The sequence below is a fragment of the Scyliorhinus canicula genome, chromosome 2, assembly GCF_902713615.1.
Source record: "Scyliorhinus canicula chromosome 2, sScyCan1.1, whole genome shotgun sequence".
NCBI classification, from domain to species: Eukaryota; Metazoa; Chordata; class Chondrichthyes; order Carcharhiniformes; family Scyliorhinidae; genus Scyliorhinus; species Scyliorhinus canicula.
This window is the reverse complement of record NC_052147.1, coordinates 65,798,514-65,942,692: the sequence shown is the minus strand read 5'-3', so window position 1 is coordinate 65,942,692 and position 144,179 is coordinate 65,798,514.

Sequence of the window (144,179 nt, the reverse complement as noted above, 5' to 3'; positions counted from 1 at the left end):
AGTGCAGGCTGGGGCTTCTCAAGTGTTCCCTCAGGGGGACAGCCACTGCAGAGCTGTCTCAGGGAGCTGCTGACCCTTAAAAAATCAATAGCAATGGACAACAATGCAAAGAGTGCCCTGGCAGCACAATCGCATGCAAACCTTAGTCCCCAGATGCCTTTGTTAATTTTGCTTACAAAATAACCTGATAGTTCATCCCGTCCTGGATTCAGGTTAAAGTTAGAATGCAAAAGCCAGCAGGCCAATCGGCTTGCTCACCAACCATAAAAGCAGACAGACAATGTAAAATTCCATTTGATTTAATGGGCTTAATTGCCTGCTTGATTGTCGGCGTGAGCCCCCAGCTATCGCACAGTCCAGCAACTGAAATATTCCATGAAATATTCCGCGAATGTACAATGACATCGGAATGCACATTTTTTTACACAATTTAATCCACGAAAGGGCAGGATTCTCCCATTCGGCGGCAGAGTGTCCATGCCGCTGGGAGTACCGATTCGGGGCCAGTACGGCGCTGAAACGGTTCACGCTGCTCCAGCCTCCCATCCCAGCGTGAACTACACGCCGCGCCAACCCGCACATGCTCTCTGCGGAGAATGACGTGCCGGCGTCGGGGCTGGGAGAATCCCGCCCAGAGGGTCGGGTGTGCCCTCGTCCAAGTAATGATAATTTTTGGCCCCTGCAAATTTTAGAACAATTTGAGGAAGGTTCGTCTGGTGCATTTTGTTTATATACCAATCTCCACTGATGCAATACAAGATAGATTCTTGTCTATCATTCCTCACCCTCTCTGATCTTATCTGGCTATGGGAGGGAATAGAGAGAGACAAAGAGGGTACATACAGAGTTCTGAATGGATATCAAGGGAAGTGACCTTGGCCACCCATACACACGATCATGCAACTGGCTAGCAAGGCATGGATTGTGATCTTTAAAAGCAAATCATACTCTTGCTCAATCGTGAGCACCAGAATGAGACGGCTGAGTAATAACGTGCTGGATAAACTTCTAATGTGAACTAGTTCTGTTCAGCTGCCCTGTACTTTCCTGGAAAACTTCATTTTGAGTCTTAATTGTTTACATTTGGCAGATATTTGAGAAGTACATATTTGTAATTTTAGTCAATGCTATGCAAAATTATTTCTTAGCATTATTGCCTGACCTGGGAAATATTTTACAAACAGTGTGAAAGACTAATGGAAATATTGAATATACACATGCACATCCACTGTGCTTGAGTGGGAGCATATGAAGAATGAGAAAATATGCATGGAAAATGCTTTGTAGATATTGAGTTAGTATAGAGAACCAGATATTATTCATGAAATATTTCTATGGTCATCAGCATTGACGAAAGACTCATGTCAGAATTTTGAAGGCAGGTTCCCTTATGTCTTTCTGCTAAATGTAGAAGAATAGTCCTACATAGCAATTTAAAGAGCAACAAAAGAAGAAGGGTTTTTTCTCCATTCCAGAGTGCCAACACCAATGGAGGATCCGTGCTGTTTCCCGACAGGAAAATTGGCGCGAAACCTGCGCTGATTCCGCTACTGGTGAGGGGCTAGCACTCACGGAAAGTGTGGAAAATGGTTGGAGAAACACTGGGTCCATGCTGCACATGTGCAGGGCTGACAAGCTGCAGCCGCGCGTACGCTTACACCCATCACGCACGCACCGCTCGCTCCGCAAAAGATGGCGCCGGCTGTGTTAGATTGCGTACCCGCTCACCCCAATCCCACAACCCACCTCCTGGCCGCCCCTCACCACTTCCTCCAGGTTTGGCAGAAGCCCCCGAGCCAGCGACACGGTTGTCGACCAAGTGTGGCAGTGCTGGACACTGTCCACACATCCTCTCGCTCACCGCAACGGCCACGTGAGGCTGACGACCGCTGAGACCACACGTCACACGTGGCCTGCGCCATCGGAAACTCGGCCCATCGGATGCTGAGCAGCACCAGTGGGCCCGCTATTGACATCCCAACGGGGTTGCGGCTGCGCGTGGTGCGAGTATCAATGATGCCTGACGCCGATTTGGAGGAGGCGGAGCATCGCGTCCAGGCGTTAAACCAGCACCTGCCGCGATTTTAGTGTCGTGAGCTATTCTCCATCCAATCGCCGTTCCTGATTTCGGCATCGGGCAACAGAAAATCCCGCCTGAGAAGTTTCAGCTGTTCATGCCAGATCCCGGAATGTCACCTTGAACCCACATGCCGTTACCTCGCTGGTTCCCAGCACCTGACCTCCCAGCGTCATCCGCAAATCCCCCACCGGTAGGCTTCATCAGAACCCTCAATGCTTCCAGTCCCACCAAAGTCAATGGACTTTTCAACTGCTCGCCAGATGTTCCAGCCCCACCCTTGCCATGAAGGGGTCATTAAATTCTGCCCAAATTTTCATAATATCAGCAATGTATCTGAAGTAACTAAACACACCATTAATATTCAGTTTGTATTAATTTCAAGCAAAAGTCCCACAGGAGAAGTCATATCCATTATATCTTTCTCATAGCACTGAGCAGCATTGCTAGACTCTCATTTACTGGATTCTCACCTTCACAAAGCCCATCTCTGACACTTGCCTTCCTGGACTTCTCTGCCCCCATTTCTGGGGATCGACTCTCTACTAATACGCATTATAAGCCCACCGACTCGAGCAGCTACCTCAGCTACACCTCTTCAGACCCTACACTCTGTAAGGATTCCATTCCATCTCCATCGCAACATCCCACAACAGTGCCTCAGATACGTCTTCCTTTTTTCCCAAACAAGGATACACCCCCGCTGTGGTTGACAGGGTCCGCAACCTAGTCCGAACCCATTTCCCGCAGTTCTGCTCTGAACCCTTCCCCTCCCTGCCAGAACTGCAATAAGGGTTCCTCTTCCCCTTGATTTCCACCCCACCAGCCTCCACCTTCAAAGGATCATCCTCCGCCACTTCCGATATAATGCCACTTCCAAACACATCTTGCCCTCACCTCCCATCAACATTCCAAAGAGACCATTGCCTCCGAAACAAACTGATCCACTGCTGAACTGGCCCCTCCTCAACATTTCGACTTCTGACCCTGCAATCAGAGGAAGTGACAAGGTACCTCATGGTAGACTGGTACAAAAGGTGAAGTTACATGGGATCAGAGGAGAGCTGGCAAATTGGATACAGAACTGGCTTGGGCACAGAAGACAGAGGATAGTAGTCGAAGGGTGCTTCTCTGAATGGAATCAGTTCTGGGGCCTTTGTTGTTCATAGTGTATATAAATGATTTGGAAGAAAATGTAGCTGGCCTGATTAGTGAGTTAGCAGACGACACAAAAATTGGTGGAGTTGTGGATAGTGAAGAGGATTGTCAGAGAATACAGCAGGATATAAACTGTTTGGAATCTTGGGCGGAAGAATGGCAGATGATGTTTAATCCGGACAAGTGTGAGGTAATGCACTTTGGAAGATACAATGCATGTCAGAATTACACAATAAATGCGAGTACTGACAGGCAGAGAGATCTGGGCATGCATGTCCACCGATCACTAAAAGTGGCAACGCATGTGGATAAGGTGGTCAAGAAGACATACGGCATGCTGGTCTTCATCGGTCGGGGCATTGAATATAAAAATTGGCAAGTCGTACTGCAGCTGTCCAGGACCTTAGTTCGGCCTCATTTGGAATATTGTGTACAATTTTGGTTTCCACACTACCAGAAGGATGTGAATGCTTTGGAGAGAGTACAGAACTGGTTTACTAGGGTGTTGCCCATTATGGAGGACATTAGTTATGAGGAGAGGTTAGATAAACTCGGTCTGTTCTAACTGGAACGACGGAGGTTGAGAGGCGACCTGATAGAGGTCTGCAAGATTACGAGAGGCATGGACAGAGTGGATAGTCAGATGATCTTTCCTCGGGTAGGAGAATAAAGTACTAGGGGACATGGGTTTAAAATGTGTGGGGAAAAGTTAAGAACTGATGTGCAAGGAGTGGTAACCGTGCGGTCGGGAACTCGACACATCGGGTGTGGAGCATCGCTGGAGGGCCTGACGATAACGCGCCAACAGCATTGCAACGGCGAGCGGCGCGTGATGCAAAGACGCAATTTCAGAGGGGGCGGTGACTCAAAAGCTGATGTCAAACCGGTGCCGCCTCGATTGCGATATCGGCGCCGGGCAATGGAGAATTCATCCCTATGTTCTTCCACTGGAGGTGAATTGGAACTCCCAGTAGGAGCACAAATCAAGAAGCAATGCAGTATCCCTCACCATGCAATTCATGCAGGGCGAGTAATACGAGGAATACCCAAGGGAATCCTGCTATCGTGCTGCCATTCTGATCAGGCAAGCCGACAGCAAGGTCCGTGGCTGGCCACCCCCCCCCCCCCCCACCTCATTGCAAAGCAGACCCCAACTTCTCTAGCCCCAGATTTTCTGGGTCCCCCCTTCCCCCAAGTATGGGAGTGAACTGACCCGCGCACTCCCCAGAGATCCCCTAACTAAAGGGACACCCCCAAAGAAAAGAGACCCCTATTTGGAAGCGAGAGAGCAATCCAGACAGGGGCAGTGAAAAAAACTACTGTTGTAACACTCAGATGGGGATACACCTGCTGGCTCAGACAGAGGAAGCACCATGACTCCATTCCTGGAACGAGAAAACCAGTGACCTGTGTTTAAACCCCTCAGATCCTTTAGCTGCAAGCCATTCATTCATTTCTCTTCGTGGGCTGTGATTGACAGCTTCCACAAACACAGCTGTTAGCCTTGCTTCATTTTTCTCTCTTCATGGATGAGTAACTCTGAAATGCTGTTACCACAATGTTTACAACAATCAACCACTTCAAAGAGAGTTAAGCGCATTCCAATCACCCCCATTCATGCTCGAGTGATTTTGTGTCATCTGGCTCTGCCAGTTCTGGCGCCTTCCCGTTGTCTGCACCATGGTGTCAACGCTCTCGGCGGTGCTCCTCAGTGCTTGGGTCACCCTCTGCGATGTTCTAATGTCCAGTGGCATCTGGCACACGTCCCTCAGTGACTGGGATATGGTGTCGAGGCCCTCAGCCATGGTCGTTACAGACCGAGCCATGCCTTGGACACCACCATTCAAGACGCGGACCTTGTGCTCTAAGGTTTCCACTGCGGTCATCACGCTAGCAGTGTTGACGTCAGTGCCACGCATTATCATCATCATTTCCTGCACCCGTAGCCTTTGGGACTCCTCCAATTGGCCTTGCAGACCTCAAATATCGCTCACACCCCCTCTTGAATCTCATGACTCTGGCAACTGCATCAGCTCAGGAAGAACCTTATCCAGATGCTCGGCTGTGTCCTAGGATCCAGTAGACCACCGACTGTTGACTCCCTTCGATGTTTCTGCCTGCACCTGATGTGCATCAGCAACTGTGTGCTGCTCACCAGAAAGTGCCCCGAAACCTGTCTACTAATGTCGCCCACCAAGATGTGTGTCTCTGTGCAGACCCGGCCTGCCAAATAATACCCCCCTTTGACCAGGCTTGCCACCCCCCCCCCCCCGACCACCCCCCACCAGTGCCCCCAGCCCCCGTCAAATTCTGCCCTGCCCACGGAACGGCTCCCACTGGACTGTGGCGGCGATGGACTCAGTCCGCAGTCACCACGCCACTGTTCCCACTCCGCCATTGGCAAAATCGGAGAATCCTGCCCTCTATTCTCCACCCGGAGGTGAATCACAACCGATTAACGATCCACCTGCGAGCACAAACTGGCAAGTAATTCCGTATTCCTTGCCATGTAAATTTAAGCATGGCATGGAATATGAGGGATTCCTGAGGGAAGCCCGCTGTTGGGCCACAGCCACCACTGCCCCACACCATAAAGCAGCTCCGAATCCCCCCCCCCCCCGACCACACAGCACTCCCCCCTCCTGGATTACGTGGGTGCCCCCACCTTCCCCCAAGCACCTGACCCACCCCCCCAGGACCCCTATAATGGGGAGGCCCCCTACTGTGACCCCTGTAATAGGGAGGTTCCCCCACAGGGACCCATATATTAGGGAGACCCCCCCCCCACAGGGACCCCTGTAATTGGGGACCCACACCAGGGACCCCTGCTGTTGTGAAGACCCCCTCAGGGACACCTGAATTAGGGAGGCGCCCCCGGGGACCTTGTAATAAGTGGAGCCCCAGGAAATCCTGTAATAGGGAGACCCCCAGGGACTCCCTGCCTAAAGAGATCACCCCTCCCCCCCCCGGGACCCTCCCTGCACTCAAACAGGCCCCTCACAGAAAACAGACCCCTGTCTGGATGCTAGGGAACAGTCCAGATAGGGGATGTCAGAAGAATTATCGCTATCATGCTTACCTTGAAGGTCCATGTGTCCATTCCTCGATGGAGAACAGCTGTGGCCTGCGTCTGGTTCCCACAGATCCATTAGCTGCAAGCCATTCATAGCTTTCTTGTCGTGGTCTGTGATTGACAGTGTCGACAAACTATCTGCAGCTTTGATTCATTCATCTCCCTTTGTTCAAAGAACAAAGAACAAAGAAAAGTACAGCACAGGAACAGGCTCTTCGGCCCTCCAAGCCCGTGCTGACCATGCTGCCCGTCTAAACTAAAATCTTCTACACTTCCGGGGTCCGTATCCCTCTACTCCCATCCTGTTCATGTATTTGTCAAGATTCCCCTTAAATGTCACTATCGTCCCTGCTTCCAACACCTCGTCCGGCAGCGAGCTCCAGGCACCCACTACCCTCTGTGTAAACAACTTGCCTTGTACACCTCCTCTAAACGTTGCCCCTCGCACTTAAACCTATGCCCCTGAGTACCCTGTGAAAAAGTCTCTGACTATCTATTCTGTCTATGCCCCTCATACTTTTATAGACCTCAATCAGGTCGCCCCTAAGGCTCCTTTGTTCCAGTGAGAACAGACCAAGTTTATTCAACCTCTCCTCATAGCTAATGCCCTCCATACCAGGCAACATCCTGGTAAATCTCTTTTGCACCCTCTCTAAAGCCTCCACATCCTTCTGGTAGTGTGGCGACCAGAATTGAACACTATACTCCAAGTGTGGCCTAACTAAGGTTCTATACAGCTGCAACATGACTTGCCAATTTTTATACTCAATGCCCCGGCTAATGAAGGCAACATGCCGTATGCCTTCTTGACTACCTTCTCCACCTGTGTTTCCCTTTTCAGTGATCTGTGGATCTGTAGACCTAGATCTAGCAATACCATTTGAGGGTTCCACCAATCACTGTATATCCCCTACCTGTAATAGACCTTCCAAAATGCATTACCTCACATTTGGCTGGGTTAAACTTCACCTGCCATCTCTCCGCCCAAATCTCCAAACAAGCTAAATCCTGCTGTATCCTCTGATAGTGCTCATCGCTATCCGCAATTCCACCAACCTTTGTGTCGTCCGCAAACTTACTAATCAGATCAGTTATATTTTCCTCCAAATCATTTATGTACTACGAACAGGAAAGATCCCAGCACTGAACCCTGCGGATCATCACGAGTCACAGTCCTGCAATCAGAAAAGCACCCTTCCATTGCTACTCTCTGCCTTCTATGACCTAGCCAGTTCTGTATCCACCTTGCCAGCTCACCCCTGATCCCGTGTGACTTCAACTTTTGTACCAGTCTACCATGAGGGACCTTGTCAAAGGCCTTTCTGAAATCCATATACACAACATCCACTGCCTTCTCTGCATCAATCATGTTTGTGACCTCCTCGAAAAACTCTATCAGTTAGTGAGACACGACCTCCCCTTCACAAATCTGTACTGCCTCTCACTAATACGTCCACTTGCTTCCAAATGGAAGTAGATCCTGTCTCGAAGAATTCTCTCCAGTAATTTCCCTACCACTGACGTAAGGCTGACTGGCTTGTAGTTCCCTGGATTATCCTTGCTACCCTACCCTTCTTAAACAAAGGAACAACATTGGCTATTCTCCAGTCCTCCGGGACATCACCTGAAGACAGTGAGGATCCAAAGATTTCTGTCAAGGCCTCAGCAATTTCTTCTCTTGCTTCCTTCAGTATTCTGGGGTGGATCCCATCGGGCCCTGGGGACTTATCCAACTTAATATTTTTCAAGACGCCCAACACCTCGTCTTTTTGGATTTCAATGTGACCAAGGCTATCTCCACACCCTTCTCCAGACTTAACATCCACCAATTCCTTCTTTTTGGTGAATACTGATGCAAAGTATTCATTTAGTACCTCACCCATTTCCTCTGGCTCCACACATATATTCCCTCCCCTGTCCTTCAGTGGGCCAACCCTTTCCCTGGCTACCCTCTTGCTTTTTATGTACATGTAAAAAGCCTTGGGTTTTTCCTTAACCTTATTTGTCAATTACTTTTCATGACCCCTTTTCATCCTCCTGACTCCTTGTTTAGGTTCCTTCCTACTTTCCTTATATTCCACACAGGCGTCGTCTGTTCCCAGTCTTCTAGCCCTGACAAATGCCTCCTTTTTCATTTTGACAAGGCCTACAATATCTCTTGCTATCCAAGGTTCCTGAAATTTGCCATATTTATCCTTCTTCCTCACAGGAACATGCCGGTAACGAATTCCTTTCAACTGACATTTGAAAGCCTCCCACATCTCAGATGTTGATTTATCCTCGAACATACGCCCCCAATCTAGGTTCTTCAGTTCCGCCTAATATTGTTATAATTAGCCTTCCCCCAATTTAGTACATTCACCCAGTTCATCTGCCTTACCTGTTATACTTCTTGCAATAAAACATATGCACTTCAGGTCACCAGTCCCGCTGTTTTCAGCAACATCTCCCTGCCTGCTCTTCCTCAGAGCTGTAAGAACATAAGATCTCAGAGCAGGAGCAGGCCATCTGGCCTCTCGAGCCTGCTCCGCCATTCAATGAGATCATGGCTGATCTTTTGTGGACTCAGTTCAACTTTCCGGCCCGAACACCATAACCCTTAATCCCTTTATTCTTCAAAAAACTATCTATCTTTACCTTAAAAACATGTAATGAAGGAGCCTCAACTGCTTCACTGGGCAAGAAATTCCATAGATTCACAACCCTTTGGGTGAAGAAGTTCCTCCTAAACTCAGTCCTAAATCTACTTCCCCTTATTTTGAGGGTATGTCCCCCTAGTTCTGCTTTCACCTGCCAGTGGAAACAACCTGCCCGCATCTATCCGATCTATTCCCTTCATAATTTTAAATGTTTCTATAAGATCCCCCCTCATCCTTCTAAATTCCAACGAGTATAGTCCCAGTCTACTCAACCTCTCCTCATAATCCAACCCCTTCAGCTCTGGGATTAACCTAGTGAATCTCCTCTGCACACCCTCCAGTGCCAGTATGTCCATTCTCAAGTAAGGAGACCAAAACTGAACACAATACTCCAGGTGTGGCCTCACTAACACCATATACAATTGCAACATAACCTCCCTAGTCTTAAACTCCATCCCTCTAGCAATGAAGGACAAAATTCCATTTGCCTTCTTAATCACCTGTTGCACCTGTAAACCATCTTTCTGTGACACATGCACTAGCACACCCAGGTCTCTCTGCACAGCGGCATGCTTTAATATTTTATTGTTTAAATAATAATCCCGTTTGCTGTTATTCCTACCAAAATGGATAACCTCACATTTGTCAACATTGTATTCCATCTGCCAGACCCTAGCCCATTCACTTAACCTATCCAAATCCCTCTGCAGACTTCCAGTATCATCTGCACTTTTCACTCTACCACTCATCTTAGTGTCATCTGCAAACTTGGACACATTGCCCTTGGTCCCCAACTCCAAATCATCTATGTAAATTGTGAACAATTGTGGGCCCAACACGGATCCCTGAGGGACACCACTAGCTACTGATTGCCAACCAGAGAAACACCCATTAATCCCCACTCTTTGCTTTCTATTAATTAACCAATCCTCTATCCATGCTACTACTTTACCCTTAATGCCATGCATCTTTATCTTATGCAGCAACCTTTTGTGTGGCACCTTGTCAAAGGCTTTCTGGAAATCAAGATATACCACATCCATTGGCTCCCCGTTATCTACTGCACTGGTAATGTCCTCAAAAAATTCCACTAAATTAGTTAGGCACGACCTGCCCTTTATGAACCCATGCTGCGTCTGCCCAATGGGACAATTTCTATCCAGATGCCTCGCTATTTCTTCCTTGATGATAGATTCCAGCATCTTCCCTACTACCGAAGTTAAGCTCACTGGCCTATAATTTCCTGCTCTCTGCCTACCTCCTTTTTTAAACAGTGGTGTCACGTTTGCTAATTTCCAATCCACCGGGACCACCCCAGAGTCTAGTGAATTTTGGTAAATCATCATTAGTGCATCTGCAATTTCCCTAGCCATTTCTTTTAGCACTCTGGGATGCATTCCGTCAGGGCCAGGAGACTTGTCTATCTTTAGCCCCATTAGCTTGCCCATCACTACCTCCTTAGTGATAACAATCCTCTCAAGGTCCTCACCTGCCATAGCCTCATTTCTATCAGTCGCTGGCATTTTATTTGTGTCTTCCACTGTGAAGACCGACCCAAAAAACCTGTTCAGTTCCTCAGCCATTTCCTCATCTCCCATTATTAAAACTCCCTTCTCATCCTCTGAAGGACCAATATTTACCTTAGCCACTCTTTTTTGTTTTATATATTTGCAAAAACTTTTGCTGTCTGTTTTTATATTCTGAGCAAGTTTACTCTCATACTCTATCTTACTCTTCTTTATAGCTTTTTTAGCAGCTTTCTGTTGCCCCCTAAAGATTTCGCAATCCTCTAGTCTCCCACTAACCTTTGCCACTTTATATGCTTTTTCCTTCAATTTGATACTCTCCCTTATTTCCTTAGATATCCACGGTCGATTTTCCCTCTTCCTACCGTCCTTCCTTTTTGTTGGTATAAACCTTTGCTGAGCACTGTGAAAAATCGCTTGTAAGGTTCTCCACTGTTCCTCAACTGTTCCACCGTAAAGTCTTTGCTCCCAGTCTACCTTAGCTAGTTCTTCTCTCATCCCATTGTAATCTCCTTTGTTTAAACACAAAACACGAGTATTTGATTTTACTTTCTCACCCACCATCTGTATTTTAAATTCCACCATATTGTGATCGCACCTTCCGAGAGGATCCCTAACTATGAGATCATGAATCAATCCTGTCTCAATACACAGGACAAGATCTAGGACCGCTTGTTCCCTCGTAGGTTCCATTACATACTGTTCTAGGAAACTATCGCGGATACATTCTATAAACTCCTCCTCAAGGTTGCCTTGACCGACCTGGTTAAACCAATTGACATGTAAATTAAAATCCCCCATGATAACTGCTGTACCATTTCTACATGCATCAGTTATTCTTTGTTTATTGCCTGCCCCACCATAATATTACTATTTGGTGGCCGATAGACTACTCCTATCAGTGACTTTTTTGCCTTACTATTCCTGATTTCCACCCAAATGGATTCAACCTTATCCTCCATAGTACCGATGTCATCCCTTACTATTGCCCGGATGTCATCCTTAAATAACAGAGCAACACCACCTCCTTTACCATCCACTCTGTCCTTCCGAATAGTTTGATACCCTCGGATATTTAACTCCCAGTCGTGACCATCCTTTAACCATGTTTCAGTAATGGCCACTAAATCATAGTCATTCACGATGATTTGTGCCATCAACTCATTTACTTTATTCCGAATACTACGAGCATTCAGGTAAAGTACACTTATGTTGGTTTTTTTACCTCTGTTTTGAATCTTAACATCTCCAGTTTTTGTCCTTTTAGTATTACTGGGCCTATTCACTGAGCTCCCCTCAGTCACTGTACCTTGTACTGTCGCCCTTTTTGATTTTTGACTATATCTTCTCTGCCTTGCACTTTTCCCCTTACTTCCTTTTGCTTGTGTCCCTGTTTTACTACCTTCCAACTTCCTGCATCGGTTCCCATCCCCCTGCCACATTAGTTTAAACTCACCCAACAGCTCTAGCAAACACCCCCCCCAGGATCTCGGTTCCAGTCCTGCCCAGGTGCAGACCGTCCGGTTTGTACTGGTCTCACCTCCCCCAGAACCGGTCCCAATGCCCCAGGAATTTGAATCCCTCCCTCTTGCACCATCTCTTGAGCCACGCATTCATCCTATCTATCTTGCCATTCCTACTCTGACTAGCTCGTGGCACTGGTAGCAATCCTGAGATTACTACCTTTGAGGTCCTACTTTTTAGTTTATCTCCTAACTCCCTGAATTCCGCTTGTAGGACCTCATCCCATTTTTTACCTATATTGTTGGTGCCTATGTGCACCACGACAGCTGGCTGTTCACCCTCACCCCCCAGAATGTCCTGTAGCCGCTCCGAGACATCCTTGACCCTTGCACTAGGGAGGCAACATACCATCCTGGAGTCTCGATTGCGTCCACAGAACCGCCTGTCTATTCCCCTTACGATCGAGTCCCCTATCACTATAGCCCTGCCATTTTTCTTCCTGCCCTGCCGTGCAGCAGAGCCAGCCATGGTGCCATGAACCTTGCTGCTGCTGCCTTCCCCTGGTGAGCCATCTCCCTCAACAGTATCCAAAGCGGTATATCTGTTTTGCAGGGAGATGACCGCAGGGGACACCTGCACTGCCTTCCTACTCTTGCTCTGTCTTTTGGTCACCCATTTTCTATCTCCCTCAGTAAGCTTCACCTGTGGTGTGACCAACTCGCTAAACGTGCTATCCACGACCTCCTCAGCAAAGGTGCTCCAAAGTGAGTCCATCCGCTCCAGAGCCGTCAAGCGGTCTAACAGGAGCTGCAACTGAACACACTTCTTGCACGTGAAAGAGCCAGGGACAGTGGACGTGTCCCTGAGCTCCCACATCGCACACGAGGAGCATGACACGGGTCTGGGATCTCCTGCCATGTCTTAAACCTTAGGTAAGCTTAAACAACTATAATTTCAAAGTAAAAATAAATAAATTAGACAATGAAAAGAAAAAGAGAAACTACTTACCAGTCACTTACCAGGGTTAAAAAGCACCTCCGAAAAAGCACCTTCTCTCACTCTGCACCAAATTACCTCACTGCACCAAATTACCAAGGTCCAACTTTCCACTCTGGATTTGCCTCACTCCAGATGTGTCTCCTTGAAAAGCGCAAGCTTACTGAGTGCGCTCTCTGTCTGTCTTTTATGCAGACCTCAGCTAAATGATGACTCAAAAAATACCTAAACTTCAAAGAGAAGAATACAATGTGCCCCTAAACAGGCCTCAGGTAACTGACAGATAACTGCCTCTCAGCAATTAGGGTGGGGCCAGCTTCAACCAATCAGACACTAAGCTACACACTGCACTTTTAACTGAAAAACAGCAGAATTAGATTTTCCACTTACCTTTCCTGATTACCTCACTGCACCAAATTACCAAGATCCAACTTCCCACTCTGGATTTGCCTCACTCCAGATGTGTCACCTTGAAAAGCGCAAGCTTACTGAGTGCGCACTCTGTCTGTCTTTTATGCAGACCTCAGCTAACCGATGGCTCAAAAAATACCTAAACTTCAAAGAGAAGAAATGTGCCCCTAAACAGGCCTCAGGTGACTGACAGATAACTGCCTCTCAGCAATTAGGGTGGGGCCAGCTTCAACATATCAGACACTAAGCTACACACTGCACTTTTAACTGAAAAACAGCAGAATTAGATTTTCCACTTATCTTTCCTGATTACCTCACTGCACCAAATTACCAAGGTCCAACTTCCCACTCTGGATTTGCCTCACTCCGGATGTGTCTCCTTGAAAAGCGCAAGCTTTTTCACAGTTCTCCCTCAATTTTTTTCACCTTCTGCCCTATTGCTCCGGTAGTCCTATCCTTGTCCATCAGCACTTTAAAACGTACTGAATTGTGGCCGCTGGTCCTGTAATGCTCCCCTACTGAAACCTCTACCACCTGGTTGGCCTCATTCCCCAGTGCAGCCCCTTCCCTAGTTGGACTATCTACATATTGTTTTAAGAAGCCCTCCTGAATGATCTTTACAAACTCTTCCCCGTCGCAAGCCCCTAGCACTAAGTGAGTCCCAGTCAATATTGGGGACGTTAAAGTCTCCCATCACAAGAAGCCTGTTGCTTTTACTCCTTTCCAAAACCTGTCTACCTATCTGTTCCTCTATCTTCTGCTGGCTGTTGGGAGGCCTGTAGTAAACCCCCAACATTGTGACTGCACCTTTCTTATTCCTGATCTCTGCCCATATAGCCTCGCTGTCCTCTGAGGTGCCCTCCCGCAGTACAGCTGTGATATTCTGCCTAACCAGTAGCGCAACTCCTCCACCCCTTTTACATCCCCCTCTATCCTGCCTGAAACATCTAAATCCTGGAACGTTTAGATCCCAATCCTGTCCTTCCCTCAACCAAGTCTCTGTAATGGCAACAACATCATAGTTCCAAGTACTGATCCAAGCTCTACGTTAATCTGCCTGTTCCCACTGTTTTCAGCAACATATCCCTGTCGGCCCTTCCTCAGAGCTGTACTGGCCCTATTTCCTTGTTTTCCCTCAATTTTTTCACCTGCTGCCCTATTGCTCCAATACCCAACCCATTGCTCCAGTACCCAATCCCCTACCATACTAGTTTAAACACTCCCGTGCGACATGAGCAAACCTTGCGGCCAGGATATTTATGCCTCTCCAGTTTAGATGCAACCCGTGCTTCTTATACAGGTCACACCTGCCCCAGAAGAGCTCCCAGTGGTCCAAATAACTGAAACCCTTCCTCCTACACCAGCTGTTTAGCCACCAGTTTTCCTATCTTCCTATTTCTAGCCTCACTGGCACAAGCAGTAGACCCGAGATTACAACCCTTGAGGTCCTGTCTTTTAACTATCTGCCTAACTCCCTGAACTCCTGTCTCAGGACCTCATCCCCCTTCCTGCCTATGTCATTAGCACCAATATGTACCACAACCACTGCCTGTTTGCCCTCCCCCTTCAGGATGCCTGCTACCCGCTAGGAGACATCCAGGACCCTGGCACCAGGGAGGCAACATACCATCCTGGAGTCTCTTTCACGTCCACAGAAGCGCCTATCTGTGTCCCTGAATATAGAGTCCCCTATGACTATTGCTCTTCTGCACTTTCACCCTCCCTGCTGAACATCAGAGCCAACCTACTCTGGCTGCTATTCCCCTCAACAGTATCCAAAGCGGTATACCTGTTTGAGAGGGGGACAACCACAGAGGATTCCTGCACTGATGGCCTGCCCTTTCTGGTGGTCACCCATCTCTCTGCCTGCACCTTGGGTGTGACCACATCTATATAACTGCTATCTATGATGCTTCTCTGCCACCTGCATGCTCCTAAGTGCATCCAACTGCTGCTCCAACCAACCATGCGGTCTATGAGGAGCCTCAGTTGGGTGCACTTTCTGCAGATGAAGCCATCTGGGACGCCGGAAGCAGAATATCTATCACTTACCTGTTCCCAAGCTGCTCCCCGCCTCTCTTTCTCTCAGTCCCGCTTCCAAAAATGAAGGCCGCTGGAACCAGGAGGTAAGATTTTATGTCACCTATCTTCCCAGGGTGCTCCCTGGTTTTCTCCCTGCTTCCCGGAATGCACTCTGGATCTCTCCCTGCAGATTACCAGTTACAAAGCCAAACAAAGAAAACAGACCAAAAAGAGAAACAGCACCTCCTACCACTCCGTGCCGAATTACCACATTGCCCCAAATTACCAAGTTCCAATTTCCACTCTGGCTGTGTCTCACTCAGGATGTGTCTCCTTCATCTGCGCAGCTTACTGAGTGTGCGCTTGATGCCTGTCTCTTATATAGAACTCAGCAAACCAAGGTGACTCACACAACTTAAGCTTCAAACCGAAGAATACAATGTACACTCTTGTGCCACTAAGCAGGCTTCAGGTGACTGACAGATAACTGCCTCTAAGCAATAGGAGTGGCCTAAGTGATGAAACCCAATGTTTACAAACATTGACCACATCAAAGAGTGGTAAATGCATTTCAAGCACTAAGTGCATTCTCATCACTTGAGCGAGTACATTAAGATCCATTTGCATTCATTTACATCCCACCGGTGGCATACTGTCGTGGACCTCGTTCCCGCTGCCAGCGGGAAATTCGGAGCATCGCGATCTTTCAGTGCCCGGCATCGATCCTGATTATGTTCCGACACCCAATTCTCCGTCTCATTAAGGAATGCATTCCGGAACAGCGAATCCCACTCTGGCTAAAATGAGAAAAGTGCACTCCTATTATAAACCATTCTCTGAGAAGGGGGTGACAAGTAAAGGACTTTAAAAATGGCAACGGTGTTCATGAGGGTAAGTGTGGCTAAATTATAGGGGAGATCAAAGCCAAGAACCATAAATATAACATGATTACCAATCTATCTAACAGAGAATTCAGAAGAAACTTCTTTACTCAGAGAGTGGTTAGAATGCAGAGATTTAACCAGATTTAACTAGGTATAGGCACATTTAGTGGAAGACCAACAAACATGAGGGAAAAATAATGGCAGGTTATGCTAATGGAATGAGATGAAATAAAATAAGTGGAAAGTCATGAGAAGTATAAAAACACTGGCATGGACGAAATAGCCCGTTCCTTGTCCATGCAAATTTGTACCTTAAAATAATAGAAAATTAACAAATTAATAAAAGGTATGAGCGCTGGCAGCACAGAATGCTATATAAAAGGGAGAATATCTGATCCAAGTGTATTTGACTTGGTGCTGCCTGTGGTATGTAAATACGATATCTAAAAACTGGGGCACGAGCTAAAATTAGTGCTTAGACAAAGAGCAATGTAGAGGGGGACTGCACAATTCTTCTTACAGGTGATGCAGCTGGAATGAACCAAACAGTCCTATTTAATCATGACAAGATAGAGAGCCTGGGGCAATTGTAAACACGTTGCAAGAGAGGAGGTTAGGTATGAAAGTAGAAATAAAATAGGCAGAGTAGCTGATTGCAAAAATGGCCACTTGAATATCAATGCCATTTTATTCAGGCAAACGTACATCATTTTCAGTTCTGTAGGAGAGGATAGGTTCAGGACAGAGTGCTGAAAATATAATTCTCTCACAGGATAGGAGAGACAAGAGGGAAATCAGCATAAAAACAAAAGACAAGCTGGCTGGGCAAGATTACCTTGGTTTGCTATAACTCATGTGGCTGAAGTGTAGTATTTGCACTGAGGAAAATTTATTTTCTCTGTTCGTGCAAATCATTTGGACAACACAGACAAGGTTGTGTGATTGAAGGTGAAAAGCGGCCTAGATAACAGCGCTGCGGCCAAAGCATATGCTCCATATTATTAGGCACCGTGACATCTGCCTTATTTCTTCATCTCAATAGGTTATGTTATGATGTGGGGAAGGTGAAGCCTTCTTTCGAGTCACATAATACAATTAAAGTACAATATTAAAACAAACAAACTGAGATGCCTATCATTTTGCTTGGGTTTGAATTGAGAATGCTGATAATTGATTCCCGTAAAGATATCAGTGCTAGAGGTTATTAGTTTCACAGGTGCCTCCTTATTCTTTGGCAGAGGCCAGTGGAGACGACATTCTAACGTTGCATCTCAGCTAGCAGCCATACTGCAAGCATTTTCTTGCAGCAGACATAAAAGTTAGAGACTGAACACTTTAGTAAATCATGACAGACAAAAGATTTGGAGATTAAGTTCCATCATATGCCAAGGCAAACTTGCGGGACAATTCTTTACTGGAACATTCCTCATGCTTTTATGCTGGATTGAAAATGAAATAGAATCTTAAAAACATGGGGGTAACTTCTCCGGAATCGTTGCGGGTGGGATGGAAACTTTGACGGACCATTTAAACGTCCGTTGACTACGGACGGGAATTTCCGGTCTGGGGGCAGGTGCGACCAGAAAATCCCGCCCGGAGGAATATAGAAACAGGAACAGACCATTCAGCCCTTCAAGTCTGATCCATCACTTTTTTTTTCTAAATTTTAGAGTACCCAATTCATTTTTTCCAATTAAGGGGCAATTTTATCGTGGCCAATCCACCTAGCTTGCACATTTTTGGATTGTGGGGACGAAACCCACGCAAACAGGGGGAGAATGTGCAAACTCCACATGGACAGTGACCCAGAGCCGGGATCGAAACTGGGACCTCAGCGCCGTGAGGCCGCAGTGTTAACCTACTGAGCCACATTGCTGCCCTAAGTCTGCTCCATCACTTGATAAGATCATGGCTGATCTGATTGTGGCCTTGACTCCACTTTCCTGTCTGCCCTTTGTCTCCTCTTAAGGCTCTATCTAACTGGGCCTTCAATGGCCCAGCCTCCATTGATGTGCGAGGAAGACTATTCCACAGATCAAACCTCTGACAAACAAATTCTCCTCACGTCTGCCTTAAATGGGAGACCTCTTATTTTAAACTGTGCCCCTTAGATCAAGTCTCCCCAGAAGAGGAAACATCCTCCCTGTCTCCATCCTATCAAGTCCCCTCAGAATCACATGCGTTTCAATAATATCACCCCTCATTCATCTGAACTACAATAAGTATAAGCCCATCCTGTTCAACCATTGTTCATACGATAAGATCCTCATCCCAGGAATAGGTTAAGTGAACCTTGTCTGAACTGCTTTGAATGCAATTATATACTTTTCAAATGAGGAGATCAAAACTGTATGCAGTACTCTAAACGGTCACTCCAAGGCCCTTTACAGGTTGAACCACACCCAATGCCATATGACCAAGATAAATATCAGGGAAAAGTTGCAAAACTGAAACAGGATTCAACAATGGACAGTGCAGATAAAATGTTAGATTATGTCAAACATACTTCCTCAGCACGTGTATGTTACACAATTTATTTTTAACCTCTCAGCGAAATCTAACCTTGCTTCCATTATCTTATACAGGAGCATAAATAAAATGGCCATCCAGTCATGCACCGAAGAGGAAGACAAACATAATGCTAACTACGCCAACATCAAGTTAACAAATCAGTGTTACTATGGGGGCGATTTTAGCCCTACCTAACCTGTGGAAATATGACGAGTAGGCAATTGAAATTGTCACATTTACTAACACTCTGGGAGTATAATTTGCACTTGCTTTTTAATTTGAACTTGCTTTGTGAGCAAACTGTCCAAGTCTTGTTAGGTCCTTATCAAAAGTAAAATGTTGGGTCTGAATGATTCCATCAGTACTCCACCAGGTGACCCAACATCACGGCCAAAAGGGTTAACTCAAAATGCTCAGTGTCTCAAAGTCCCAGTGGCGTCCGGTACCACATCTGGCCGATGCTTTCAAACGGAGATGCATCTACAGTCAATTCTGCCACTTTAATCTGCTCTCAACAAATAGTCTTCAGGAAGCATCCCTCTTCCTGATATTTCCCATTCCCCATCAATCTCCTCCCTGGAATGGGTGGGAAATCAGTTGATGGCATTTAAAGTAAGCCCAGGTGTTAAATACCCAAATCATCGATGGCAGAGTGGAGCAGTGGTTAGCACTGCTGCCTCACGGCGCCAAGGATCCAGGTTCGATCCTGGCCCTGGGTCACTGTCCGTGTGGAGTTTGCACATTCTCCCTGTGTCTGCGTGGATCTCACCCCCACAATCCAAAGATGTGCAGGATGGGTGGATTGACCACGCTAAATTGCCCCTTAATTGGGAAAAAAAAACCTAAACCTTCATTCATGGAGCAGGGAGTGATAATTTTATGTCAAAACTGGCCCAGAATTAAAATCAAGGCCTTTTTTTAAAAAAGAAAATGATTTTTTTTGGTAAGGATTTGAATTTTTGTGTAAATTGATTAAGTGTCAGAAATCCAGGAGGTAATAAACTCCCAATGATTGTAAATTACCTCTGTGATTAATGTATATATATATACATATATCTATTCCATGTTGTTATTTACAATTATGTATTTGTCACTTAAAATTGAGAAAATATTAAACAATCTGAGCAAAGGTTATTTATCAACCTAATTTTTATTCGCTAATTACATAGAGTACCTACATACTACACCATCTATCTAAATTGGCAAATAGTCACGGCCATGTCTATAAACCCATTTAAAGAGCATCTGTTAATTTGATTTTGTACCAAATTGGCAATCATTCAAACGTAAAACAAATAAAGCAAGCGGTGTAAATATGTTTACTCCGCTATTACCTTGTGCTAAAAATGCCTGCCAGCGAATGCCAACTTTGAACTGACAGGTTGTGAATCAGAATGATTCTAATAAGACTGATGTAAAAAAACATTTGTGTCCTACTGTGCAACAGGGTTTCTGTACTCCTCAGGAAAAAGATACAATGTAAGAACAGAAGAAAATCAGATTTACTTTGGATCAATTTAACTTAACTGAATCTGATCTCCTGCATGCCCAGGCTGTGCTGAATGTTTGATTACAACTAATTGCTTAAGGCAAGCCATGAAAACTGGATTTTTCTCTCGAGGAGTGAATGGAGGAATAAGAAAATAATCATGGATCAGATCAACAGAGCACTGTATATGACTTTAAAATAATAATTAAAATAGGATTGCAAAACTTTGAGTGCAATCATATCTATGTTGTATTGACATGGAGCATACAAGATTATGTAAACGTTAAAATTTCATGGAAGTGCTTACTTTTACTGTTGGTGGGAAAGAGATGATAGCCAATTACTGACCATTTTATTATCTCGTCCAATTTATTTTCTGTTGAAGTCAGTGGAGAAGAAAATCAGGTTAGATCTGAAACGAGAGGCCAATTCAAAAGCACCAATTTTGTGCCCAAGCATTAGAAATTTAAATTACCCCTGCTTAACAATTTTACTTTCAATGCCTCAATTGTATCCCTATATTTATGAACTGGTTTTTATCCCCATCTGCTGGGTGCTGATATTATTTAATTGTACTTATTTAAAAAAATCAAAGTTGTATTTTGTGGAGGAATGTTTTTATCTTTGAGATATAAAATTGCTTGCACAAAAGAGATTCCAATGTATTTATGAAAAAGAAGCTGAAATGCTAAAACAAAAAAGCCTTTGTCCTTGCAACATGTAAAAATGACAACCTTAAACATAGGAACAGGAGTAGGCCATTCAGCCCTTTGCCTTGGGCTAAATTTATGGCCTGAATTTTACCCATATTAGGCTGGGTGCCAATTAAGGCCCGCCCAATGTGAAATACATCTGTGGGTTAGGTCTGCACTGCGCAGAGGGCAGGATCGCTTCAGGCACCGGGTTCAATGGGGACCCAGCGGGCGGGTGGAGGGGGGTTTAAAGAACAAAGGAGGCAGCTCCCTGAAGGCTACCAGGAATTGTGGGGGATGTTGAGGGAGTTTTCTGCAGCCATTAAAATAACTTTCCTGTTGTCCGGCAATGGCATCAGCACCTGACGGTCATCGAAGGCAGGTGGGCAAGTCGGGTATGCAATGTTTCACTGATGATTGCCTGGTTGACTTGGCTCAGGTCAGTGTCAAGTGGCACATTCTCATGCCTAGGAATGGCAAGAGAAGGTCACCCAACCTGACCAACAAGGCCTGGTTATAGGTCACTGCCTAGTGGTGCATCACACCTGGCATCAGTGCTGCAAAAGGTTCAATGATCTTCTACGGACAGCAAGGGTACGTGCAGAGATGGCATAGACCTGTGCGGAGTGGTGTTGACAGTTGCCTGGTCCTCTGTGCCCTCAGAGGTCTAAGTCTGTAATGTAAATGGTACTGAGGCCTGCCCTGACAAAGCTGGAATGACAATTGGCGCCAGTGCACTAGACGGGGAGGTGAGCCACAATAATGCCTGGGTTGGGGAAGGGGAGATGTGGAATTGACCTTCAGGGAGACAGGGCAACCACAGAATGAGGCTTTCTATTGTACCCTGTCAGCAGACAACAAGCCACAATGTGTCAGGGTGCTGAAGAACTGATGGGGGGGGGGGGGGAATTCTCAGATCTAATTGTGCGAACAAAGCATGAAAGAGATTTTATGAAGCTGGAGTGCCACCAGCCAGCTCGCTCCTCCAGTCGTGGTCAGGTGGCATCACAGAAGCATAGAAAATCTGGCCCTTCGAGCCTGCTCTGCCATTCATTATGATCATAGCTGATCATCAAGTTCAATAACCTGATCCCGCCTTTTCCCCGTATCCCTTGATCTCTTCAGCCCCAAGAGCTATATCTAATTCCTTCTTGAAATTATATAACGTTTTGGCCTCAACTACTTTCTGTGGTAGCGAATTCCACAGATTCACCACTCTCTGAGTTAAGAATTTTCTTCTCACCTCAGTCCTAAAAGGCTTACTCCTTCTCCTCAAACTATGACCCCTAGTTCTGGACTCCCCCACCATCAGGAACATTCTATTTGAATTGTTGCCAATCGGCACCGGAGATGCCAATAATGTTGTTCTTTTTAATGAGTGTAATACTGTCCCACCTGCGTCACCAATGATGTTGCCAAATTAACTAGATATGGCAGTTATTAATGATAATATTGCTTTTCAGAGTCGGCGGGTATCAAATGGTACCACCACAAGACTTTACTCGGATATCGATCGAAGACCAAACAACTAGTTAGTCAGTTCAAGTTCAAAGATAGTTTATTTACACACACAAGGATTACTTCGACATGCAATATAAAACACTACAAGTTAAACTACACCTAACAACTACGATAACATGTACTTAACTTCAGGGCAACCGGCTCTTTGCAAATGAACAAGACCTTTGTTCGGATCTTGCGTGGCTGGGTAGAAGAAGTGGCTTTGTTTCTGCTGGGCTCATCCGTCTAGTAGCGATCGTTGGTCTTGAACTTGTCTTCTGGTCGTAATGCTACACTTGGTTTTAGGCGTAGGCCGGGGCCAAGAGAGACCGAACACATGGCTGTGTCTATTTTTATCCCTCTGGGATTTTGCGCTCTTTGGGGCGGTCCTTAGCTTTGGACCCAATAATTCGACAGGCTTCAATCACTGCCTTTGATTTTGGCCAATAAAGGGGCGGGTGCTTCAGTGTCATCAAGGAAGTCACCTTCTTGCCTCAGAGTGTTCCTGAAGATCCATCTTCTTTTTCAGAGGGGGAATTCTCTTTCTTTAATGGTGGGTCAGCGATGCTGAGTACCTTTTAAATATGGCACCCGGATATGACAGTGGGACGTATACAATCAAACCCACCGCCCACGGAATACGGTGCTAAACACCCAGATGCTTAATTCATGAGGTCAGGGCTGGAAAATATGGCATGGTTTCCCATTGGCATCCGCAGCAGGAATCTCTCTCCAGCTCCTTACCCTTCCCTCACACCCCAGCCACACAGCATAGGGCACAATTCTCAAGAAAATGACAAAGTCTCATCTCTAGCGGAAAAACAATGTGATTCCTGCCCAGTGGGTCAGTTCAATCCCACGCAATCCACCCCCGTTTACTCATTCTTTTGGTCAGGGGGTGATTTGCAACAGCATTGAGAGGGGTGGGCCTATAGACACCAGCAGGTCTTACACGTCAAAGATCGGGTGCCGTTTTTAAAGTAAAGTGACAGCCCTTCCTCCCACCACAGACATTGGGACCCCCCTGCATCAATGATTGCCGGCATCAACCCCCTCCCCAAGGATCGCTGGAATCAACCCTCTCCCTGCCCCAGGATCGCGAGCATCAGTGCCCGACCAATGAGTCTCTCTATAGGCCCCCCCTTTAGTCCTGCCTCTTCAGGCCCCAATCTTTCTGTCACCACTTCTTCAGGTCCTGCCCCTTGGCAGTGCCAGGGGACAGTGCCAGGGCACTGCCCTGCCATATCGCTGACCATCTGACACCACAATGGCCTCTGAGCCCTCTGCCGTGATCATCACGTCTGATCTCCCTTTGTAGAAACCAGTAGGAATTCCCGCCGGTGCCACCTCATGATGGCAGGAGGGAGCATTGCGCTTCCCCGGAAGATTTGGCTTTGAGCCGACTTTAAATATTTAAATCCATTTAAGTGAATGGTAATGAGGTTCACACCCTTGCCGGACGTGAACCTGATTAGGTCTGCTGGGAGGGCCCAGGGAACATTGCAAACTGTTTGGTGCCTGCCGCAAATCCCGTTTCAGGGCTCTCTCGGAATTTTCTTGACATAGCAACACGGCCTGAAAATCACCCCCTTGGTCCCAGATGGGAAAGTTCCACCCAATGTTTCTATTGTCCATGCTGAAAGCATAAATATATGCTGCCTGGAATGCTGTAGTACTGCTGTTGTTGGTTGATCCTTAAATAAGGAGATGTGTGAATTTCCTGGATGGCAGTGCATGTCTATATATAATTAGGTATTTGCATGAGACTTGACAGAACTTGTCAGGAGCTGAACATGCCAAGGGTCACATGATTTGAATTAGCCATTTTAATAATGGGCAGCACGGTAGCGCAAGTGGATAGCACTGCAGCTTCACAGCGCCAGGGTCCCAGGTTCGATTCCCCGCTGGGTCACTGTCTGTGCGGAGTCTGCACGTTTTCCCCGTGTCTGCATGGGTTTCCTCCGGGTGCTCCGGTTTCCTGCCACAGTCCAAAGGCGTGCAGGTTAGGCGGATTGGCCATGCTAAATTGCTCTCAGTGTCCAAAAAGGTTAGGAGGGGTTTTAGGGATAGGGTGGAAGTGAGAGCTTAAGTGGGTTGGCGTAGACCCGATGGGCCGAATGGCCTCCTTCTGCATTGTATGTTCTATGTCTATGTTAAAAAACTTCTGATTTTATGATATACTGGAGCAAGACACATTGAAGCCTGCTTTGCCATTCATAGAGATGATGGAGATCTGTACCTCAACTTTACTTCATTGACCTTGATACCCTTATCAAACAAAAAATCAATTGCTTTCAGTCTTCAAATTTTCAATTGACCAGCATCCACAGCCTGTTGCGGCGAAAGTTTTTCATTTCCACTGCCCTTTGTGAAAAAGTGTTTCCTGATTTCAATCCAAAATGCCCAAACTATTTTAAGATGCCGTTATTTTTCTCAGGATTCTACACCGGAGCAAATAGGTGCTCCGATTGAATTTCTGAATCATTTTAAACAGTTGATTAGATTGTAATCAGCCCTTGTATTTGTAATGTGTAATTCTCATAATTTAATACTTTAGATCTTGTTATAATTCTAGTGTTTCTGGGATGCAACCCTTCCAACAAAAACATCCTTCCTGAGGTATGATAGCCAAAACCTAGGAGTCCTTCTTTTGTTTTTATTCATTCACGGATGTGGGCGTCGCTGGCTAGGCCAGCATTTATTGCCCATCCTTCGAAGCCCTTCAAAGGTGTTGGTGAGCTGTCTTCTTGAACCGCTGCAATCCCTGAGGTGGTGTTAGGGAGGGAGTTCCAGGATTTTGACTCAGCGACAGCGAAGGAACCGTGATATGCTTCCAAGTCTGAATGGTGAGTGGCTTGGAGGGGAACCTCCAGATGGTAATGTTTCCAAGTGTCTGTTGTTCTTGTCCTTCCTGATGGTAGTGGTCATGAGTTTGGAAGATGCTGCCTAAGAAACCTTGGTGAGTTACTGCAGTGCATCCTGTAGATGGTACACAGGCTTCCACTGCTCGTCGGTGGTGGAGAGAATGCATGGTTGTGTCAGGGGGAGCAATCAAGCGGGGGGCTGCTTTGTCCAAGATGGTGTCGAGCTTCTTGAGTGTTGTTGGAGCTGCACTCATCCAGACAAGTGGAGAGTATTCCATTACACTCCTGACTTGTGCCTTGGGCAGTGGAGTAGTGGTATTGTTACTAGATTAGTAACCCAGACACCCAGGTTAATGCTCTGGGGAGCTGAATTTGAATCCCACTGTGGCAGACAGTGAAAAATGAATTTAATTAAAAAATAAATCTGGAATTAAAAGTCTAATGATGGCCATGAAACCAATGTTGATTGTCGTAAAAACCCATCTGGTTCGCTAATGTCCTTCAGGGAAGGAAATCTGCCATCCTCACCTGGCCTGGCCTACATGTGACTCTAGACCCACAGCAATGTGGTTAACTCTTAAAATGTCACTCAGCTCGAGGGCAATTAGAGATTGTCAACAAATGCTGGCCTTACCTGCAACACCCACGTTCCATTAAGGAATAAAAAAAGATAATAGACTGCTTTGGGTAGGAGGAGGGGGTCAGGAGGTGAGTTACTCACTGTGGGATTCATAGCTTTTGACCTGCCCTGGAAGCATTCGTATTATTATGGCTAGTCCAGTTCAGTTTCTGATCAATGCTAACTCCCAGGATGTTGATTGTGGGGGATTCAGCGATGGTAATGCCATTGAATCTAAAGGGGTGATGGTTAGATCCTCTCTTCTAGGAGATGGTCATTGCCTGGCACTTGTCTGACCCAAATGTTACTTGCCACTTGTCAGCCCAAGCCTGGATATTGACCAGGTCTTGCTGCATTTGAACATGAACTACTTCATTATCAGAGGAGTCGCGAATGGTGTTGAATATTTTGCAGTCATCTGCGAACATCCACACTTCTGATCTAATGATGGAAGAGACGTCATTGATGAAGCAACTGAAGATGGTTGGGCCTAGATTGGTGAGGACGAGGTCAAGTATGTTTATCCATCTTGTTGATTCCCTCACCATCTGCTGCAGTCCAAGTCTAGCAGACATGTCCTTTAGTACCTGGTCAGCTTGGTTTGTGGCTCTACGGAGCCACTCTTGGTGATAGACATTTAAGTCCTTCACCCAGAGTATATTCTGCACCCTTGCCACCCTCAGTGCTTCCTCCAAGTGGTGTTCAGCACAGTGGAGTACTGTTGGTGGATGGTACACAGCAATTAGCAGGTCGTTTCTATGCCCATGTTTGGCCTGAAACCATGGGGTCTAGAGGTGATGCTGAGGACTTCCGAGGGCAACACCCTCCCAACTGTGTACCACTGTACCGCCACCTCTGCTGGGTCTTTCCTGCCAGGAATGGTGTCTGCAACATTTTTTGTAAGGCATGATTCCGTGAGTATGACTATGTCAGGCTGTGGCACAAGCCCCCAGATGTTAGTAGGGAGGACTTGCAAGGTTGACTTTGCCATTGTCGATTCCAGGTCATCCGTCCACTTAATTCATTTTTGTGTTTTCCTCGTGGTTGAATACAACTGAGTAGTTTGCCAAGCCGTTTCAGAAGGCATTTAAGAGTCAACCACATTGCTGTGGGTCAGGAGTCACATGTAGGTCAGACCAGGCAAGGATGACAGATTTCCATCCCTGAAGGACATTAGTGAACCAGATGGGTTTTTGCGACAGTCGACAATGGTTTCATGGTCACCATTCGACTTTTAATTCCAGATATTTTATTGAGTTTAAATTCCACCATCTGCTGTGGTGGGATTTGAATCCAGGTCTCCAGATCATTGCCGAGGGTCTCTGGATTACTCGTCCAGCGACAATACCACTTTACAACTCCTCTTGATGAAGTTTTATTGGAGTTCTGTGGAACCAAAGCATATCCTCATCACCTCTATATTCCAGCCCAATGGAGATAAAGTTTATATTGCGTTTGTACTTTTGGTTACTTTCTGTACCTGGGTCCCACCTTTTTTATTAAGAAAATATTTCATTGAAGCATTTGTAATTTTCACAATTTAGCATGTTGACATTTCTAAAACAACCACGCGGGTCGACGCACAAAATACCCCCTAAAAGAACAACAAACAATAAACCACGCCCCCCACTTCTCCCGCCCTGTCCCCAATTACCGATATACTAAGCTCCCTGTCCTTATTTAACATTACCATGCCTCCTGTTTTCCTCCCCCCCACCTTTTCCCTTTCCCCTCTGTGGTGAATGTATTCACCTAATGCATGAGCTGTCTGTATGATACTGTACCCAATGACCTGGAAGTGGTGATACGAGCTACTTCCAGGTCCTGTACTGTAACCCCGATGGGCTCCGCCTCTGGCTCCGCCCTCACCGGGGCCATATATAGACCGGCCACCTGTGGGTGGCACTCATCTGTAAAACCAACTCTGGCTAGGCAAGTTCATGATTAATAAAGCCTAATGTTCACTCGCTCTCTCAGTCTCTCGGTGAATTGATGGTACATCACCCCCTTACTGTTGACGTTCAATTTTTGTTAAAGAAATAGATTAACAGCTGCCAACTCTGGGTGAATCCCTGTATTGATCCTCTCAGAGCAAACTTGATTTTCTCCAGACTGAGAAACCCTACCATATCGCTGGCCCACATTCCTGACTTTGGGGGCTCTGACTCCCTCAATCTCAGCAAAATCCGTCTCCAGGCCACCAGGGAGGAGAAGGCCAGGATATCGTCCTCCCTTCCCTCCTTTGCCCCCGGATCCTCCGACACCAAAATTATTGCCAATTCTGGACTCGGAGTTACCTTACCTTCCAGGACTTCTGACATAACATCTGCAAATCCCTGCCAGAATTCCCTCAGTTTCGGACATGCCCAAAACATATGAACATGGTTGGCCGGGCTACCCCCACACTGTCCACATCTGTCCTCCACCTCCTCGAAGAACCTACTCATCTGGGCTGCCGATATGTGGGCCCTGTGAACTACCTTGAACTGAATCAAGCTAAGTCTAGCACAGGACGGTAGCATTGTGGATAGCACAATCGCTTCACAGCTCCAGGGTCCCAGGTTCGATTCCGGCTTGGGTCACTGTCTGTCTGTGCAGAGTCTGCACATCCTCCCCCTGTGTGCGTGGGTTTCCTCCGGGTGCTCCGGTTTCCTCCCACAGTCCAAAGATGTGCAGGTTAGGTGGATTGGCCATGATAAATTGCCCTTAGTGTCCAAAATTGCCCTTAGTGTTGGGTGGGGTTACTGGGTTATGGGGATAGGGTGGAGGTGTTAACCTTAGGTAGGGTGCTCTTTCCAGGAGCCGGTGCAGACTCGATGGGCCGAATGGCCTCCTTCTGCACTGTAAATTCTATGTTACTATGTAGTTCAGTTTCCAGCTCCCCTCATTGCTCCTATTCCCACTTCCTCTTCACCTTTCGGATAGGGGCCCCTTCCCACTCTAACAATTCCCTGTATATCTCCAAATCTTCCCACCTCCAACCCCTGTTTTTGACAGCACTTTATCCTGTAGTCCCCTCAGGGGGAGACGAGGAAAGCTTGGGACTTGCCTCCGTACAAAGTCCCGCACTTGAAGGTACCGAAAACCGTTCCCACCCGGCAAATCAAACTTCTCCTCTAATGTCTCCAAGGTGGGGAAGCCCTCCTGGATCCCCAAACCTCTCAATCCCTGCCCGCTGCCATACCTTAAAGCCCTCATCAAGCTCCCCCGGGACAAACCGGTGATTTTCACAAATCAGTGACCACACTGACGCCCTCTCCAGTCTCATATGCTGCCTCCATTGCCCCCACACCAATAGGTCTGCCACCACCACCGGATCTGTAGAGTACCAAGCCGGCGAGAATGGCAGGGGCGCCATCAGTAATGCCTCCAAACTCGTACCTTTGCAGGATGATACCTCCATCTGCTCCCAAACGGACCCCTCCCCCACAACCCACTTGCTGACCATCGATATGTTGGCAACGCAGTAAGAGTTTATAAAGCTCGGGAGAGCCAAACCCCCATCTCCGCGGATCCGTTCCAGGAGTGCCCTCTGTGGTAGTCGGTATTAGGGTATTACTACCCAGGTTGGAGGTACCTGATGCTGTAAGATCATTGGTGGTGGAGGTACCTGATGCTGTAAGATCATTGGTGTTGGAGGTACCTGATACTGTAAGATCATTGGTGAAGCCTGCCTGCTGGTTCTGCCCAGTAAGGCAGAGTATAAGAGTCTGTGTTTCCCTAGCTGCTGCATTTCTGTACCTGCGCTGTTGGGGGAAACATCTAGTTCAATAAAGCCTTCAATTGTCCTACAATCTTGCTTCAGGAGTTATTAATCGTGCATCACCCTCCTTACTCGGGGTTTTACTCGCCCATATAAACCTCGATATTGCCACATTCATACTTCTGAAAAAAGCCTTTGGGACAAAAATCGGGAGGCATCAATAAAAGAAAAGCAGTCTCGGAAGGAGCATCTCCCATCTACGGAAATCCCTTCTCATTTGATCGACTGCTTTGTCCAAATTTAACTTGTGAAGTTGCCCCCAGTCCATGGCCACTTGAATACCCAGATACCTAAAACTCCTCCCAACCACTTTAAAAGGTAACTCAAGAAGATGGCGCTGGAGTGAGGCGAATCTCTGCGAGCTTTCCCCAACAGATCCACTTTTTACTTAACTTATACTCGTTTTAATCTTTTAAAATTTAATTCTAAGACTAACATTATTGCAAACCTCTCTCTTTTATCTTTTCTTGCAGGCTTGAACATCCTCCGAGGCCCATGGAGACCTTTTGACCCTACCCGACCTGAACTCCACTACCTGGAAGTGGATCGGGCCCAAACTGGAAGTGAAGCCCTGACCTCAATTTGGAGCCGACGCAGACCTCGGAGCTCCCAACCCGGCCTAACAACCGACGCCAGTTCCTGGATCGCCCGGCTAAGTCCCTGGAGATCCCGACCCCCGATGACGCCACCAGGCCCAACTCGACCCCGAGAGACCCGCCCAGCGGCCCGGCCCGGAGAGGCCAGCCCAGCAATCCGACCTACCTAGAGATGGAAGAAAGAAAAATACATGTGGAGGCCCGACCGGGCCTACTTCAAGACCCGACACCAGAAGCGCCCAGGGAGGGAGCAGACCACGGGACTCAGCCAAACCTGCATCAGGAAGCCTCTGCCCATGACCCAGGACCCCCAAAATTGTAGAGACCCTGCACAAGGACCCAAACACGCTGAAAGGTATTCCCGTGCCCGCAGAACACCGGGACCCATCCGGATCACAAACATGCCCCCCTAGCAACCCCTCTACCTCAACCAGTGCCCGGGACCCTGCCAGACGTGACCCCGGAAACATAACCAGCGCCCTGGTCCCTGCCAGCGCCCTGGACCCTGCCAGGCGCAACCACCTACCTTCCACAAGGTCAGACTTCTCCCATCGGATCCCAGGATAATCCAGCCACAGACTCCAACCGAGGAAGCGAGGCAAACGCGGCAGTCTGCAGGTTAGATTGAAGCAACACGGTTTCAAGACCCCTCTCCCCAGCATACTCCTGGCAAACGTCCAAGCGATCGAAAACAAGCTGGATGAACTTAACGCTAGACGTACCTCTCAGAGGGAAGTAAGAGACTGCTGTGTGCTCTGTTTCACAGAGACATGGCTCACCCCTACCTCACCGGACTGTGCCATACAACCTGAAGGCTTCTCAATTCATCGGGTGGACCGCACTGCGTCATCAGGCAAAGCAAAGGGTGGAGGGGTTTGCCTCCTCATCAATTCATCCTGGTGCTTGGATGTGGTGACCCTGGTGACCTACTGCTCCCCGGACCTGGAATATCTGACTGTGAAATGCCGCCCATACTATCTTCCACATGAGTTCACTTCAGCCATTATCACAGCGGTCTACATCCCACCCCAGGCAGGGTGAGGAAGGCACTGGACGAACTGTACCCAGTTATAAACAACTACAAAACAGAACATCCTGAGGCCTTGTTCATCGTGGCCGGAGACTTCAACAAGGCCAACCTCAAGAATGTACTGCCAAAATTCCAACAGCACATCTCCTGTCCCACCAGGGGTGACAACATTCTTGACCATTGCTACTCAAAAAACAAGGGCGCCTACCGTTCCATCCCCGACCGCACTTTGGGAAATCAGACCATAAGACTGTGCTCCTTCTCCCGGCTTACAAGCAGAAACTCAAACGGGAGAATCCAGCTAAGAAGGTCGTGCAGTGCTGGTCCGAGGAAACAGAAGAGCTCTTACGTGACTGCTTGGAGACAGTGGACTGGTCCGTTAAGAACTCAGCGACCAACTTAAATGAGTATGCTGCCACCATCACAGATTTCATCAGCAAATGTGTGGACGACTGTGTGCCAAAGAAAGCAGTACGTTCGTTCCCCAACTGGAAACCATGGCTCAATCATGAGATTGACTCCCTACTCCCTAGGGCCTCACGGTAGCATGGTGGTTAGCATCAATGCTTCACAGCTCCAGGGTCCCAGGTTCGATTCCCGGCTGGGTCACTGTCTGTGTCGAGTCTGCACGTCCTCCCCGTGTGCGCGTGGGTTTCCTCCGGGTGCTCCGGTTTCCTCCCACAGTCCAAAGATGTGCAAGTTAGGTGGATTGGACATGATAAATTGTCCGTAGTGTAAGGTTAATGGGGGGATTGTTGGGTTACGGGTATACGGGTTACGTGGGTTTAAGTGGGGTGATCATTGTTCGGCACAACATCGAGGGCCGAAGGGCCTGTTCTGTGCTGTACTGTTCTATGTTCTATGTTCTACTGAAGGACAGGTCTGAGGCGTTCAAGTCAGACGAAACTGACCTATACAAGAAATCCAGGTATGACCTCCGCAAAGCCACCCGAGATGCCAAGAGAGAATATCAAACCAAGCTGGAGTCACAGACAGACTCTTGGCCATTGTGGCAAGGATTTAACAACATAACGGCTACAAAGCGAAGCCGAGCAGTATCTCTGGCAGCAGCGCACCCCTCCCCGATGAACTCAATGCAGTCAATGCTCGGTTCGAGCAGGTAACCAACAGTCCACTGTCAAGTGCTCCAGCAGACCATAACTTACCTATACCCAGCATCACAGCTTCCGAAGTCCGATCGGCTTTCCTGAAAGTAAACCCTCGGAAGGCGACGGGCCCAGAAGGATCCCTGGTCGTGCACTCAGAGCCTGCACGGACCAGCTGGCAGATGGAGTAGAATGAATATTCCCCGCTCCTTGGTCTGTCAAATCTCCACGGACCTACCCCTCCCATGCGCTCCATGAAGTCCTGCAGTACCTTTGTCATTGCTGATAGCTTCCCCAACCTCGCACTCGACTGGTTCAATCTCGGGTCCAGGACCATATTAAAGTCACCACCCATGATCAGCCCATGCGAGTCAATGTCTGGGATCTTTCCCAGCACCTTCCTGATAAATGCAACATCATCCCAGTTTGGGGCATATATATTCACCAGCACCACTGCCATTCCCTCGAGCTTCCCGCTAACCATAACAAATCTGCCTCCCGGGTCTGCCTCTATCTTCCCCACCTCGAATGTCACCCTTTTGTTAATCAGGATAGCCACCCTCCTTGTTTTAAAGTCCAGTCCTGAATGAAGCACTTGCCCGACCCATCCCTTCTTTAATGTAATCTGGCCTCCCAGCTTCAGGTGTGTTTCTTGTAACATGGCCACGTCCGCTTCTAACTGTCTCAGGTGTGCGAACACACGGGCTCTCTTAACTGGCCCATTCCGCCCACGAACATTCCACATAACCAGTGTGGTCGGGGGGGGGGGGGGCTTGCCCCTCTCCCCTGTCGATCGGCCATGACCTCTCCTAGGCCAGCTCCTAGCCCGTGTTCCGCACCTCACTTGATCCGCCCCTTGGCGGTGACCGCCAGCTGAATTTCTCCTCCACCTGGTCAACCACCTCCTTAATCGAGGCTATCACCTGAGTCATGTCTTCTGCAGACTCCTTACAATGCCGGGCGAACTTCTCATCAACTCGATCCATTGCTCCATCGACCAGTGAGCTGGCATGGACATGCTTTGTCTCATTACCATTGTGCTCGATGGCCTCTGAACCTTGCTTTCACTCATCTTTTGGTTTCTTCTTTTACAATTCTTATTTGGACACAATTCCATAAATTGAGCGTCACCTCTCCCTTCGATCAACTTATGTTGAGAAATCTCCTGAAAAATCCGGCTTAAAAACCATTAAAAAAACCACTAAAGATGAGAGTTGCTGAATGGGCGACCTTTCGCTCCATTGTCGCCACCAGAAGTCCCTGCTTTTAGAGATTTGTGTACATGGACACCTAAAATTCCATTGCACCTCCCCATTTCTTTATTTTGCGCCATAGGGAAAATATCTAATTTATGCTTTCTTGGATCCAAACTGGATGAACTTACATTTCTCCACATTGAATTCCTTCATTGAACTGCCTTTATCCCTTTATAAATTTCTGCTCCTACGTACACAACAGACCTCTTAAGTTGAACTTTAATATACTCCTTAAAATCTACTTCTTTGGGCAAACTTTTGTTCATCTGCCGTAATATTTCTCCTTTGAAGTGCGTTGGAACATTTTACAAGGTTAGATGTGGTATATAAATGCAAGCTGTTGATTATCATCATCTGAGGCAGTTTCTAATCTGAATTAATATCTGCAAAAGCCATTTCCTTACCTGTGATGATAAGTGTTAGGCTCTCGGACAAGACCCCAGTATTTGTTAGGATACCAGGCCAGACCCCACCATTTGTTAGAATACCGGAGGAGAACCACAAACAATTTTTTTAAGTTGTAAAATTCTGAGGAAAGAATATTTCTCCCTCAGAGTGATGACTCTGATCAATAGGTATATTTTACTTTAGAACAAACTTTAATTCAAACACGGCATTAACCACGAACATCAAAGAAAACAGTTCTTAAATACAAGGAAGAACTTAACGTATGATCTACACCTGTTACTAACTCCAATTCAACAACCAAATACATTTCAAATGCCACTTATAAATAAAGTTAACAAAACAGGTTTACTTGCTCGGCTGTGTGGATACTTTTTGAGAGAGTTACTTTCAAAAATAGAACCAGTACACTTCGGCTGAACCTAACAGCATTTGTCAAAACTGCCGTTCAACTTAAAATCTGATAACAGACTGCCAAACCATTAGACGGATTCGGCTCCTCCCATTAATTATATCATTTGTATCCCACTAAGTACCATGACCTGCTTATCTAGGACTAAACACCACATCCTCATTAATTAACAACACTCCAGGGAATCACCTGCAATCAAAACATTATTCCATTAGCCCTTTATCTGTAACCAAGTAAATGGTTAAATCAATAATTACCTTACTCTTTTACAACTCCTTAATTACAGCTTTAGCAGACACACAGGGCGGGATTCTACCCCCCCCCCCGGCCGGGTGGGAGAATCGGCGGGGCGCTGCGCGAATCTCGCCACGCCGCCCCGACCCCCGCATGCGATTCTTCCACCCCCCTGAAACCAGCACCGCGCGAATCGCGCCGGGCCTCTCGGAGAATCACCGCAAACGGCGAGCGCTGATTCTCCGGCCCGGGTGGGCCGACCGGCCGCACGTAAACGGCCTAGTCCTGCCGCTGCCATCCACACCTGGTCACTGCCGGTGGGTACTCATTGCGAAGGCTTGGGGGGGCGGCCTGTGAGGGGGGGAATGGGGGCTCCATTCCCGGGGGGTGCCTCCGATGGGGTCATGGAGTCCCGGATCAGGGCTCACCGATCAGCGGGCCAGCCTCACCCCCCCCCCCTCCGGCCTACTTCCTTGCGCGACCGACCCCAGAACTCCGGCACCATGTTGGTGAGGGGCTGGAGCTCTCTGCGAGGTTAGCACGCATGTGGCGGTTGGCACCGGCGCCACTGCGCATGCGCTGATCCCACGGCGCCCAGTTTGCGCCGGGACCTGCGGCTGGAGTGTTGCAAACCACTCCAGTGCCGTGCTGGCCCCTTGTAGGGGCCAGAATTCAACGTGGGATCATCCTATTCACGCCGTCGTAAAACGTGACAGCATTTACGATGGCGTGGAGACTCTGCCTCCATTTCGGAGAATCCCGCCCACTGTGTGGGTATCTTAACCTAGATTTCAAAAAAATATTACTGCAACAAATATATACCTTAACAACATTGCTGCAACAGATATAAAATATATATAACAATTTCTACATTCATCATCAAAAGATTTATGAAATAATCATCAGTTATTGTCCACATTTCTGAGCACAAACGAGTCTGAAACTTGAGAGCCTTTGAAACAGTATCCCAATTACAACTGGGTAAATTAATGCTGATCTAAAATAAAATTACAAGGATGCATTTCCTAACATCAGCCAGCATGCTATCCTGGCATACTGCTACGTTACTTGTCTGAAGATTCACATTGCTGCTCTCAGAGGAAATGATCCAATCCAGTAATACGGCTGACGAATTTTACAGTGAATTTGTCAGCTCTTAACTAGGTCACCATTTGGAGTGGCTCTTTTCTGCTCATCATCGACATTTTCTGTTTCCCTACTCCCAGTCTGTGCTCGTGGTATGTCGGCCTCTGTTTGCATTCATTACCAGCAATATTTACAGTCGGACTGTGAATGACGTACTTGTTTCTGGAAAAAAAACACAAGTAGGGCTATTTTATTTTCACCACAGTCACACTGGGACATCTCTGATGATGTACATTTTTCCCTTTCTTTTCATGGATGTGAGCATAGCTGGAAAGGCTAGAAAATTTTGCCCATGTCTAATTAACCTTGTGATCAGTTAAGAATCAAGCACTTGCTGTGGGCCTGGAAGCCAGACCCAGATAAAGGCAGAAGATTTTCTTCTGGTGAAGGCCATTTGTGAACCAGATGAGTTTTTACAACAATGTTCGTTGTCACCGTACTTAGACAAACTTTCAGTTCGAGATGTTTTTAATTCATTGAATTTAAATTCCCCCAGTTGCCATGGTGGGATTTTAAAAGGTGCACCCACAGCCTGAGCATAGGCCCTGGATTTCTAGTTCAGTGACATTACCACTATTCCACAATCTCTATGTTGAGCAATTTTTCAAATTGAATTGAAATTGTGTAAATACAAATGGTCAGAGTTGCTGACCACTGCAATGTGTGCATGGTGAGCAAATAGAGATTCACTCACACTGTGTTTGGATTTTGTGAATCCTGACGACAGAAATATACAACTACAATTGAAGGTCAAAATGAGTGATTCAATTACAGTGTGCCTTTTTAAGTCAGATCAGGATGTGATTCAGCTATTGTGCTGATCATAGAATCAGAGAACTGACAGTGCAGGAGGAGGTCATTTAGCCCAGCGAGTCTGCACCAGCTGGGGGGGTACCTCTGGAGACTGATCGCCGCCACCGTCACTGTTTGAAACCTCCGATGCCTGGATTCACCTTAAAGAAATAGCGCATACGCTCTAGGTACTGAGCCCAATCTTCCACACCAGCATCGAGTCTGCCAAAGCGGGCATTTTCAAAACGCTGCAAACCTTATTCCTCCTCGAAGAGAGGTGGCGGTACTCCAAATGGCTAGCAGCGCCCACTGCGATTCCGCTTTATCCTCCTTGTTTGGAAGTCAACGTGGAGTCCGGAAAGGAGAGTCAAAAAATGTTTATTTCTAAACCTCGGTTGAGGAAAAGTCTCTGCAAGCAGCAGTCCAAGACCCAACCGGGACTATTCTGGAACTCCAGCTTCTACCTGAGCTGGGTTTTATCCAGGGGAATTTACGGGCCCACTGACAGGCCTCCGCCCCTCAGTGGGGAAGCTCGTACTCCACGAGGCTCTTGAGGACATTAAATCGGGTTGGTACATTCCAGTTTCCTCTGAAATTTTGATTTAGTTGGAGTGCCCCACCAGGTGCTGTCACTCCCTCACATTTGTATTTAATTTATTGATTGTTTGTTTAACTAAAAGAGCATATCGCAGAAGTGAATGAGGATCAAAATGTGTTGTTACGTCTCCAATTTGTGCAGACGAAATATTCAGAATAAAGGTTTGAGTAAAAGCTGTTTATTGTGGGAATCAATACTGCCCAAGTGTACAGTTTCTCCACTTGCCTGCTTTCCTCTACAACTGTAACAATCACTGCAGGGGCTGCTGTCTACATGTGCCTGGGAGGTACTGGAGCACTGAGAGATGTACTTCTGAGCTGCAACAGAGACTGGTGTGTAATGTCCTCTTGCTGCAACTGGAAGTTAGAAATGTTTATTATTTTTATATCAGCAGACAGAGGGACATTTGCACAACCCCAACAAATGAATCATCTTTTTCGAACCAGATGGTTGCTGCATTGATTCAGCACTGAAAAGGATGTGACAGGTAACTTTAAATTACTGTTATATAAACAAGTGTGTAGCCTGCCTGAAAGCTGCAACAAATTCTTTCTGGAGGTAGCCAGTAAACCTGGGAATGTTCACCATTTTTCCTGGAGGACTGCCTGCCTTCTCTGCTTCCGACCTCGCAGTCATTCCCAACAGCTCTCCCTGTCACTGGGCATGTTCCATCACCTATCCTCCAGATTTATGAGTTGGGCGATGCACGATCAATTGTACAAAGACTAAGGTTGGATACAACTGTGGCTTTATTGCAGTAAGATGTGTGGCCTCCCACAGCAGCTGGCGAAATGGCTGCTGAATAGAGGACACGCTCCTCCTACTGGGCGGAGCCTGCAGGCAGGGGCTAGGGGCGAACCTGTAGTATAGGTCCTACCTTACATCACCTAATACAGGTGTAACAGTGGTTTACCACATTCACCGCCTGTTAAAAATGAGTCCGGCGGGGGTGGTGGAGAACTATATACAGTAGTGAATTTATGTACAGTGTTTTATCAGGGAAAAGAAAAGAAAATGTCCTTTGAAAGTCCGGTGCCAGTTAGAGATTCAACCGGCCTGGGGCCTTGACGTTCTGCTGAGCGACTTAGTGGTGGCGGCGATGTCGATGCTGGTGATGTCGATGCTGACCTGATGTTGGATGACTCCGGGAGTGTGCTGAAATCCTCTTCATCCTCTGGCGTGGGCAGGGGAAGGAGGGATGGTCCTGGTGGGGTTAATGTTGGGAGCGCCGGGGGAGGGGAAGGTGGCGCCGGGCCGGAGAAGTGTGTATGGGTGGAACCTGCTGGTGCCAGGTCCCTGAGGGAGACAGTATCTTGGCGGCCGTCGGGGTACGCCACATAGGCATACAGGGGGCTGGCATGGAGCAAGTGCACCCTATTCACCAATGGGTCCGCCTTGTGGAGTCGGACGTGCCGACAGAGCAGGACCGGTCCTGGAACTGCGAACCAAGTGGGGAGCGACACCCCGGATGTGGACTTCCTGGGGAAGGCAAAAAGACGTTCATGGGGTGTGTTATTCGTAGCGGTGCACAGTAGTGACTGGATGGAGTGTAGTGCATCAGGGAGGACCTCCTGCCAGCGAGAGGCTGGGAGGTTCCTGGACCGTGGGGCCAGTTGGAAGGCCCTCCATACTGTCCCCTTCTCCCTCTCTAGCTGCCCATTTCCCCGGGGATTATAGCTGAAAGTCCTGCTGGAGGCGATACCCCTGCTGAGCAGGAACTGACGCATCTCATCACTCATGAATGAGGATCCCCTGTCACTGTGGATGCAGGCGGGGAAACCGAACAGAGCGAAGATTGTGTTTAGGGATTTGATGACGATGGCAGACATCATATCGGGGCATGGAATGGCGAAGGGGAATCTGGAGTACTCATCGACCACACTGGGAATATAAGTGTTTCGGTCCCTGGAGGGGAGGGGCCCTTTGAAATCCACACTGAGGCGTTCAAAGGGGCTGGAGGCCTTCACCAGACGCGTACGGTCCGGCCGGTAGAAGTGCGGCTTGCACTCCACACAGACCTGGCAGTCTCTGGTGACTGTCAGTACTTCCTCGACGGAGTAGAGAGCAGATTGCGAGCCTTGACAAGACGGTACAATCGTGTGTCCCACGGGTGACAAAGGCTGTCATGTAGGGCCCGGAGTCGGTCTACTTGTGCGCTGGCACATGTACCTCGGGATAGGGCATCTGGGGGCTCGTTGAGTTTGCCGGGGCGATACAAAATCTCGTAATAATAGGTGGAGAGCCCGATTCTCCACCGCAAGATTTTATCGTTTTTGATCTTCCCCAGCTCCGTGTTGTTAAACATGAAGGCTACCGACCGTTGGTCAGTGAGGAGAGTGAATCTCCTGCCGGCCAGGTAATGCCTGCAATGCCGCACAGCTTCAACGATAGCTTGGGCTTCTTTTTCGACGGACATGTGCCGAATTTCTGAGGCATGATGGGTGCAGGAAAAGAATGCCAGGGGTCTGCCTGCCTGATTGAGGGAGGCAGCAAGTGCGATGTTTGATGCATTGCTTTCTACTTGGAAGGGCAGTGTCTCGTCTACTGCGTGCATCCCGGCCTGGACTATATCAGCTCTGATACAGGCGAATGACTGTTGTGCCTCGGCCGTAAGAGGAAAGTGGATGGACTGAATGAGTGGGCGTGCCTTGTCCGCATAGTTTGGGACCCAGTGGGCGTAGTAGGAGAAGAACCCCAGGCAGCGTTTGAGGGCCTTGTGGCTGTGGGGGAGGGGAAGCTCCATGAGGGGGCGCATGCGGTCGGTATCGGGCCCCAGAACTGTTCTGGACCACATAGCTGAGAATGGCTAAGCGGGTTGTGCTGAATACGCACTTCTCCTTGTTGTAGGTGAGGTTGAGGAGAGTGGCGGTGTGGAGGAATTTGGCAAGGTTGGTATCGTGGTCCTGCTGATCGTGGCCGCAGATGGTGATGTTGTCTAGGTACGGGAAGGTGGCCCGCAAACCGTACCGGTTGACCATTCGGTCCATCTCCCTTTGGAAGACCGAGAATCCGTTAGGAACGCCAAAGGGAACCTTGAGGAAGTGATAGAGACGACCGTCCGCCTCGAAAGCAGTGTATGGATGGTCCGATTTATGAATGGGGAGCTGGTGGTAGGCGGATTTGAGGTCTAACGTTGAGAAGAACTGGTACTGCGCAATCTGATTGACCATATCAGATACCCGTGGGAGGGGGTACACGTCGAGCTGCTGGTCTATGACCATTCTATGTTTCTCCCCAGTTTTAACGACTACCACTTGGGCTCTCCAGGGGCTGTTGCTGGCCTCGATGATGCCTCCCCAAAGCAGCTGCTGTACCTCGGAGCTGGTGAAGGTCTTCTCCTGGGTGCTGTATTGTCTGCTCCTGGTGGCAACAGGTTTGCAATCCGGAGTTAGGTTGGCAAAGAGGGAGGGTGGGTCGACCTTTAGGGTCGCGAGGCCACACACAGTGAGGGGTGGTAGGGGCCCGCCGAATTTGAGGGTAAGGCTCTGGAGATTGCGCTGGAAATCCAGGCCTAGTAGTAGTGCAGTGCAGAGATTAGGACGGACGTAGAAGTGCAAGCCGCTGAATTCTACATCCTGGACCGTGAGAGTGACCGTGCAGAACCCCCAGATCACGACGGAATGGAATCCGGAGGCCAGGGAGATTCTTTGATTAGTGGGGTGTATGAAGCTTTCGGTGCTCCCGGAGTCCAGCAGGCAAGAGGTCACGTGACCGTTGATTCTCACACTGTTGTGTTGTACGGACGTGACTGGTCGATCGTCACAGAGGCGAGCTGCGGTCGGTCGTCGTTGACATCAGAAGATGGAGAGTGTGGGGTCCCAGGTCATGGAATGCTGTCGGCGTCCATGCCCCATGGGGAAGCCAAGATGGCGGCGCCTGAAGTTCCTGCGGGGGACAAAATTGCAGCGCCCATGGGCCGCACGTTGCGGGGGCTGGACAAGATGATGGCGCCCATAGGCCGCACGTGGACTGAGGGGGGGGAAGATGGCGGCGCCCACTGGCTGCGCGTGGTCTGGGGCGAAAATGGCTGCGCCCATTGTGTGTAGGTCAGGGGAAGGGGGCGATAGCGGCGACTGCGCGGGTCTGGCACACCGCGGCAAAGTGCCCCTTTATACCACAAGCCTTGCAAATGGCATTGCGGGCCGGGCAGCGTTGGCGGGGGTGGTTCTGCTGGCCACAGAAGTAACATCAGGGACCCCCGGGGTGCGTGGGTTGGCATGTGGCGCAGGTGTTCTGTCTGGGTGAAGCCCTGGCTGGGGCGGCCGTCTGTGGAGTCCACGAGGGATAGGAGGGGTGTGCCGCGTGGCCAGAAGTATAGGCCTGAGGCGGCCGTTATGGAGAGTGCTAGCTTTTTAGTCTCAGCTAGGTCGAGTGTGGCCCCTTCTCGCAGTCTTTGGCGCATGAGATCCGACCCAATCCCCATTACAAACGCATCGCGCATAAGAAGGTTGGAATGTTCGGTGGCCGTAACAGCCTGACAGTCACAGTCCCGGACGAGTGGGATTAGGGCCCGCCAGAAGTCTTCTATGGACTCACCAGGGATTTAAGAGTGAGTTGCGAGTACGTGCCTGGCGAAGAGTGTGTTCGGTTTCTGTGTGTAGTTTTCTTTGAGGAGCGCCATGGCGTCTACATAGGTTGGAGCGTACTGGATCAGCGGAAACACGTTGGAGCTCAACCTTGAGTACAGGATCTGGATCTGAGCCTCCATTGGAGGGGTGGTCGCTGAATTGATATACGCCTCGAAGCAAGCTAGTTGATGATCAAAGTCCCTTTCGGCGTCGCTTGAGTGCGGATCCAGCTGCAGGCGATCTGGTTTGATTCGGAGGTCCATCTTTTAGAAAATCTTACTGCAATAAATTGATGCACAATCAATTGTACAAAGACTAAGGTTGGATACAACTGTGGCTTTATTGCAGTAAGATGTGTGGCCTCCCACAGCAGCTGGTGAAATGGCTGCTGAATCGAGGACACGCTCTTCTTACTGGGCGGAGCCAGCAGGCAAGGGCTACCGGCGAACCTGTAGTACAGGTCCTACCTTACATCACCTAATACAGGTGTCACAGTGGTTTACCATATTGGGTGAACCGCAGCGTTAATCAGGCAGGAGCTCGGCGACCCGGTACGCTGTTGACTTGGAGCCAAGCAGGGAGCTCCCGGGGACAACACAGAGATGAGGTATCTACTCACGGGCATCATGTTACCCTGAGCCTAACGGCTAGGCCGTTTTATTAGTGTTCCCCGTCTCTTACCATCTCCTCACCGCATCCATCAATGAATCTTCAGCTTCCACCTTGGTCTTTTCTACTGCTGTTTCCACCTCCCCTGCTGCCTCTGCTTCAGATATTGCCTCCTCCACCACCGTTGCCACCTCCGATACCACTGCTGCTGCCTCTGCTATTACCTCTGCTGCCATTGCCACCTTTGTCTCTATTGTTGACACAGCTGCTGTTTCCTCCTCCTCCATAGCTCTTGCTGTAACCCCTGCTGCCTCTGCCTCCTCTATTTCCTTCTCTACTACTGCTTCCTCCCCTTCTGCCATCTCTGTCACCTCGTCCACTGCTGTTTCTGTCATCTCCATTGTTATTGCCACCATCTCCACCGCTGTTGTTGCGTCTTCCGGCACAGATGCTGCCTCCGACTCTCCTGTTGCCTTAGCCGCTGCCTCAGCCATCCTCTGTTTCCACTGCTGTTGCCAGCTCTGCCACTGCTTCTGCCACGCCACCTCCGATGCTGTTGTTGGTTTCCCCATGGTGATTCACTCTGCAAAATAAAGTGATCCTTTGGAGATGAGCGGAGATGGTGGGGTTCAATGTCAGTGGAGTGGTCTATGGTTCTTCACACCCCAGCCGTACCCCAGCAACCTCTTATTCTCCTTGAGTCCTCCAACCTCTCGCCCTCTCTCCTGTTGAGAATTGGGGCTAGCCAACCCTCAGGCTCATAGAAATCCTGCCCCTTTTCCTTAACCTTCATACAAATCACCATTTAGGTAAGAACATATTTTGGGGGCTGGTTCAGCACAGTGGGCTAAATAGCTGGCTTGCAATGCAGAATAATGCCAGCAACGTGGGTTCAATTCCTGTACCGGCCTCCCCGAACAGGCGCCGGAATGTGGCAACTAGGTGCTTTTTACAGTAACTTCATTGAAGCCTACTTGTGACGACTTGTAATAAGCGATTATTATTATTATTTTGGCAGTCTGACTTAAAATTTATCAACCAATGAGGCAATACTGAAGACAGAATTTCCAAAGCTCCTTTCACTTTCTTGATGCGGTACGATTAAGTGTGCCTTTTAACTGTGATGTAGACTGGGATTATTTCTAACAACGGGAAAGAAAGGAGATTATTAAAACTGCCATCCAACGTTTTGAATATTTTTAGTTAAGATGAGAAATTTTTTTAAGTATTTTGTGAAACTACAAATTGTATGAAGGAGTTATTTTTGTTCAGTTAAGAGATTCGGATAATTAAATATAAACAAGCCGAGGTTCTTTTCCAAGCTGTGTGCCCAACACAATCCCCCCCCCCCCCACAACCCCCCCCCCCTCACCCCCCCCCCCTCACCCCCCCCCCCCCCCCCCCCTCACCCCCCCCCCCCCCCCCCCAACAAGTCTCAAGCCAAGCTGCATGACCATGACCACTGCACCAATCCCGATTTCAGAACAACCCCCAGAGTCTGGCTTGTGTGACATTTGGAAGTAGTTCAAATTACCCTTTTTGATTGGCTATAGGGTGAAGGTCATCTGGTGTCATCCCACCTTTGCAGCCCTTACCTCATGGGCGATAAACTGAGACCGAGTTCTATCGCTTGCTTCCTTCGGCCCCAGAAGTTGGCATTTCATTGTGAACAAAAAGAATTTATACAGATCACCAATGTATAAACAATCTCACATCCTCGTATCAACAGTACATCTATCGTAAACATTCACATCAAAATACTTTTGAGTCTAACCCAGGGGTGGGCAAACTACGGCCCGCGGGCCGCATGCGGCCCGCCAAAGGTATTTCTGCGGCCCACCAAGTCATTAAAAAAAAAAAATTTAAAATTTTTTTTTTTTTTTTTTTTTTAAGGTTAATGGGGGGGGGGGGGGGGGCTGTTGGGTTACTTACTGGTATAGGGTGGATACGTTGACTTGAGTAGGGTGATCATTGCTCGGCACAACGTCGAGGGCCGAAGGGCCTGTTCTGTGCTGTACTGTTCTATGTTCTATATGAGGCGCCCAGAATCATAATCGGGTGAAGTAATTCTTTTACTTAATATACTATGCGGCCCTTTGTGAATTGTGAATTTCTGAATGTGGCCCTTGCACGGAAAAGTTTGCCCACCCCTGGTCTAACCCATTCCTAAAAAGACTAAAACCATTCAGAACAAATGTTAAAAAGAAATCCAAGCAGAATATCAGAAAATAAAGGGGGGACGACTCTCCAATATTGGGCCCAAATGTTCGCCCCGTCGTGAACGCCGTCGCATTTCACAATGGCGCGAACCGGGCCCGGGCACGACAGATTGGGGGCCAGCATGACGCTGGAGCGGTTCACGCTGCTCCAGCCTCCTTACACGGCACCAAATGGGCGCCGCGCCAACCTGCGCATGCGCGGGAGACTTCTTTTGCGTGCTGGCTCCGACCAACATGGAGTCGGTGTTCAGGGGCCGGCCGCGCCAGGAAGTAGACCTGGGGGGGTGGGGAGAGGCCGGCCCACCGATTGGTGGGCCCCAATCGTGGGCCAGACACCATCAGAGTCCCCCAGTGAAGGAGCTCCCCTCCCCCCCCACCCCACCCCATAGGCCACCCCCCTGACCCGCAGAGTTCCCGCTGGCAACGATCAGCGGTGAACAGCGCCGGTGGGACTCTGTTGTATCGGAGTGGCCGCTCGGCACAGCTCGGCCCATCCGGGCCGGAGATTCGGCGGCCCCACCGATTCCAGCAGCCCGTGGCCCGCGCTGTGCCAAACGCGGGGCATCGTGGCACGGTTGCGGCAATTCTCCGGCCCGCCGCGGGGCTTGGAGAATCGCCCCCAAGGTGTCTCTCTAGTCCAGATCAATTAAAACAATGGTTTATTCAAAAATGAATGAAAAAATGAAAATCGCTTATTGTCACGAGTAGGCTTCAATGAAGTTACTGTGAAAAGCCCCAAGTCGCCACATTCCGGCACCTGTTCGGGGAGGCTGTTACGGGAATCGAACCGTGCTGTTGGCCTGCTTTGTCTGCTTTCAAAGCCAGCAATTTAGCCCTGTACTAAACTGTGCCATCCTGAGTTCAAACTATTCAACTCAACCCTTTCAATTATTCCTTCAATGCAGACAACATCTCGAATTCAAACCCCAAGACACCATCAAAGTCATAAGACTCATTTAAGTGCATTTTCTTGCAAGTAACTGCTTTCTAGTTCTCCAATTGCCTTGGTTGTTAATTGTCGAACAGAAATTCAAACAAGTCTATTTAAAAAGTGGCGACCTTAAAATTCAGAAACATTAGTTCACCCAATACAAAACCCCCAGAAATATAATACTATTGTATTGGGACTACCCCAACACTAATCTCCATCTGTTTCACCTCCCACTGTAATTGATCCTCCCATGCTGCTCGCTCTTGGAGTACACCCCTTCCTCTGTCACTTCCTGTTCCCACCCTGCCCTGAAAGCCTCACCGACAGGAAAAGGATGCTGCAACCTGAGGGGGAGGGGGGGGGGGGGGGAGGAGGAAGGTTCTGAAATCCAGAGGGGGTTTGTGGACAGGGGAAAGGAAGGGGAAAGGGTAAGGCAGAGAAGGGGGAAAGGGAGGGAGGAGGAGAGAGGCAGAAGGGGGGACTGTAATCCGGCAGATGGGGGTGGGGAGTAGTGGAGAGGCTGCAGAAAAAGCACTGGGGATGTTCAGAGGCACACAACTTGAGCATAACGGGAACAATGTCATCTGCATCAGGGAACTTATTGAAGGGCAGAATTAGGCAGAACTCCAAGGAAAACAGCATAAAGGTGGTCCTTTCACAAGATTAGAGTCAGAGGAAAAAAGTGATCCAAACCATTAGCTTTCTCTTTAACAGAGATATGTACCATTCTGATAAATGAAGAATGGAAAGGAGTATTCACAATACCATTCATCTCCTTGGCAAGAGACAATCGGGTCAATTATTCTGACCTCCTGTGCACTGGCCTTAGGCAAACGAAGGACACCCAAGAGTGCAGTGCTTTTGCCCATGCCCAGGAATTGTCTTTTTTCCTGTTCCACGGCCCAGACACAGGCCTAAGCCCTGGGAATATCAGAAGGGGGAAGAAATTCAGACACAGACTGTCAGGCCTGCGGCCACATAGCAGGCTTCCAGGATAAGGCCCTTTTTGGCTGCTGATGGACATCAACATCCTCCGGCAGTTGTGAAAAATCAAGTATCAGCTTCTCTCCCTGCCAAAGAGCAAACTGTAGTGCCATGTTTCACTGAGTGCCCATAACCAGTTGAGACCCGAGAATGCCCATTGCTATCTCATTCACATGCCTTTCACATCCAGGCAAAGCTAAGCCCTGCCAGGGAACCTCCCAAAGATCAGGGTAATGCAGCCGAAGCAAAGAGCTGGCAAAATAGGGCAACATTATTCCTGACCTTTACAATCGGGTACAATGAAAATGTTCCGTAGCACATATTCACACATTTCATTATCGTATGGTCACCTCCAAAATTGTTGATTTTACTCTTAAAAGAGACTTTTATAGCTAAGGTTTCAGACAACGCTGTGAGTAAATTGCCAAACTTTTAACAAGAGACAAATGCAAAATCATAATCACATAGCTCTGAGAAGGACCTAGATATCCATGAAGAACCAGGCTACATTTCATAGATTGCACTTAGATAAAAAGTACGTAATTCTGGAATAAAATGCTTGAAAAACAGACTGTCTCTGCTTCAGCTAGCATTTATTTGTGTGTAGGTAACAGCAATCTGTACCTCTTGTGGCATTCTATCAATGAAAAGCTTTGAAAATATTTAAAATAGTATATAAATTTAATAAAATGCAGTTAAAGGATTACCATGGTTAAAGGATGGTCATGGTTGGGTGTTAAATATCCAAGGGTATCAAACTAATCAGAAGAACAGAGTGGATGGTAAGGGAGGTGGTTAACCTTTGTTATTTAAGGATGTTATCCGGGCAGTAGTGAGGGATGACATTGGTGCTATGGAGGATAAGGTTGAATCCATTTGGGTGGAAATCAGGAATAGTAACGCAAAAAAGTCACTGATAGGAGTAGTCTATAGGCCAGCAAATACTAACATTATGGTGGGACGGGCAATAAACAAAGAAATAACTGATGCATGTAGAAATGGTACAGCAGTTATCATGGGGGATTTTAATCTACATGTTAATTGGTTCAACCAGGTTGGTCAAGGCAGCCTTGAGGAGGAGTTTATATATTGTATCCACGTTAGTTTTCTAGAACAGTATGTAATGGAACCTACGAGGGAACAAGAGATCCGAGATCTGGTCCGTGTAATGAGACAGGATTGATCACTGATCTCATAGTTAGGGATCCTCTCAGAAGGAGTGATCACAATATGAATGAATTTAAAATACAGATGGAGGGTGAGAAGGTAAAACAAAAGAGATTACAATGGGATAAGACAAGAGCTGGCTAAGTTAGATTGGGAGTACAGACTTTATGGTGAAAGAGTTGAGGAACAGTGGAGAAACATCCAAGTGATTTTTCACAGTGCTCAGAAAACAAAGAACAAGAACAAAGAAAAATTACAGCACAGGAACAGGCCCTTCGGCCCTCCAAGCCTGCGCCAATCCAGATCCTCTATCTAAAACTGTCGCCTATTTTCTAAAGATCTGTATCCCTCTGCTCCCTGCCCATTCATGTATCTGTCTTGATACATCTTAAATGACGCTATCGTGCTTGCCTCTACCACCTCCGCCGGCAATGCGTTCCAGGCACCCACCACTCTCTGCATAAAAAACTTTCCACGCATATCTCCCTTAAACTTTTCCACTCTCACCTTGAACTCGTGACCCCTAGTAATTGAGTCCCCCACTCTGGGAAAAAGCTTCTTGCTATCCACCCTGTCGATACCTCTCATGATTTGGTAGATCTCAATGAGGCTCCCCCCTTAACCTCCATCTTTCTAATGAAAATAATCCTAATCTACTCAACCTCTCTTCATAGCTAGCGCCCTCCAGACCAGGTAACATCCTGGTGAACCTCCTCTGCACCTTCTCCAAAGCATCCACCTCCTTTTGGTAATGTCGCGACCAGAACTATACGCAGTATTCCAAATGTGGCCGAACCATAGTCTTATACAACGGTAACATAACCTGCCAACTCTTGTACTCAATACCCCTTCCGATGAACGAAAGCATGCTGTATGCCTTCTTGACCACTCTATCGACCTGCACAGCCACCTTCAAGGTACAATGGACCTGAACACCCAGGTCTCTGTACATCAATTTTCCACAGGGCTTTTTCATTTACCATATAGTTCGCTCTTTAATTTAGATCTTCCAAAATGCATCACATCGCATTTGCCCAGATTGAACTCCATCTGCCACTTCTCCGCCCAACTCTCCAATCTATCTACCGTATATACTCGCGTATCCTTCGATCTCGCGTATCATGCGACCCCTAAATTTTCATCCCAAAAACATGATTTTATGGTATACCTCATGTATCATGCGAGTCACTTTTTTGGAAATTAATTTTGGAAACTAAAACTTCCAAATGGTATAATTGTGTGTGGTTTCTGCAGAGTGGATTCTGCTGTGAAAGCTGTTCGCGATTCGAACAGCTTTCCAGCTGGCTTTACTAGCGTCGTTCAGCCACTTGCCATTTCCATTCATAAAAACATGAATGGAAACATCAAGTGGCTGAACATCTTCCCATCAGAATGCTGTGGCCAAAATCTGAAGAGTAGTATTCTGATGGGAAGATGTTCAGCCACTTGACGCATCCATTCATGTTTTTATGAATGGAAACGGCAAGTGGCTGAACGACGCTAGTAAAGCCAGCTGGTTGCTATGTGACTTATCTTGGCCAGCATTTCACACCCGCGATTTTTGTACCTCGCGTATCATGCGACCCCCGAAATTTAGGCTTCAAATTAGGTGCTCAAAAGTCGCATGTTACGCGAGTATATACGGCATATTCTGCTGTATTCTCTGACAGTCCCCTTCACTATCTGCCACTCCACCAATCTTAGTGCCATCTGCAAACTTGCTAATCAGACAACCTATACCTTCCTCCAGATCATTTATGTATATTACAAGCAACAATGGTCCCAGCACGAAACACCACTGGTCACAGTTCTCCATTTTGAGAAACTCCCTCCCACTACTACTCTCTGTTTCCTGTTGCCCAGCCAGTTCTTTATCCATCTGGCTAGTACATCCTGGACCCCATGAGACTTCACTTTCTCCATCAGCCTACCATGGGGAACCTTATCAAATGCCTTACTGAAGTCCATATATATGACATCTACAGCTCTTCCCTCATCAATCAACTTTGTCACTTCATCAAAGAATTCTATTAAGTTGGTAAGACATGACCTTCCCTGCCCAAAACCATGCTGCCTATCACTGATAAGCTCATTTTCTTCCAAATGGGAATAGATCCTATCCCTCAGTATCTTCTCCAGCAGCTTCCCTACCACTGACGTCAGGCTCACCGGTCTATAATTACCTGGATTATCCCTGCTACCCTTCTTAACCAAGAGGACAACATTAGCAATTCTCCATTCCTCCGGTACCTCACCCATGTTCAAGGATGCTGCAAAGATATCTGTTAAGGCCCCAGCTATTTCCTCTCTCACTTACCTCAGTAACATGGGATAGATCCCATCTGGACCTGGGGACTTGTCCACCTTAATGCCTTTTAGAATACCCAGCACATCCTCCCTCCCTATGCCGACTTGACCTAGAGTAATCAAACATCTATCCCTAACCTCAACATCCGTCATGTCCCTCTCCTCGGTGAATACCGATGCAAAGTACTCGTTAAGAACCTCACCCATTTTCTCTGATTCCACGCATAACTATCCTCCTTTATCCTTGAGTGGGCCAACCCTTTCTCTAGTTACTCTCTTGCTCCTTATATATGATATTTCATTACCCCTTTTAGCCCTCTTGATTCCTGGTTTCAGATTGCTCCTACATTCCCGATATTGTTCCAAATCTTCGTCTGTCTTCAGTCGCCGAGACCTTATGTATGCTTCCTTTTTCCTCTTAGCTAGTCTCAATTTCACCTGTCATCCATGGTTCCCTAATCTTGCCATTTCTAGTCCACATTTTCACAGGGACATGTCTGTCCTGCACTCTAATCAACCTCTCTTTAAAAGCCTCCCACATATCAAATGTGGATTTACCTTCAAACAGCTGCTCCCAATCCACATTCCCCAGCTCCTGCCGAATTTTGGAATAGTTGGCTTTCCCCCAATTTAGCACTCTTCCTTTCGGACCACTCTCGTCTTTGTCCATGAGTATTCTAAAACGTATGGAATTGTGATCACTATTCCCAAAGTAATCCCCGACTGAAACTTCAACCACCTGGCCGGGCTCATTCCCCAACTCCAGGTCCAGTATGGCCCCTTCCCGAGTTGAACTATTTACATACTGCTCTAGAAAACCCTTCTGGATGCTCCTTACAAATTCTGCTCCATCTAGACCTCTGACACTAAGTGTTTCCCAGTTAATTTTGGGAAAATTAAATCTCCTATCACCACCACCCTGTTGCTCCTACATCTTTCCATAATCTGTTTGCATAGTTGTACCTCTATCTCACGCTCACAGTTGGGAGGTCTGTAGTACAGCCCCAACATTGTTACTGCACCCTTTCTATTTCTGAGCTCTGCCCATATCGCCTCACTGCTCGAATCCCCCACAGTGCACAGCTGTGATAGCCTCTCTGACCAGTAATGCAACTCCTCCACCCCTTTTACCTCCCTCTTTATCCCGCCTGAAGCATCGATATCCTGGGATATTTAGTTGCCAATCATGCCCTCAACCAATTCTCAGTAATAACAATAACACCATACTCCCAGTACTAATCCAAGCCCTACATTCATCTGCCTTACCTACTACAGTTCTTGCATTAAAACAAATGCACCTCAGACCACCAGTCCCTTTGTGTTCATCATCTGCTCCCTGCCTACTCTTCCCCTTCGTCACGCTGACTTCATGATCTAGTTCCTTACAGGCTTTAGTTACTACCTCCTTACTGTCCACTAACCTCCTCATTTGGTTCCCATCCCCCTGCCACAAACGTTTATACCATCAAAAAGAAAGAACTGTAGAAAGAGGGTAAATAGACCGTGGATATCTAAGGAAATAAGGGAGAGTATCAAATTGTAGGAAAAAGCATATAAAGTGGCAAAGATTAGTGGGAGACTAGAAGATTGGGAAATCTTTAGGGGGCAACAGAAAGCTACTAAAAAAGCTGTGAGGAAGAGCAAGATAGATTATGAGAGTAAACTTGCTCAGAATATAAAAACAGATAGTAAAGATTTCTACAAATATATAAACAAAAAAAAGTGGCTAAGGTAAATATTGGTCCTTTTGAGGATGAGAAGGGAGATTTAATAATGGGAGATGAGGAAATGGCTGAGGAACTGAAGAGGTCTTTTGGTTTGGACTTCACAGTGGAAGACACAAATAACATGCCAGTGACTGATGAAAATGAGACTATGACAGGTGAGGACCTTGAGATCATTATTATCACTAAGGAGGTAGTGATGGGTAAGCTAATGGGGCTAAAGGTAGACAAGTCTCCTAGTCCCGATGGAGTGCATCCCAGGGTACTAAAAGAGATGGCTAGGAAAATTGCAAATGTACTCGTGATAATTTACCAAAATTCACTAGACTCTGGGGTGGTCTCGGCGGATGGAAATTAGCAAACATGACACCACTGTTTAAAAAATGAGGTAGGCAGAAAGTGGGTAATTATAGGACAGTTAGCTGGAAGATGCTGGAATCTATCATCGAGGAAGAAATAGCAAGGCATCTGGACGGAAATTGTCCCATTCGATAGACGCAGCATGGGCTCATAAAGGGCAGGTCGTGCCTAACTAATTTAGTGGAATGTTTTGAGGACATTACCAGTGCGGTAGATAACGGGGAGCCAATGGATGTGGTATATCTGGATTTCCAGAAAGTTTTTGACATGGTGCCACGCAAAAGGTTGCTGCATAAGATAAAGATGCATGGCGTTAAGAGAAAAGTAGTAGCATGGATAGATGATTGGTTAATTAATAGAAAGCAAAGAGTGGGGATTAATGGGTGTTTCTCTGGTTGGCAATCAGTAACTAGTGGTGTCCCTCAGGGATCAATATTGGGCCCACAATTGTTCACAATTTAATAATAATTTTCTATTGTCACAAGTATGAAGTTACTGTGAAAAGCCCCTAGTTGCCACATTCTGGTGCCTGAATTTATATAGATGGTTTGGAGTTGGGGACCAAGTGCAATGTGGCCAAGTTTGCAGACGACACTAAGATGAGTGGTAAAGCGAAAAGTGCAGTGGATACTGGAAGTCTGCAGAGGGATTTGGATAGTTTGAGTGAATGGCGAGGGTCTGGCAAATGGAATACAATGTTGATAAATGTGAGGTTATCCATTTTGGTAGGAATAACAGCAAAAGGGATTATTATCTAAATTATAAAATATTAAAACATGCTGCTGTGCAGAGGGGCCTGGGTGCCCTAGTGCATGAGTCACAAAAAGTTGGTTTACAGGTGCAACAGGTGATTAAGAAGGTGAATGGAGTTTTGTCCTTCATTGCTAGAGGGATGGAGTTTAGGACTAGGGAGGTTATGCTGCAACTGTATAAAGTGTTAGTGAGGCCACACCTGAGTATTGTGTTCAGTTTGGTCTCCTTACCTGAGAAAGGACGTACTGGCACTGGAGGGTGTGCAGAGGAAATTCACTAGGTTAATCCCAGAGCTGAAGGGGTTGGATTACGAGGAGAGGTTGAGTAGACAGGGACTGTACTCATCGGAATTTAGAAGGATGCGAGGGGATTTTACAAACATATTAGATTATGAAGGGAATAGATAGGATAGATGCGGGGATGTTGTTTCCACTGGTGGGTGAAAGCAGAATTAGGGGCATAGCCTCAAAATAAGGGGAAGTAGATTTAGGACTGAGCTCAGGAGGAACTTATTCACCCAAAGGGTTGTGAATCTATGGAATTCCCTGCCCAGTGAAACAGTTGAGGCTCCTTCATTGAATGTTTTCAAGATAAATATAGATAGTTTTTTTGAAGAATAAAGGGTTTTGGTGTTTGGATGGGAAAGTGGAGCTGAGTCCACAAAAGATCAGCCATGGTCTCATTGAATGGTGGAGTAGGCTTGACTGGCCAGATGGCCTACTCCTGCTCCTAGTTCTTATGTTCTTATTATATAGTTAAATATAAAGTAACATTTAAGCAAATCTAATATTCCTTTTGAACTCCTTGTAACTCTGGACCTACCCCAGAACATTGTCCAATCAAGCAGACTTACATCTATTTACTTAACGCTCGTAGTGAATGCGGTCTTCTCCGTGTTGCTTAATTCAGGATTGTTGGCACAGTGTTCACAAAGACCACAAAATAGCTTGAACTTAAACAAAGCTATAAATTTATTAATGCTACTAATTTGGATTCAACATGTACTCCTAAGGAATACACAGTTGATTATTAACATTTAAACTACACTCATCTACAGCTAATCTTCATACTGATATAGATATGATCTACTCTCACTCACACGATTTGTACTTCTGACTCTTTCTAGTTAACTCCTGCAAACACTCTCCTCCAAGGTTTAGCATCACTGCCTTATATGCTTGGAGCTGTAGCTCCCTCCAGTGGCTACTCTAGACACTTCATTGACCCTTGCAATTCTTACAGTTCTGATTTACCAGAGTGAAAACCTGGGATAAACATTTATAAGACAGACATCCAGCTATTTTATCCCAAAGTGTTATTAAGTCCTTTTCCAAGATATGCACAGAGTCAACAGGAAAACCAATTGTCAACCTCATCAAATGTTGTCAATGACCCTGCCAGAAGGATATGGGTTCCTTCTTTTTATTCAGATGAGAACAAATTTAGATCCAGCACAGGGCAGCAGAGCAAAGCTACTGATCAGCTGTTCTGGGGGAATTTGCATACGTGCAGTGCGGTCAGCCTAAGTTGAAGGTGAACCGGCGAAGGAGACCCAAGGAGTTTGAGTGAAAGCAAGAATCCAGCAGAGGGCAGCAGAGCAAAGCTACTGATCAGCTGTTCTGGGGGAATTTGCATACGTGCAGTGCGGTCAGCCTAAGTTGAAGGTGAACCGGCGAAGGAGACCCAAGGAGTTTGAGTGAAAGCAAGAATCCAGCAGAGGGCAGCAGAGCAAAGCTACTGATCAGCTGTTCTGGGGGAATTTGCATACGTGCAGTGCGGTCAGCCTAAGTTGAAGGTGAACCGGCGAAGGAGACCCAAGGAGTTTGAGTGAAAGCAAGAATCCAGCAGAGGGCAGCAGAGCAAAGCTACTGATCAGCTGTTCTGGGGGAATTTGCATACGTGCAGTGCGGTCAGCCTAAGTTGAAGGTGAACCGGCGAAGGAGACCCAAGGAGTTTGAGTGAAAGCAAGAATCCAGCAGAGGGCAGCAGAGCAAAGCTACTGATCAGCTGTTCTGGGGGAATTTGCATACGTGCAGTGCGGTCAGCCTAAGTTGAAGGTGAACCGGCGAAGGAGACCCAAGGAGTTTGAGTGAAAGCAAGAATCCAGCAGAGGGCAGCAGAGCAAAGCTACTGATCAGCTGTTCTGGGGGAATTTGCATACGTGCAGTGCGGTCAGCCTAAGTTGAAGGTGAACCGGCGAAGGAGACCCAAGGAGTTTGAGTGAAAGCAAGAATCCAGCAGAGGGCAGCAGAGCAAAGCTACTGATCAGCTGTTCTGGGGGAATTTGCATACGTGCAGTGCGGTCAGCCTAAGTTGAAGGTGAACCGGCGAAGGAGACCCAAGGAGTTTGAGTGAAAGCAAGAATCCAGCAGAGGGCAGCAGAGCAAAGCTACTGATCAGCTGTTCTGGGGGAATTTGCATACGTGCAGTGCGGTCAGCCTAAGTTGAAGGTGAACCGGCGAAGGAGACCCAAGGAGTTTGAGTGAAAGCAAGAATCCAGCAGAGGGCAGCAGAGCAAAGCTACTGATCAGCTGTTCTGGGGGAATTTGCATACGTGCAGTGCGGTCAGCCTAAGTTGAAGGTGAACCGGCGAAGGAGACCCAAGGAGTTTGAGTGAAAGCAAGAATCCAGCAGAGGGCAGCAGAGCAAAGCTACTGATCAGCTGTTCTGGGGGAATTTGCATACGTGCAGTGCGGTCAGCCTAAGTTGAAGGTGAACCGGCGAAGGAGACCCAAGGAGTTTGAGTGAAAGCAAGAATCCAGCAGAGGGCAGCAGAGCAAAGCTACTGATCAGCTGTTCTGGGGGAATTTGCATACGTGCAGTGCGGTCAGCCTAAGTTGAAGGTGAACCGGCGAAGGAGACCCAAGGAGTTTGAGTGAAAGCAAGAATCCAGCAGAGGGCAGCAGAGCAAAGCTACTGATCAGCTGTTCTGGGGGAATTTGCATACGTGCAGTGCGGTCAGCCTAAGTTGAAGGTGAACCGGCGAAGGAGACCCAAGGAGTTTGAGTGAAAGCAAGAATCCAGCAGAGGGCAGCAGAGCAAAGCTACTGATCAGCTGTTCTGGGGCAATTTGCATACGTGCAGTGCGGTCAGCCTAAGTTGAAGGTGAACCGGCGAAGGAGACCCAAGGAGTTTGAGTGAAAGCAAGAATCCAGCAGAGGGCAGCAGAGCAAAGCTACTGATCAGCTGTTCTGGGGGAATTTGCATACGTGCAGTGCGGTCAGCCTAAGTTGAAGGTGAACCGGCGAAGGAGACCCAAGGAGTTTGAGTGAAAGCAAGAATCCAGCAGAGGGCAGCAGAGCAAAGCTACTGATCAGCTGTTCTGGGGGAATTTGCATACGTGCAGTGCGGTCAGCCTAAGTTGAAGGTGAACCGGCGAAGGAGACCCAAGGAGTTTGAGTGAAAGCAAGAATCCAGCAGAGGGCAGCAGAGCAAAGCTACTGATCAGCTGTTCTGGGGGAATTTGCATACGTGCAGTGCGGTCAGCCTAAGTTGAAGGTGAACCGGCGAAGGAGACCCAAGGAGTTTGAGTGAAAGCAAGAATCCAGCAGAGGGCAGCAGAGCAAAGCTACTGATCAGCTGTTCTGGGGGAATTTGCATACGTGCAGTGCGGTCAGCCTAAGTTGAAGGTGAACCGGCGAAGGAGACCCAAGGAGTTTGAGTGAAAGCAAGAATCCAGCAGAGGGCAGCAGAGCAAAGCTACTGATCAGCTGTTCTGGGGGAATTTGCATACGTGCAGTGCGGTCAGCCTAAGTTGAAGGTGAACCGGCGAAGGAGACCCAAGGAGTTTGAGTGAAAGCAAGAATCCAGCAGAGGGCAGCAGAGCAAAGCTACTGATCAGCTGTTCTGGGGGAATTTGCATACGTGCAGTGCGGTCAGCCTAAGTTGAAGGTGAACCGGCGAAGGAGACCCAAGGAGTTTGAGTGAAAGCAAGAATCCAGCAGAGGGCAGCAGAGCAAAGCTACTGATCAGCTGTTCTGGGGGAATTTGCATACGTGCAGTGCGGTCAGCCTAAGTTGAAGGTGAACCGGCGAAGGAGACCCAAGGAGTTTGAGTGAAAGCAAGAATCCAGCAGAGGGCAGCAGAGCAAAGCTACTGATCAGCTGTTCTGGGGGAATTTGCATACGTGCAGTGCGGTCAGCCTAAGTTGAAGGTGAACCGGCGAAGGAGACCCAAGGAGTTTGAGTGAAAGCAAGAATCCAGCAGAGGGCAGCAGAGCAAAGCTACTGATCAGCTGTTCTGGGGGAATTTGCATACGTGCAGTGCGGTCAGCCTAAGTTGAAGGTGAACCGGCGAAGGAGACCCAAGGAGTTTGAGTGAAAGCAAGAATCCAGCAGAGGGCAGCAGAGCAAAGCTACTGATCAGCTGTTCTGGGGGAATTTGCATACGTGCAGTGCGGTCAGCCTAAGTTGAAGGTGAACCGGCGAAGGAGACCCAAGGAGTTTGAGTGAAAGCAAGAATCCAGCAGAGGGCAGCAGAGCAAAGCTACTGATCAGCTGTTCTGGGGGAATTTGCATACGTGCAGTGCGGTCAGCCTAAGTTGAAGGTGAACCGGCGAAGGAGACCCAAGGAGTTTGAGTGAAAGCAAGAATCCAGCAGAGGGCAGCAGAGCAAAGCTACTGATCAGCTGTTCTGGGGGAATTTGCATACGTGCAGTGCGGTCAGCCTAAGTTGAAGGTGAACCGGCGAAGGAGACCCAAGGAGTTTGAGTGAAAGCAAGAATCCAGCAGAGGGCAGCAGAGCAAAGCTACTGATCAGCTGTTCTGGGGGAATTTGCATACGTGCAGTGCGGTCAGCCTAAGTTGAAGGTGAACCGGCGAAGGAGACCCAAGGAGTTTGAGTGAAAGCAAGAATCCAGCAGAGGGCAGCAGAGCAAAGCTACTGATCAGCTGTTCTGGGGGAATTTGCATACGTGCAGTGCGGTCAGCCTAAGTTGAAGGTGAACCGGCGAAGGAGACCCAAGGAGTTTGAGTGAAAGCAAGAATCCAGCAGAGGGCAGCAGAGCAAAGCTACTGATCAGCTGTTCTGGGGGAATTTGCATACGTGCAGTGCGGTCAGCCTAAGTTGAAGGTGAACCGGCGAAGGAGACCCAAGGAGTTTGAGTGAAAGCAAGAATCCAGCAGAGGGCAGCAGAGCAAAGCTACTGATCAGCTGTTCTGGGGGAATTTGCATACGTGCAGTGCGGTCAGCCTAAGTTGAAGGTGAACCGGCGAAGGAGACCCAAGGAGTTTGAGTGAAAGCAAGAATCCAGCAGAGGGCAGCAGAGCAAAGCTACTGATCAGCTGTTCTGGGGGAATTTGCATACGTGCAGTGCGGTCAGCCTAAGTTGAAGGTGAACCGGCGAAGGAGACCCAAGGAGTTTGAGTGAAAGCAAGAATCCAGCAGAGGGCAGCAGAGCAAAGCTACTGATCAGCTGTTCTGGGGGAATTTGCATACGTGCAGTGCGGTCAGCCTAAGTTGAAGGTGAACCGGCGAAGGAGACCCAAGGAGTTTGAGTGAAAGCAAGAATCCAGCAGAGGGCAGCAGAGCAAAGCTACTGATCAGCTGTTCTGGGGGAATTTGCATACGTGCAGTGCGGTCAGCCTAAGTTGAAGGTGAACCGGCGAAGGAGACCCAAGGAGTTTGAGTGAAAGCAAGAATCCAGCAGAGGGCAGCAGAGCAAAGCTACTGATCAGCTGTTCTGGGGGAATTTGCATACGTGCAGTGCGGTCAGCCTAAGTTGAAGGTGAACCGGCGAAGGAGACCCAAGGAGTTTGAGTGAAAGCAAGAATCCAGCAGAGGGCAGCAGAGCAAAGCTACTGATCAGCTGTTCTGGGGGAATTTGCATACGTGCAGTGCGGTCAGCCTAAGTTGAAGGTGAACCGGCGAAGGAGACCCAAGGAGTTTGAGTGAAAGCAAGAATCCAGCAGAGGGCAGCAGAGCAAAGCTACTGATCAGCTGTTCTGGGGGAATTTGCATACGTGCAGTGCGGTCAGCCTAAGTTGAAGGTGAACCGGCGAAGGAGACCCAAGGAGTTTGAGTGAAAGCAAGAATCCAGCAGAGGGCAGCAGAGCAAAGCTACTGATCAGCTGTTCTGGGGGAATTTGCATACGTGCAGTGCGGTCAGCCTAAGTTGAAGGTGAACCGGCGAAGGAGACCCAAGGAGTTTGAGTGAAAGCAAGAATCCAGCAGAGGGCAGCAGAGCAAAGCTACTGATCAGCTGTTCTGGGGGAATTTGCATACGTGCAGTGCGGTCAGCCTAAGTTGAAGGTGAACCGGCGAAGGAGACCCAAGGAGTTTGAGTGAAAGCAAGAATCCAGCAGAGGGCAGCAGAGCAAAGCTACTGATCAGCTGTTCTGGGGGAATTTGCATACGTGCAGTGCGGTCAGCCTAAGTTGAAGGTGAACCGGCGAAGGAGACCCAAGGAGTTTGAGTGAAAGCAAGAATCCAGCAGAGGGCAGCAGAGCAAAGCTACTGATCAGCTGTTCTGGGGGAATTTGCATACGTGCAGTGCGGTCAGCCTAAGTTGAAGGTGAACCGGCGAAGGAGACCCAAGGAGTTTGAGTGAAAGCAAGAATCCAGCAGAGGGCAGCAGAGCAAAGCTACTGATCAGCTGTTCTGGGGGAATTTGCATACGTGCAGTGCGGTCAGCCTAAGTTGAAAGTGGTTTGTGGAAGGGCTGTTGGCAAGTGACAGTTAAACCCGAAACACTTCGTGAGTGTTTCCCACCCTACCTCCTCCTCTAACCAACCCCCCCACCCCACGGTGGTTGGGAAGCGGGAGCAGGGGCCTGTCGTGAAGGTGAGTGAGTGCCTTTAAATTTGCTTAACTTTCAGCGGGAGCAGGGTTTGAGGTAATATCAGGTAAGCTCTTCCTTTCTTTTTCTTTTTCTTTTTCTTGTTTTTTTTTAAATCTAGAGGTGATGTCAGGGAAGGCAGTACAATGCTCCTCCTGCAGAATGTTTGAGGTGAGGGACGCGGTCAGTGTCCCTGCTGATTTCATCTGTGGGAAGTGCACCCAACTCCAGCTCCTCAAAAACCGTGTTAGGGACCTGGAGCTTGAGCTGGATGAACTTCGGATCATTCGGGAGGCAGAGGGGGTCATAGATAGGAGCTTCAGGGAAGTAGTTACACCAAAGACTGGAGATAGATGGGTAACTGTAAGAGGGACTGGGAAGAAGCAGTCAGTGCAGGGACCCCCTGCGGTCGTTCCCCTGAGTAACAAGTATACCGTTTTGGATACTTGTGGGGGGGACGACTTACCAGAGGTAAGCCATGGGGTACGGGCCTCTGGCACGGAGTCTGTCCCTGTTGCTCAGAAGGGAAGGGGGCAAAGGAGTAGAACATTAGTAATTGGGGACTCAATAGTCAGGGGCACAGATAGGAGATTTTGTGGGAGCGAGAGAGACTCACGTTTGGTATGTTGCCTCCCAGGTGCAAGGGTAAGTGATGTCTCGGATCGTGTTTTCCGGGTCCTTAAGGGGGAGGGGGAGCAGCCCCAAGTCGTAGTCCACATTGGCACTAACGACATAGGTAGGAAAGGGGAAATGGATGTCAGGCAGGCCTTTAGGGAGCTAGGATGGAAGCTCAGAGCGAGAACAAACAGAGTTGTTATCTCTGGGTTGTTGCCCGTGCCACGTGATAGTGAGATGAGGAATAGGGAGAGAGAGCAATTAAACACGTGGCTACAGGGATGGTGCAGGCGGGAGGGATTCAGATTTCTGGATAACTGGGGCTCTTTCTGGGGAAGGTGGGGCCTCTATAGACAGGATGGTCGACATCTGAACCTGAGGGGCACCAATATCCTGGGGGGGAGATTTGTTAGTGCTCTTTGGGGGGGTTTAAACTAATTCAGCAGGGGCATGGGAACCTGGATTGTAGCTTTGGGGTACGGGAGATTGAGAGTATAGAGGTCAGGAGCACAGATTTGACTTCGCAGGAGGGTACCAGTGTTCAGGTAGGTGGTTTGAAGTGTGTCTACTTCAATGCCAGGAGTATACGAAATAAGGTAGGGGAACTGGCAGCATGGGTGGGTACCTGGGACTTCGACGTTGTGGCCATTTCAGAGACATGGATAGAGCAGGGACAGGAATGGTTGTTGCAGGTTCCGGGGTTTAGGTGTTTTAGTAAGCTCAGAGAAGGGGGCAAAAGAGAGAGAGGTGTGGCGCTGCTAGTCAAGGACAGTATTACGGTGGCGGAAAGGATGCTAGATGGGGACTCTTCTTCTGAGGTAGTATGGGCTGAGGTTAGAAACAGGAAAGGAGAGGTCACCCTGTTGGGAGTTTTCTATAGGCCACCTAATAGTTCTAGGGATGTAGAGGAAAGGATGGCGAAGATGATTCTGGAAAAGAGCGAAAGTAACAGGGTAGTTGTTATGGGAGACTTTAACTTTCCAAATATTGACTGGAAAAGATATAGTTCGAGTACATTAGATGGGTCGTTCTTTGTACAATGTGTGCAGGAGGGTTTCCTGACACAATATGTTGACAGGCCAACAAGAGGCGAGGCCACATTGGATTTGGTTTTGGGTAATGAACCAGGGCAGGTGTTAGATCTGGAGGTAGGTGAGCACTTTGGAAACAGTGACCACAATTCGGTGACCTTTACGTTAGTGATGGAAAGGGATAAGTATACCCCGCAGGGCAAGAGTTATAGCTGGGGGAAGGGCAATTATGATGCCATTAGACATGACTTAGGATGTGTAGGTTGGAGAAGTAGGCTGCAAGGGTTGGGCACACTGGATATGTGGAGCTTGTTCAAGGAACAGCTATTGCATGTTCTTGATAAGTACGTACCAGTCAGGCAGGGAGGAAGGGGTCGAGCGAGGGAACCGTGGTTTACCAAAGAAGTGGAATCTCTTGTTAAGAGGAAGAAGGAGGCCTATGTGAAGATGAGGCATGAAGTTTCAGTTGGGGCGCTTGATAGTTACAAGGAAGCGAGGAAGGATCTAAAGAGGGAGCTGAGACGAGCAAGGAGGGGACATGAGAAGTCTTTGGCAGGTAGGATCAAGGAAAACCCAAAAGCTTTCTATAGGTATGTCAGGAATAAAAGAATGACTAGGGTAAGAGTAGGGCCAGTCAAGGACAGTGGTGGGAAGTTGTGTGTGGAGGCTGACGAGATAAGCGAGATACTAAATGAATACTTTTCGTCAGTATTCACTCAAGAAAAAGATAATATTGTGGAGAAGAATGCTGAGACCCAGGCTATTAGAATAGATGGCATTGAGGTGCGTAGGGAAGAAGTGTTGGCAATTCTGGACAAGGTGAAAATAGATAAGTCCCCGGGGCCGGATGGGATTTATCCTAGGATTCTCTGGGAAGCCAGGGAAGAGATTGCTGAGCCTTTGGCTTTGATTTTTAGGTCATTATTGGCTACAGGAATAGTGCCAGAGGACTGGAGGTTAGCAAATGTGGTCCCTTTGTTCAAGAAGGGGAGTAGAGATAACCCCGGTAACTATAGGCCGGTGAGCCTAACGTCTGTGGTGGGTAAGGTCTTGGAGAGGATTATAAAAGATGCAATTTATAATCATCTAGATAAGAATAATATGATTAGGGATAGTCAGCATGGTTTTGTGAAGGGTAGGTCATGCCTCACAAACCTTATCGAGTTCTTTGAGAAGGTGACTGAACAGGTAGACGAGGGTAGAGCAGTTGATGTGGTGTATATGGATTTCAGTAAAGCGTTTGATAAGGTTCCCCACGGTCGGCTATTGCAGAAAATACGGAGGCTGGGGATTGAGGGTGATTTAGAGATGTGGATCAGAAATTGGCTAGTTGAAAGAAGACAGAGAGTGGTAGTTGATGGGAAATGTTCAGAATGGAGTTCAGTTACGAGTGGCGTACCACAAGGATCTGTTCTGGGGCCGTTGCTGTTTGTCATTTTTATAAATGACCTAGAGGAGGGCGCAGAAGGATGGGTGAGTAAATTTGCAGACGACACTAAAGTCGGTGGAGTTGTAGACAGTGCGGAAGGATGTTGCAGGTTACAGAGGGACATAGATAAGCTGCAGAGCTGGGCTGAGAGGTGGCAAATGGAGTTTAATGTGGAGAAGTGTGAGGTGATTCACTTTGGAAAGAATAACAGGAATGCAGAATATTTGGCTAATGGTAAAATTCTTGGTAGTGTGGATGAGCAGAGGGATCTCGGTGTCCATGTACATAGATCCCTGAAAGTTGCCACCCAGGTTGATAGGGTTGTGAAGAAGGCCTATGGTGTGTTGGCCTTTATTGGTAGAGGGATTGAGTTCCGGAGCCATGAGGTCATGTTGCAGTTGTACAAAACTCTAGTACGGCCGCATTTGGAGTATTGCGTACAGTTCTGGTCGCCTCATTATAGGAAGGACGTGGAAGCTTTGGAACGGGTGCAGAGGAGATTTACCAGGATGTTGCCTGGTATGGAGGGAAAATCTTATGAGGAAAGGCTGATGGACTTGAGGTTGTTTTCGTTAGAGAGAAGAAGGTTAAGAGGTGACTTAATAGAGGCATACAAAATGATCAGAGGGTTAGATAGGGTGGACAGCGAGAGCCTTCTCCCGCGGATGGGGGTGGCTAGCACGAGGGGACATAGCCTTAAATTGAGGGGTAATAGATATAGGACAGAGGTCAGAGGTGGGTTTTTTACGCAAAGAGTGGTGAGGCCGTGGAATGCCCTACCTGCAACAGTAGTGAACTCGCCAACATTGAGGGCATTTAAAAGTTTATTGGATAAGCATATGGATGATAAGGGCATAGTGTAGGTTAGATGGGCTTTAGTTTTTTTTTTCCATGTCGGTGCAACATCGAGGGCCGAAGGGCCTGTACTGCGCTGTATCGTTCTATGTTCTATGTTCTATTAAATTCTGTTGGAACAATTAGAATTTGCAAAAAGTCTGTTAAGTCTAGAGTAACACAATTATGCATTACTGTGGCATAAGCAACACTTGATGAGGAACTATGCACTAGAGAATTTATTCTGTCAGTAAAAAAGGAAACAGCACATGAATGCAAAGTGAATCAGTCCATTGTATTTATTGGGTTAAAATTTGTGAAGTGATTTCCATGCCAGCGTGATTTTCAGCAGTAATCCTTATCCCACTCGACTGGTAGGGGTGAGCCCTGAACTGCAGCTTTACAGTATTATTTCGGAGGTCGATTGCCTGCTGCCAAATTATTCCAGTGGGATAAATATCCTGAAAGGATTTGTGTGCACATCCCATTGAAAATAAGGGTGTGTGCAATTAACTCAATTTGTGAGCTATTGTCAGGTGAAATTAGCTCATTTATAACCAGTGATAATTGGATTATGGGACCATTAGCATTAGATTCAAGGGAGTGATGTCTATTTTTTTTAAATTGTTGAAAGAATATAAGTAATGCTTCCTTGCTAATATTATTCTTTGAATGTGTTTCGGTCTGCCAGTGAAAGATAAAATTTGTATTTTTTTTAACCACAAACTGAACATAGAACAGCAATAGGTACATTAACAGCAATGCTTTAACTACTTTCACAGAGCAGTAACAACTCCAGCACCACACACTGCACCAAGTGATTATTTCTGTTCTCCAAAAGCTGCTCACCCATGCCTGTCAGAGCCATGCTTGTGGAACTCATGCACTAAAGCATGAAAGTAAATGATCCAACCGATTTGAAATTCATAACATTTCATTAATGAGAGAGCATTACAGAAGCAACTTGCTTTCGGAAAAGTGTATGGCCCACGCAAGTAATTCAATTCTGGCCTTGGGTGACTGCGTGGAGTTTTCACGTTCTCCCCGTGTCTGCATGGGTTTCCCCTGGGTCGTCCGCGTTCCTTCCACAGTCCAAAGATGTGTGTATTTGATGGATTCGCCATGATAACATTTCCGCTTAGTGTCCAAAAGGTTAGGTAGGGTTACAGAGATAGTGCTGGGGGATGGGCCGAGGTAAAGCTCTTTCGGAGGATTGGCACAGACTCGATGGGCTGAATGGCCTCCTTCTGCATTGTAGGGATTTTATGAGACCTACAAAATTATGAGGGAACTTTATAGGGTGGATGCTATTGTTTCCATTGGTCAGGGAAGCTAAAACATGGTGGCACGGTCTCAGGATCAGGGACTGATAATATAGAACCGCAAAATTATTTCACTCTTTGAAATTCTCTACCCCAGAAGGTTGTGGATGTTCCATCATTAAATACATTTCAGGCTGGGATAGACAGCTATTTGATCTCTCAGGAAATGAAGGAACATGCAGAGCAGCCGGGAGAACGGTCTTGAAGCCCAGGATCAGCCATGATCATATTGAATGGCTCCACACAGGCTCCACGGGCCATGTGCGTTACTTCTGCTCTTATTTCTTGTGTTCTTGCAGCTCTCTGTGTGACTGATGGACTGACAGATTGTAGTGTAGGAGCGAGTGCTGTGATGTCCTGATACTCATGTATATGTGTGCTCAACTTCCTAGCTCTTTTTGAATAATCAAACAATATAACAAGATTCAAACAGGAGGCGGAGAATGGCAATGTTAAATATGTCTCTGTAATTGCAACTATATCGTCACCATTTATATTTATCAGAGTTGCTAATTGATTACCTGATCGTGAATGCTCCATACATTAAGAGACTAAGAGAAGAGTTTTCACCAAAATGTCAATCTCGGCGCGAAAACCGGTACGATTCGGGCAGTAATGTTTCGGCACTTCAAAATAAAAATTCCTCCACAAGAATAACGCATCTGAGCACTTCAATCAATTTAAATGGCTCCAAAAATTCATTTATTTCAAGAGGTTGGCAGCGAGGAAACCGGTTCCTCGATTCACAGAGGGGGCCCTCAGCCGCATGCTGGATGCCGTTGAGAGAATATACCCTCAGGCTGGCAGGAGACATTGCAGCAAGGTAACAAATCCTGCCTGGCAGATGGTCACAGCACTGGTCAGTACCAGCCGCCTGCACAAGACGATGGGATTGCAGTACCACGAGAAGATGAATGACTTATTCCGCTCTGCCAGGGTAAGTGCTCCCTGTCTCCCCTCTGCACGCCGCCTTGCTGTCATCCCTGGGAATGTCACCTCGATTCCACATGTTGCTACCTTGCAGGGCTCAGAACCCAACTTTCCACAAGCTTCCTCCGAATACCCCCATACTCCCCTTCAGAACCCCTTCCTGTTTACCCGCAGTGCCTCAACATGCCAGGTATTATCGGCACCTGATCCACCAGGCGGTCAGCTCACATCATCTCCATTTGTGTTCCTGCAGCTTACAAACATCGCGACTGAGAGAAGACAGGCAGTGGGATGCCCGAGATGAAGATCCTGACTCTTTTCAAGGAGTTCGCAGGGGAGGAGCAGGAATGCACCAGTGCTGATAGCTAGTTGGGCCTGCGAGAGAAAAGTAAGGAGCCACTACATGTTCACCAAGATGACCAAACTCAAATGAGTCCTGTCAATTCTAAACCTTTGACTTGGTCACGTAGCAATACTATTCCTTGCATTGCAGGATCGGTGGACGATTTTCGAAGACAGGCTTCCGGGTCACTGTCTGGCAAGTACCACACGGCTTCTGGTGCACATCAGGTGGTGGCAGGAACGTCCCAGGGATCGGACATTCGGAGGTCTGCTGGATCCTAGCACTCTGCTGTGCCCCAGCCAGGTATCATGCCCATGGACACATTCTCCCCTGCTTGAGCTGCTTGAGAGGCAAAGTCAGAGCTGGGAATGCCAGGAAGTGGGTGTCAGGACCACTCCTGCTATTGCAAGTCCGAATGGAGGAGTTCCATAGCTTTCTGTTGCAGGAGATGATGCCGGCAATGCATGGCACCCAGGTCAACATTATAAAGTTCCCGTAACAGCCTCCCCGAAGAGGCGGCGGAATGTGGCGACTAGGGGCTTTTCACAGTAACTCAATTTGAAGCCTACACGTGACAATAAGCGATTTTCATTTCATTTTATAAGGATGGCATCCGCAATGCAATTCCTGGGGCAAGAGGTCAGATCTGTGATGGGAGAAGCATGGTTCAGTCCCTGAGGACCATGGCTGAGGGGTACAACTACATGGTGCAGGTAATGACCGGCCACCAGGACTGGTAGCACCGGTTGACTTTCAGGCTTCTGAGTCTCACTTCAGCTGTTCTTCCATCCCAAAGAATCCAGGGGCCCACTAGCACCCGGAGGGAGGAGCATACGCTGGAGTACAGTCCAGGGTCTCCCACCCAAGAGACCCTGGGAGTGCCGAGTTGATCTGAATCCCCCCTTCATGAAACCGGCGCACCCTATCCACGTGGACAGAACAGGGTGACGCAACAACGGCAGTGCCACCCAAAAGTAGGCCAGGGCCATCTAGGTCTCAGCCCTCCAGAGGAGCTCACCAAGGGCAACTCAGGCTGCAGGGCGGGGAAGGCAGCAGGCCGCCTCCACCTCTGATGTGCATTAGGAACACACCTAGACATATTTGGAGGGTATGTCTAAGGAATTGTATGGGCACAGCCTGAGCAGGGGTGAAGACAGACACAATTGGTTGGGGAATGTTGTAATTTGTAACGTTTGGATGTTACTGAATGAAGTATTATTGGTGCTCACCACTTCAATGCCTCAGAATGCTTAACCATCACCCCTAGAATGTTTCATTTGCAGTGATAGGACTCAGGCATGATTCAGTGAACCTTAATCCCACGCCCCTAATCTCCCTCTATGAAATGAAAATTGCTTATTGTCACGAGTAGGCTTCAATGAAGCTACTGTGAAACGCCCCTAGTCGCCACATTCCGGCGCCTGTCCAGGGAGGCTGGTACGGGAACGGGAGAGAGGTATGAAGTGCGGGACCTCATTCAGGCATGAGCTGATGAGTCAGTGTGATGGCAGCAGACAGACAGGAGTCAGACATAAGCATTATCTCTGAGGAGCACCACAGACCATTCATTCACCACAGACCACAGTCATTATCACCCTCTTCCATTAAACGGGCAGCAGCCACTCTAGAACTCCCAGCCCAAGATCCTGATGATAGAGATCTCGGCCACCGTCATACCCTGATCGCAGAGGGGTCACGACGTTCTGTGGGGTCATGCTGTAGGACATCGAGCTAGTCTTCACACATGAAGCGGAAGGCGATAAGGGCATATCTAACCGTCCTGCCCATACGCACTCTCGCCTCCACCTGGCCTCCATCCTCAGCGGGCTCTACCTAGGCATCCTCAGGCACATCCTCTTTCTCATCCGAGGACATGTGCCACTCCTCAAGATCATCCTCAGGAAATACCTCACCTCGCTGCAGAGCCAGCTCGTGCAGGACACAGCAGTCCACAACAATGCAGGATTCTCTCTGGGGGATGCCTTGTAGGGCCCCACAAGGCCAGTCAAGGCTGCGGAACATCAGCTTCAACGGGTTGATGCACCATTCGATGACAGCTCGCACTGTACGCCCCGTTACACCTGGTCCCTATTATAGTTTGTGGCCTCCTCATTGGCATCACCAGCCATGACCTGAGCGGATATTCTTTGCCCCCAAAGAGCCATTCATGTAGCCTTGGGTGTTCTGGAAGATTCCAAAGATCTGACTGGCTCAGGATGTAGCTGTCACGCACGGTCCATGGAAAACAGGCACACACGTACATGAAGTCAATTTGGTGGTCGCACACCAGCTGGACATTGAGCAAGTGAAACTCCTTCTGGTTATGAAGGGGGCTCCCTGGTTCCAGGGTTGTGGAGAGCAGCTTGGGTGCAATCAATCACCCTCTGCAACTGTGGCAGACCAACTGTATGCCCAAAGCCCATAGCCCTCTCACCCTGCCTGGTCCAGATCAAAGGGAATGTAGTCCAGAGCCCGTGCGTACAGTAATTTATCATCTCACGGATTCACTTATGGGTGGATGCCTATGAGATCCCACCGAGGTCCCACTGGAGCCCTGTAAGGACCCCGTGGCATAGAAGTTGAGGGCTGCCACGGGGTGTCATCTGCCGTGACCCAGTCCACAAGGACATGACAAAGGTACCATAAAATCTCCCTTATGAGCAGCAGGGTGGTTAGCATAGTTGCTTCACAGCTCCAGGGTCCCAGGTTCAATCCCGGCTTGAGTCTCTGTCTGTGCGGAGTCTTTACGCTCTTCCCGTGTCTGCATGGGTTTCCTCCGCATGCTGCGGTTTCCTCCCACCGTCCAAAAATGTGCAGGTTATGTGGATTTGGCAAGCTAAATTCCCCCTTAGTGACCAAAAGCTTTAGGTGGGGTTACTGGGTTACAGGGCTAGGGTGGAGGCGGGCTTAGGTGGGGTGCTCTTTCCGAGGGCCGGTGCAGACTTGTTGGCCCGAATGGCCACCTACTGCACTGTAAATTCGATGATTCTATGAGGCAGAGTTTTCGACGGCACATGTTGCCTGACAGCTCCGTGAAGGACACCTGAGTCTGGTAGACCCATTGTTTAATTTGGTGTCTTTGTGCCCCCTGGATGTGTGGTGTGGCCTTCGATGCCCGAGCCTGCTCTGCTGCCCCCCGGCGTCTTTCTGTAGGGCCTTCCCTCGGTGCCGCCTCATGTTGCTGCTGGATTCTGTGCTCCTTCAGCGCAATGATTAGTAGGTTGGCCAGCTCCACTGGCTCCATGACGATATCAGTCAGAATTCTGAGAGGGATGAGAGAGAAAAAGTCAGCTTGGTGTCGCAGCATCATCACCTCCCCTGGTCCGATGGGCCTTCCAGATTGGAAGCAACCAGTCCCAGAGCTTCACCGGCAGCGACCAGGTATTCAAAGCTCCAGAACAGGACTGTCCCAGTTTATGTCCTCGCCCACTTAGTTTCGCCTTTCACCTCCCGTCTGGTTTCCCCACCCTTAAGCTAACTGCCACTGGTGGTTCTGACAGGAGGGTTATCAGCTCACTCATCCCGAATGGCCAGGGTCAACTGGATAGTTATGTCCTTCCTGGGGGCTAATGGATTCTGACTGGCAGGCGTTGGGGCCGTGCAGAGAAGCAAATTTTGAGCCCTGACTTTGAGATTGTGGGGAGCTAACATTGCTAATGAAATGAAATGAATTAAATGAAAATCGCTTATTATCACGAGTAGGCTTCAATGAAGTTACTGTGAAAAGCCCCTAGTCGCCACATTCCGGCGCCTGTTCGGGGAGGCTGGTACGGGAATTGAACCGTGCTGCCGGCCTGCCTTGGTCTGCTTTAAAAGCAGCGATTTAGCCCAGTGTGCTAAACCAGCCCCGATCTGTTAATGGCCAATTATGTCACAAGCATTGTGACACTGTCACAAGGAATGTTAAAGGGCACAATTGATCTGGGCTTAAGTAGAGTGCTATTTTCAAGGGCTGGTGCAGACCCGGTGGGCCAAATGGTTCTGCACTGTAAATTCTATAATTCTATGAATTCCTTTCTGCTTCAGGAAGAGGCAGAGCTGATTGGTACCCTTCTTAATCAGGCTGCATTATTCAGAGATCTCATTGCTGTCATGCCTCAACGCATAAGCCTCCTGTACAGCTACTCCATAAGTTGAGCCCCCTTACCCCCCCTTTAGGTGGGAATCTTGTTTCTTACTCTCTTGGGGTCACATCCACCCAACTCATTAAACCCACCTCATTGACTCTCATCACCACCCCCCCCCCCTCACCCTGTGTACTCCACACCCACCCGAGTCAGAGACTCCCATGCCGCAGACAGCAGACATACACAGCACGAAAAGCTTACTCATGCAGCACTGAAAGCAGACTCCAGGACCACTGACACCAATTGCAACCCCCACCCCCACCCCGCGAGAACAGCCTTATTCCCCTGACAGCTGCCCTCCTCTTTCTCTCACCCCCCAAACCCCACGCCCACCCCCTCACACAAGCCAACCGAGCCCCCCCCCCCCCCCCCCCCCCCCCCCCCCCCCATCCCTGACCCCAACCCCACACACCACAGCTGGTCAGCTGCCTCTGCCTCCTTGGACTCCCTGATGCTCAGCGAAGACAGCGGCGCTCGTCTCCTTCCTCCCTCTCCGAGATCACGGCTCCTGGTTCCCGTTTTTGAAGAGCAGTAGTAATTTGCGTCGGTGTGACATCATGCCTGGTTGGTGGGAAGATTCAATGAGGGCTGAAAATGCACTGTTAACCCCATGAAGTAGATGCTAATGGATTCAAACGGCCAGGGATGGTGCAAACCTGATTACATCATAGAGGAGAGTCCGGGAATATCACTTTCCGAAATCTCACCGGCACAAATCCTGTTTTTGGCCTCTCGCAATATTCAGCCGCCATTGCTGGATTTGTGCCCATGGCTAATGGGCCTGCTAAATCGCACCCAAAGCCTTTTAGACTTTCTTTTAACCCTGTTAATCACCTTAGCTTTATTTTGCATTCTGCTCCCATTTATTCATCGCCCTTGTTTCTTCTGCCTCCCACTTTTGCTTCTTACATGTCCTTCTTTTGTTCCTATCCTTGTTTCTCCCTCCTCTATCTCCCTGCTCAGGTTCCCATTCCCCTGCCATTCTAGTTTAAAGCCTGCCCGACAGCACTAGCAAACACCTCCCCCCCCCCACCCCCCCCCCCCGCCCCACCGGAGAACACCGATCCCAGTCCTGCCCAGATGCAACGCAACCTGCTCGTAGCAGCCCCATCTCCTCCAGAACTGGTCCCGGTATTTCAGGATTCTGAATCCCTCCCGCCTACACCAGTTCTCCAAACATGTATTCGTCTGGTATATCCTGTTATTTTTTTCTCTCGCTAACACATTGTTACTATAGTATGAGTTATTTTAATTTCAGCATTTTTAGGTTACTGTACATTGTAGCATTGATTTGCTGTCCAAGTAATATGTGTTTCACGTAAAATTGACTCAGTAGGTTAATTAGTTTATATTGTGATTATACCCAACACAGAATAAAACTATTAAAAGGACAATAAAAACAGGAAATCATAGAATTCACAGTGCAGAAGGAGGTAATTTGGCCCATCGAATCTGCACCGGCCCTTAGAAGGAGTACCCTCCATTTAAGCCCACCCCATCCCAGTAACCCCACCTAACCTTTTTTGGGCACTAAGGGCAATTTAGCATGGCCAATCCACCTAACCTGCACATCTTTGGACTGTGGGAAGAAACCGGAGCACCCGGAGGAAACCCACACAGCCACGGGGAGAACATGCAGACTCCGCACAGACAGTGAGCCAAGTCGGGAATCGACCTGGGACCCTGGAGCTGTGAAGCAACTGTGCTAACCACTGTGCTACCGTTCTGCCTCATATGCAATGCCAGAAAAATAATCAGCAAAACTGATGGCATCTGTGCAGAGAGGAACAGAGTTAAAATTCTAAGTCCAATATGACTCTTCAAAAAGAAGCGTCTTCTAAAGAAGGTGAATATCCACCTCAAAACATTGGGCGGGATTCTTTGGCCTCCCCTGCGGGGTGTTTCTGGGCAACGCAAGGCAGCCCACCAACAGCGGGATCTTCCGCAGCCACCATTGTCAATGGGATTTCCCATTGAATCCATCGCACTGAGAAACCCGTGGCAGGGGTGTGCCATCGGCAAAACTGGAAGATCCCGCCAGTGCATACAGCCGGAAGATCATGCCCATTAACTCAGTTTCTTTCTCCACTGATGTTGCCAGATCTCCCGAGTTTTCCCAGCAATTTCTGTTGTTATTTCAGATTTCCAGCATCCGTTGTACTGTGCTTTGATTATAAAATGGTGCTCCTCTGCTTAAGGTCAATTCACACTTTTAACTGCCGTCCTGCAATCTGAATTCAGTTACAGCTATCAGAACGCGGTAGTGTGAACTGTGTATTATTTACTAAAGTTTGGCACTTATCGAGAGTCTTTCCCAATCTCAGGACATCCCAAAGTGCTTTCCAACCAATGATATATGTTTAAAGTGTGTACTTTTGTAATGTAGGAAATGTGCCATCCAATCCGGACAAAAGGAACACCCACAAACTGAAATGTGACAATAACAACTGTCCTTTTTATGCCTCACTTGAGGGATGAATGTTGTTTAGGACTCTGGGATTAATGTTTCGGTGCCGTGGAATCTTTCCTACCCATCTAATGTGGGCAAACATTGTTTCAATATTTCACCCCAAAACCAGTCCCACCTGCAGTGCAGCACTCCCTCAGCATTGCCCGAGAGTGCTAACATGGATTGTATGCTCAAGTTTCTGGAGTAAGAAATACAACCTTTTGATTCAGAAGCAAGAAGGCAACCAACTGAACAGCAGCAGAGACATTGAAGATATTAATATGAAAATCTCTATGAGTCGAGATATAAAGGGCAGGATTCTTCGGCCTCGTTCGGCAACCGGAAATTCCTGCCCGAGATCAACGGATCTTGACATGGACCCCGTCCTGTCCATGACGCTCTTGCAGCGGGTGCGGCTGAAGAACCCAGCCCAAAATCTTTCTCAAACACAGTTACTCATTGTAGAATTCAGCTCAGATTCAATATGAGCAAAATAGACTTTCACTTGTTGCTTTGGGGATAGAGTCACAAATTACAATTCTGCACGGCAGCAAATAGATTTACAGCCTGCAGTTCATTGACCACACAACATTTTTATTCATGATATTCAGCACAAATCTATGATACTTTGCGTTGATTTGATGAATGTTGTTAAATGGGGCAAAGAGCCTTTTAAATATTAAGCCATATCTTGACTTGGATTTATATTAAACTGAATGTTTACATTTTTCATATGTTTAATGCGGTGTGGTCTTTTCTGTAAAATATTACTTGTTACTCTAATTGCAAAAAAGCCCATCTGTCACAGGTGCCCTGTTGCCTCTCAGAGTCTGCCTGGCCATGTGCTTTCCATGTTATCTTTCCTTCAGGCTCAAACATAAAGAGAAAGATTTTCAGCTGTATGAAGCTGCGCACAGTTCAGATGCTGGATTGTACAATATTGCTCATTTCACTTGCCTGAAAGGAATCACTGAAAAGAAGAGAGGGACTATTTATATCTTCCTCTGATTCTAATGTGTCTAACCTCTTATTGCCCAAGAATGTGTTGTCACAATTACAATGAGACTAATGGTGCACACAGTTACTTATTTGCAAATGGCACATCAACCTTAAGTGAGGGGCAGATGCCAGGTTAAATGCGAATATCTGAAAGTTGCCTTCTTAGTTGATCCATTCCATCATTAGCTTTGTGTAAATAGAATCTTGCTGTCTGACCTACTATTGAAATGCATTTGATGATGTGAAGTTGCTGTATTAGCACAGTAAACACAAATTAAACTTACTTCAGAAAGTTGTCTTCCATTTTCAAGTGCAAGTACCCTTGTAATGATGTGATACATTTTAATTATTGCTGATCAACCTCTCTAGCACTTAAAGCCAATAATTACAACTGAGGAGTCTCATTCTTTCAGGTTTTAATTGATGCTGGAGATATTAAAAATGTGTTTCTCTTTTACTTTTCCTTTCTGCACTTTTTCAGCTCTTTGGTCTCCCAATCCAACCTTTCTTTCCCTCTCTATGGGCTGGATTCTCCGTTTTTGGGACTATGTCCCCCACACCGTCGGGAAAACTGTGGTCTTTTATGCCAGGAAAACTGGCGAACGCAATTTCGTTGATGGGGAGTGGAGAATCCAGCTCTATATTTCTCTTCCTGTCCCTGATTTGGCACCGAATTTGCATATGCTAATTTACACATGCTCCCTCTGTTCCTATGTGGTTCAATTCACAACCATTCAATCTGATTGTCGAAGGAGGTACTCAGTTTCTGACCTACTCACTCAGGCCCCAGACGCCATCTTCCTCCCACAATACTGTTATCAGCTCAATTTGGCAATTTGCCATGTAAAACTTTGAACAATCTTAATGTGCGGGTCCATAAATCCCTCCAAATGCCCTGCTATAGTACATTATGGCCCAATTAAGCACAGGTGCAAGCCCATTGCAAATCCTGAAATTGCTAAAATCCGATGGTAAAATTGTGTAACATAAATCAGTAAACAAATGTCATGAGAAGCACACAGTTGATGTTCCATAATTGAAATAAAGAGTAAGTACTTCATTTCTATTTCATTAGAACAGCAGGAAATTATTCATGAATCAAGACATTTCAGATATTGTTGTTGTGTAGCCACCTGGGTTGGCCACTTCCCTACTTTAAAATGGAGATTCGCTAAGAATGCAGGGAAATTCAGCCAAGGACAGGAAAACAAGCAGGTGCAAGGTTTCCTGTATATTAGAACTTGCAGAACCCAGACAGACTCGAAACCAAAAACCATCTGCACAGTAATGAGCGATCCCCGGGAACAATTGGTAACATTAAGAGTAATCAAGACCAAGCCAGAGTCCTCGGCGCCAGCGGGAGCCAAGATAAAGGAAGGCCAACGGACACTTAGGAACCTCCCAGCGATCAGGGAACAGCTCCAGTATTGGAGAAATCGATCCAAGTGATCAGAACTCAGTCCAATCACTTGGAACCAGGTACGGGGTCCGAACAAAAGGGCGCAAAGCCCCTGGGGACTATAAAGTAGAGTCCCCAAGTTCAATTCGTCCTTCTTGGCAGCTCTCAAAGAACTCTTGACCGTGACTCTCAACTCGGAGAGACTTGCCTAGCAGCTGCACCAACCAAGTAAGTGTCCAGTCAACGCACGCTACGAGCTAGGCGCTCCTAACCATTAGTCCATACCAGCTGGAAGCCTGCAGACTCAGGATCGAACGAGAGGCCAATTGTTCCCCTGACCTAGTGGGTCCCTTTTCCAAAGCTAAGTATTGGCCTGTTAGTGTTGGAAATAGCCTAGTGAATAGTATTTTATGCATGAGTAGCGATTGACTGTGTATATAATAAATGTGTTTTGATTTGAACCTTACTAACTGGTGTATTGAGTTATTGATCAGCACTTGAACTTGAACCTCGTGGTGGTATCATAAAGGTACCTGGCGACTCTAGAGCAAAGGTTATAAAACAGAGCAATTAAGTGTAAAGCACACTTAGTACGACGAGCAACAGCTGTCTTGATATTGGGTCCAATGACACCAGTTCAAACAGTATTTGCTGATGAAAAGATGAACACTTTGCATCAAGTCAGCATTTTATTCAAATGCTATTGTCTCCAAATTGTCCATTAGATAAAGTGCTCTGCAAAATATTGATACACACTGAGATGATTCAGCTCATCTGCTTAAGTCTGGAAAAGCAGAATAGGATTTTTATTCACCCTCGCTCAATAAAATCCAGCTAGGGTTTCAGTAAACATCACAGTCGCTTGCCATGTTTGACAATAACTCCATCGTCATGACCATATAGAGAATAGAAGCAATGTCGAATGTAATGAGTGACAGTATTAATCAACAACAATATTGTGATTGTCTCCTGGACTCTCCCAGCTGATAAATGTTATAATTATTATTGCCTCTGAGGTGCTGGTGGAGGGTGAGAATGAGTGCAGTGATGGTTCTTTCAGATCTTTCTCTTCAAATGTCGGCTGGAGCCTCAGAATGATGCTCGGCTGCCTTGTGGACTTTGATCAGCTTGTGCCTACACTAGAGTTTCAGAAAACCTAGTGGAGTGGTGCAGCGACAACAATCTATCCCTCAAGAGAACGTAATGGAGTGGTGCAGCGACAACAATCTATCCCTCAATGCCGGCAAAACTAAAGAGCTGGTCATTGACTTCAGGAAGCAAAGTACTGTACACACCCCTGTCAGCATCAATGGGGCTGAGGTGGAGATGGTTAGCAGTTTCAAATTCCTAGGGGTACACATCTCCAAAAATCTGTCCTGATCCACCCACGTCGATGCTACCACCAAGAAAGCACAACAATTAAGGAAATTCGGCACCTCCACATTAACTCTTACCAACCTTTACAGATGCACCATAGAAAGCATCCTGTCTGCCTGCATCACAGTCTGGTATGGCATCTGCTCGGAACCAAGACCGCGAGAAACTTCAGAGAGTCGTGAATACCGCCCAGTCCATCACACAAACCTGCCTCCCATCCATTGACTCCATCTACACCTCCCGCTGCCTGGGGAAAGCGGGCAGCATAATCAAAGACCCCTCCCATCCAGCTTACTTCTAACTTTTCCATCGGGCAGGAGATACAGAAGTCTGAGAACACGCACAAACAGGCTCAAAAGCAGCTTCTTCCCCACTGTTACCAGACTCCTAAACAACCCTCTTATGGACTGACCTCATTAACACTACACCCTGTATGCTTCACCCAATGCCAGTGTTTATGTAATTACATCGTGTACCTTGTGTTGGCCTGTTACGCATTTATTTCATTTTATTTTATTTTCATGGACTTAATGATCTATTGATCTGCTCGCAGAAAAATACTTTTCACTGTACCTCGGTACACGTGATCACAAACAAAATCCAACCCAAATCCAATCCAGTTGATGAGCATGAGCTTTTTCAGACTGCATTTACTCACTGTGATTATTAGGATTTGATGAAGTGATGGATCTGTGATCCATACTAGGTTGCTGGAAGAGGCTGATCTCCCTTTCCCCACAGGAGTCACCCCTGTTCTCCTTGCCAGCTCAGAGAGCAGCCATTGAGTGAATGAGAGTTTGATATTGGAGGGAGTTAAAAAATGACTTACTCTGGCAGAACAGAGAAGATAATTTATCTTTTTCCTTAGACCCAATATCAATACAGCAACAATATTTGAAAAGTCTTGATTCACGAAGAATGTACTGCTGTTCTCATGAAATACTTACGTTATGGCGTTTTGGGTGCAGTAAACAGCTGTACTGTCCTTTTCTATATTAATTTGCAGGATGTGGACTTCACTGGTTTGGCCAGCATATATTGCCCATCCCTAGTTGCCCTTCAGAAGGTGGTGGTGAGTTGCCTTCTTGAATCGCTGTAGTCCTTGAGGTGTCAGTACACCCAGCGCCGGCCCTAGGGTTGCTGGCGCCCCGGGCAAGCTGAACTTCGGCGCCCTTCGGGGGGGGGGGGGGGGGGGGGGTCGGGGGAGGGGGGTCGGGGGTCAGGGGGGTCGGGGGTCGGGGGGTCAGGGGTCGGGGGCGGGTCGGGTCGGGGGCGCGGGGGGGGCCGGAGTGACCTGGTATATGATCGGGACTCACCGATCGGCGGGCCGGTCCCTCTGTCGGCAGGTCTCTGACGCCGGTCCCTCTGTCGGCAGATCTCTGACGCTGGTCACGCACTCGTTGATGGCGTCCCCTAGCACATGGCGCCCCGGGCGACTGCCCGAGTTGCCGGTACCTTGAGCCGGCCCTGAGTACACCCACTGTGCTGTTAGGGAGCGAGTTCCAAGATGTTACCCCAGCGACAGTGAAGGAATGACGATATATTTCCAACTCAGGGTGGTGTGTGACTTCGAGGGGAACCTCCAGGTGGGGTTCCCAGGTGTCTGCTGCTCTTGGCTTTCTAGATGGTAGTGGTCATGGGTTTGGAAGGTGCTGTCTAAGGAACCTTGGTGAGTTACTGCAGTGCATCTTATAGATGCCACAGTTCGTTGGTGTGGAGAGATTGCATGGTTGTGTAAGGGGTAGCAATCAAGTGGGCTGCTTTGTCCTGGATTGTGTCAAGCTTCTTGAGTGTTGTTAGAGCTGCACTCATCCAGACAAGTGGAGAGTGTTCCATTAACCTCCTGCCTTGTGCCTTGTAGATGGTTGGTAGGCTTTTGGGGGTCAGGAATTGAGTTATGGGCAGCACTGTGGCACAGTGGTTAGCACTGCTGCCTCACGGCGCCAAGGTCCCAGGTTATATCCTGGCCCCGGGTCACTGTCCGTGTGGAGTTTGCACATTCTCCCCATGTTTGCATGGGTTTCGCCCCCACAACCTAAAGATGCGCAGGGTAGGTGGATTGGCCACGCTAAATTGCCCCTTAATTGGGTACTCTAAGTTTAAAAAAGGAAAAAAAAGGAAGTGAGTAACTCACCGTAGGATTCCTAGTCTTTGACTTGCCCTGGTAGCCACAGTATTAATATTGAAGTGTTGGGCACTGTGGACTCGTGAAGCAGACATATGCCACCAACACTGAAGAATGTTCAACACTATTTTATCAATTCTTATAAAATACTGGACATACTATAACTGGGTTTTCACGATGTTAATTTAACTAGAGACCTGTGCCTGTCTGAACCAGTTGAATCACTCAGCACGTGGTGTGAGTTTGTACTGTACTTGATGAGCTCTTGTGCTTCTGAGAGGCAGCATCCTGAGCAGGAAAAGTGATGCCCTCTGCCTTTATAGTGCGTGTGTTCTAACTGGTAATTGGCTGCAGTGTTTGTACATGTTGATTGGTCCTAGTTTATGTCCATCAATGTGTGTCTGCACCATGATGTACCGGTTTATATTATGACAAATATGGCTACTTCAGTTCAGTTTCTGATCAATGGTAACCCCCCAAGATGTTGATTATTGGGGATTCAGCGATGGTAATGCTGTTGAATGTCATGGGGCGGTGGTTAGATCCTCTCTTGTAGGAGATGATCATTGTCTGACACTTGTGTGGCTCGAATGTAACCCGCCATTTGTCAGCCCAAGCTTGGATATTGACCAGGTCTGGCTGCATTTGGATGTGAATTGTTTCATTAACTGAGGAGTCACGAATGGTGCTGAACATTGTGCAGTCACCCACAAACATCCCCAACTCTGGCCTTATGGTGGAAGGCAGATCATTGATGAAGCAGCTGAAGCTGGTTGAGCCTAGGATACTACCCTGAGGAACTCCTACTATGCAATGGCCACCCAGGCCGGAGGTTAGATGCTGGCGTGCTCAAGCACGGAGCCATTCCTGAGATAAAGGACATGCCTTTTCACCAAAAGTCCTCTGCTCAGGGCTTCAAAGGTCTGATCCCGTGCCAAGGATTGGGCCTGGGGGTGCCCTGCCCTTAAGAAGTGGGGTGAAAGGGGAGCCCGAAGATCCCCTAACAAGTAATTTGGGGCAGGGGCGGTTACAGAGGCTGCGGTGGGAGTCGTGAAATTGGGGCGGACTTGATAGAAGTGTCTGCAGTTGCTCAGAAACATGCCGCTAAACGTGCCCAAAACTGAGCTCTGTTTTATTTTCATCAAATTGCGCCCAGTGTGTGTTATGATGTGAACTCATTCCTAAATTGAGTCGGATGCCAAACCTCATTTCGTCCACAACCTTTACAACCTTTACAAGTTGAAAGAAACAATCATGTCAATTCAGCTGTGTTTAAACTAATTTCCCAAATGTGAAGAAACATTATAAAATGAAAAAAGCAGCACCGAATGCCTCGTGTTGGCTTTATTAAATTCTTTAATTCCAACAATTCTGTGATGACCTTTGATCCGGAAGCAGTTCAGTAAGGGAAAAAATTATATTTTCTTTAAAATGTCTGTGGAATTTTGTTTGAAAAAGGTTTTTAAGAGCTGACATCATTAATAAAGGAATCAGAGCAGCACAATGGCTCAGTGGTTAGCATTGCTGCCTCACAGTGTCGAGGTCCCAGATTCGATCCCCGCTCTGGGTCACTGTCCATATGGAGTTTGCACATTCTCCCCGTGTTTGCGTGGATTTTGCCCCACAACCCAAAGATATGCAGAGTAGGTGAATTGGCACCTAATTGAAATTGGAAAAAAAATGAATTGGGTACTCTAAATTTAAAAAAAAATAACAAGTGAATCAACCAATTTCCTTGGTTAGTAAGAAACGCTAGTCCATGTGACCTGGGAACCCTTGATCTGGAAGCAGTGCCAACAGGAAGGAAGTTAAGAAAGAAGCTGTCTGGTTGGTAGACATAAAGGAGATCTAATAATAATAGCTTATTGTCACAAGTAGGCTTCAATGAATTTACTTTGAAAAGCCCCTAGTTGCCAAATTCCAGCGCCTGTTGAGGGAGGACAATACGGGAATAGAACCCACGCTGCTGGCCTTGTTCAGCCTGACAAGCCAGTTGTTTAGCCCACTATGCTAAACCAGCCCCTGCAAGCAGAGGTTGGAGAAGGAAGACAATTATCACACAAATTCAGACACAAAGAGCAAGTAGATAAAGACAGAAAGAGTAACACAGGGAATTAGATCATAGAATTTACAGTTTAGAAGGCAGCCATTCAGCCCATGGAGTCTACACCAACCCTTAAAAGAGCATCTACTTAAGGCCACACCTCCACCCTCTCCCCATAACTCCAGTAACTCCACCTAACCTTTGGACACTACGGGCTATTTAGCATGGCCAATCCACCTAACCTGCACATCTTTGGACTGTGGGAGGAAACCGGAGCACCCGGAGGAAATCCACGCAGATACGGGGGAACGTGTAGACTCCTCACAGACAGTGACCCGAGCCGGGAATCGAACACGGGTCCCTGGCACTGTGAAGCAACAACGTTAACCATTGTTCTACCGTGCCGCCCGAGAAGAGGTAAATCAATCTTGGACACAGGTCCGTTTTTCTATTTGGCAGAAAAGGGGACGGAGATCTTAGAGGTATCATTCAAGTTGGCTAAAAGGTCAAAAATGTGGGAAGCTGTGTGACAAGCACAAAGATTCCAAAGAGCTGGATGTTTTCCCAGAAGTGGCCAAACTATGAACCAGGGTGTTATTGTTTGGTCGGCTGAAACGTTACACCATCGCGCTAATTATAATCATACCCATGAAACACAAAGATAAAAGCTATTGTCGGATAGGATTCCTGATCTACCCTGCATGAATAAAGAACTAGGTAGGAATGTGGGGCTACACTTGTGTGGGGAGTGATGCGAATGCTTGTGTTTTAGAAAATATACCTTTATTGTATTGACTATTTAATGTGAAATTTACCTGTTAATTCATGTGTAATATATGTTGGTTTTAATTTTTGTTGAAGTGAAAACTAAATAAAGTTGGTCATTCCTTCATTTGGAGGTCATTTAGTAATTTTGGTTATTTTGCAGGTGTAGGTTTCAAGAGAAAAATAAAGGTACCAGCAACATTAAATGCCTTACATAATCATAACAAGGTCATATTTGATATTAATTGAACTAATTTAAATTAATGTGTTAGATATTACTGATTAATTGCCAGAATTAAAACGAATCAGTTGAAAGTTTTAAAGTAATTAGTCAGAACTTGCAATATGGTGAAAGGAAAAAAAAGAAATCCGTTCCTTCTTAAAAACAATTTTGTACAAGAAACATACTTCTGCTACGATGCCTTAAGTTGGAATAGATTTGGCATCTACTTCGCCTCTTTATTTATTAGAAATGCAGCTCTATTTATAGATGCATTTATGAATCCTGAACGCTATCGTATTTCAAGGTCTGTGGGTACAACCATGACTGGATGTTACAGAGCACGGTCTTCAATATGTTGCAAGATGGACAATTCACATCAATCGTGTGATAGGGCAGCACGGTAGCATGGTGGTTAGCATAAATGCTTCACAGCTCCAGGGTCCCAGGTTCGATTCCCGGCTGGGTCACTGTCTGTGCGGAGTCTGCACGTCCTCCCCGTGTGTGCGTGGGTTTCCTCCGGGTGCTCCGGTTTCCTCCCACAGTCCAAAGATGTGCGGGTTAGGTGGATTGGCCATGCTAAATTGCCCGTAGTGTCCTAAAAAGTAGGTTTAAGGATGGGGGGGGGGTTGTTGGGTTACGGGTATAGGGTGGATATGTGGGTTTGAGTAGGGTGATCATGGCTCGGCACAACATTGAGGGCCGAAGGGCCTGTTCTGTGCTGTACTGTTCTATGTTCTATGTTCTATAAGCTATGTGGTGGCAAGCAAGATGGGATCAGATCTACAACTTGTAAGTGTGATGATTTTGTACTTTTGGTAGATTGTTTTTTTCCATTTGTTTTCGATATTCTGATGCTGAGAGATTTGAGTGTTGATTTTTAAACATTTACAGAGGGTTGTATTACTCCACTTTACTCTTGCGGGTTTCAAAACATTGCGAACATGTTCGTTAATTTCCTCCTTTGAGAAAGAAAATTTCAGACGTGTCTATTGCACATGAAAAATTCATGTTGATATTTTTAATGAACGTTGCATTTGTAATTTAACAAAGACTGCTAAAGACTGTCTTTTCCTTGGCTCTATTTTAAGGGAAGTAAAATGCAACTACAGCAAAGAGGTTATTAAATTGCCACTGATCCATAAGGTACCTAGCCCCTTAGGCACATGTTGCTCATTCCCAGTTGAGGTTGAAAATCAATGGTCATTTGAAACATACATTGACAAGATTTTATAAAATCTTTGGTGTCACTTTTAATGCTGTTATGCAACCCAAAGACATTACTAATTCATTGCTAATGACAGTGCCAATCGTGGCTTAATAGGCAGCACATCTGGCTCTGAATCACAAAATTATTGGTTCAAGCCCTAGATCAGGGCTGACCCTCCAGTGCAATACTTGAATAAGTGTTGCACTGCCGGAGGTGCTGTTGATAAAATGCGAAAGCAAAGCTCCATCTACCTGCTCAGGTGGTGTAAAATAACCCATGCCACTGTTTCAAGGAAGCTGAGGGAAGTTATACCCGGTGTCTCGGCCAATATTCATCCCTCAATCAACATCACAAAAAGCAGATTATCTAGTCATTATCACATTGCTGTTGGTGGGACTTTGCTGAGTGAAAATTATCTGCCACATTTCCCACTTCACGACAGTGATTGCACTTCTAAATGCACTTTGTTGTCTCTGAAGTGCTGTGCGATGGCGGGTGGCCATGAAAAGCGAAATGTAAACACAAGCTTTTTAAAATTTTCAACATGAGGTTCAAAGTAGTTCTGAGGTCAAGATATTTATCATTTGATTATCATGGGGCCAAATCTTCCAGTCTCTGGATTGTGGGAGATAGGATGTATGACTGAAGTTGTACATCAGGACTCTGCAGAGTTCCTGATGCATTGACCTATGTGGAAATTGCCTGAGAAGCTTCTACTGCCAATGAGCCATCCCCCTGCTTCCTGAGACCCTCCGTGAATGTCTCCAACTCTGAGTTAGGATTTCTGGGGTAGTTGTTGTAGTGATCTGTATATCTGCAGTTATGTAAGGGGTTAACATCTGTAAGTAAGTGCAAAACAACCACTAGATGGCAGCACCATATATATGTATAGAACAGGGGTGGGCAAACTACGGCCCGCGGGCCGCATGCGGCCCGCCAAAGGTATTTCTGCGGCCCACCAAGTCATTAAAAAAAAAAAATAATAATTTTTTTTAAAATTTTTTTTTTTTTTTTTTTAATTTTTTTTTTAAGGTTAATGCGGGGGGGCTGTTGGGTTACTTACTGGTATAGGGTGGATACGTTGACTTGAGTAGGGTGATCATTGCTCGGCACAACGTCAAGGGCCGAAGAGCCTGTTCTGTGCTGTTCTATGTTCTATATGAGGCGCCCAGAATCATAACCGGGTGAAGTAATTATTTTACTTAATATACTATGCGGCCCTTTGTCAATTGTGAATTTCTGAATGTGGCCCTTGCACGGAAAAGTTTGCCCACCCCTGGTATAGAAGTTACACTCAGAGAGTTCCCGCCTCTTCGAATAAGGTATGACTAGTGAACAGAGTGTTAGAGATATAGCTTAGTGAGCAGGTGTAGTTAAACAATATATATATTCAATCTTATTTATCTAATCTTCAGTTATAGTTGTAGAAGAGTGAATAAACTCATAGTTATTTATAATCGTTACTCAATAAACAGTATTTGCTTAATTTGAAGACTTTCAGTGTTACTGAACATTAACCATCCGACCAGTCTGGAAGTATGCAAATGAGTAACAAGATTTAACTATATGTGATATAACATGGTACCAGGTCTTGGCTTCCAAAAAACTAACTAGATAGATTAGGAAAATCCAGAAAAGAAGAATTTAGTCGCAGCTTTTCAACTGGGGAAGCTTCGCAGCAACCGGATCCTTTGCAGAAAACCACCTCGATGGACTATACACAAGCTCCACATCAACTCAAGACAACCGGTAATCTCAATTCGAATTGGAAATTGTTCAAGCAACAATTTCAAATTTACCTAGAAGCTACTGATTTAACCACCACTACTGATGCTAGGATGGTTGCACTGCTCTTATTCAATGTCAGGACAGCATGCAATTGAAATATATAATTCATTTCTATACTTTGAAGGTCAGGATAAAAGCACATTCGACATAATACTAAGTAAATATGATGACCACTGCAAAATTCAAACAAATGACATTTTTGAAAGATTTAGATTCAACAAAAGATTGCAGAAAACTGGGTAATCATTTACTAGCTTTGTCACCGATTTAAAATTACTAGCACAATCTTGTAATGATACAGCATTGCATGACACACGAATCCATGATCAAAGGGCAGCACGGTGGCACTAATGATTAGCACTGTGGCTTCACAGCGCAGGGTCCCAGGTTCGATTCCCTGCTGGGTCACTGTCGGTGTGGAGTCTGCACGTTCTCCCCGTGTCTGCCTGGGTTTCCTCTGGGTGCTCCGGTTTCCTCCCACAGTCCAAAGACGTGCAGACTAGGTGGATTGGCCATGATAAATTGCCCTTAGTGACCAAAAAAGGTCAGGAGAAATTACTGGGTTACAGGGGTAGGGTGGCAGTGAGGGCTTAAGTGGGTCGGTGCAGACTCGATGGGCCAAAAGGCCTCCTTCTGCACTGTATGTTCTATGTCTATGTAAATTGTGTATGACAGAAATGATGAAAATTTAAGAGAGAGATTATTAAGACAGCAAGATCAGGGCCGGGATTCTGCCCTACTCAGCGGGGCATGGGGTCCTGGCATTGCGGAGTGGCGAGAACCACTCCAGCGTCGGGCCTCCCCAAAGGTGCGGAATTCTCCGCACCTTTAGGGGCTCGGCCCGTGCCGGAGTGGCTCCCGCTCCAGTGACCGGCGCCAACGGCCTTTGGCGCCCCGTCGACTGGCGTCAGGGCTGACTGAAAGGCCTTCGCCGGTCGGTGTGAATCCGCGCATGCGCCAGAGCATCAGCGGCCGCTGACACCACCCGGCGTATGCGCGGTGGAGGGGGTCTCTTTCGCCTCCGCCATGGTGGAGGCCGTGGCGGCGGTGGAAGAAAAAGAGTGCCCCCACGGCACAGGCCCGCCCGCCGATCGGTGGGCCCCGATCGCGGACCAGACCACCGTGGGGGCACCCCCTGGGATCAGATCGCCCCATGCCCCCCCCAGGACCCTGGGGCCCGCTCGCGCCGCCTGCTCACGCCGGCACCAGAGGTGGTTTAAACCACGTCAGCAGGAGAGGCCTGACAGCGGTGGGACTGCGGCCCATCGCGGGCCGCAGAATCACTGCTGGGGGGCCCGTTGACCGGCGCGGGGGGCCCGCCAACCGGCGCGGTGTGATTCACGCCCCGCCGATTCCTGGGTGGCGAAGAATTCCGGCCAGGGCGGGGGCGGGAATTACGAAGGCCCCGGACGATTCTTCGACCCGTTCGATTCCGGCTTGGGTTACTGTCTGTGTGGAGTCTGCACATCCTCCCCATGTGTGCGTGGGTTTCCTCCGGGTGCTCCGGTTTCCTCCCACAGTCCAAAGATGTGCAAGTTAGGTGGATTGGACATGATAAAAAAATTGCCCTGAGTATCCAAAATTGCCCTTAGTGTTGGGTGGGGTTACTGGGTTATGGGGATAGGGTGGAGGTGTTAACCTTGGGTAGGGTGCTCTTTCCAGGAGCTGGTGCAGACTCGATGGGCCGAATGGCCTCCTTCTGCACTGTAAATTCTATGATCTATGATCTATGAATACTCCCTTTGGACGATTTTGCTTCAACCGTATGCCATTTGTAATAATATCAGCATCTGAGATATTCTACAGGATCGTGGAGGAAATGACAGAAGGAATTGAAGGTGTGAGGGTGTATGTTGACGACATCATCATTTGGTCCACAACCAAGGAAGAACACATCAAACGCTTAAGAAATGTATTTGAACGAATCAACGGGTTCGGACTCAAACTGAATCAAACAAAGTGCACATGTGCACAATCCTCATTGAAATTCCTGGGAGATACCATTTCTCCTCAAAGTGTCAAACCTGATGACACAAAGATAGCAGCAATACAAAACATGAAAATTCAAGAAGACAAGAAAGCTGTTCTGAGGTTTCTGGGTTTTGTCAATTTTCTGGGCAAGTTTATATCAAATCTCTCATCAAGAACAACTGCATTGAATCATTTAATCAGAACATCAACTACTTTTGAATGGACGCAGAGTCATCAGAAGGAGTGAACAGATCTAAAACAACAACTTATGACTGCACCGATACTCACTTTCTTCAATCCCAAAAGAGCAACTAAAATATCCACTGATGCAAGTCAGGATGGAATAGGCACAGTTCTCCTACAAAAGATGAAAATTCTGATTGTATTCCTGTAGCATATGCTTCAAGAGTAATGACAGCAACTGAATGCAGATACACACAAATTGAGAAGGAATGTCTAGGATAATTGACAGGAATACTCAAATTCCATGACTATGTCTTCGGATTTCCAACCTTCACTGTAGAGACGGATCTCAGGCCGTTGGTCCACATCAGTGAAAAAAATCTAAACGACATGACACCCAGACTCCTGCGTATAATGATGAAATTACTAAGGTATGATTTTGACTTAATTTATACACCTGGGAAAGAGCTTATAATTGCAGACACTTTATCACGTTCCGTTACAACAGAGAGTGCATCGATGGAATTCATAAGAGATATAGAAGCTCAGGCTCAACTATGCATGGAGAATCTTCCTGCATCAGATGAAAAACTGAAGTTAATAAAGCAAGAAACGAAGAAGGACGCAACTGTTCAGAGGGTAATGGTCCATCGACAGCATGGGTGGCTGAAAGGGTGTTGTCCTCAATTCCGCAACATACAAACAGATTTAATGATAGTTAATGGTCTATTGTTAAGGCAAGATCAAATTGTCATCCCACAAAGTCTTCAAACCGAAATGTTAGAGAAAATTCATGAGGGACACCTCTGTATCGAAAAATGTAAAAGAAGAGCAAGACAGGCAGTCTACTGGCCGGGGTTAAACAGGGATATCACTGACATGATAGTACCCTGCGAAACCTGTCAAAGACACCAAGCTGCACAATGCAAGGAGACCCTTCAACAGCACAACTGATCACATCTCCTTGGACAAATGGGGGTTGACCTCTTCCATGCAACTGGTCATGACTACGTTCTAATAATAGATTATTATTCAAATTACCCAGAAGTTATGAAACTTCCAGACCTAACGTCAAATTCAATAACCAAAGCATGTAAAGAAACATTCTCAAGACATATATTTGTAGAACAGGGAACAAACTCATAGCTATTTATAACCGTTACTGAATAAACAGTATTTGCTTAATTTGAAGACTTTGAGTGTTACTGAAGGTCAACCATCCGACCGTTCTGGAAGTAAGCAAATGAGTAACAAGATATTACTATACGTAATATAACAGTTGTAATGTGCTTAGCTGGGTTGGTACCTGGGAAATGTTAGGCAGATTAAAATTTACTCCATCTCCTGGACAACTGACACCCCCTCCACTCCATCTAGTCACTCGCACTAATTCGCCTCCTGACTCCTCAAACCGTTCCCACCATTTTAAAGGCAATGGAATTCTATCCACCGAATTAGATGATGACAGGCGCAACAACATTAAAGAAGCTCAGAATCATCAAGCACAAAACAGCTTGTTTGCTTTGCACCCTATCCACCAACTTGAACATTCACGTCCTGCACCAGAAACGGCACAGTGGCAGTGGTTAGCACTGCTGCCTCATAGCTCCAGGGATCCGGGATCATTTCCAGCCTTGGGTGACTGCCTGCGTGCAGTTTGCACATTCTCTCCGTGTCTGTGTGGGTTTCCTCCGGCTGCTCCAGTTTCCTCCCACAGTGCAAAGGTGTGCAGGTTAGATGAATTGGCCATGATAAATTGTCCCTTAGTGTTCAAAAGAAAGGTGAGATGGGGTTACGGGGATAGGACGGGGCCTGTGTGGGATGCTCCTTCGGGAGGTCAGTGCAGACTCGATGGGCTGAATGGCCTCCTTCTGGCGTGTAGGAATTTTGTGATATCACTGGTACCAGGGGACTGAAGGTCTGAATGTTATGCTCTCTGGGCGGGATTCTCTGATCCTGAGGCTAAATGTTGACGCTGTTGTGATTCCGGCCTCAAATATGCGCCGCTGGTCTGCACATGCGTGCTGCGACCAGCGCGAATGCGCGCATGCACAGTGCGAGCGGCACAACTGCGTCCAAGCGCGGTGGCTTCCTTCTCCGCGCCGGCCCCGATACAACATGGCGTAGGGCTACAGGGGCCGGAGCGGAGCAAAAGAGGCCTCCAGCCCTATAGCTGCTCGCCGATTGGTGGGCTGTTTGCAGGCCGGGTCACAGAGGAGGCCACCAGTGGGGTCGGATCTCCTCTCCCCCACGACCAGGCCGCCCCCGGAAAGATGCATGCTGAGGTCCCGCTGGGTAAGACCACTTGTGGACGGCACCGGCGGGACTTGGATTTTTTTTGCCGCCAAGACCTATCCTGGGTGGAGAATCGCCGGGGGGGGGGGGAGGGGGGGGGGCACGTAGAGTGGCCCCTGACCGGCGCCGTGCCAGCCGCGCGGTTCCAATGGCGCCAATTCTCCAGAGAATCGGCGGACCGGTGTCGGGGCGCCGTCACGCGATTCGCGCCCATCCCGATGATTTTCCGGCCCCTCGTGGGCTGAGAGAATCCCGCCCCCTGTCTTCTGGGTCTTGGGCAGGGGGGCAGATGAAATAGATGAATAGGCTTCCTGCTGGGTTCCTTCCCACCCCAATGGCTCTGCAATTTTACGCTGGGGCGGGCAAGGCCTTGGATGGCAAAGTGGTGATTCTGCTCAATGATTCTATGATTGTAAAGACCACCAACCCTTGACCCAAACTGAGGCTCTTAATTGACTACTATCAGCCACTTAAAGACCGTCTCGACCCAAAATCAATTTATTGGTTGGATGGAGAATTTCTCAGGTTTAATCGGGCTTAAGCCTTGTGTGGGGAGGGGACAGGGTGTCCTCAAAAGCCTTCTTTCTAACTTCACCACCCCCCAGTTCCCCTCCACCAGCCTCTTTCCCCTACACCACAATTCCTCACTATCCATCCCAACCCTGGCTTTCCCTACCTTCCTCGCCCAGAGACCCCAAAAACACGTGTATTTCAGTGCACTCCTGCGACATAGGCTTCATGGACATCTCTGCAGGGCTGAAGGCTCTTTAAGACAGGACATTTCCCCCCTGCCCACCCCAACTACCCCGAATGAGGGCCTGAGGTTCTGCCAGCAGTCAATTAACATGAATCGAGTGTGAAATGGCTCTGGTGAAGGCCGTGTCAGCGAGGGTGTGCCCCTCATGTTCTGTAAACTGGCCGGTAGGAATGATGCACTACAGAATATCTAGTTCTTGACTAGTTAAAATAATTCATCATATAACAAATGTGTGTTAAAGATAACTGGAATAAATATATTACAACCTACTACCACTAACTAATGATTCGAAGCTACTGCAAAATACATCTATCCACCAACACGATTTAACTCCAAACTCCCTGAAGCACAGAGTCACATGGTAGATTTACACTGCCACCTGCTGGCCGGTAGTCATTTACATTATTATATACAAGATTGCTCATGCATATCACCACATCCTCAGCAAACCGTCAGATGGCAAGATGGGAAATTCTGCTATCCAAGATATCCTGGCCGGAATGTACTACCAAAAGTCACAAATTTGGAGCAGGAAGAGGCCCTGGAAGCCCTCAAGCCTTCTGCACTATTTGATAAGATAATAGTTATCCTGATTGTGGCCTTGCAACTTTATGTTCCAGTCTGTCTGCTGTAACATTTGATTTCTATGTGAATGAATAATCTATCTATGCAGCTTGAAAAAATATTCAATGACCCTGCCTCCACTGACCTTTTGGGTAAGATAAATCCACACACTGCTGACCCTCCGAGATCAAATTTCACTTCACCTCTGTGTTCAATTGGAGATGACTGATTTTTAAACTGGGTCTCTGAATTTGAGTCTTTTCTATAAAGTGAAATATCCTTTCGACATCCACCCTTTCAAGTCCCTTCAAGATCTTCTATGATTCAATAGGATCCCCTCTCATTCTTATAAGGTCAAACTCCAGGGCCAACCTGTCCAAACGTTCCGCCTAAGCGGCTGGATTCTCCGGTTCTCCAATCGCATGTTTCTCAGTAATAAATATTTTCCCTTGTAATAAATGCTACCATTCCATTTTCCCTCCAATTCACTTGCTGCGCCTGCATACTAACTTTTCCCGATTCATCTAACAGAAGTGCCCAGATCCCTCCATACGGCAGAATTCTGCAATCTTTCATAATTTAAATAATATACTACTTTTCTATTCTTTCTTCCAAAGTGGACATATCCCCATTTTATTCTCCACCTGTCAATTTTGTCTTCCTCACTTAACCTACTTAAATCTCTCTGTAGACTATATATGTCATCTTCATAACTTATTCCCCTACCTATTATCAGCAAATTTAGCTACGACACATTCAGTCGTAGTCATTCGTATAGATTGTAAATAGTTTGAGGCCCCAACATTGGTGTCTGTAAGCGCTCCACGAGTAACTGCTTGCTATACTATTTACTGTTAGTTAACCAATCTTCTCTCCATGCCGATATATTACCCTATATATCATACACATTTGTTTTGTGCGGCAACATTTTGTTTATTCAGGGATAGAACGTCTTCAGCTTTCCCAATATCAATGTTGCTTGCTACTTCCTCAAAGACTGCCATCTACTAGACGCGCTGCAGTAACTCACCAAGGATTTTTTTGACAGCATCTTCCAAATCTGTGTCCCAACCTTCTGGAAAAACAAGTACAGTGTGAAGTTAAAAACTCACTAGTACTCTTAGAATTCCCCCTAAAACAAAAAGGGTCAATAAGACATTCTAAATGGTGAACAGGGATTCTCACTCCCTGACTCGTATGCAGACTTAGGTGGGTGCTATTCAGGTCAAATTATATTTTCAAGTTATCCCCGGTATCACTCATATCTTCATAGAAGAATTTTATCTACTTACCACTTAGTAGCACGATCCTGGGTCCCGCGTTACAAAGTAAGTATATTGACTTTGTAATAACCATTGTTTCAGGTTAAAACTTTTAAGTTATTTTATTATTATATTTTTTCTTTAAAAAGATGCAATCACTGTCTTTACAGAAAAGTAAAAACATCTTGCTTCTGGATTCTCCTGGTTGGTTGAAAAGACCTTCAGGTCCACCTTGACAATCTCTCTTCTTTAGCTTTTGGTCTTCCTCAGAAGGATTCGCTGTTCCGCTCAGTTGCTATGTTCTATCTGTCCCATGTACTGCGCTATGAGAGCTGACTCTGCTGGCTGTCCCCTTTTTTAGGGTTTATATTCGCCTTCTAGCAGTTATTCAGTTTTTATGACATTATTGTAAAGTAACTTTATTTACTCTTGATTGTACAAGGTATCTTTAATCTAAATTGTTTCTAACATGACTATGTATTCATATTGAGCATGACTTCAGCTCATCGATCTCTGATTACATTGTTTCCTTTGTGATGTCAAAAGTGCTTTGATCCCAGAGTGGTGTTACATCTGGTTTCTGTCATTTCTAAAGTTGCTTTATTATCAAATAGTGCCCACAGCTCAGAACTCTGACTCCGATTTGGGTCTAATGTGTGTTCCTGTGGACACGTTGTCTCCAGCTTCCCATATTCACCTGGTGTCAGCAGAATTTCACACCTAAACATTTGTCACCCAATTCAACTGAAATTCCTAGCCATTCTTTTCTAGCTGCTTACTAAAATAATTAACTTCAAAGAAGGTGTGAAATATTGCTTTTTTCCATATAACTCAAAGTTCAATCTGCTGTGACTTAAAAGACATGCATTAGTTCTACAGCTTGAATAGTCACAAGCTGTTTTCTTAACGCCTGTTTGATAAAAGCTATCTGCATTTCAAAACCTTCTTTTGCAGCTGCTGTTAACCCTTCATGGGATTTTTCCCTACATTCTCTCATGTAGCCTTCAGTCAGGTATTGCCAGACTTCCATGTTTCAAATGACACATTTTCCCATTTTTTTCTTTTACAGTGCAGGGAAAATTATCACCTACAATTCTCCCTCCAAGCCATGCACTATTCTCATGTAGAATTTTATCAGCTTTGCTTCACTGGCTTCATGTTAAAACCCTGCAATTTCCACTCTACTATTGACTGCAATGGTTCAAGAAGGTAGATCATCCCCACCTTCTCGAGAGCAATTAGAGACAGACAGCCCTTCCAATAATGCCAATGTCCTGTGAATGAATTAACACCATACGTTGGACAGCATGGTTACAGTGGCTAGCACTGCTGCCTCACAGGATCAGGGACTAAGTTTTGATTCCAATCTCATCTGACTGTTTGGAGTTTGCACATTCTCCCCATGTCTGCGTGGGTTTCCTCCGGGTGCTCCAGTTTCCTCCCACGGTCCAAAGATGAGCAGGTTGGGTATATTAGTTATGCTAAATTGAACTTTCGAGTGGAGTTGCAGGAATAAGGTGAGGATTGGGCCTAGGTGGGGTGGCCGAGAAGGGCCAGTGCAGACTCGATCGGCCGAATGGCCTCTTTTTTGCACTGTAGGGATTCTATAATGTTCTATCCAAACTGTAACAGTGGCAGTGTGGCCATTATCACCTAAGGTCACATCGCAACAGAATATTTCTTATCAATTTTCCCCAATCTCCCATTGTAACTTTAACAGAGATCCCAGAGAAATAACCTTTTCTACAAAGTTTCCATTATTATTATGCAGCGAAATAGTGAGAATCTGCCAGAAGAATTGTACCCAATATTGATATTTGAATGCATTGAGCTGATTAAAGAAAGAAAATGGCAAATGAGAACAATATGAGGGTTTCTTTGAATAGTCTAGTTGGCCAGTTTTGTCACACTGGTTCAGGAATATAGCCTATGTAGCGAAAGTGATGGATTGCTGCTTGTTACTTATTTCTATTTTGCACTTAATATGCATTTCGACAATTGGATACTGACAACTTAATAAATGAATGAATGGTTATTTGAACCAATAACATTGTTTTCTGGGATCAGGTGATGTGAGCGCAGGAGCAGCTGCGTTTTCACAAGCTCTGGCTCTGCTCATCTTTCAATATTAGTTTTTATCCTTGTGCGCATCTCTTTTTTTATATCTTTTTCTGGCTTACATGGTTTTTACTATATATTGAGATTTGTTGGCCAATGTTTGAGCACTTTAAAAAAAAAAAAATTCAATTAAGGGGCAATTTAGCATGGCCAATCCACCTACCCGGCACATCTTTTTGAGTTGTGGGGGGTGGTGAGACCCATGCAGACACAGGAGAATGTGCAAACTCCACACGGTCAGTGACTTGGGGCCGGGATCAAACCCGGGCCCTTGGCGCCATGTGTCAGCAGTTCTAATCACTGCGCCACCGTGCCACCCTCATCTTTCACCACTTTTGAAACCACTTTTTGGAAGGAATAACAGAAAGGCAGAGTACTGGGCTAATGGTAAGATTCTTGGTAGTGTGGACGAGCAGAGAGATCTCGGTGTCCATGTCTATAGATCCCTGAAAGTTGCCACCCAGGTTGAGAGGGTTGTTAAGAAGGCAGTACAGGTGTGTTAGCTTTTATTGGTAGAGGAATTGAGTTTCGGAAGCCATGAGGTCATGTTGCAGCTGTACAAAACTCTGGTGCGGCTGCATTTGGAGTACTGCTGTGCAGTTCTGGTTGCCACATTATAGGAAGGATGTGGTAAGCATTGGAAAGGGTACAGAGGAGATTTACAAGAATGTTGCCTGGTATGGAGGGAAGATCATATGAGGAAAGGCTGAAGGACTTGAGGCTGTTTTCGTTAGAGAGAAGAAGGTTAAGAGGTGACTTAATTGAGGCATACAGATGATCAGAGGATTAGATAGGGTGGACAGTGAGAGCCTTTTTCCTCGGATGATGATGTCCAGCACGAGGGGACATAGCTTTAAATTGAGGGGAGGTAGATATAGGACAGACGTCAGAGGTAGGTTCTTTACTCAGAGAGTAGTGAGGGCGTGGAATGCCCTGCCTGCAACAGTAGTGGACTCGCCAACACTAAACGCATTCAAATGGTCATTGGATAGGCATATGGACGATAAGGGAATAGTGTAGAGGGACTTTAGAGGGGTTTCACAGGACGGTGCAACATCGTGGGCCGAAGGGCCTGTACTGCGCTGTAATGTTCTATGTTCTATGTTCTAATATGCTTTAATCCTCACTGATTCATGGCAGTTGGAGAGTGTTAGGGTGGGGCCCTGCCTTTTAGAGGTTTCCCGCTTAATGATGTGGTGTACATCGAATGATGGCTGTTTGGTTTGAAGGTGACCTGGCTGATGGTCTTGGCTCTGTAATGCAGGATGTTAAAGCCCAGTATCAAGAGTTTTGCGAGATGGTGACGGCGCACGAGGAGATTCTTGTAGCAGAGAGAGCACTATCTCTGGTGAAAACCCGCCTCTGCGGGGTTGAGTTCCTGTTGCATGGCATGTCATCAGTCCTGGGAGGTTCCGATGAGGGAAACCGGTGAGATGCCCAGTCGTACCTGATGTCTCTGGGTGAGGTGGTTGAGACATTCCCAGCTGAGCTTCGGATATCTCTATCTGAAGGCAGTGCGGCTCAAATTTCCGGAAGGTGGGATCAGTCCTTGGAGTCCAGATCGATGTTATTCCTTTTTCAGGCTCCTTTTCCGGGCCTCCTTTGACTGTCGGGGGTCCTTGAAGAATTGCATCCCTTCACTCAGGAGGTTCCTCCAAGTAGATGTCTTCTGAGCAAGGGTCTCCCAGGAATTGACATCTATGTTCTATTTCTTGAGTCGACAAGGTGTCGTTGAAGAGCATCCTTTGTCCTCCTCATGTTCGGGATCCTTTCTTGAGCTGGGCGAAGATTTTCTTTGGCAGTCGGGACTCTGACATCCTAAGCACATGGCAGTCCCAGTGGAGTTGGTTTCAGATGATCACGGCCTTGACGCTGGTGTTCTTGGCTCCTTCAAGGATGCCGATGTTAGTAGGCCTGCCCTCCCAGATGAATTTGAATTATGAAATGTATTTTAAGCTGTGTTTTTTTTAAGAACCTCCCTGATGCACTGTTGATCCTTATAAGCCTCAGTGCTTACTTCAAATGCTTTAGCAAAGTTTAATGCCTTGGTTGACGTATGCAAACCTCCCATAAGCTAATGTGAACCATCTCTCTGAGATATTGCAGGATCCAATGCAGATTCAAAATGTAGAGTCAGGCTACATGTCATTCTGGTGAGGAAGAGAATCAATTACCCATTCCCGACAGCGGACAGGCAAAGTATATCATATCATATGAAATAATGTCAGAGGAGACGTGTGCCAGGAGACTGCGCTTCAGCAAGGAAGCAGCGGGTGAAATGTTGAAGGAAGACCTAAAGCCGAACTTAATTTTTAAAAATGTATTAGTTCGTGCGATGTGCACATCGCTGGCTGGACCCATCCCTAACTACCATTGAACTGAGAGGTTTGCTAAGGCCATTTCAGAGGGCATTTGAGAGTCAGTCACATTGCTGTGGGTCAGAAGTCACATATAGGCCAGATCGCGTAAGGACGGCGGTATTCCTTCCCTAAAGGACATTAATGAACCAGACTAAACTAAGGCTTCAGAGGGGTGCTAGGACTGGGGTGTGAAGGGATTCTTTGGAGCTAGTTGTTTTTTTTTCTTTGTGGTGGTGCTGGGCTAGACCAAGCTCGGTATCCAGTTGGGAGGTCAGTTAGCTCAGTTGGCTGGTTCATGATACAGAGTGATGCCAATACCATGGGTTTGATCCCCGTACCAGCTGAGGTGCCGGCCTTCTCAATTCTGTTCGTCGCCTGAGGTGTAGTGACCCTCAGGTTAAATGACCACCAGTCAGCTCTCTCTCAAAGGGGAGAGCAGCCTATGGTCCTCTGGGACTATGGTGACTTTCATTCATTTCGGTATCTTGTTGCCCCTTGGATGGGGGTACCTGCCTTGGGGGTGTCGTGGGGGAGTCCAGTATGAGTAGGTCCACATCCGGAGAAGTGAATTGGGGAAGGGTCCGGAGGCTGTGTCCAAAACCTATCCCTGTTGGTTTCATAGAACTTACAGTGCAGAAGGAGGCCATTCGGCCCATCGAGTCTGCACCGGTTGTTGGAAAGAGCACCCTTCCCATCCACACACCTCCACCCTATCCCCATAACTCAGTTACCCCACCCAGCACTAAGGGCAATTTTGGACACTAAGGGCAATTTAGCATGGCCAGTCCACCTAACCTGCACATCTTTGGACTGTGGGAGGAAACCGGAGCACCCGGAGGAAACCCACGCACACACGGGGAGAACATAACCATTGGGTTACGGGTATAGGGTGGATACGTGGGTTGAGTAGGGTGATCATTGCTCGGCACAACATCGAGGGCCGAAGGGCCTGTTCTGTGCTGTACCGTTCTATGTCTAACATGCAGACTCCGCACAGACAGTGACCCAAGCCGGGAATCGAACCTGGGACCCTGGAGCTGTGAAGCAATTGTGCTAATCACTATGCTACCGTGCTGCCCATAATTCTTTTCATCTGGGCAGCTGCAAAGGGCTCACTTGGCAGTTGATTAGCTGTTCATGTCTAGTTGTAATGTCTTAGGAGGTTGTTTGTGGATCCGAGGTGTTAGTTCTGACAGTTCTTGTTCTTCTTCACTTTTCCTCTGTCTTTGAGAGTTTTTCAGGCATTGCTTCCACTACTTTCTTAGTATCAGTGCCTGTGAGGGCTGGCTGTGGTGGTGTGGGATGTTGAGCCTTGGTGACATGGACATTCAGTTATGGATCTACGTTGGCTTGTGGGTGGCCTAATCCTTTCTTCTTCCGAGTGGTCCTGGCTGTGGAGGGGCGACCCGTGTTTCTGGTGGGGAGAGAGGGTGGTGGGGGAAAGCAGTCAGCCCTTCACCTCAGGGCATACTACATGACTACATTCAAACTGTGCCACGCTGGGCCTGGGTAAGAGTGTCCTTCTGGAGGCCTGAGGCTCCTGCTAGAGGTTGAAATTTCCCTGCTGTTTCTGAGCGCAGTTAAGCGCACACTTTCCTCACTCAGTATCAGCAGGCCATGGCTAGCACAGGGCTAAATCACTGGCTTTGAAAGCAGACTAAGGGAGGCCAGCAGCATGGTTCAATTCCCGAACCAGCCTCCCCGACTAGGGGCTTTTCACAGTAACTGCATTGAAGCCTACTTGTGACAATAAGTGATTTTCATTTCATTTCATACCCCAGTTTGGGTATCAGTCTGACTGCCCTGCCATCAGCTTCTCTCCTGTTCTACAATTGGCCCAGTTTATATTCCTTTGTTCTTGGCCTTGACATATACTGTTGGCCTATTGAGGACTGTACTGATTGGTGGTCCAGTGATGTCTTGTCCTTTGACCTGGGGATGGGAGATGGGGTCATGGAAGTACGGATTCTTGCTCTTGGCTCCTGTCCTTGCTCTGTTTTTACTTCTTCTCTGGGAGTCCCGAGGCTGAGTATTAAAGTTTGGTTGTGCCTGGTCCTCTCTTTGTCATTGTCATTTTCCTATCGCAACGGTGCAGAATGGTTGCCTGTTCCGGTCAGAGTCTGGAAAAGAGTTTAACCTGTGCTGTAAGAATTAGTCGATTCCTTGCAGCACTGGGGTTCTCGGGGTATTATGTTCTTCTTCTGTCATCCCGTGGGTGATATGTAGGTCTATAATGTAACGTGTATCCTGGTTGGGTGCAGATAGGTTACTTATCCATGGAAGGAACATGTTAGGGATTCTATCTCTGAATCATCTGGTCTTATTTGTTCCCAATTACGTAATGATTATTGTTTTGTGCTGTACCTGTTGCACATTGATACCTATAGCTATCTTTCGACTTTTGTTTGTTTGTTGTTGCTAGGTTTTTGTAAAATATTGAAAGTCCCAATAAATAGACTTTTTAAAAATGTTTTATGCTGTGGATACAATGCTTCAAAGACCACACTCTCATCTTTGAAAGACGTGAAAATACAAATATCAATTTGATATGGAATTTTAATTATAATTTAACTGCGTGCACCAGGGTCAAATTCTTTCATTTAAGTGGAAAGACATGAATGTTGTTGGCAACTTAAAGAGCTGGAAGCCGTATAAACAGAATTACATTGTTTCATAGTTATTTGGAATGAAGTTAGTCCTTTTGAGTAAGCAATAAATATTGAAAGTTCAGTTCACAAGGCAAAAGGAAAATAGCTATAATTAAAGTTTATGGTTACCACTTGAACTGTGCACGTAAGAGAATGATTCTGGACATTAGCTCATAAGAATTGCTGATCAACACTTTCAACACATACCAAACTCTTATCCATTGAATAAAATGGGGCATCAATGTAGCACAGTGGTTAGCACTGTTGCTTCACAGCACCAGGGTCCCAGGTTCAATTCCTGGCTTAGGTCACTGTCTGTGCAGAGTCTGCACATTCTCCTTGTGTCTGCACGTTCTCCTTGTGTCTGTGTGGGTTTCCTCCGGGTGCTCCGGTTTCCTCCCACATGTCCCCGAAAGACGTGGTTCGGTGAATTGGACATTCTGAGTTCTCCTTCAGTGTACCCGAACAGGCGCCGGAATGTGGTGACTAGGGGTTTTTCACAGTAACTTCATTGCAGTGTTAATGTAAGCCCACTTGTGACAATAAAGATTATTTAAAAAGAAATAATATATTGTTCCTGTCAATCCTGATGGGCAATAAAGAAAGTGCATCCGTCACCATTACAGCCTTTGGTTTAAGTCTGAACAAGTCTATTTCTGATTCCATTATACTGAACTCCAAGATTTTTACAATATTTTGGAGAAAGCAGGGGAGAAATAGAGGCCTTTGTTGAATCCAAATTTTCTGTAACTGCACGGTCACCTGATGCTCACAGATGGAGTCCTAGAAGTGCACACACTGGGTGGGTTTCTCCCAGCCCGGGGCCGGGCCGGAAAATCCCCGCACCCGGGCCACGGCGCAATGACGCAGGCATGCGATTCTCCGCTCCATTTGGCGCGGCGCCGGTCGCGGGCCGCTGTGCGCGGCCGGGCAGCCGATTCTCCGGCCCGGATGGACCGAGTGGCCGCTCTAAAAAGGCAGAGTCCCGCCAGTGCCGTCCACACCTGGTTGCAGCCAGCGGAAACTCTGCACTCAGTGTTGGGGGTGGCCTGTGGGGAGGGAGAAGGGGACTCCGACCCTGGGGGGGGGGCCTCCGATGGGGCCTGGCCCGCGATCGTGTCCCACTGATTGGCGGGCCGGCCTCTCACTCCCTGGGCCTATTTTCTTACACGCCGGCCCCTGAACCCCCGCGCCATGTTGCGTCGGGGTCGGCACGTTGAGGGAAGCCACTGCGCATGGGCGGCACCCAGTTCGTGCCGAGATGGGAGGCTGGAGCGGCATGAACCGCTCCAGCGCCGTACTGGTCCCTTGGGGGCCAGAATCGGTACACCCAACGACCCGTTCACGCCGTCGTGAAATGCGACGCCGTTTACGACGGCATGGACACTCTGCCGCCGAGTGGGAGAACCCCGCCCACAATTTCTGACAGGAAGTTCACCAGACGCCAACCTTGTCAAAAGATTTGCATTCAAGTACCTGACGACTGCCATCAGCATGTAGAGCAGGCACATTCGGACATCAATTAGTATGCACCTTAGATTTGATGTTGGTAATTCCATTTCTGAACCCTATGTTCCATAGGAAGACTTCCGCAACCTCCACTCCCCCCCCCAAACACTTTCAATTTCAAGGTATATTGAACTACTTGTGTTCGTGACCTGCTTTATTTCCCCTTGCTGCTGTCACAATTGTATATATGCCTTGAGCTTTCCCATACTTGTGTGAAGTTTCAATAGTCTACAGGATGCTGAGTTACTAGTTGGTTGATTTCCAAATTTGAGCTGATACCAGTTGCCTCCAGGCAAGCATGCACTGTTTCCTCTGGAAATTGAACAAGACTGGGAGAATGAAAGGAGGTCATGCAGAATAGGTTAAATGACTCTCAGCAGGATGATATGCAAAAGGCTTTGGGTAGCAATTATCTTGCCTCAACCTCAGTGAAGACCAACACTCTGTACATTTTCACTTCGCAAAGGAGGTCACAGTTGAAATCTGCGATCTGTTGCAGCTATAAGGCCATAACATATAGGAGCACAATTAGGTTATTTGACCCATTGGGTCTGCTCCGCCATTCGATCATTGCTGGCACGTTGCACATCCCCATTCCCCTGCCTTCTCCCCATAACCCCTAATCCCCTTATGAATGAAGAACACCAGATATGTGCTTATGGTGCTGTTACCTACAGGGCTACAGACTAAGAGCTGGAAGGTGGAATTAGCCACAAATGCAACCACATAGTAGCAAGGTGAGCACTGGTCAGCACTGTCTGTGGCAATCAAGGTGACTGTTAAAGTCTTGTACCTGAATTCTTGCAGACTGCTGTTGTAACGACAGCACAGTTTTCAGTACACATCTGTATAAGCCAAGTCACTGATGCTCTCTATACACCGAGAAACAACTTCAACTCATTACCTCTTTTCAGAGGCAAAGGTTTGCACAAATAGCAGACTTCCTACAAGCAGTGCTCGAGGGGTAAATTCGAGGGGTGGCGGGGGGTGAAGGTGGACTGAGAGACCAAGAATGGCTTTTACACCGATGGGATTGACCCAACCCCTGCGGATGATGCAATGGGATCGCGACTGCTTTTACGGATGCGGTGCGAACGCAATTTTTTTTAAAAAAGAGTCCTGTTTGTGGCGCAAATAGCGGGTGTTTCTCGGAGACTGCAGCACCAGGAATGACCCCACTATCAAACAGGACTCAGTTTTATTTGGGAGGCCTCTGTGGGAAATGCTCCGCCAAGGTTGCACTTGCCTCACTCCCTGCACTGATGAGCTCATCAGTACAGGAAGAGATCGGGGTATATTTTTAAATGCCACCCCGATCTCCCAACCGCCCCCACCCCTCCACTGCGGCCTCCAGACCCCAATCCCAATGACCCAACTTATTGATTAGAGGGTTCTCGAGCCCCACCGCAAGGACTGGGCACTCCCAGGCTCTACCCCGGCACTTGGGCAGTTTGGCACTGCCAGTACCACCTGGGAACCCTGGCATTGCCAGGCACTACCAGGGTGCCCAGGTGCCAGGTTGTTCATGCTGGAGATGGAGGGGGGAGCTCCATTTAAGTTTACCTTTTAAAAAAGGGCACCGCAATCTTTTAAAAGCCGAAGTTGCTGCCCTATGTTGCTGATGGGGCGCACCGATTCAGCATGATGTTGTGGGACCCGCCCATTCAATTCTTTTTTCAAAGTGTTATAAAATATAACAGGAAAAGCCATCAGTGCAGCCGCTGTGCCACACTCCGTTTTTCCCACTCGAGCTGGCACATTGAAAAGAAATTCCGCCCATTGCCTTTTTAAAATATTCATTCACACTTTTTAAATGGGGTGTAGTGTAGCCACAGTGTGGCTGCGTTCAGAGGAGTGGCTGTTTAAGGTGATGGATGGGCTGGCAGGCAAGCATGTTACTTTATACTGGAATGGTGTCAAGTTTCTTGAATTCTGCTGGATTTGCACTCATCCAGGCAAATGAAGAGAATTTCATCACACAACTTTCTTATGTATTATAAATGGTGGAAAGACTTTGGGGAGACAGGAAACAGTGAGTAACTCACCAGCCTCACTTGTAGCCACAGTATTTTTACGGCTGGTCTAGCTAAGCTTGAGCACGAGCTCGGCTATTTTCTTAGCACCAAAATGCATTCTAAAGATAACGAACAAATATTCTGAAGCTTTTAGAGTTTGCTGGATAGGCGTTTTCAACTTACCAGCATCTTAATTGCATGATTATCAGAGAATGCAATGTCCAGGGGAAGCAATACGCTTAGCTGCAAGATCAGGAACAGTTACCCCATGAAGTTCTATTACTGACAATATAATTCCTTGTGAATATCATTGAACTCGTTTGGTCAATCTAACTATTGAATTTGTTGATTACAAATATTCAAGTGAATTTATTCACTATTAAAGATGCCCCAAATACTAAATTAAAATGTGTGGCTCAGCAGCTCAGCTGGATGAGCGTTTGACTCCCAACTGGAGAGTTGTATGCCAAAGACTCAGTCGAGGCTGTCAGTCAAACCTCAGGAAGTCAATGTCATTATTTGCCAGCTGTACAACGTGAAGAAAAACATGGGCGGGATTCTCCGACTCTGACCCTCATGCTGCAGGGGGCGGCCTGGTGGGGGGAGGGGGGATTCGTCCCCGGGGAGGCCCCCACGGTGGCCTGGCCCGCGATTGGGGCCTACCGATTGGCGGGCGGGCTTATCCTGGTGGTGGCCTATGTTCCTCCATGCCGGGCCCCTGTAGCTCGCCGCCATGTTGCATCGGGGACGGCGCGGAGAAGGCAACCCATGCACATGCGCGAACACGCGCCGGTCGTATCGTGCATGCGTGGACCAGCGGCGCCCGTTCTGACGCCCGGATCGGCAGCTGGAGCAGTGTGAGGCTCTCCAGTGATGTGTTGGCCCCCTGTGCGGTGCAGGACCGCTGAGCATAGGGCCAGATGAAGCCGGCGTAAAACGCTCCGGCGTTTACGACGGCGTCAACACTTAGCCCAAGGATCAGAGAATCCCGCCCAGGGTATAAGAACATACATAGAACATAGAAAAATACAGCACAGAACAGGCCCTTCGGCCCACGATGTTGTGCCAAACCTTTGTCCTAGATTAATCATAGATTATCATAGAATTTACAGTGCAGAAGGAGGCCACCCGGCCCATCGAGTCTGCACCAGCTCTTGGAAAGAGCACCCTACCCGAGGTCAAAAAGAGCACCATTCAATTTGTTCTGCTTGAATGACAGGTATTTAAACAATGATGCAAACAGGTTATAAAGGGACAAATAATTCACCAAAATATCAGAGTCATGTTTTGCCATTTTCACACTGTGATGCACAATATCTCCCAGAATTGGAGGTGTTTCAATATAACTATAATTGTTATTACTGCCATTATCATGCACAATGAAAATGTAATTGCCAAGTTGATAAAACAGTATATGCTGGGTGAACTGTGTTTTATTTTTCACTCTTCTTTCTGGTTCTATGCACTGTGGTTTCAGACAAATTTTATTTATTATGGTTCCAATAACTTGAAACTATTTTTTTCAACAATATATTACTCTCTCCTTCTCCCCATGGAAGCAAGATTTTCCATTATTATTCTGAGGAGTTTCTTATTGCAAAGGAAGTCTAATTTGATGCTGGTAAGTTTCAGAACTCCTTCCATAAGCCTCTGGAAACTAAGAAGATCTCAGAATAGACAGTCAGCATTTGCTCAGCCTTGTTAAGACATTGACACTCTACTGGCAACATAATTAGCAGAGCCCATTGGTAGGTACAATTTGTACATTTAATTGGGTGAGCTGTAGCTTTGTGTTCATATGGCACGAGCTTGCTTTTGTTGATCTGCTCTGGAATCGCTAGCCTTATAGCTTTGTCAATGTGTTGTAGATTTGATGCTATCATTTTTTTTTTGTGTTAACCTGTGCCATGTCTCATCAGGTAGTTAAGTATTCAGGCTGTACTCAACTTTGAAATTACTTTATGTTACCCCTCATCTGATTATGCTACATCTATGTTCACATCATTCCAGAACACACCTCCAATTTAATCAGCAATGCAGGCGAAGGCCCAATGGATGAATTGTCCATCAAGCAGATGTCCAGATAAAACAGACAGTTGTGAAAAATGATTTTGCTAATGATGTGTTTATTTATGTGTGTTTCAAGCCATGGGAGAGAGAGGGACACAAGTTGTGTTCTCTCTCTGGTCACAGGATAACTGGCACAGTTTAAAGGGAACATACAAACCTTGTGTCTAATTATCTTCAAATGCCCTCCAGCTCTGGGAAAATTCAGCTGCAGAAGATAAATAACTGGAAAGGCAACTGATTATTTCCCTTTTTTAAAAAAAAAATGTCCTTGTCAAACCGAAAAACAGGCATCAATTTACACAATCTCTGCTTCCCTGCAGCAGGAACACATGACAATTTCAAATTTTCTACAAATGAAGACAATTAAATTGCTGACAACAAATGTTCATGTTGGTGTTGGTGACAGGACCTTAGTATGAGGAAATTTGTTACTTCATATTGCATTCTCGGGCAGACAACAGGAGAAAAGTAAGTGTGCAATCTAATGAAAGGGGGTCGGTCGTCATTCACTCACTCTTTTATAATGGGCCAAGAAGTAAAACGTCCTGTGGTAGATTTTGGATGCACTGGTCTAGTTTCAAACCGAACATGGTACAAATGGATGATGATGGTTTATGGGCTACAGGGAAGACCTTCTTTATGCAGATGTGAGGTGGAAAAGAGATTGAGCAGAAAGCTGACAGGCTTGACAGGCTGCTCTAGAGTTTTCTTTTGTCCAGCCACTGACATTATCACACCTGTAGCTGCTTGGATTGGAGATTGTGTGTGCTCCTTTCATCAATACACCCCTGACTGTAGAGCTGATAGAATATGTCAACTGTGGCTCTTTTAGCAGCACTTTTGCTTGTGTTGCCCTGTCAGAGTTCCATCTTTCAAATGAGACATTAAACCGAGGCCCCAACTGTGCTCTCATCCAGACAGAAAAGATCCCGTGGCACACCTTTGGAGGAAGAGCAGTGGACTGAATCCTGGTATCCTGACCAGTATTTATCCCTCAATTGAGAGATTATTTTCCGCATGCCCCGTGGAGTATTTCGCTGTGGTGGAGTCAGCAGTGGAATTTTCTGATCTCGCTGCTGTCAAGAGGTGGTTCCCGTTCTATGCCTCCCCTGCTGCCGGAAATCCTGCCAGAAGATTCTGTCAATGAGAATGACCGGAAAATTCTAGACTACGGGCTGTAATTGAAAATATGGAAAGATATGTCATTTGAAACATGGAAGTCTGGCAGTACCTGATGTAAGAGTGCATGAGATAATGTAGGGAAAAATCTCACAAAAGGTTAACCAGCATCTGCAGGAGAGGGCTTTAAAATGCAAATAGCCTTGGTCAAGCAGGCTTAGCAAACAAAACAAGCAGGTCTTTCAATACACAATCAGTGAATTTTAGTATACAGCTAAAAGCAATGTTTTGCACCTCCTTTTGAAATTAGGTAAGCAGGTGGAAAAGAAGGTTTTCAGCTGAATTAGGTGACAAATGTTTAAATGTGAGGCACATCTTTTAACTCACCACCAATTAAATCTTTAGTATAAAGCTAAAAGCAATATTTCACACCTTCATTGAAGTTAAGTAAGCAGCTGGAAAAGAATGGATGAGGTTTTCAGTTGAATTAGGTGACAAAGGTGTGAAGTTCTGCTGACATCTGGTAAATTAAAGAAAGCTGGAGGCAACGTGTCTACGGGAGCACATGGTAGACCCAAATCAAAATCAAAATTATGAGCTGGGGACACAATTTGATAATAATAAAACTATAGAAATGAAAGGAATCAAAAGTCACACCACTTTGAAATCAAAGCATTTTTGAACATCACAAAGGATACAATGTAATCAGAGATCTATGAGATGAGTCATGCTCAAAATGAATACTTAGTCGTGTTAGAAACATTTAGATTAAAGGTACCTTTTACAATCCAAGTGAAATAAAAGTTACTTTACAATAAAGTCATAAAAACATAATAACTGTTAGAAAGATACATAAACCCTAAGAAAGGGGACAGCTCAGAGTCAGCTCAGAGTCAGTTCAGAGTCAGCTCTCATAGCTCGGTCATGGGAAAGGGACAGAGAAAAGCAGCCGAGCTAAAACAGCTAATACATCTGTGAAGGACCAAAGCTAAAGAAGAGAGAGAGTCATCTCGCATCACTCGGTACATGGGAAGGATAGAGCATAGTAATCAAGCAGAACAGTGAATGCATCTGAGGAAGACCAAAAGCTAAAGAAAAGTGATTGTCAACGTAGACTTGAAGATCTCTTCAACCAACCAGGAGAATCCAGAAGCAAGATCGTTTTACTTTTCTGTGAAGACAGTGATTGCATCTTTTAAAAGAAAAAATATAATAATAAAATAACTTGAAAGTTTTAACATGAAACAGTGGTTATTACAAAGCCTACTTTACTTACTTAGCAATGCAGGACTAAGGATATCGATGTTACTAAGTGGTAAGTAGGTAAAATTCTTCTGTGAAGGTATGGGTTATACCGGGGGATAACTAGAACACATAGTGTGACATGAATGGCACCCACCTAAGCCCGCATAGGAGTCAGGGAGTGAGAATCCCTGTTCACCATTTAGAATATTGACCCTTTTTGGTATGGGGGAATTCTAAGAATAGTGGTGAGTTTTTAACTTCAGGGCCGAGTGAACGGTCTCGTCGAACCCAACTCTGGATGTGATGAGATTGTTAAATCTTGCGTAAGGTCTCTCGTGAGATTTGCGACACTCGGGATGCCTCGCGAGATCTAATGAGTGAGCAGTTAGCACCTCCCCAGGCTATCGGGAGGTGCCTGGGTGGTTGAGCTCTGGGCAGGTTGGTACCGTGGCACCCTTACTGTCACCTGGGCACTGCCAGCCTTCTACCTTGCTACTGCTGCCCGGTTAGCACGGCCAGGCTGGCCAGGGCACTGACAGAGATCGGGGAGATTGGGGCGGCATTTAAAAATGGCACCCTCATCTCTTCCTGCACTGAAGGAAATGAAGCTAAGTCTTCCCTCGGCGGGGCACTCCTCACCGAGGCCATTTTAAAAAAAGAGACCCGTTTGATTGCGGGGTCGTTCTCGACACTACAATATTTGTAAACGTTGGTCATACCTGGTAAAATTGATTGATATTTTTTGAAGTGGATGGGAGAATGTCACAGGTTGTTATCTTACATGGGACTCAAGAAAGCATTTGCTGAAGCCTCTCACAAAAAACTATATCTAAATTTGAAGCCCATAGAATTGAGGACCAAAAGGGCTAATAGGCAGACACTCTAATTGCCAAGTTGTGACTAGTTGTGCCCCACGAGGATCTGTGCTGGGGTGTCAGCCATATTTATTGACAACTTGGATGATGGGATAGAAAGCCATAGCTTCATATTTGCCAATGACACAAAGGTAGACAGAATTGGAAGAAGCGGAGAGGAAAGTATAAATTTAATTAAGATTGATTACGGGAATGGGTAAACCTGTGGCAAATAGATTTCAATGGAGACATAGGTAAGTTGACCACTTTCCATCTAAAATGGATAGACCAGGGTACTTTCTAAGTGGTGAAAAGCTATAAATAGTGGAGGTCCAAAGAGGCATCAGGATCCACAGACAGATAGGTCAATAAAATGTCATGGACAGGTACAGAAAATAATCAAAGACTAATGGATACTGGCTTTTATATCTACAGCTACAGAATACAGGAGGTTAAGGAACATGCTTCCTCTGTCCAAAGAGGTGTTTAAACCACACCTGGAGTATCTTGAAAAATTCTGTGGCATCTATCTCAAAAGGTTTTATGGGCCTTGTGCAGAGTAAAGGATTAACATCTGAAGCATGCATGATACTGATGTCAAAATTGTCAGGTCACATGACTGAGAAATAAGCAAGATCTTGAAGCGAGCAGACATTCTTACCTTGTGAGATGGGCCGAATGTGTAAATACTGTCAATAAATAGTCATGTTAAAATGACTGTGGAATCGAGCAACATACTTTGGGGAGACTTAGACAATCCCGCAGCTCCTACCTCACAACAAAACACCCTGTAGGAAGTGCAGAGTAAATTTGCCAGAAGTGTAACTGGGCTCCCTAGGGAATATTCCAAAACATGTGAGGATAAATTCGCAGAGCTGGAATTTAGAAGGTTAAGAAGAGTTTAGCAGATATTAAAGGGAAAGAGTAGGGTGGGTAGGTAGCATTTGTTACTGCTGGCTGGGAAATTCAGGTAAGGAGGCATAGTCCCCAAATTGGAGCCAGATCTTTCAGAAGTGAATTTAGGAAACACTTCTGTACACAAAACGTGGAAACAGTTTAAAACTCCCATCCACAAATGGCAACTGATGCCAAATCAATTGTTAATTTTAAACCTGACAATGATAGATTTCTTGTTGCAGAAAGGTATTAAGGGATGTGGGAATATGGATTTAGATCACGGATTAGCTGTGCCCTGACTGAATGGTGGCAAAATATGCTTGAGGTGCTAAATGAGGTACTCATGTTCCAATATCCTTATTATCTGGTCATTATAACATTCCTGTTTGTGAGCGTTGCTGTGTGCAAATTGGAGCTGTGGTTCCTGCATTAGAGCAGAGAATACACTTAAAGTCTGTTATTGTCTGTACGTTGGGACATCTGAGGCTTTTCTAATCTTTATTAGTGTCACAAGTAGGCTTACATTAACGCTGCAATTAAGTTACTTTGACAATCCCCTAGTCGCCACATTCCGGCGCCTGTTCGGGTACACAGAGGGAGAATTCAGAATGCCCAATTCACCTAATAGCACGTCTATCGGGACTTGTGGGAGGAAACCGGAGCACCCAAAGGAAACCCACACAGATATGGGGAGAACGTGCAGACTCCACACAGGCAGTGACCCAAGCCGGGAATCGAACCCGGGTCCCTGGCACTATGAAGCAACAGTTCTAACCACTGTGCTACCGTGCGGCCCATAGAATAGTTACAGTACAGATAAAAGCCATTTGACCCATCATGCCTTAACCATTCTGATTATTTTTTCCAACACCTTGTTTTAAATCAGTAATACATTTTATTTTCATGCCCCAAATCTCTGATAATGCTGGAAGGACAATCAGGTGTCAACCTTATTTATTGTAACCTCTGTAAAAAGCATTGTAGTCGTGAAATGTTCAAAAATGGCCACATTTCTGTTCTGTGCTGTGTTGCCATTAGAAGGTTATGCAGTGGAATCATTTTCTCTCATTTTTGGTAACCTACCACTGAAGTTACAGCAGGCGTTAAGAATATTGTGGAAATTTCAGGTGATTAAGTGCACTTGCGTGTACAAATAAAACTGGCTACAAATAATTCATTGTTTTGCATCTTTATTTACATACCTGGAGCCCAGTGCACCCCTGTATCTAAAATGCCATTATGGGCAGAGTTATGTTTTATGGATTGTTAAGAGGATTGAACAATATTTGGGCGCTGAGCAAAGGTGGAGTCCAATTATCCTGTTAGAGCCTGTGAAAGTGAACGATCCTTTTATTTTTTGGCTTAACATCTACATGTGCCAACAACTAAACCTTGAAAACTAAACTAAACCTTCAGGTTTAGTGTTGGCGGAAAATACTTATTTTGATAACATTAATATTTGCTTCAGTACCACAGCTGCAAAAGAACCAAAACATGTCAACCCCTGGAGACAACCATTTTCCTGGAGCTGCTGGTGACCTACACCTTAAAATGGTACATTTGCAGTTCCCAATTGTCATGTGAGAGTCCCTTTAAGAAAAGTGTGTTTTATCAAACGGCTGCAGTAATGTCATTGTGTGGGTGGAGCTGGAATGTGATTCTGCTTTTTGCATTCATTTTGAGCTGGAAGCTCTTTTTGGCTCTGTGTTTTAGTTTCGCTTTCAGTTGGAGAGCTGCATTCAAACCGAGCAGATGTATGTTTGGTCTCTCTCTCTGTATGATAAAGAAGGTCTCCAGATCACTTGATGATTTCCAAGTAATACCTGTTTCTCTAAAGACCTACTGTCTTTGTTAAAAAGTGTTTTGGCTTATGGATGTTGTTAGGGAAGTTACTAAGGGTTGCCTATGGGGTACTGTATCTTTTTGGCGAGTTATCAGAGTTGGTAGTTGATAAGATGTTTACTGTGTGTTGATAAAATGTTAACTGGATTCATAGAATAAACATTGTTTTGTTTAAAAATACTTTTAGTTCTCTATTACATCACACCTGTAAAGTGGGTCCTTGTGCTCCCCATAACCAAAATCTATTAAAAGTTGTGGGTCAGGTGAACTCCATGATATACTTTGGTGTTCTCTAAACCCTAGCCCATAATACAATTCCTGCATGTCTGAAAACAGCGCTAAATATCCCCATTTACAGTGTTATTTCAATACCAACACCACCCCAACAACCTGCCTGAATCCATCCATTTCCTCTCCCATTGCTATCACCCCTTCCCCCCACCTCCCAACTCCTCCTTCCGCAATATACTGCCAGGTGCCTGTCCACAGAAAGCAAATAGTGCGGCCCCCACAGAATTAACCAGAGTTAAAGTTGACTTATGCTGCATCCCCTGTGCTAATATCTAGCGACATATCTAGCTCAATGCATCACTGAAATGTCACTGCAGCGCTTGAATCAATAAAAATGCAGAACCGCTCCTTGGCTTTCACTCCCAAATCAGTGACAGTTCCCCTTCTAAAATGAAGCAGCTGCAGATACAAGCAGCAAGTGAGCAATTAGTCAGTGCTAAAGCTTAATGGGATCAATCTGTTCAAGCTGCAAACAGGGACATTTAACAGTAAATATAACCTGCTACTGTAATTAATCCTTATACGGAGCTACACTTACTGATTATCAAGTGTGTTTGTCTCTGTGTGGGCACAGGTAGAGTGGTTCAGTGTTTGCGTTATCTCGGTGTTGAAACCAAGATTAATTTAATCTTCGGTTGACACTTCTTTTCCCCCTCTCAGATCTCAAAACCGCGGATCGGTCTTCCCTTCTATCAATTCATAGCCTGGGGTCTTACAGTCGTTGCCCCCTGATTTACGTATGTTTCCCCCTGATTTTGTCCTGCTTTTGACCGAGGTTTGTAATGAACACAAAGGTAAAGCAGGACGTACTCGTATGCAGACCAGCTGTTAAGTGTGTTCTATAAATTAGTAAAATACATTGATTTCTGGCTTTTTAAATTTTAACCCACCTGCTCACCCTGCATTTTTATATGGAAAAGGCGGATGTCATTTGGTGTTGGAATAAAGTGATATGTGGACACTTGATAATAATGTCCTTTATATAAGAGTGGCAGATATGTGGTATAGTGGCCAGTCCGTTGTCAAGAATGCCCATTTGATTTCATACACATTTCACTGTAAATTGGAGCACAGGAGAATTCTGTCAGTATTTATTGAGATTAAATTGATGTAGTGAGCGGCTCAGTAACCACAATGCTGGGATGTTGGATTCTCAATTACAAGATCTAATTTAAAATTCCAGCCTCCACTGACATTCACATTCGGCCTTCCTGTCAGAACACGTTTGCCAAGATTACCTTCATTTGGGTGGAGAAATCCTTTACTGTGCTGGTCGAATGTGATTCTGGCTGATTAACAAATGAACTGCATTGATAGTGTCCAGAGAGATGGTGCAGATTGGATCAGGCTAAGCATCTGACTGAGAGATTTGGCCGAAATATCTGGAACAAATAAACATCATAATAAAAGTTCAGATGTCTTAATTCGTAGAAGGAATAAATTGAGCCACTTGCATTCTGCCAAATGCAGTGGCTATCTAGATTTTATAATGCATCTCCGTGAGTTCTCTGACACACACAGCTTGCAGAATAATGCGACAAATCACTCAGTCACTACAGGCACGATTCTCCCAAAAGGAAACAAAGACCCTGATGCACTATCAATTATGCAAAGACGAGAGTAAAATGTAATCGAGGCTTTATTACACTGAGATCTGTGGCCTCCTACAGCAGCTGATGAAATGGCTGCTGTCTGGGGAGCACACATATTTATACACCACCTACTGGGCGGAGCCAGCAGGCAGGATCTACCCCCGTACATGTAGTACAGGGCCTTACCGTAAAGCACCTATAACAACATCTTATATATACAATATATACATCAGTGGTGACTACCACATTCACCCCCTGTTAAAAAATGAGTTCGGCGGGGGTGATGGAGAACTATATACAGAAAGTTGTGTTTTAAAAGTACAGATAATATTACAAATTCAGGCGGTCCGGTGCCTTGATCTGTCATCGAGAGCACCGTAATGCAGGTGGTGACACCGGCGGCGGCTTGGTTTTCGGTGACTTCGGGAGCGTGTTGAAATCTTCTTCATCCCTGGGTGTGAGCAAGGGGAGGAAGGATTGTCCCGGAGCGGGGGCTGCGGTGGGGCGCGCCGGGGGAGGGGAGGGTGGCGCCGGGGCGGAGGGGGGTTGTGTGGGAACCAGCTGGTGCCAGGTCCCTGAGGAAGACTGTGTCTTGGCGGCCGTCGGGGTGCGCTACGTAAGCGTACTGCGGGTTGGCGTGAAGTAGCTGTATCTTCTCAACCAACAGGTCCGCCTTGTGGAGTCGAACATGTTTGTGGAGGAGAACGGGTCCTGGAGTTGCCAGCCATGCCGGGAGCCAGACCCCTGAGGTGGACCTCCTAGGGAAGGCAAAGAGACGTTCATGGGGGGTTTCGTTAGTCGCCATGCACAGGCGCGACCGAACACAGTGAAGTGCGTTGGGGAGGACCTCCTGCCAGCGGGAGACCGGGAGATTCCTGGACCACATGGCCAGCTGGGCGGCCCTCCAGACCGTCCCATTCTCCCTTTCCACCTGCCTTTTCCACCTGGGGTTGTAGCTGGTCATCCTGCTCGAGGCAATGCCCCTGTTGAGCAGATACTGGCGCAGCTCAACGCTCATGAATGAGGATCCCTGGTCGCTTTGGACGTAGGCGGGGAAACCAAACAGAGCGAAGATGGTGTTGAGGGCTTTGATGACCGTGGCAGACGTCGTGGTGGGGCATGGGACGGCAAAGGGGAATCGGGAATATTCATCGACCACACTGAGAAAGTACATGTTGCGGTCGGTGGAGGGGAGAGGCCCTTTGAAGTCCACGCTGAGGCGTTTAAAGGGGCGGGAGGCCTTCACCAGATGCGCATGGTCTGGCCGATAGAAGTGCGGTTTACACTCCGCGCAGACTTGGCAGTCTCTGGTGATAGCTCTGACCTCCTCGATGGAGTAGGGCAAGTTGCAGGCCTTGATGAAATGGTAAAAACATGTGACCCCCGGGTGACAGAGGTTGTCGTGCAGGGTCCGGAGTCGGTTCACTTGTGCGCTGGCACATGTACCTCGGGAGAGGGCATCAGGGGGGTCGTTGAGCTTACGAGGGCGATACAAAATCTGTAGTTGCAGGTGGAGAGATCGATCCTCCACCTCAAGATTTTATCATTTTTGATCTTGCCCCGCTGTGTGTTATTTAACATGAAGGCAACCGACCGTTGGTCAGTGAGGAGTGTGAATCTCCTGCCGGCCAGGTAATGCCTCCAATGCCGCACAGCTTCAACGATGGCTCGGGGCTCTTTTTCGAAAGAAGAGTGCCGAATTTCGGAGGCATGGAGGCTGCGGGAAAAGAATGCCACGGGCCTGCCTGCCTGGTTCAGGGTGGCGGCCAGAGCGACGTCTGATGCATCGCTCTCGACTGGTAACGTCTCGTCGAGCGTGTGCATCGCGGCCTTGGCGATGATACGGTTAAAGGCCTTGTGAGACTCGGCTGTCAGAGGAAAAACAGTGGATTGAATGAGTGGGCTGGCCTTGTCCGCATAGTTTGGGACCCACTGGGCGTAATACGAAAAGAACCCCAGGCATCGTTTGAGGGCCTTGGGGCGTTTAGCCGTGTGTTTCCCAGCGCTCACAATGCCAAGAAATACATGGCTATTCAACGCGGCTCGCATTGTATAAGGGACCTGAGCAGGAAACGTACAGCCAAGGCCTCACATTTGTACAGTGTAAAGAGGGATTTGATGGCATCAGTCGGGGAAACGATCCCTGACTTCATTTTTCCCACCTCCACCTCTGCCCAAACGCAGGTCCCCAGACAACCCCCGGCTCAATCGTGCGTGCGCTCAGAAAATGCCAGCTTGACACCTTGGCAGTGCCAATGCCCGCTGGAAATAGGTGGGCACCTTGGCAGTGCCAGGTTGGCACCCAGATGGCACTGCTAAGTTGCCTGGATGGCACTGCCAGGGTGCCCAGGTGGCACCAGCAGTGCCTGGGTACCACCCTGCCCAAAGGACATGCCTCCGATCCCCTGAGAGACCCACAGCAGTATCGTTTCATCTGGCCCCCGTTTGTGGGGACCAGTGCCGAATAGCGCTTGCCCGAGGTCTCCGAAGTGAAAGGGATGAATTATTAAGCCTCAGGTACCTCAGGAATCTGCACATTAGTGGGTGGCTAGCTGCCTCACTCTAATATGCAGATTTGCCAAAAGGTGATCCCGCCCACAGTGGACGGGATTTACATCGCAACATTTCACGAGATTGCATTGGATCTCACAAGACGTGGTGAGCCGGGTAGATCCTGGTAACGGTGTCTCCCGGTTTTCATCAGCCATGCTGCGCCGCGGCGAGTAGCTTCTCTGGGGCAGCGTGGCCAGTGGTCCATGCCCTATATCTCTTCCTAAATGTGTCTGATTCAAACAATACATGGTCAAGAGAGAGAAAAGCAAAAGACACATTATAATGACAGAGGAGGCTGACAGTAAACGCAAGATAGATTTATTTACAAGGGTCTGCATAACACAGCATCTCACTCCCAGTACAATCCTATCTGGGAGCACTTATCTCACCAGTCCCTAATTTGGGCTTGCTTTTAGCACTTTCTCATAACGAGACGCAGGTGGTAGCACACACACACCCCCCCCCCCCCCCCCCCCCCCCGCCCCCAACCTGGGGAGCTTGCACTCCACAAGTCCCACGGGGAGATCAGTGAAGGTTCCTCCGTGGTCCTCGTGCGTGTCGTGGCATATATCATCTGTAAGATCATACTGGAACAGGTCAAGTAAACTGCTCCCATAAATAGAAGTGTGTGAAAAAGCCACAGCCATGGATAATATATTCTGCCTTTACCTTCCCAGTTCCACTATTGATTGGAAATTATTTACAAAAGATGAGAAGCCAGGAAACTATACACCTGCTAGTCTATCTGTTGTGCTAGAACTATTGGAATCAATACTTGAGGACAGAGTGACTGAATACGAAGAGAAATTTGAACTGATCAGGAAGAGACAAAATGGATTTGGAAAAGGTAGGTCAAGTCTAACCATCCAAATTGAATTTTGTGAGGAAGTAACTAAGGTGGTAGATTTCACATCAATCGATGTGGTTTATATGGACTTCCAGAAGGCATCTGATGAGGTTTGAAATAATTAGCTAAATTTGAAATTCATTGAATTGATGGAAATTTATTGACAGAAGTTTGGCTAAATGATGTAAAACAGAGATTAGGGCCTGGATTCTCTGAGCCCACGCCGAGTCGGAGAATCGGCGGAGGCACAGGAAATTTCTGGCACGCCGCTCCGACGCCGGGCCACTGATTCTACGGCAACTGGAGAATTGGCGACGAAAGGTGCCAATTGCGTCCGCGCGTCCGTGGGCGACCGACCGAACTCCCGCCAGTGTGGTTTGCATCTGGTACCACCCAGCGGGAGCTCGGACCCGCGGCCGCGGTAGGGGGCAGGGGGAATCTGACTACGGGGGGGGGTGGTCCTCAGCAGTGGCAAGGCCCGCGATCAGGGGCCACCGATCGGTTCGCGATTGGGGGGGACCTACCTGACACCGCACGGGCCCGCTGTGTGGCTCCGCCATGTCTGCGCCGAGGTGGGCCGCTGCGCACATGCGCGGACCCGCTTGCAGCCACCGTGTGCATGCAAGGCTAAGCAGTCTGTACAGCAGGGCCCCGCCAGCAGCCAGAGCTGTGGGACGCACGCTGGGGATCTGCTAGCCCCCTGCAAAACGGAGAATCTTCCCGGACTTTCAAAGAAAAAGTCCGGAGTGATTCTCGCCCATTTTCCGGTGGGCGTGGGGACATAGTCCCCAAAAGGGAGAATCCCGGCCAAGGATAGAAACTTCAGAGAGCTTCAGTGCAGAGGGATCTGGGTGTCCTACATGAATCGCAGAAAATTAATATGCACGTACAGCAGGTAATAAGGAAGGCAAATTTAAATTTTGACCTTTACAGTGAAAGGGATAGAGTATAAAAGTCAGGCAGTTTTGCTGCAACTGTACAAGGCATTGGTGAGACTGCAGCTGGAGTACTTTGTAAAGTTTTGGTCCCCTTATTTGAGTAGGGTTTTAAATTGCATTAGAGGCACCTCAGAGGAGGTTCACTAGATTAATTCCAGACATGAGAGGGCGTGATCGAACCAAATGGGAACTTTGTCCATAGCAAGCCCATATAGCCGCATGTTTCCCGGTGGTCACAGCGCCGAGAAATACGATCCTATCTAACACGACTCCGGTTACATAAGAGGCCTCAGCTGGGCATGCGCGGCTGAGGCCGCACTTAGTCCCGTTACCTGCACTGAGGATCCCCGTTCACTGAAACTCCTCAGTGCAGCAGCGTCCCAATCTCTCAACTCCTGGACGCGACCCCCCAAACCTCTCCAAAGTCTCAACTCGCCGATAAGGACATCCTTGGGCTTCCCCCTGCATCCCACATCACATGCAGAGGGCACCCCCAGGCCCAATCGCCGCCACAACAAAATGCTAGTTTGGACTCTTTAGCACTGCTAGCCTGGCACCCTGGCAGCGACCCTGCAGCTGGCAGTGCCACATGGGCACCTTGGCAATGCCAAGTTGGCAACCAGATGGCACTGCCAAGATTCAAGGCTGGAAGCAGCAGTGCCTGGGTGCCACCCTGCCCAGAGGGAAATCATCTAGGGGCCTCCAATCCCCTGGGTGACCTCCATGAGTGCTATTCTGTCTGGTCCCCGTTTGTGGGGACCGGTACTTGCCCGAGGTTTCCAAGGCAAAGGAGATAGATCCCAATGCCATGGTTACCTCAGGAAACTGCACATTAGAGTGAGACTAACTGTTTCACTCTAATATGCAGGTTTTTCAAAAAGTGATCCCACCCACAATGGGTGGGCCTCAGATTGTGACGTCTTGCGAGATCCCGTTAGATCTCAAGAGAAGTGACGAGCTGGATAGGTCCCGGGAGCAGGGGCCTCCCTGCCTTTACCGGCCACATTGCGCTGCGGCACACTGCTTTTTGGGTGCTGCGCAGCCGGTAGATTGTGCCGAGAGGTTTGTCTTATGAAGAGAGATTGAGACGTTTAGGCCTATACTTTCTCATGTTTAGAAAAATTAGAGGAGATCTAATTGAGGTATATAAGATGGTAAGGGGTCTTGACAAAGTATACTTAGAGCGGATTATTCCTTTTTTGGGGCAATCTGGAACGTGAGGTTGTAGTTTTAGGAGAAGAGGTAACAGATTTTAACAGAGATGAGAAGAAATTACTTCTCTGAAAAAGTCGTGAATCTGTGGAATTTACTACCCCAGAGTACAGTGGATGCCAGGGTATTGAGTAAATTTAAAGAGGAGGTGGACAGATTTTTAATCAGTAATGGGTGAAAGGTTATGGAGAATGGGCAGGAAAGTGGAGTTGAGGCTGAGAGGAGATCAGCCATGAACATATTGGATGGCAAAGTGTGCTCGAGGGGCTAAGTTGTCTACTCCTTCTGGTTCTTAGGTTCTACGCATTTGAGTGAAAGGAAAAGCTGATTGGTGGCCCACAAGGATCTGTGTTCAGGCTACCCATTGTATTCACTAATAACGGATATTATTGCACTGCCGGCAACCATTATTAAACCAACTTTATCTACAACTCCCCAACAGAACGATGAGCAAAGAACAAAGAACAATACAGCACAGGAACAGGCCCTTCGGCCCTCCAAGCCTGTACAGGTCATGATACCACCCTTGGCCAAAACCCTAAAGAACAAAGAACAGTACAGCACAGGAACAGGCCCTTCAATGAGGGTTCAATCACAAAATGCTCAGTGATTGCAATATATTGGACGTGATCGAACAGAAAGGTTTCTAAGTGTGATTTCAGGCGGTTTGGGCTGGGAGCTTCTCCCCAGCTCCGTTTGCGAGTTCCCCACCGCCATCTAACCGCACTTAGTCACTTCTTCGGGCCCTGGGGAGTTTCTCTCCTGGCTAACCCACAATTTCATCACTGGGGAGCTGGCCAGACCGGCTCCTCTGAGATTGGGCTGCCATTTTGAAACGATACCCCAATCTCTAAATGGGTTTGAGTATCCCGCATTTCCTCCCACACACATGAGCATTACCCCATAATACCACCCCGCCCCCCCAACAAGTGTGGACACCCTACTATGGGGTCGCTGAGGGCTCACCATTTCAGGCCTACCCTTCCCCCTTTTGGGCAATGCCCCTTCATACCCGCCGTTCATACCCCCCTCATCTCTCCTTTCATGGGTATTGCCCCTCTCACACCCTGACCCTTGGTGGTGCAACCCTGGCACTGCCACCTTGGCAGTGTTCCTGTCAATGCCATCCAGGCACCTTGGCAGTGCCATTGTGGCAGAGCCAATGTGCCAGCCTGGCAGTGAAAAGTCACCAGGGTGCCAGAGTGCCACCCTGCCCATTCCCAGACCACCAGAGGTCTTCAGGTAATGAAGCAGTCCATGTCCAAATACAGCAAGACCTGGACAATATCAAGGGTTGGGTGGCAAGTGATATTTGCGTCTCAGAAATGCCAGGCAATGACCATCTCCTACAAGAGAGGATCCAACCATCACCCCTTGACTTTCAATGGCAATACCATCGCTGAATGCCCCAAAATCAGAATCCTGGGTGTTGCAATTGATCAGAAACTGAACGGGAATAGCTATATTAATATCGTGGCTACCAAGGCAGGTCAAAGCCTAGGAATCCTATGGTGAGTAACTCACCTCCTGACCCCCTCCAAAGCTTGTCCATCATCGACAAGGCATAAGTTAAGAGTGTAATGGAACACTCCAACTTGCCTGGATGAGTGCAGCTCCAGCAACACTCAAGAAGCTCAACACCATCCAGGATAAAGCTTGATTGCTACCCCTGACACAAACATTCAAACCCTCCACCATCAATGAACAGTGGCAGCCGTGTGTACCATCTACAAGATGCACTTCAGTAACTCAGCAAGATTCCTTAGACATTACCTTCCAAACCCACACCCACTACCATCTAGAAGAACAAGAGCAGCTGATACCTGGGAACCCCAACACTTGGAGGTTCTCCTTCAAGTCACTCACCACCCTGACTTTGAAATATATTGCTGTTCCTTCACTTGTCATTGGGGCAACATCCTGGAACTCACTCCCTAACAGCACAGTGGGTGTACCTGCACCTCAAGGACTGCAGCGGTTCAAGAAGCCAACTCACCACCTCCTCCTGACGGGCAACTAGGGATGGGCAATAAATTCTCACCTAACCAGTGACACCTACATTCCATAAATGAACATTTTAAAAAACACTAGTCTGTCATTGACAGAAATATTGGGCGTGATTCAGCGCCCTTGTCGCGCCTGGCTTGGTAGGGTTATTTTTTAGCTTTTCCAATTAAGGGACAATTTTGCATGACCAATATACCTACCCTGCACATCTTTGGGTTGTAGGGGTGAGACCCAAGTAGACACAGGAGAATGGACAGTGACCTGGGGCCGGGATTGAACCCGGGTCCTCAGCACCATGTTGCCGCACGGCTACCCATTGTGCCACCATGCTCTCACAAAATTCACAATGCTTGAAACGTTTCACAAGGTTTAGAGGCATCTTGCCGCGCTTCGCAATCTGGATCTCGCCCTCACTAGGCGAGATCCAGTCGCACACATTTAAATGGGCCAATAGGCTCATTCACTGTCTCGCCAGCGAGGCATCGAGAGATCTCTGTTTCGTGCTGGTTTACAAAGTCGTGAACCAGTCGTGATGGTACCTCAGGAGGTCTCGCTGGGGAGTTGAGGCCCCGGGTGCTCAGGCATAGGGCAGGGGGGTACCCTGGCACTCCCCCTGCCATGGGCACCTTGGCACTGTCAGCCTGTCACCACCAGTCTGGCAGGGACACAGTCAGGGTGCAAGGCTGGCAGTGCCAAGGTTCCCAGGTAATCGGTTGCCCATGCCAGAGGTTGGGCCCGGGGGAGCCATAAGAGGGGCCTTGAAGACCGTGGAAGTGGTAAGTTTTTTTTTCTAAATTTAGAGTACCCAATTATTTTTTACAATTAAGGGGCAATTTAGCATAGCCAATCCACCTATCCTACACATCTTTGGGTTGTGGGGGTGAAACCCACACAGACACGGGGAGAATGTGCTAACTCCTCACGGACAGTGACCCAGAGCCGGGATCGAACCTGGGACCTCGGCACCGTAGGCAGCAATGCTAACCACTGTCCCACCGTGCTGCCTGTGGAAGTGGTAAGTTGGGTGAAGTGGGGGATCCTGAGGCCACAGTGTAGGTGCAGCGGGGGGGGGGGGGGGGGGGGGGGGGTTCAAAAGATCCTGGCTGCCTTCAAAAACGGCACTCCAATCCGCAAATAGTCTCCCTGAACTGGTGGGTTAAAAAGTGGCCTCAATGGGGAGTTCCTCGCCAAGGCAAAAAAAATCGGCAAAGTACCGTTGAATAGCGGGGTCAGGCGCCGAGAAACACTTCGCTAAATGTGCCCTTCAGCGAACTTTAATTCACTGATGAATCGCACCCATTATCACTTGATGAGAAATAATGAAAAGAACAATTTATTTCTTCTTTCTTCCTACGTATTTACAATGAATCTATGTGGCTTCTTTCACTTTCTGCCTGGTCATCTCCTTCTATTTGCTTGATTATGTTCTCCCTACGTCTCTGATTGTGTCAAACCTGAACTTTGACTTTGTCTGCAAACTTCCCTGTGGTGATATAACCACTGTAGTTATGTGTACTTGCAGTAGGGGGATGTATGGCTGTACCTGTAATACAGGTTCCTCCGGTAAGCCACTGCCGGCTAGCTCCGTCCACAGGGAGCTTGTGTATAAATATGCGTGTGAGTCACTCAGACCTTAGTCTACAGTTGCAGATGGAGGAATAGCATCGCACAGCAATAAAGCCTCTATTGTACTTGTCTCTCGTCTTTGAGTATAATTGTTAGCGCCTCATTCCCTCAATGGTTAGGACTATGACAGTGATTAATTTATACCTATCAAAGACCTTGGCTCATTTGCTCTATTGCTGGTTTCTGTAATACCAGTAAATCTTTAGTATCTTTTTGACTCACTCTTTCACCCTGACTCTCATTTTAAACTGTGGGTGGAATATGAAGTTTCCCAAGTTCCCCTTTTTCAGATTTCTTTTTCCTGATCTGCATGACACTGGCAGAGTGTCTCTCCACTCTTCACTAGATACAAGAATGCACCAAATCTCTTGACAACAACTCTAATCACACCATTCTTCTCTTCACTTCAGTAAATTTTCACCGTAACCTTCTGACTAGCATTGACGTCTAACGTGGATCCGTCTGGTGTCAGGTCTCATCTTCATTATGTCTTACTTTGTTAATTATGTCAAGTTTAAGCAAATAAAACTTGTTTTAAGGAACATGTTCAATACAAACGTGTAAGGTGAGTATCCTGCCGCAGACTGTGGGGTTATTCTGCAAGAGAAAATGGGCAGCACGGCAGCACAGTAGTTAGCACAGTTACTTCACAGCTCTAGGGTCCCAGGTTCGATTCCCAGTATGGGTCACTGTCTGTGCGGAGTCTGTATGTTCTCCCCATGGCTGCGTGGGTTTCCTCCGGGTGCTCCGGTTTCCTCCCACAGCCCAAAGATGTGCAGGTTAGGTGGATTGACTATGCCAAATTGACCTTAGTGTCCAGAAAGGTTAGCTGGGGTTGCAGGGATAGGGTGGAGGGTGCTCTTTCCAAGGGAGAGTGCAGACTCCATGGGCCAAATGGCCTCCTTATGCACTGTAATGTCTATGATTCGAACAAAAAATTGTTTTGTCTGTGCCAAAGAAAAATGGAAATTGTTGGGCAGCTCGTCACCCACTGAATACCTCTTAAAAGATCTCTTCACAATCTGTACACTTGTTTCGGAGCACCATTTGTTGCTGGGTGATCTGATGCTATTAGAGTGTAATCGATTCCATTCTTACTCAAAAACCTTTCAAACTCTTCTGTTATAAACTGGAACACTACCTGACGTCAACACCTCTGGCAACCCAAGTATTGGTAAACCAGGCACTTGTGGCATTGGACAAATACTGAACATTTATCCAATTGCTGTAGCTGTCAACGAAAACAAGATTCTCTTTACCTTCCAGTTAAAAGAAATCAAAATTTACTCATTCCTGTGGTTTTCTTATGTCTGACCATGGAGTGAAAGGCATCTTGGTTAGATCATTTCCCATTCTGAGATGCATGTCACAATCTTTCACCAACTTCGCAATATCTATGTTTGGTTACCAAAATGAGCTTCTGCTATTGCTTTCATTTGAACTATCCCCATGTTCTCTTGATGAGGTGCCTCCAATAATCTCTCTAAACCTTGACGAATAATGACTCTTAAACTGGCTTATCTACACTTGGTTCATTTCTACATGTGACATACTCCTTCAATTTCTCATCTTCACACACTTCAGGCCAGGCATTCATGATATAATTGAGCAATTTACGGAGCTCCACATCCTTGAGAGTTTCCGCGCTAATTTCTCTGGCAGACTCTGGCTTGTCACTTGTGTACATAAAGTCATTCACGGGTAAGTCAGTGGCAAAGAATAAATCCTTCTTCATGGGGAATCTTGAAAGAGCATCAGCATTTGCATAATCTCCTGATTTATGGTACTTAACATCATGCTGATAGCTAATTTTATCATTTGGTTCTTCTTGCTCAAAGTGCTTTCTTAGCACTTCCTCAATTTCAGCCGTACTCTTACTGATCCCAACGGTAAATAATTTGGTCCAGTTTAACCATATCTTCTTAAGCCAATTAATTCCCATCAGTCATCCCCTGCTACCACCAATGAGCTACTACCACTAATGGTATGTAATAGAATGTGCCATCATATTCCACCCTCTCGCTCACTTCACCTAATGCCAGAATACTGTTATTGGAATAATTAGTTTCACTCCAGTTTTGTATGAGGGAAAGTGACTTAGAGACTTCTTGTACTCTCTGAGGTAACAGATTGAGCTTCCAAGTGCAGAATGTGGCACGGGATTTTGTCGTTCTGGTTGGCAGGAAAGGTAACCCTGGAGCCACCCGACACCATGCTCGGTCTCAAAATTAAGATGTCCTCCCTAGGTTTCTGACTCTAAGGCTGCGAACATGGCTTCATTGGCCTGGACCTTGCTGAAAGCCAATGAACTCCTCCCCTGATAAGACTAGAGGTTGCAATTTGTAACTATCTCTCCCATTTCCATAGTTGTGGCCTCATTGCAGGCTCCTTCCACATCAGATTACTGCCTTTGCTCAAAAGCTTGGCCTGGACTCTATTGTTGTTCAGGCCCTCTGCGTAGATGTACCTCAGGTTGACTTCTAAGTTTACACCGTACCCACAGTAACATTTCTTTAATTTGAGAACGTAAGCGTCAACAAACTCACTTGGCAATTGCTTCCTTTCCTAGAAAGCAACTCTCAATATAATCTCATTCTTAATCATGCAATTATATGAGTGCAGAATTTTTTATCAATTTCAGCATATTCCATCGAATTGGGGGCCTCTCAGGCAAGGACACAAGGAGTCTGTGTGCTTGTTTGCCTTCGGCCCACTCAATGGGTCCTGGTCTCCGGTTGTCTGGGGCCTCCTTTCCACTGGACCATGATTTTGCTCCATCAAGCCCATGCGGAGCTGATGTATAATGACCACCCCACACAAAAGAACTCAACCACACGCATCTTCCACCCATTAAAATGAGGTTTGGGTCCTGGAACGGCCCTTTCCTAGCCAAGATCTGTCATCTGCCACCAGACTAAAAATTATGGGAGGGTGGGAAAAGGCCCTTTTGCATGGTTATTAAAAGTGTGGACATTTCTGCCCCCTCTCCCACCCACAAGGCCCTGCCACCCCATCATAAAATTGCTTCCAAGCCGGGGCAAGCGGGATCCCAGAGGGAATCCCATCCATGCAATTTCACACTCACTCCTCATCTCAAATCCAGCAAGGGTGAGAGAGTATAATATTCAGGCCCATATAGCATGAGCACCATGATGGCACAGGCATTTGCATTGACCACCACCTGCATTTTAAAAATGGCTAACCTCATGGAGAATCAGACCATGAAATACATGATGCTCATGCCAATTTTCTGACTACTCTGGCTGACAGCTTACAGAGTATTGCATTATAATCTGCAAGGATCTTATGGTTTTATATACCATACAACTACCCCCTCCCCCTTAAAGGGGGAGCTCGTATTCCGCAAGGTTGACGGGGAAGTTAATTGCTGCCTCTTGTCATAAAGGTCAGGTCTGCCTCTGCACACATGCCAAAACCCAAGAAGCATCTGCCATTTGTCAGAGTAGGTGAAGTAGCAAGCTGCCTCTAGTTCTGCTAAAACCCCAGGGATAGCACCACATGAAAGTAATAGAAAGCAGAGAGGAAGTTATCGTTGCACAAGTGTGTTTGTAGCTATGTAAATATTGCTTGATTTGTCAAATAGTACATTTTTACCTGTGTCTAACCTTCCCCATTGCTGCACTCTGGTTCCCCAATGGACAAAAAGGGTTCATTGTAATGGTACAGACACACAGGGGGCCGGTTTAGTTCAGTTGGCTGGACAGCTGGTTTGTGATGCACAGCGAGACCAGCAGCACGGGTTCCATTCCCGCACTGGCTGAGTTTATTCAAGAAGGCCAGCCTTCTTTGTTATGTGGGATTGCCATTAGGGGGGGTCAGGTGGGGTGTGGTTGTTCATGAGTTGTTCTGTTGTTCTTATGATTTTTTTTGTTTGTGTATGTGAAAACGCTTTGAATAAAATATTTTCTTTAAAAAAAAAGAAGGCCCCCTTCTCAACCTTGCCCCTCGCCGGAGATGTGGTGATGCTCAGGTTAGCTCTCCCCCACAAAAGAGAAAGCAACAGGGACTGTGGCGATTTTACCTTTTACCTTACAGGCACCCAGAATGGTATGATTTCAGGCTGTATGCTTGCGATGGAGTGATTTAAGACTGTGGGAAATGAGGGGGAGCTGAGGGGGCCCAGAGCAGTCTGGCTACAGCACCAGATAGCTTCAGGCTTCTTCATTATCTGGATTGTGTCTATATGAGCCATTGCAGGCTCTCTGGCTGCCAGATGTATGGCTGCAGCAGTCCTGGCAACATTATGCTCCTCCTCCCCCTCCCTCTTTCAGAAGATGACAAATGGTTGCAGCCTCCTCCTTCTCTAGCTCCAATCTTCTTTGCAGCACCATGTTGTGCAAAGCACAGCAGACCACCACCATTCTGGAAACACAACCCCAAGATTTGCCATGTATTGGAAGCTAATGGCTTGCTTGATCTCCCTTGTGGCTCTTGTACCTCCCCGGCAATATTGACAGGTCTCCTGACAGGTGGCAATAGCCAGGCCCTTGTCTCCAAGGAGCCACCTGCTCAATCAGCTCAGAGAGGCTAAACCTCTCATGGACTTGACTGGCACGGGATGCAGGAGCCCTGGCAGGAACTCTTGCACATACATGAATAATACATGAATAATAAACTTACAGTGGTCACACACAATCTGCACATTGTGAGAGTGGAATCCGTTCCGATTGATGAACAGTCAAGGGTTATCTGATATCATGTATATGCTGTCTGTGATTCCCTGAACTTGTGGAAATCCAGCCATTGCAGCAACAACAGGAGTTTTCTGTGTCTGACTGGCCTCATCAGTGTCAAAGTGCACATGTTGTCTGACCTTGACTAACATGACAACTGTGAATTGGGAGATAGACATGCTGGTTACAGATTGTGAGATGTGTCAATGTTCCCAGCTGATGTCAAAAAGGAGTCAGAAGTGAAGAAATTTAGGTTGCTGTGAGCCTATACAAACATATACAAACAAAAAAATCATAAGAACAACAGAACAACTCATGAACAACCACACCCCACCTGTCCCCCCTAATGGCAATCCCACATAACAAAGAAGGCTGGCCTTCTTGAATAAACTCAGCCAGTACGGGAATGGAACCCGTGCTGCTGGTCTCGCTGGGCATCACGAACCAGCTGTCCAGGCAGTGCCTGTTCCGTTTCCAAGAGGTGGTAAATGTCAGCACTAAGTTTCTGCCTCCTGGGACGCTCCCCGTAACCCCATAACTCCACCTAACCATTGGACACTAAGGGACAATTTAGCATGGCCAATCCACCTAACCTGCACATCGTTGGACTGTGGGAGGAAAGTGGAGCACACAGAGGAAACGGGGAGAACATGCAAACTCCACACAGGCAATCACCCAAGGCTGGAATTGAACCTGGGTCCCTGGCGCCGTGAGGCCTCGGTGCTAACCACTGTACCACCGGGCTGATTTATTAGTAAATCAATACTTAACATATTTAACTGACTGACCTAACAGCCTCACGGGAGTTTCCCCACTCATTTCTGAATGCAACCTTGTTAAATGTGGAAGAGAATGGGAATGAATTTGATTCCTCAGATTTTGGGGGCTTTAATCCCCGACAAGCGCATGTCCATCTCCCCCTGAGCGGATTAAATCCCTCCAATAGTGTCACAATCTCAGGTGAAGAAAGGTATTCAGTGCTGTCTGATAGTGCATTTTGTACATTTAAATAGATCATCTTGGGTGTCTATATATAGATAGATGAATTGTCCATAAATATTTTTTCCAGTGTAGCAAAGTTTGATTTTTTTTCTTTATTCGCATTAGTGTCATTTTGTTGCTCTCGTGCTGAAAAATAAAACTGGAGAGAATTAGGCTCTGTGTCTTGCATACATTATTTTTCATACCTTCAACAAAAATCAGCGTTACTTTATTGTAGCAATATGTTGTGACATTGTGAAGGTGGCTGATTTGGTTGATTCTCCAGCATGTAAATGGTATTATTATCACAGGCTGAGTATAAATGTAACAGAGGGAAATGTATGTACCGATAGTCAGAAGGCTCTCAATTCTCACACCTGGAACAGCTGGATCCTGTTCGGTACTCCAGTTTATTTGGCTGTGTTGGTGATTGCACTATACTGACCTTGAGAATATGCAACGATAAATAGATGTGATGTATAGGTACAGTCAAATGCATTGTGCACATGGGGCTATTTTATTATGGTCATTTCAGATAAATAGTTTTGGAAATATGAGGGGGGAAAAAGCAGATATGGGACTGTTTGTGTTAAATATGTTTAAGAATAGTGTGGACAGCATTTCCCATTCCTTATTTGAAAGTAGTCAGTTACACGATAATGCAGGCAATTTAAGCTGGGATCTTTTGTGGAATCAAAGTGGAACAAACACCAGCTGGCAAAACGAGGTTTGAATATTTAAGTCAACAAGTGTCCCCAGCAACGTGGATTACATACAGAAGGACCTTGCTGCTTTATCACCTGAAGTCTCTCTGCACCATCTGCTGGTAGAAGTTCCATGTCGTGTTTTACAAATCTACTTTTAAAATATTTTAACGCAATGTCTTGTTTGATATCGAGGACTAGATTTTGCAAGGCTCGGTCAGCAGAATTGATTAAAAAGAAATGTGTGATGTCCAATTTGAGGGGGCATAATGAGACTTCTCATTGTACATTTGCCAAAATGAAATCCCACTGAATCTTGTAACTTTGAGCAAGTTACCCACCTCATGCACCTTGCCCATATTAAATAGGTGCATCAAGAACCATGGCCCGAGTAGGTTTCTTAAAGGAGAAGCACGGTAAAGTTTGAGTTTTTGGCAACATTATGTAGTGGAGGGGCTGAAATTGGTTTGCACCAACAGCACAACACATCGAATCACAGACTACCTGCAGTGCAGAAGGAGACTATTCAGCCCATCAAGCCTGCACAGACCCTCCGGAAGAGCACCCTTCTTAGGCCCACTCCCCTTCCCTATCTTTGTAACCCCACCTAACCTGGACACTCAGGGGAAATTGATCATGGCCAATCCAACTTACCTGCACATCTATGGACTGTGTGGGGAAACTCACTCAGACACGAGGAGAACTTGCAAACTCCACACAGACAGTCAGCTAAGGCTGGAATCGAACCCAGATCCCTGGCGCTGGGGGGGGGGGCAGCAGTGGTAGCCACTGTGCCACCCAGGCGCCCACAACAGCTTATTTTTCCTCGCAGATTTCAATTGAAGTTTGCAGAATGATCATTCAAGCTCTTTCTGTAGACTCGTTCCCTGCTTTCACTTTTTGGTTTGAAAGAAATAAATCATAACAATATTTTCCAAGTCAGTGGAAAATAACAACTGGCATGGTGTACAACATGCTGCTGGTTCAGGAGGAGCTTGCGTTGCATTGCTGGTGTAACCAATTTCACCCACAATGTTCTTTTTAAGATTTTGCTTTCCAATTGCAATTATGTTTTGTTTCATTCATTAAATGAAAATGGAGGTAGCCTGGAGGTGATGATGGGGTTTGGGTGGACTAAGAGGGTGGAGTACCTGCCACAGATTTAAGTTCAACTTGTCCTTCGAACTGCCAGCAACTTGTCAGATGTCCAAGAGGTGTATCAGCTGTGGTTCAGTTGGTAACTCTCGTGCCTTGGAATCTGTAAGATTCTTAGTACAAGTCCCACTCCAGGACTTGAGCACAAATATCAAGGATGACACTCCACTGTACTGAGGCAGTGCTGCATTGTTGGGAGTGTTTGTTTCTTCATATGAGATGATAAACCAAAGACCCCATTCTGTCAGGACTTGAAAGACCACATGGCACTATTTGTAAGAGCAGGAGTTGTCCCTGGTATCCGGGCCAATATTTATCCCTCAATCAACATCACAGAAACACATTGGCCGTTGGGATTCTCTGTTGTTGCCGGCAGCGCACCACTACCTGCGTGTTTTCCCGGCGGCATGGGGTGGCTTTAATGGGATCCCATTGACAAGCGACGGGAGTAGAGAATCCCGTCGCCAACAAATGGCACACCACCGAGAAGAACTCGGCTGGGGGAATGGATGATCCCGCTCATTATCTAGTCATTTTTCACATTGGCGCTGGTGGAAGTTTACTGTGTGCAATTTGGCTATTGTATTTCCTTCATTACCTTCATGTGGGCAGCGCGGTAGCACAGTGGTTAGCACAGTTGCGTCACAGCTCCAAGGTCACAGGTTCGATTTCCGTCTTGGTTCACAGTCTGTGGAGTCTGCACATTCTCCCCGTGTCTACGTGGGTTTCCTCCGGGTGCTCTCGTTTCCTCCCACAGTCCAAAGTTGTGCAGGTAAGGTGGATTGGCCATGCTAAATTGTCCTTAGTGTCCAAAAAAAAAGGTTAGCTTGGGGTTACTGGGTTACGGGGATAGGGCGGAAGCGTGGGCTTAAGTAGGGTGTACTTTCCATGGGCCGGTGCAGACTCGATGGGCTGAATGGCCTCCTTCTGTACTGTAAATTCTATGATTATGACAGTGATGACACTTCAAAAGTACTTAATTGACTGTAAAGTGCTCAGAGATGCCTGGCTGTTATGAGAGGTGCTATATAAATGTAAGTCTTTCCATTGCTACAAGCACATGAAAATCTGCTGGCAAAACAGACTTCACTGAACCTGTTTCTTTCTAGTCAGTACCACAGGAGTGTCAGGAGTCCAGGCCGCTGAGGGGAAACTCAGGGGGCGGGATTCTCCGCCACCCCCCGCCGGCTTGGAGAATCCCCGGGGGGCAGCGCAAATCCTGTCCCACCACCCCGACGCCGGCTGCCGTATTCTCTAGCTCCGTTTTTCGGGCGGGGGCGGGATCCACGCCACGGCGGTCGAGGGCCGTTGGCAGCGAGGCCCCCCGCTGCAATTCTCCGGGCCCCGATGGGCCGAGCGGCCGGCCGTTTTTGGCCTGGCAGGTAAGTCGGCGGGGGCGGTCCTCGTGGGGGGATCTGACACCGGAGGAGGCCCCCACAGCGGCATGGCCCGCGATCGGGGCCCACTGATCTGCGGACGGACCTGTTCCGTGGGGGCACTTCTTCCTTCCGCGCCAGCCCCTGTAGGGATCCTCCATGGCCGGCACGGAGAAGAGAACCCCCTGCGCATGCGGCAAAATATGGCAGCCGGTCTGTGCATGCGCGAGATCACGCCGGCCCTTTGCTGCATGTGCGAATTCATGCCGTCTCTTCGGTGCCGGCCGGAGTGACGCCAACCCCTCCGGCATCCACCTAGCCCCCTAGACAGGTGAGAATTCATCACCTTGGGGGCCCATTGACGCCGGAATTGTTGGCACCCTGATGCCTGCGACTTTGAGAGTCAAAATTGAATGCCTTAAAATTAAAACATCGGTGCAGTTGTTTGGATAGCTCATAATACAACGGTATGGTGACAGATGAGTAGCATGTTAGCATCTTTACAATTGATGTAGGTAACGGGTTTGTGCGAGGGAACATAGAACATAGAACAGTACAGCACAGAACAGGCCCTTCGGCCCTCGATGTTGTGCCGAGCAATGATCACCCTACTCAAACCCACGTATCCACCCTATACCCGTAACCCAACAATTCCCCCCCTTAACCCTACTATTAGGACACTACGGCAATTTAGCATGGCCAATCCACCTAACCCGCACATCTTTGGACTGTGGGAGGAAACCGGAGCACCCGGAGGAAACCCACGCACACACGGGGAGGACGTGCAGACTCCACACAGACAGTGACCCAGCCGGGAATCGAACCTGGGACCCTGGAGCTGTGAAGCATTTATGCTAACCACCATGCTACCGTGCTGCCCCAACATGGTGGATCTTTGAAAGTTGCTACTCCATAAAAAATACAAATACCCCCTCATGCTTAAAATAGAAATGAAATTCTTAGATCCGATAATTCATTAGTGACCTGTTTAATTTGTTTGTAAATAGCAGATTATTTGGATTGCTGATGCCACCAGTGACATTTGGAATGATGCTGAGTTATGATGGCACCTTGATCGCCGTTGATAGTGCCGTGCCTGGGAATGAGTTTCTCACCAAGTTATCCCCTGTGAATCACAGCCTTTGCAAACATCAGTCTTCTGAAAAGTTGAAGAATGTGCATTTTTCTGCGAAGCCGTAGCTGCCAGCATTAGGGTCCAGTCCCGATGGTACAATTCCCAAATCAGTGTTTTTCCTACTGCTGCTTCTCTTCCTCCAAAAACAACAACTCTGGGGACTTTCTGTGGGGGGACCTTTTGTATTACAAAAGGGGCGGCAGGGTGGCGCAGTAGTTAGCACTGCTGCACTGTGGCACAGTAGCTAGCACTGCTGCCTCACAACTCTAGGGACCTGGGTTCAATTCCGGCCTCGGGTGGCTGTCTGTGTGCTGTGTGCGTGGGTTTCCTCCGGGTGCTCCGGTTTCCTTCCACAGTCCAAAGATGTGCAAGTTGGGTTGATTGGCCATGCTAAATTTCCCTTAGTGTCCAAAAGATTAGGTGGTGTTCCTGGGTTACGGGGATAGGGTGGAGGTGTGGGCTTAAGTAGGGTGCTCTTCCCAAGGGCCGGTGCAGACCCGATGGGCCTCCTCCTGTACTGAAAAGGTCTATGATTCTATGATTACAGTTGTGGCTGGATATAGAAAATGCCAGCACCGAGAGCGTAGAAACTTGGTGAGAGTGCAAAATGTATCGAAAAAGGGTGGCCATAGATCTTTATCTTATTGATTATATTTACTTGGATCAAATTAGTTCAGTCGCTACCATGGTTGATTCCTCTCTGCTCATTTCCCAATAATGTTTGATTAAATTTGCATTCATTCGTCTCTACCCATGTTCCATTGATGCAAAATAAAATTTGATCAGGTACTTTCATCTTGGAGAAATATAAAATCAGGGCCACACATGAATATGTATAGTGTTTTGTATACACAGATTTAGATGGCATGGAAATTTTTTTAAACAAAGCAATTTAAGCACTTTTCAGCTCAAAATAACCTTATTTTTTGGTGTTTGAAAAACATATATTAGCCTTTTCCTCTCTTTTCCCTTGTAATTTAGGTTTTGCATTGGTTTGCTAGGTAAGGTAAAGTTACCATAGGCCCAAATGACCATAGGCTGCTTTCCCTTTGAGAGGGAGAGCTGACTGGTGGTGATATAAGCTGAGGATCACCACACCTCAGGTGAGGATCAAGGTTGAGTGGCGAGGCCTTCATGAATAACCCTTAGCCAGTACGAGTGTTGAACTCGTGCTGCTGGCCGTGCTCTGCATCATGAACCAGCTGTCTAGCCAAGTGAGTTAAACCAGCCCCCAGTAACAACAACAACAAACGACAACAATCTCTCCCTCAATGCCAGCAAAACTAAAGAGCTGGTCATCAACTTCAGGAAGCAAAGTACTGTACACACCACTGTCAGCATCAACAGGGCCGAGGTGGAGATGGTTAGCAGTTTCAAATTCCTAGGGGTGCACATCACCAAAAATCTGTCCTGGTCCACTCACGTCGATGCTATCACTAAGAAAGCACAACAGCATCTATACTTCCTCAGGAAACTAAGGAAATTCGGCATGTCCACATTAACCCTTACCAACTTTTACAGATGCAGTATAAAAAGCATCCTATCGGGCTGCATCACAGCCTGGTATGGCAACTGCTCGGCCCACGACCGCAAGGAACTTCAGAGAGTCGTGAATACTGCCAAGTCCATCACCCAAACCTGCCTCCCATCCATGGACTCTATCTACACCTCCTGCTGCTGGGGGAAAGCGAGCAGCATAATCAAGAATCCTTCCCACCCGGCTTACTCACTTTTCCAACTTCTTCCATCGGGCAGGAGATACAGAAGCCTGAGAACACGCACGAACAGACTCAGATACAGCTTCTTCCCCCTGTCACCAGACTTCTAAATGACCCTTTAGAAGGGTCTGACCTCATTAACACTACACCCTGTATGCTTCATCCGATGCCAATGCTTATGTAGTTACATTGTATATCTTGTATTATTTATTTTCTTGTATTTTCTTGAATTTTGTTTAATTCCCTTTTTTTCCCATGTACTGAATGATCTGTTGAGCTGCCTGCAGAAAAATACTTTTCATTGTACCTCGATGCACGTGACAATAAACAAATCCAATCCAATCCAAAATGTGGCGGGGCAGTACATAGAACACAGTGGTCCTTGTTTTGCCTTTCATTTGGCACAGTGTGTCTTTTGTCTTCCACAGAACCTATCGAATTGTATCACCACATAAGGGATGAAAATTGTCATGAGTATTTTGTACTTGGTTTGAGCCAAGACATTGGGAAATTGTTTTCACTGAGTTGTTAACTCGACATTCGAGACGGCAGAGGTTATTGTATTGTTTGGTTTTAAGCAGACGAGAAAGAGAGCGTCTGAGTAGTTGAGATGACAAATAGCGTAATCCTGTGAGCCTACCGTTATTTCAGATCAATTGAAAAATCAAACAAGCATAAATGTTTCTCTCAACATACATTGACACTGATTGTTAAAAAAATTTAATTTTGCTGATGAAGGGCATTTTTTTTTTCAGGACTAAACTTGACGGCAAACAAATCGAGACCCAGACCAATATCAACAGATCTCCAATAGCAGCCATCCTTTATGGAATTAAAAATGTCATGTATTGCCTGAAACCCTGTGTGGAGACAATGGGAGATTTTGTATAATACATTATTGATGGTTTGAATATCAGATTGTAACGTAGAGAAGAAGAAGCTTTTATTTTCTGTGACGGTAAAAGCAGCTGAGAACCCAAGGTGTCAACAGCCAGAGTTGTCTTTGGAACAATTCTGCGCTGGCTTCATTTTTATTTTGTTATCAGTTCCCTTAAAATTAAATTTTCTAGTCATTTCAAAACCTTTATGCTGTGCTGTACGGGGACACTGATGTATCGCGGAAGTGTTGAGCCAATCTCTTTTTAATTTCTTTAGCTAAATGTACAATAGGGCTTGAAATTTGCATTGAAACATGGAATTAAGGTGTCAAGAGATAAATGTAAATTATGCTTCCCTCCTTCCGATAACAATCAGGTACATTTAATAAAGTATAAAAGGAAATTGTATTTCACAAGATTAACCACCTTCTCCTTGCAGTCATCAACTGAGCTTCCCCATCCGTTTTACTCCACCCCTTCAGTAAAGAGTATGGAGATTGAATTTTGGGGGGAAGTTGTTCATTATGCGGAGCATCGCAGAAAAGCTCACAGTTCAAGTTATTGAAACATATTTAGTTCATGGAAATAAAATCGCAATATTTCACCAGCCCCTAAGTTTCCTCCATTTTGTGATGGTGTGAAATCCTTTTGGTTTTCAATGCTGCTGCATTCTCAGTGTTTAGTGATAAAAGTTTTGCTTCACTGTTAGATTCCACTTTTGCAAGATCGTACCCAATCTTAAACTAATGGCAGCACTTCAGCAGTCGCATTTTCAGATGGAATGGGGTGAATGCAAAATCAAATACTGTGGATGTTGGAGAGCTGAAATGAAAACAGAAAATGCCAGGAAACATTCAGCTGGCCTGGCAGCATGCTGTTTGCCAGCATTTTCTGTAAATGTAAAGCAAAATGCTTTTATAGAGAAAATGGGTTTGTGTTAAGAGCAAACTGGTCTAGCACTGAGTAAACATGAGTGACACATAACCTTGCTTGTACAGTTAATGTGCTGCATAAATGGGAGGATTACGTGAGCAAAATACTTGCAATCATTATGGCGACTGCAATTACTGGGCGAGGTAATATTACATGTAGGATGTTTGTCCTATGTTGCTCAAAAAGCATCGACACAGCCAGATTAAACTGCAATAGAAATTGAAGTGGAACAAGCTGATCTCTGTTTTTAGAGTTTGAATCATTTCACTGCCCCCTTACAAAATATAGGAGGACATATTAACCATCAAGAAAGCTGGTTGTCAGAATTACATTTCCTCTATTTTAATGTGAGGATTGTTCAGGTAATAGTTGGCTCAACAATTTGCAGTCTAAGCAGAACATGCAAACACCTTCAGGAACCTGACCACAATTAACAACCAACAAATGCATAAAACACTAATGGTCACAAAGGAGTCACAATGGGATCAGATTTCATCTCCAAGTGCATTAATTATCTCTTTAAAATGGTTCACAACTGATGCTAGTTTCAGCAGAACAGTAATATGCTAATAGTCACATTTTGTGGGTTGACTGATTTACATAATTATTCTCAGGTCCAGGTGCAGATTCAGATTGGTATAGAAAGTTTACTTATAGTGTGAACAGGAAATTGTTCCTGACGTTTCATGGGATAGGGACGATGAAAGGAAAATCTTCAACGCACATCTCAGGCTCTCTGAACCCACTTTTCTATAGTCATTTCGCAATAGTTGTGATAAAACATCTCTATAAATAAAATCAAAATGCCGGACATTTGAAACATCAGGGGCGATTTTACAGAAACATTTCTCAGTGTAATTTTGGCAGCGATTAGCAGGGGCTTCTCAACAGCTGTGTTAATGAGATTGCAGCTCGTATTTAACAGTGCTTAATGCCGGAAATAGGCCCCTACGAGCTTTTTACTGGTTGTCTCGCCATCGGATTCACCAGGCTCTTGCCTTAGCATTTTGTGTCGAACAAGAGGGAGCTGCTTTTACATGATCCATCATCACTCACTCCCAATAAACACACAAGCATGACAGCATGCAGACTGGATCTTCGCTCTGGGGATGGCAACCTGGCCAGGTTTCCCAACGCCGTTGATGCGAGATGGGACATTTGTTTCCCTATCGGGGTCGGAGGACAAGCCACCAAGGAGGCACAGCCAGTGCACAGTCGGTGCAACCAGCCTGACCAGGAGGACCGCCGTCCCATGTTGGAAGAAGACCGATGACATCGACCGAGCTACAAGGATAAATTACCTCCTCTCTCCTGGCATCAGTGATGCCTCTGCCACCCCTCAAATCCTGCACCCTTCCACCCCACCTCACCCAACAAATCACTGGCTGACACCTCGCACCCCACCACATCCAATCTTCGTGCTTGTTCCTCAGTAACCCCTAGCCCCCACCACCACAGCCCCTTCATGTCAAGGTGCAGTGCCCAGACATGCCACCTGCCATTGATCCATCAAGCATGTGGCTCACAAAGCCCTCTCTTTGTCCCCTCAGGAAAAGATGGCCATTTCCCGCTTATTATGGGCTAAGCTCGGGGCGGAATACCAGAGATATGAGTCCTCACCCTCCCTAAGGGAATGGCCCTGAAGATGGCATGGTTGACCAAGGACATAGCAGTCACCGACAGCGAGCTTAGCCTCCGCTGCAGAGGTGAGGATTCATTGCCTCTTGACCCAGATGACCTGTGTCAAGTAAGTTGTTCATGTCAGACAAAGTGATCCTTCCCTCTCACTGACCACATGTCGGTTATCTTGCAGATCTCCATCTGATGGGGCAGGGCCGTCCAGATTCATTCCCACTTCTGCCACTTAAGAGAACACCTCGGAGGAGAGCTCTGAGGAGACTACTATCGGGGCATCATAGCTATCACTCGCACCCTCCCCAGCGCAAAGACACACACCTTGGGGGTGACATTGGTGGATAGGCTTCTGGGGTACAATCTGGTGTTCACCACACAGTTGCTGATGTACATCAGGTGGAGGCAGGAACACCCAAGTGAGTCAGCAGTCCATAACACCATAAGATATCGGAGCAGAATTATGCCATTCGGCCCATTGGGTCTGCTCTACCATTCGATCATGGCTGATAAGTTCCTCATTCCCATTCTCCTGCCTTCTCCCTAGAACTCTTGTTTAAAAAAGAAGGCAGGCAGAAAGCGGGTAATTATAGGCCAGTTAGCTTAACTTCGGTAGAAGGGAAGATGCTGGAATCTATCATCAAGGAAGAAGTAGCGAGGCATCTGGATGGAAATTGTCCCATTGGGCAGACGCAGCATGGATTCATAAAGGGCAGGTCGTGCCTAACTAATTTAGTGGAATGTTTTGAGGGCATTACCTGTGCGGTAGATAACGGGGAGCCAATGGATGTGGTATATCTGGATTTCCAGAAAGCTTTTGACAAGGTGCCACACAAAAGATTGCTGCATAAGATAAAGATGCATGGAATTAAGGGTAAAGTAGTAGCATGGATAGAGGATTGGTTAATTAATAGAAAGCAAAGAGTGGGGATTAATGGGTGTTTCTCTGTTTGGCAATCAGTAGCTAGTGGTGTCCCCCAGGGATCCGTGTTGGGCCCACAATTGTTCACAATTTGCATAGATGATTTGGAGTTGGGGACCAAGTGCAATGTGTCCAAGTTTGCAGACAACACTAAGATGAGTGGTGAAGCGAAAAATGCAGAGGATAATTGAAGTAGGGGTTGGTTTAGCACAATGGGCTAGCACAGTTCAATTCCCGTACCAGCCTCCCCGAACAGGCGCTGGAATGTGGCGACTAAGGGCTTTTCACAGTAACTTCATTTGAAGCCTACTTGTGACAGTAAGTGATTTTCATTTTCATTCAAGTCTGCAGAGGGATTTGGATAGGTTAAGTGAATGGGCTAGGGTCTGGTCAGATGGAATACAATGTTGACAAATGTGAGGCTATCCATTTTGGTAGGAATAATAGCAATATGGATTATTATTTAAATGATAAAATATTAAAACATGCCACTGTGCAGAGAGACCTGGGTGTGCTAGTGCATGAGTTGCAAAAGGTTGGTTCACAGGTGCAACAGGTGATTAAGAAGGCAAATGGAATTTTGTCCTTCATTGCTAGAGGGATGGAGTTTAAGACTAGGGAGGTTATGCTGAAATTCTATAAGTTGTTAGTGAGGCAACACTGGAGTATTGTGTTCAGTTTTGGTCTCCTTACTTGAGACTGGACGTACTGGCACTGGAGGGTGTGCAGAGGAGATTCACTAGGTTAATCTCAGAGCTGAAGGGGTTGGATTACAAGGAGAGGTTGAGTAGACTGGGACTGTACTTATTGGAATTTAGAAAGATGCGGGGGAGGGGGGGATCTTATAGTCACATATAAATTTATGAAGGAAATAGATAAGATAGATGCGGGCAGGTTGTCTCCACTGGCGGGTGAAAATAGAACTAGGGGGTGTAGCCTCAAAATAAGGGAAAGTAGATTTAGGACTGAGCTTAGGAGGAACTTCTTCACCCAAGGGGTTGTGAATCTATGGAATTCCTTGCCCAGTGAGGCAATTGAGGCTCCTTAATTAAATGTTTTTAAGATAAAGATAGAAAGGTTTTTGAAGAATAAAGGGATTCACTGGTACCGGAATCGATGATGGTTTTGCACTGATCTTCCCATCATGAAACACCACAGATCCTCCATTGGCATCGGCACTTAACCTCAGGAAGAGAGCATCCACCCCAAGAATCTTTGCTTCAAAAGGTGGTTTTCACCATGCTTTCTTCACAACAAGCTTGTGGATTAAAGTCTCTGGTATACAGTCTGCATACAGCTATTTTAGACGCGATAGGGTACAACAGAGGAGACCCAGTCAATTTGCCTAAATAAGAGTAGGCAGAAAAGGACCGAGCACGCCGTTTTTGGTGATTTAGACCGCGCACATTTAACCTGGGATAATATGGTTAAATGGACCCGCACCATCATCTCCCACGCCACAGATGCAGGACAGAATGTCTGCAGCAATTATGACCCCTCAGAAGAGGCCCATAATGAAAAATGGGTATTGAAAAGATTGTCCCGCACTTGGGAGCAATCTGTTCACGGCAAGGTAACAGTAAAGAACCCCGAAGATGTTCAGGCTGCAGCAGATATTCAGGCAGTGAGAGCGCACCAAAACCCCGCATGGGTAAATGAGGGAAAGAACAGCCCCCCACCGAAATCACAAGAACGTTATAACTGCGGACAGTTAGGGCATTTTGCTAGGGAATGTAACGCCCCGCAGAAATCTCAGAGAGGCCAGCAGACAGGCACTCTGAACAGGAACAAAGCTAAGCCAATCCACAGTATGGGGATGCAGTCAGGACAGACCAATGTGGACAGAACGGACTGATGGTGTTCGGGCTCCCCCACTTGGGTCTGTGACACCCTCTGGGACCAATCCGGAAGACCGGTGGTCACGGCGAAAATTCGGGGAAAGCCCATAGAATTACTTTGGGACACAGGAGGGTCCCGCACTACCATTAATTCCTCCAGTACACCACAGGCAGACACGTGGCCCACTACAGCCACAATAACCCTCAGCGGCTTTACAGGTCACTCGCAGCAGGGACACATTACAGCCCCTGTATCAATCCAACTAGGGAATATCTCCACCAGATACCCCATTGTTTTAGTTAATCTGCCCCGCACAGCAGAACACATACTGGGCATTGACTTTATGAATGCTCACAGCCTGTCGTTCGACCCAGTAAATCAGTGTGTCTGGCGAATGGCAAAATCAGACAGAGCATCCGCAACGCTCACAGTAGGAGAGTATGCAAACAGGATTAGTGCAGTAGGCGACTATTGTTTTGACCTGACCACGCTTAGCACGGAAAAACAAGTTAGGGCAGTATTGAACAAACACAGGACAGCATTTGCCAGTCACTGGCACGACTGCGGCAGAATGACTGGACAAGTTCAAATTACAGGACCTGACCCAAGACCACAGAGACAGTACAGATTTCCCCTAGAAGCAGAGGGAGAAATTGGAAAAGTTATAGAGAGCTTATTAGAGCAGGATGTACTTAGGACAGTAGCCTCGACTAATAATGCCCCTATTTGGCCAGTGAGGAAGCCCGACGGATCATGGTGTCTGACCATTGATTATCGGGAACTCAATAAAGTTACCCCAGCAGTAGCCCCCACTATAGCAACAAGTCCCGACACCATGCTCAAGCAGGGACTCCACTCCAAATATTTCACGGTATTGGACATTAGCAACTGCTTTTGGTCAATCCCATTGGCAAAGGTGTGCCAGTACAAATTTGCCTTCACATTTAAAGGACAGCAGTACACGTCGACATGCCTCCCACAAGGATTCCACAATTCCCCCTCCATTTTCCACCGACAGCTGGCAAATGGACTAGCAAAATTTTCCCGACCCGAATGTCTGGTACAGTATGTGGACGACCTATTACTGCAGACAGACACCAAGGCAGAGCACATCATGCTTCTGTCCGAACTCCTGGAACTTCTGAACTCAATCAGATGTAAGGTTAACCCCAGAAAGGCCCAAATATTGGAGAATCAAGTGATGTATTTGGGTACAATCATCACACACGGCAAACGCGAGATCGAGTTCAAAAGAATTGACTCAATCGTCAAATTGCCCCTTCCCCAAAATATTTCAGCCCTCCGGTCATTTTTAGGACTGGTTGGGTATTGTCGGAACCATATCGATGGTTTTGCGACCAAGGCAGCCCCACTATAAGACCTCCTTAAGAAAGGAGCCCCTTGGGAATGGCTTCCGCAGCATACAGAGGCTGTGGAAGAGTTAAAGAAAGCCCTTAGCGCAGCACCCGCGCTACAAGTTCCAGACCCACTCTCCCCCTATGCAATAGAGGTAGCAAGCACAGATCTGATCCTCTCGGCCGTGCTCCTTCAGGAACGGCACTAGCAGCTACGACCAGTGGCTTATGCCTCACGACTGTTAGACCCCGTGGAGCATGGTTTCTCAGCCTGCGAAAGGCACCTACTCGCGGTGTTCTGGGCAGCACAATACTTTTCTTACATTACCGGACTCAACCCCATCACCATTTTGGCCGAACACACCCCCACGCAGTTACTTTTAGACGGCTGACTGAAGGACGGTTCAGTGAGCCAGATAAGAGCAGCTAGATAGACACTTCTGTTACAAGGACAGGACATAACAGTTAAACGGACCCGGACACACACATTTTTAGCCGACAACCTCCAGTACCCAGGACGCCTCATGAATGCGAAATCGTAGCACCCCTACACAACGCAGGACCCTTCATTGCTAAAACGCCCCCCAGGAAGATAGGGAACCCAAGCCAGAGCCCCCAGCACACAGACACATGTGGCCCCCTTGAAAATCTATGTGGACGGTTCATCCACAGTGTTAGATGGCGAACGCATTACAGGATGCGGTATTTATGTGGAAGATGCGCAGGGACGCGCACTAGAGGAGATAGCGTTAAAGTTACCCGGACACTTAGGCGCGCAGGCAGCAGAGCTCGCGGCCATTGCATACATAGTGGACCACCCAGATTCGTTCCCCAGCCCAGCAGATATATATTCGGACAGTTTATATGTCTGCAACAGCCTCACAGATTTTCTACCCCTGTGGAGGACAAGAGGTTTTGTCTCCGCGGACGGGAAGCCCCTTCCATCAGCCCCATTGCTCCGCCATATCCTAGAGAAGGCAAAGGATAGGACGTATGGCATTATTAAGGTTAGAAGCCACCATCGGTCATCCCCCCCTGGAAATGTGAAAGCCGACGCACTGGCTAAAGCAGGTTCCAGGCGAGGTCATTTTTGGACACCCCCAGCTAGCGCACCAGCTAGCGCCCCTGTGAGTTCAGTTCATGTCTCACAGACTGACATAGAAGATTTAGTACAGGCACAGAAGCATGACGAAAATCTCCGGGAGATTTTAAAAGGAAACTTTGTGGCCCAATACGACAAATTCAAACACGCTTTGACCACACATGAGGGTGTGATTATAAAAGACCAGTTGTATGTGGTTCCTGAGAAAGACAGGAATCAAATGATTGCCTTATTCCATGATGGTCATGGACACCAAGGGATCGACCCTACCACAGCCCACCTTAGACAACTCTGTTGGTGGCCCAATTTAAGAGAAGATGTAACTCACTACATAGAGAACTGTTTAATATGTGCACAGAATAACCCAGAAAGGTATTCTAAGAAGGCACAACTCAGCCACACTCGCCCCGTTAATGGCCCCTGGACTAACCTCCAGATCGATTTTATAGGTCCATTGCCCCCTTGCAGGAATGGCTATAAATATGTTCTGGTGGTCATAGACACGTTTACGAAATGGGTAGGGGCGTTCCCATCTCGTACGAACACAGCAAAGACAGCCGCAAAGATCCTGACCCACCACATCTTCACTAGATGGGGACTCCCCAGAAGTATTGAATCAAATCAGGGATCTCATTTTACAGGACGGGTCATGAAGAACGTCCTGACTATATTCGGCATCAAACAAAATTTCCACATTGCGTATCGCCCCCAGTCAAGCGGGATAGTGGAACGCATGAATCGGACTCTAAAATCGACCCTTAGAAAAATGGTACAGGAGAACAATTCAACTTGGGATTCAGTGCTCCCATTCGCACTAATGTTTATAAGAAATTCTTTTTCATCATCAACAGGTTTCACCCCACACACACTCATGACCGGACGCCCTATGAAAGGTTCAGAATTCCTTTCAGGACTCGACCTGACCAGCCCAGAACTGACGGCCCTCACACACGAGACAGCAGTAAAACAATTAGTTGAGACCATAAGGTCGCCTCAGCTAGCAGCCGCAGTAAAATTGGGTAAAAGGCGGTAACAGAGCAAGGCCTGTTTCAACAAAAATGTCCATACCACAGAATTTCAGGTTGGGCAACAAGTAATGTTATCTGTGTATAACCCCAGCACGTTTTTGGCCCCAAAAGTTTCTGGCCCGTACTCAATTTCGGACAAAATCAGCCCGTCAGTATATAGGATCGAGTACCCAAACGGGAGGACTGCGTGGTTCCATATTAACCAGTTAAAGGCTTATGGAACACAGTCAAACCACTCGCACCATGTCCTGCTAGATGCAGCAGAACACCACGGCCCGCCCACAAGAGACACATTTCCACCCTCCCCCTCACAGACCAGTTCCTCATCGGACTCGACCTTGACCCCGCCCATTGACTCCAGACCACGCCCCGAAACGCCCACAAGCTGCCACAGCAGAGACATCAACTGTGACTTGGATGACAGCCACAGCACGCCTCTCTACTGCCCTGATTCAACAGACCCCACACACACCACCTACGACACCGACTACAGTGATTTAGAGATCACTTACATTAAAACTCCAGACCCACACCCAAACCCACCGCCCAACTATGACGACCCCGAAAACGTTCATTCAAATTTAGACCCCACTATTTGGCACAGGGACATTTCATGGAGACGTGTCCGTAATGACGAGAGTGACCCCCGGTCACATAACGCTAAAATTGCATGCCTGATCCATACAAGGGTATGGGATCGGGGAGAAGAGGATGACTCTGAGTCTGACTCCCGACACGGCAACCCCTTTGCGACCCTGTTCGCAGAGAATGATGAGAAGTGAGGTGTCCAGATGATGTAAAAAGAGGAACCGCTTGAGAGATAAACGGTGTCCTTTCTGATGGAACCTGCACGCATGTTTGGACGTTTGTTTGTATGTTAAGTGTTTGATTTGGAGATTGGCCACTCGCTTTTCAGCCGAAAAGCTTGTGACCACCTCACATGCACGTTAGTTTGTCCGCCGATATTTCTGAGAACTTGACTCAGCTGCAATGTCTGGAGCCCAACTTTAGGCTTCACCCTTCACCCCACTAGGAGCATCTTGGCTTCCCCCCTTTTTTAGGTGCCCCTCTATTCTGGGAATAGAGGCTGCAATTCAACAATGAATACATTCATGCCCGTTCGTTCCGGTCGCTCAGGCAGTGGAGAAACGGCATTGAGGACCAGCCCTGTCTGAGGACCCCCCCTCTGGTCAGCTAAGCTCGGGTACAGCACAGCACGCCCTACCCGGGGATTCCACCCAAATCTTACCCGTCGCGGCCCATACGCAACTCATTCGACTTTTCT